Raw genomic sequence first — 114,538 nt, forward strand, 5'->3', positions numbered from 1 at the left:
TTTTTTACCACCTGACAAAACAAATCTGCTACACTTCATTCTACTCGCTGATTTCATCATCAGCACAGGGTAAGTGGTCACGAGAGCTTCAAAGTTTGTTAATGCAGTCTCCCACAATGGCCTTGGAGCGCACTGAATGCACACAACAGTTACTTGTTTGTTTGTTTTTTCTGACTTCTGTCTCAAATTCTGCTCAGTTATGATTCTAGTACCCCTTTCTATCTCGTGATATAAAACACGGTTATGTCCCCGCTTTCCGGGAACGCAAGTCTAGACGAGATCATGACAACAGTATGTGTATGTCCAACATACACAATATTTGAAAACCTACCTCGTCTGTGAGCAGATCTGTCGTAAACATGCCCCTGCTTCAAGAAACGTTCGGAAGATGCTGCAGGTAAAGTAGCAGTTTCAAACACAATATGACTGCACCACGATATCAACTTACCTGCTTAAAACAAAAAAGAAGGGAGCTGATGCCAACACGTTGCACCGTCCTCATGATAAAGAATGCTGCAAGAAAAACACTTCATTATGACCAAGATACAACGCAAGAATTAACACTTACTGTTGCCATGCTTAAATCATATACGGAAAATATCCGCGTACGCATGGCACTACAAAAAATAAGCATTGAGTGTTCTGGAAGAAAAATGGTTAATTGGTGATCAAGCCATTTATTTACACCTAACAATAGCCAATTCAACAGATACTTAAATTTACCTTTGCTATAACAAAAGGAAACGACAAAAAACTGCACAATCGACCTGCTCCCATCGAGCTGTGTGAAAATCTGAAAAGAAAAAAAAAGACACGTCATTTTTTATCAAAACAGAATGGCGCTTTCCACATACATCAGTCAAAAAGCGCAAATTACAAAATGTTGACTGGAACGTGGTACAGAAGTGTGTAATGTGCCCGTAAAAGGCCTGCAATAAACGTTCATTCCTACTACTATAAACAAAAACGGGAATATATATCAATATTTACCACGAAATATTACACGTTCCATTCGAAACGTGAAAGCCTGTCCACAAGTTGGAGCACCTTTTTGTTGACGGCTGTTCGTGGTCGCTTCTCTGCTCTGTAGCCCCTGTCTGGGTTGATTCCAAGAAACGTCCTGCAATTCCAGTAATGTGGGAATACATGAAATACACGTGGACCCGGTTTCAGCAACACTAACTTTTCAAACAAGATCAATGGTGCCCTATGCGTGAGGTTCGCCATCAGCTCATTTTAGGAATATTAGTTAGTAATTTAATGTGCACCCAAGTATCCTTAGCTGATATTGGCGCAAGAGCTGAGACTGGTCATTCCCGACCCAAACCTTAGATTAGATGTCACCCAACATTGGCAGAATAAGGTCATAAGTTAGCATTACAAGTTTGATGGTTTATCGTTGCACGAATTCCAGAAATGCCCGCGTTTCTTCAGCATACACAAGATCAAGGGTATAATGAAGGGCGAACCAGAACCCAAGTGCCGTAATGAGCCGTGGCACGTGATCCGCTATGACTAGTTGGTCCACAGTTATCATGAACGATGTGGCGCACCAGGGGGAGTCACCTGCAATATGTAAAAGCATCTAAAGTTGGCACTGATAGAATATATATGCAAAATGTTTCAATGAAACTCAAACCACACTTGGCATGCCACCAATATTGTATACATTCCAAAAATTTATCTTGCCAAGAGCAATAACCCGTGGAGTGGCTGGACGTGCAGACAGCTCGACATCCCGGGCTGTGCAGAACTCCTGCAACATATTTGTTATTGCATTTAATGCATACAAGTACAACTTTTATCATCATTTTTTTATTCCTGTCCTTGAGGTAAGAAAAAGTGCGAGGAGACCTCAAATTAACCTATACAGATATTTATACACAAGCCGTGTCACATGTGAAACTTACACTACGAACAAGCAGAACATCATCTTCGGCCTCATCCAGCTAGTGCAGCAGGAGGAGGGTCACCACAAGTGCTTCACTCTGAGCAGCTGGACTTGGTGCTTCCTGTTGCTCTAGCAGTATTCGTGCAACAGTGTCTGTTTTCTGTGACTCTTGCTTGGAGAAGTTCAGTACGTTTGGCTCCTTTCTCACTCAGAGATATAGGGAGCACGCGCCCTATATCTACGCCTACAAGCAATTGGAAGTGCGTAAACATTCCTTCTGGTGTGAACAAATACTTCCACTCCGACATAAGTTCACGCGTCGTCATTTTTGACTTGATCATTTTGCGCTGCAGTGGGTAAGTCGACTTAAGTTCTTGAATTACTTTGTGCCCCTCGCCTTCACTGTTTGTGTACCAAGATTTGAGAATCTCTTTTTTTTTCTGCCATACGCTCTTCATCAGCTTCTTCAGTTGAAGCATCCCTGATGCAACCATACGGGCCTGATTTTTTTCTGGGGTCCTTTTGTTTCGGGTGTGTCACCCCTCGAACGGGTACAGTTCTCTGTTCTAAAAACAAGTTGGTCAAGCAGGGAGTCGTGCCCTGTGCCGACTACTGTGCCATCAAAAGCGTCGTGCAGGGGTGATGGGTACTGTTCCACAATTCGACGAGCAATAATTTCGTAGTGCTTTCTCAAAGGGCGCTCACACATTCTCATGGCATGACTCACTATTATTCTGATCATTTCCCGCCGTAATCTACTTGAAGGGCGCTCCTTTTTCTTCAAAGCTAACATTCGAGCAGGAGGCATGCTGTTCCATGGAACGTGGACATTTACGGCCGAATTTGGGTCAGTGTTGGAAGCAGTAACATTTGTTGAAGCTGCTTGTTCAGGAGATACTGAAGGGGTCTGACATTGTTGCTGCTGAGTGAGGTTGATTGACAAGCTTGGTGCAGGGAGAGAAGTGGTGGCGCAGGACTCCAGAGTGCTTGTAGATGAATTTGCTTCTGTAGCACAGTTGTCGTCTGCCCTGCAGGAATTTTCAGTGTAAACATTTACTAGAAATGGATAGCTATGTCGACTTGCCCTCTACAATACACTGCCTACAGCCATATAACGTGACCCCCTTTCACAAAAGGAATACCGTATTGTCGTTAAAGTGTAGGAAGCCGTTGCAAGATTGGGAGATTAGGGGATCATATGCAAGGGCAGAGCATTTTCAGATAATTCATTTTTAAAATTGTTCACAGTTGACCCATTGAGCAGAGAGCCTCCCGCGTAGACAAATGAGTTGTTTGGTATTTTGGGCAATAGTTACATCAGAAATTCAAAAATGCTGCAAAACGGGTACGAAGTCTTCTGGATGACAAAGCGTACACTGGGTCTTGACAGGGAGCATTTAACATGAGAGAACTGATGTTCTGAGGCTGTAACAACATAGAAGGACACATTTGCAAAGGCATCTGACACGCTGCAAGAACAGTGAAAAACAAAAAACATGCAGAAAAAGTTGAATTGCTGCAGAATCAGCAATCCACTACCAGTGGACGCATTCAGTTTGAATATATCCACTTACAAAAACCCTAAGTGCAAATGCTTTTCAACTGTTTCTTGTTTGCAGTGAGAGCTACTTCTTACTTATCTCAAACTTTCAAAGATGCATAAAGGCCGTAACTGTGCAACATACGGTTTATGAAGCATGACACGTCAATGACAGGACATCAAACAGAATATTTTGAACACTTCGACACATGCACAACTTTTATAAGGAATTTCAGTACATACTGCAAAAGTTATGCTTATGCAAATGCTTTTCAGAAACCGAAGACACGCCCTGCACCTAAGCCCAGAGGACTGGACACTACTACAGTTACCACGCAGGATCCCACCTCAGGATTCTGCACTGAAGATGCCTTGAAGGAAGTCGACGGCCCCTCAGAACCTCAACAGATTACATTTGCAAAGGCTTGCCAGACAGACATTGACATAATCCCACCACTCGCATATCGGATTGCTGCCAGACAGGAGATAATAGAGTCTCTCAAAAACGAACTATCGCTTGCCAAATTGGGAATTCAGAGGTTCTGTAATGATACTCGGGCAATTAAGTACTATACGGGGATGCACAACATCAGGCAGTTCAGTGTGTTTTGTGCACTTGTCCAGTGTGGCCCAGTGAGTGAAAGCAGTAAGCTTTCTGTTGAATATGAAATATTTTTAGTCTTGATAACATTTCGGCTGGGCTGCACACAGTACGACTTGTCGCAGCGTTTTATGATAGACAGGTCCACAGTATCAAGAATTTTATCCTACTGGATCGAAGGAATGTACAGGAGAGTAAAATCTGTGAATTTATGGCCAAGTATGCCAGCACCATTTGTCAATAACTTTCCGAGGTGTCGTGTTATCATAGATTGAACGGAAATGGAGGTACAGCAGCCAACAAAGCCTGTCGCACAGCAGCAGACTTGGTCGAACTACAAGAATGCTAACACGCTTAAAGCCCTTGTGGGTATTACGCCAGCTGGAACTGTTTCTTTATTTCGAGAATCGGGTCTCATGACCATTCTTGGTGACTGTGACATGAATTTGTAGTGAATGAAAAAAAAAGTGGAAGTAGTGACGCCTCCCTTCTGGGATGGCTGACGCCAATTTAGCCATTCTGATGTGCTGAAGACGCGCAATGTGGCACATCATAGAATACACGTTGAAAGGGCGATTGGACGCATAAAAACATTCCACTACTTTATTGCTCAAATTTGGATAAAAATGCTAGATGAGGCAGAAAAGGTGTTCTACATTTGTGCATTCTCGTGCAATGCTGGTGAGCCATTGGTGTCTTTTTAATGTGCAGAAATGGTGTAACAGCTTTCAGTGGCAATAAAAGCATGTGTGCAACATGTCATCTGTGAGATTTATTCATTCTAATTTGCCACATGTACATTCCCAGAAACATTTTGCTACAAGTGACACATGACTAGAACAAAACAGGTAGTAAAAACTGCATGAAAAAATGAAAATGGCCCAAGCATGCAGGAACAGTCAGGTACGATAGAGTGTTTTTTTCTTGAGAAATTGGCAATAGTCTTTTGCAATGAAGTTCACTGGTATGCTGGTCTACATTTCCCAGCACTTTTCAGTACAGTAAAGGATGATCTGCTGTGAACTGCATGGATCTCTGTCGAGGGAGTATGATGTAGGTACGAGGAGCAAGACGTGGCCGGAACCTGATATTACCTCTCACTTGTGATACACTAATTAGCATAGATAGAGAAGTTACCCGTCAAAAAGACCGTTTGCTTGCAAAAGTTACCGTATGAAAAATGTAACTAAGGTAATATCCAAGTTCTTCAGCCTGAAATGTAACTCGCAGTTCCTTAGAAACAAGAACGAGTTACTTCCAAGTTACTTCGGACACAAAATAACACTACGCGTCTGCTGGGCGTGTGAGCAGTTGAGTTCAACGTCCGGCTGCCTGTGGAGGAGTGCAACACGCTTAGACCGTTTTCGTTTATGTTGAACAATTCGAACGCTTTGCATCTTGGTTCGTGTGGGCGCACAATGGTTCAGCTTCATTTAAATGGCAGCTGTTCTTATTTTCTGAATAAAATACGGTACTGATTGAATATCACGTTTTAGGGCATAAAATTCCTTGAAAGAACCGGGGAGAAAGCAAGGGAATAGTGAAAAAATAATTAAAAGTAACTTGTAACTTAGTTTAAGTTACTTCGACTAAGTTACCTGAAAAAAAAAACAAGTCCCTCTGAAAGTTACCACGGCGTAAAAGTACCGAGTTAAGTTACAAGTAGGGTTCACGGTTTTATTTCTGGGCTTTACCGGAGGATATTTTTCGGAGTTTATTGGGTTTTCGAAGAACGAAGTTTTTTGGAGTGCATGATTTACAGCTCAGTTAATATCCGAAATTTGGAGGAAACTTGACAGTGCACGCACGGTTGTACAACGAAAACGCAACACTAAAGACCACAAGCTTAAAAATACATTTCGTGCGACGCACACTGAAGTGTTCTGCAATTCCAAATGCGCCCTTTCCGTGTACTGTGGTCACTGTTATAGCAATGCTTACATAAGACAACCTCTACATTGATATCTCGGAATGATGTGAACTCTTCGAAATCAGAGTACTCGTTGACGTAGTCTCAGTGCAGCTTTCTTTTGCGTCCCATCTTCTCGACAGCACTGCAACTAGTTTCCAAAAAGATCGCTCCGTATGACCTCGGTTTGATGCTGATTTTAGGGTGTCCGCCCATTTCATCGAACGCCGGTTCATCGAACGCCCTTTCATCAACGCCGTTTCATCGAATGCCGTTTCACCGAACTCCATTTCATCGAACTCCGTTTTATCGACGTCGTTTTATCGAATGCCGTTTCATCGAACGCCGCTTCATCGAACGCCGTTTCGTTGAATGGGATCCCTCATTGCATCCCCCATTGCTCATCTCATAGCGGGGTATCGACTTATTTGCGATGTATCCAAGGAAAAAGTTGGTCGGAGTAAATGATATTCGTAAACATGACACCCTGAAGAAATAATCCCGGCATGCACCAGGAACGTGATTCAGTCATACCAGATTGACGCAGGCTTTCTTTCCCCGGACGGACTTTTACAGTGGACCTTTGGGGACATTATTACAGTGGACCTTCCTTCGTTCCCATAATGACAGCTTTCCTGCCCTGACCCCCGACAAGTGTTCTTGAGTTCAGCCCTGCTCCGCACAGGAACGTGGTTCACTCGAACCAGTTTGGAGCAGGCCTTCTTTTCTGGGAACGTTATTACAGTAGACATTCTTTCTTCCTGACCTGACTCATTTCGCACGTAGAATTGGGGATTACATTCCGAGCAATGTTCTTAACATCAGCCCATCGCCAGTGTCATGTACCTCCGGACATAGAAAACGTATATGCCTGCATACTTTCAGAAATGAGTCATAGGCAAGTCTTCTTTGCGGTCAAGAGGTGGGGTCAAAAACCCGCAGAAGGCCTCTTCCCTTTTTCCTAGATATGCCCTTCCCTGAGACAGGGTTTAAAAGAGGAAAACCAGACCAGTGTGTGTGGTTCCAGGTATTCAGGCAAATGGAGTTAACTAAGACAAGTCGAGGTAGGCCCAAGATCTGCTTGGATGGCTACGCGTACGTCGTAGATAAGAAAAACGAGTGTAAGCACTATTGGAAGTGTGAGTACTACCGCACTCCAACTTGCACGGGCCACCTTATTACAACGTGCGACTCCTCAACGGGTAGCCACAGCCTTGTTAGCGCCAAAACCCATGACCATCCCGGAGATGCCACACGACTGACAGTGATAGAGGCGCGAGCAGAGCTGAAGGAGAAAGCGCTACAGTCAGCAGCAGCTTCAGTGCAAATAATCCAGGTAAGAAGCTCTTTGATGCCTATGTTGCTTGGTAGAAGCCGAAACACAGTAAAGTTTTTGTCCCAGAAGGCGCTTCGTGCACTATTGACTCTGAATTAAATGTGGTATTGAACAAATTCCGGTATTTTGAAGCTAGGCAAAGGCACATAAGGATATGATACGTGTTGTTTCCTTCCAGCAAGTTACAAATCAAATGGATGTGGAGTCGCGGCAGGCGCTGCCAAGTAGCGACGCTATCAGAAAAATCATCAATCGAACAAGACAGTCTCTCTTCCCCCCCGAGCCAAGATCACTTGAAGACCTTGTGATTGACGATAGGTACTGCCGACTTGATGAAAACCGGCAGTTCTTGCAGTATGACGGGACGTCACCGGACGACACACGAGTCCTGATCTTCGCTACAGCAGAGAGCCTCGAACTTCTCTCACAGGTTTGTGGCCCCACTGCCCGGTTGCTGTATGTGTTCACGCATTATTGCCTGTGAGAGCACCCCATAAACTTTAAGCAGCACCTTAGAGGCTGCTATCCTAATAGTAAATGCGTATTCGTTCTGTAGATGCCATTGTACTGCTCGGTGTTGTATCCACAGCTGGTCCAGTTTCTCCTTATTTCTCTTCCCCTCCTCCTCTCGGCACCTAAAAGTGTGGATCACTTTCTGTGAATCGTTTCGTTTCTTTACAGTCGACAACAGTGTTGTGTGATGAAACATTCAAAACAGTTCCAAGACCTTTTCATGAGATGTATACGGCGCACGGAGTAAAGGAAGTCGGTGGCCAAAATGTATGCTTCCCTCTGGCGTTCTTCCTTATGTCATCGAAGAGTGAGGACGCCTACCAGCACCTCTTCAATGTAAGCCGATCGAAGCTAAGGCAGAATGTTTTCTGATAAATGAGACAAAGGAGCGTCTGCGATGCTAACCAATGACGATTGATCTTTCCGTGCATGAATACTGACATTTTGGTGTTGTGGAAAATAGAAAGAAATTATGAATACAGCATTTATAATTTTCAGACAATGCAACTGCTCTGTCAGCACCACGGCCATGTTCTCCAACCTGCATTTATTATCACAGACTTCGAGGCGGCCGCTATTGCAGCTCTTCGACGTGCGTTTCCCGAAGCGACTCTACACGGCTGCTGTTGCACCTCCCACAGAACGTATTTAGAAGGGTGCAACGAGAAGGCCTTCAAATGCTGTACGCAAGGGACCCGGAGTTCGCAAGTGCGGTTCGACAGATAAGCGCTCTCTCCTTCTTGCCACCACATCGCATACGGAGGGTAAGACTTTGCGGCACTCTGCCTGTGTAATCTCTCGGGTGTGGTGTGTAATTTTTTATTTTTTTTCTATAGGGGTTTGAATCGATCAAGCCGCTTTTGCCGGAAGAGGCAGCGAGCCTTCTCCAATGGTTCGAGAAGAACTACGTGTCCGGTAGAGGCCGGGTATTGGACAACGGCATGACCGTGCGCACACCTGCGCGCTTCCCTCCAGAACTGTGGTCTGTGCACGCCCTCATGGAAGCGGGATAACCAAGGGGCAACAACAGCGTCGAGGGCTGGCACAGCCGATTCCGGGAGGTCGTCGGCTCGTCCCACCCAGGCTTTTGGAAATTTCTAACAGTCATAGGGGATGAGCAGAGCAGCACGGAACACAAGTTGGAAGCAATGCTGCGCAACCAGCAGCCACCCCCACAGAAGCAGGCTATCAGAGTCAGGAATGAAAGACTTCAAGCTTTGCTCAGAAATCGTCGTGAAATGAATGTGAACGAGTATTTGCGAGCTATCGCACATCACCTTAAGCACTAATGCTTTAAATAAACATGCTTCAAACCCCTTCTCTTATTGTTACTGACCACTGTTACTTCCCGTTTGCTATGCATTCACAACATAGAGCCGTCGTTATTCTTCCCGGTCTACACATAGCGATTGTCTTGCTGAGAAAAGCTGAATGACTCAGCAGAATTACTTCTCGTAACGTGTCCTCACCCTGGAAAGTCTTGAAGCAGGCCGCAACAGCCATTGAGCTACGCGACTATAGTGAATTTCAGTAAAGAAAAGCAAAACAAAACATCTCTAGTGATAAATTTCAGGTTCCCGCTCCCTCTCTGAGGTATAAAAGCGATTCGATAAAACCGCGTTCGATGAAATGTCCATTTCCGACGAATCGGCGTTCGATGAAACGGCATTCGATGAATTGGCGTTCGATGAAATGCCCGTTTTTCGACGAAACGGCGATCGATGAAAGGGCGTTCGATGAAATGTCACGGAACCTCATTTTAGTGCTTAAGGAAATGGGGAAACAGACTGGGGAAAAACACGGGCAGTGAATCCTCAATGTGGTCGGTATGACCGCGGAAGAAAACGCTAGGTCGCGGAGACCATTATCATGTTCCGGCGGGGCCGGTATCCGAGGTCAGAAGAAACCCAGGACACAAAAGGAGGCCAAGAACAATACCCAGGCAGCACAGCGCGACGACCCAACGTCGGTGCGCCGGCGGCGACCCGACCGGGTCGGCTCCCGACCATGGTCCGGCATACGGTTTGCAACACGGGGATGTTAATGGTCCGTTATCGGCAGCCTGTATCGTACCCCAACGATTTCCCGAGGTGCAGCCAATGCACACTTGCGGGTACCTCCTGCCCCCCAAACAAGAGTTAATTTGCGCGATTTTTAAAAACAAAATCAATATGTCATTGTAGAAAACTCTTTATTGCATCATAGTCACAAAATACATGGGTTCTTTAATGGATCACTTCACCAGCAATGAAAGAAAGAGAGTTACATTGAAAGTATATAACCACCAGTCCCGCATATGTACTATTTACTTCACAGATATTCACTTAACACAGGTTATATGGAACAGAGATAGAAGTTGGAACTCGTTACCAGTTAAGTTCTAACTGTTGAAAGATGGAAGCCACTGAAAAGGTTAGCCAGAACATAATTGTAGGCCGGTTCCACGTTAGCTCAGACAGGGACGTCCCGTAGACCTTCTGAATTTTCATGAGTTTTCATATATATTTAGACGCTCATGACGCAGATGATGATCAACATTGGTAGAATTAATCATTCGAATACTTTCCGTGCAAACAATCGAGAAATCCAGCCCTGAATTCGATTGTTGCAATTTTGCCGTGTTTGCACGTGTATACATCCTGAGTACTACAAGATATCGTAGTGCATTTTTTGTGTGCTTTAGTATACCTACATGCCAGCACTCCGAGCGCAAATTTAGGCGCACAGGTGGAGCACTGTATCGTATAAAAAGCGGCGAACATGCTCTGTCGCGCACTTTTGTTCAAACTTCGACGCTTCTTGCTCTGGCTGTCGATATCTCCGACACGTTCGTACGCAGTGGGGCTAACGCGCTAATCAGTAGTATACGCCTTTGGAGAAGAAGTTTTTGCGTTAGGTGAAAGGCCTAACATCGGGCCATATCCTGGGAAAATATATACGAAATTAAGTGGGACCTTTTTGAGAAATACACGCGCAAAATCCACGTTTATTTCGAAATATGCCTAAACATTTGCCTATTTAAGCACATGCCGCTAGGAAGTATATGCAGGATAGATATATCAGATGAAAGAGCATTAAAAGATGAGTGAGCTGATACCAAGTATTGCGATCAGGGACATCTATAGCCAGAGATATCAGGCGTTGAAATCAGGACAAAAGTGCGCGAGAGGGCATGTTCGCCATTTTTTATAGCACACAGCGTTGCACCTGCGCGCTAAAATTTGCTCTCTGACAGCTGGCCTGTAGGCATAATAAAACAGCATAAAAAATTTCACAACAGTATCTCTTAACACTCGGGAGGTATACGCGTGCAAACACGGCAAAACTGAAACATCAGAATTCAGAGCCGGATTTTCTCAATTTTTTTGCACGAAAGCTATTCGGCAAAAATGTTGATCATAATATACGATAAGCTTATAAATATCAAAAATACTGAAGACCCAGGAGGTCGATGGGACCTCCCTGCCTGAACTGACGTGAAACCGTCCGGAAACTAAATTTCAAACGCAGTTACACGTAATAAAACGTAATGCAAATTGACGTGAAGTTAAGCTATACTTTAGAAATGTAACAGGTTACCTTCAAGTTATTTGCTACTCAATATATATACTTTTCAGCTCTTGACCTGTCTATATGGTTAAAGGGATAGTCGCATCCGGAAGCGTGTTCCGGAACTATTATGGTCATGTTCCCTGTCGTTCATAATGTACGCCGGCAAATTTTCTCCGCACAAATCCACTTGGTTGACTCAGAAACGATTTTTAAATGTTCGCGCTTCCGACGCGCACGGTAATCCCCGCAAGGCGCCGACACTGGATGACGTCACCCGGATAAACCAACCATCAGGAGGCGCTCCTTCCCGCCGCAGATTCTGTGTGTGTCTGAGCGTGCGGCTGCCCCTTTTTCTTGTTGTCTTGTCGCGTTTGCTTTGAAGTACTTTGAACCATAGCGTGTGGCCTAGGATTTCACGCCGTTGACGTGCGATGTCACAGCCAGGAAACCGGTGCTACGTGCTCGGGTGCACAAAGACTTATAACGCGAATCCCGAGCTTACATTTCACCGACCTCGCAATGGCGAAACGAAACGAAAGTGGGAGGCAGCGATCGCCAGCCACTACTGTGGTGTGGCCCAAGGATTGAATGTTTCACGGGTCTGTTCCTGTCATTTCGCCGACGACGCCTATTTTGATGAAGAAGATATTGCAAGTTCGGCTTGGGCTACGGCAGAAACAGAAGCGCCTGAAGATTGGCGCCGTGCCTACCACCCCTACCACATTCGATCAGGAACAAGGGCAGGAACCAGTAACGGAGGTAAGTGACAATTTTGCGTGGTCACAGCTATACGCTGCGATGAAAAATATCAGTTGTCACAGTAAACATAATCGCGAACACCTGTCCTCGCCGCCGATTGTAACGTCACGGTCATACCGGCTACTAATGTACACAAATTATTACAATGATTGCAGCATCCTGACGCAATAGTACGCGTACTCTAGAGAAAAAAGATTGGTGTGTTGTTGCTGTGCTAATTGTTGCCAGTATTATGCAGGAGTAACGTAACACTCCCACATGACAGCATTATTCTAATCTTATTGCAGCTAGTGGATGTTTCTACAGTTCATAGTGTAAGCCTGATGCATTCAGGGATGTGAAAGCATCACAATCTGTGTTTGGCTACGTTTGAGACACTTGCATCAGTATTCTACTGCAGCCGTGTTGCTAATTTCTGGCTCTATTTCAGGCGGCTGCAAGCACGTCAATGGAATCAAGTGGATTTGGTATGTTTTGTCAAGCCACAAAAATATTGCAATTCTTTTTGCACGTCCCACAAAATAATGGATATGTACGAGCCCTGAAAATTGTAGAGTTCTGTGAAAGGAATCTTGTGTAATGCGGCTGCCAGCGTTTATAACGTAATGTCGACAGGAAAATAACTGTGCCAGTGAAATAGGGACCGCAAAGGGGAAGATTTATTTGCATAGTCATTTTTATATTTGTTATTGTACCTGCTAGGCCCTCAACATATTCTTTTGAGTGTTAACACTCAAGGCCATATTTCAGATGTGGAGGTCATGGCTGAAGCAAGTACTGGGGACCCACTTCACGGCGCATCTCACAAGGGGGTTGTCATCCCCTGATTCCAGGAAGAGGAAAACAATGGACACAGACTTGCATAGCGTATTAGTACACCAGATATGGATCTGCCAACATGAACCCTCCTAACATCCCTGTGGCAGCGTACCTGTAACCGCCCAGACTTCACACCACATTAATGTAGAACCACAGCACAACATAATAAAATAGCTTAGGTTTATTTGCCTCCCATACATAACGGGAGGCAAATAAACCTATCCTATTTCGTTATTCCCACTCCATCATACTCCACTGTACAATAAATCGATACAATTATAGGGTCATTCTTTATTCCCGTCACTACACCGCATTAGTGCAGTACAGTCTGGATTTGATGCCAGAGCTAATATTGCCACGTGTAGTAGTTTTTGCTGTACAGACGGGTAGACAGTCTGTTGACTGCAACTGGAGATACAGAGTGACAAGACAAAACATCCCCCACACTGCAATTACGAAAAGACGAAAATTGCCGCAAGACAAAAATTTTGCTGACATAGGCACATTTTGTGTAAATGAGCCCTTGGTCCCATCGTTGGTCCTTGCCTCCCATCAGAGGTTTTGGAGGATACTACAGGTGTGTGGTGTACGGATAGGTTTATCCGTACACCAGACACCAATAGCATCCTCCTAAACCTCTGATGGGAGGCAAGGGGGATGACCAAGGGCTCATTTACACAAAGTGTGCCTATGTCAGCAAAATTTTTGTCTTGCCACTACATGTCTCCAGTTCCAGCCATCAGTATGCACCAGCTTGTCTCTCTTGTCAAGACACCCTTGCTTCGATGGTCCTAACGCTGATAGCCTTGGTAGGACGTAGATGGGAACTCCCTCCTGATGGCTCGGACAACGCATCCAGGAACCTGTCGTCTGTTCCTTGGACGAAGGTATCCCCAGACCCATCTCGTGAATGACGAGTATGCCGTGAACCTCAGGCAGCTGGAAAAGACAAATCCACATGACATTTCTTTTTGTTTAGCATTATATCTTGTGGGCATTTGCATACCTGCCAAATCTCCCACAGTGTTGGGAAGACAATGGCCAGAACAGAAGAACAGACACTATCCCAACCTTGGATGTGATGTGATGTGATGTGAGTAAAGAAAAAAATGGGGATGTAAGTTTCGACGAAGTCAAACTGGCTACCCCAGTACACTTAGTACAGAAAGTTCAATCTGATGATGAGATGATGAAAACGCAAAAGGATGATGTCCAGAGACGAACAGAGATGATAATTGAGTTCAACATGTAGGTCAAAAGTTCAAGAGCTGCGCCCAACCTTGGAGTTCAAAGCGTGTGCATTCCTTTCTTAGTTCCGGGGTCTCCCGCATTTTGAATGTGGAAGGTTGGCAGGTGTGCAACATAGTACAACAGAAAAATGGTCCGCCTCTTTCAGGATGAACCCGATTCCAACAGCTAACTCCCTCCCGAACCAGCTTCCCTCCAATTCCGGCAAAATCCAATTTCTCCCAAAATATATTACTCTTACATTCTTCAGTAACATGCTCCCCCCCCCTTTATTGGCACCTCAAATGCTTCTGTTTTCAGACTTGTAAGACTATCCTTCAGAATTCTCACTGGATATCTGTCAATCAGAGTCTTGTGTTGCCAATCAGGACATGGCTAACTGGCATAATTGAGAGCATATCGAGACTAGCTGAGGCGACTGTGTTGCTTCACTTTTCCTAATGGAATTGTTGGACCAGGATTCTGGGTCGTTCCACGGCTGTCGGCCACGCTTATGATTTATGGGGGACAAACTTGTGTAGGCCAAAAAGCTGCTGAGAATAGCCGCCCCTTTTGTATACAACCCCTGTCCACTTTAGGTTCGACAATTTGCGTAACCAACAACACCCGACTAGCACCCGAGTTTACCCTTCCGAACCTTGATGGGAGGTCATTTAAACCGAAAAAATCATTACGGTCGTAATCACAGCAAATGGAAGAGCACTGCAGCAGGCTTACCTGTGGTCCTGGGGATTGAGTCGCCTAAAATGTCGATCATAGCGGCAGAATTGAGGCGCGTACACCACTAGAAACTCCCTACGGAGGCAGATGTCCCTGAGTAATGGGTGTTGTGTTATGCACTGCACGGCGGCACTGTTGCACATTTCTACCACCCTGGCAACAGAATGGCAACACAGGCGCTCGTCGGGCTCCTGTGGGTCGCAGACTCCACACAGACACCTGCCGACAACAATTTCAACATTCTAAACTGTTTCGCACATCCGACGGCAACCATGCAAAGAGATACGTCACCTGAAAATGTCATCCCGCGGGTTAGCCGCAGCCACATCTCGTGCATGGTCGGCGGGTTCCAGAGGCATTGGGTCCGTAGAGTATAGGTCATCATCCAGCATTAACTCGTCGTCGCTACCGCTTACATGTTCGTCAGAATCTCCCCCAGACAGAGAAACATCACTCTCGTTTTCAGACTCCATGTTTGCTACCTTCGCCTTCGCTTCGCGATCGCCAAACAGGCGCGCGGCTCGCATTTACCCAGGGCGCGCGCTGATTGGCTTTATCCGGGTGACGTTTGCTCCCACTTTTAGAGAGCGAGGGCGCAAGGATTCCGGTTTCCTTTTCATCGGATTGCGCGAAAAGTACGCCGCGGATCGAAATGGTATTTTCAGGCCCATTTCAGTGCTCGGCAAGGAATTAGAATTCGCATTAGTTTCGAAATTGACCTCGGAGAATGCGACTGTCCCTTTAATTCAGACCTTGCTGTCACAATGGGTGATTCAAGACGTTTCAAAATAGTCTTGATATACAAAAATGATGTCAATATCTGCTACGACAAAAGAAGCCTACATTTACCGGCGTCTTTAGGAAGGGATTTGATGATTTTAATCTCGTAATAAGGCACATGAAAAAGGAGCACAAAGCAAGTTTATGCTCTACGAGTTGTCCCCAACATACATATCGTAGAACTGTACAAAGTTTTAATTCTGCTACTCAATGCCCTCTATCATTATCAATACACTTCTAATCGTTAAGATGCGCGATACCTGAGCTTCCTAATGCTCGGCTAAAACATAATTTGTAACATTCACCGTGTAACAACACCGTGTAACCGGAGTTAGTCGCGCCATGCACGTGCCATCTTTCATCTCAAGTCATGGGGGGAGGACTCAGCCTGCGATGTTTGTAGACCAGGATTGAACAAAAGGAACTTTGAACATTCTTCAAGTTACTTTGACGAACTTAACCCCCCCACCCCCCGAAACAAAAGAAAAAGGGAAAGGAACGAGCTCTTCAAGAAGTTACTGGAGCCCAAAAGCAAAGAGCTATGCAAAAAGTTACTGAAAATAGCTAAGCAGAGTAGCCTAGTTACAGTATCGAGTTACTGGTAACGAGTTACGCCCAACAACATGGAACACGTGAACAACTTGAGAATCCGTACTACATGTGGCATGATCGTTCTATACCTTGTTTTAAGAAAATAGAAGAAATATTCGCGCACCTTTGCTAATACGAGGACAACATACAGACAATTTGGGAACCACAATCTAAGGAAAAAGGCGTGAGAAGGTGGTAACTTCCTTAGTTACCTCCTAAGCCAACATGATAAGGGGTGTAAAAAGCTGGTAAAAAAATTATCATCCATCCAAATTACAACAAAAAGGTGTACGCCCCCCTCTCTCACCGAATCAGAAGCGGTAACCCTATTATTCGTGGCAGAGAGTGAGGTAGCAGGTAGAACTTTGCAACCTTTTAGGCACAACATATGCGACAGCTATTACCTCCTAAAAAGTCCACCCTTTTTTCTGAGAGTGCAGTATGGCACATGTAGTGTGACTCGTACCCTTGTCTTTAGGAGAAATATTAATGTATCAAGAAGATGCCTTCTCTTATGGCTTTCTTGCTAGGAAGGCCTCTTATTATGGATACATGAAGTTCTTTTAAAAGAAAAACAACACAGCATACCAGACTGTATTCCTTTCAAGCAATCATCACAGCGCGATAGGTCATAGTGTTGTAACCGAAGTGCGGGGTGGATTCTGAAAGTGGAAGATAGCTCGAGGTCAGGGTTACACTGAGAAAAGTACACCACACCACATGATGCACACGTCATTGAATACAGACCAAATAGCCAAACTTACAGTTTTCAGCATGACATGACAAGATCCGCTTGAAAAATCTTGACCATCATCACTGGCTCTGAGGCAGAGAGCTGGTGGTGGGCACTTCGGTGATACCTTCATCAAGGCATTGATTCCTTTAAGCACGCTCTGGTAGTGATCCAGCATGACATTCTGAATGAAAGATCAGGATAGCTTTCATCCACTCACAGTTTCAAAGAAATTGACATATCATGCATCGATCACATTGCGCAAACGGATTAAAGCGGAATAATTTATTCGCTTCGGAGGTTCCTTTTTTCTTTTCTTTTTATTTAGACTGACTCCAAAAACCAACCTTGAGCTGAAGTCCTCCAGCATTCCAGTTTTGTACGCACGCAGGAGATGAAAAGCACAGATGCAGCACGCAGTCATCCTGAGTAATGGGTACATTTCGTTTGATGTCAAATACACAATACACACGATTCCACACGTTACTGAACCATATTTTCACCAAAACGGAGTCCATTATCCTAAAAGCAACGCATAAACCACAATGGATCACTGAAATCGAAACTATGCGATGCTAAGTTTCGAGAGAAGCCTTCTAGAACGGTGTCACTCATGTTGAAAAGCATCTATGAGTAACATTTATCAATGCGAGGAATACCACAAAAAGATATAGCACTTACCACTCGATGAATCGCTTAAAAATGTTGGAATTCCTCAAAAGTTTCGGGAGCACGGCCGGATACATTCGTTCCTCGCAGCGAGAGCGACGGGGACTCCGACAGTGCAAACACGGCTGGATGATCGAGGAACATCATTGGCCAGATTCGAAACTGTCGGTTACGTGATTGCATCACTCGGCGCCTGACTGTCTGGGAAGAGAAATCCGTTGCTGCACCCCGGTCATGTGACTGATTATCGTGAAGTGATCAGATCAGCATCGGGGAGCGATCCTATATTTTGGTCACATGACCAAGGTCAGTCCAGACCGGGAAATGATCAGAGCAGCATCGGGGAGCGATCCTATATTATTGTTTACATGACCAAAAGGAGACCAGAGCGGGAAATGATCAGGGCACGGTCGGGGGACTACCTTATCTTCTCTTATGTTCTACCTCCTCAGTTCCCACACCGCTGGGAACCAGTCGGGCACTATCGCCCGTTCAGAAGCCGAAGCCCCCATTGCGTTCCCAGTATTTTCCCGAGGGTTTGTGCTGCCTGGGTAACAATAGGAACTGAGTTACAGTAGCTATTTACCTCGAACTCTGCTGATTAGTACAGCAGACGTAAACCGGTTCGAACCGATAAATATCGGTTCAAACCTTTATTTTGGCTGCGCTGAAACCGAACCGAACCGATAACCTTGAACCGGAACTTGAACCGAACCCCAAAAAATAACGGTTCCGAGCCCTGCTGCAGACGCGCGGTCACGTGGCGGAGAAAGCGCACCAATGGCGCGCCGCTCACGGCGCGACTGAGTCCGGCGGGAAGCAGCGAATCGGGTTCCCGCGTACCATTCCCCAGAAAGCAAGGCTTGCATCAAGCGACGGGCGATTTGAGAATGGAAACGGGTATTCCAGTGGAGTGCAGCTGTAGCTTCCACAGTTTCGCCACGAAAACCACCGCCCCCCCCCCCCCTTGACCACGTGATCATCCGTAACGAATCACGACAAAATAGCCGGAAAACGGCGCCAAAGAGCGCGCGCTGGCTGATCGAACTGCGCATGTGCGCTGCGTGCCCTCTCCACACCCTCTCACTCGTCTCCTCCTCCCCCCCTGTTCCGAGCGCTTCGCCAGGTCATCTGCTAATATTATCGGGAAGCAGAAAATGAAAATGCAGAAGACGAAGGAATTCACATGTACAGATTTATTGACACGGTAAACATATACACAAGAAGCAACATTTGAATGCAAGTAAATCTACACGATTATTACAGAATACTGCAGAATAAACAGAGAATAAATAGCGCCGAGCAACAGAAAGCGTGACTATCATATTATACAATCCTTAAGGGAACCTATTCGGTTTGGAGAAAGTAGATATTATTATACATATCTATAGCACGTGATGAGTCGCAGAAGCCATCCGCTTCATCCCAGCACAACTGTCGAATTTTCTGGTGACAGGGGCCACATGCTCGCGGATCGCAGGGCCACGAACAGCTGTCGGTGTCTGAATGAAAAAACAAAAAACAAGGGAACCTGTTAATAATATGGTAAACCCGAGCACTGGCAACGTTAATTGGCTGAATACGCTCTATAAGACATGCCAGCGTTACGCGTCTAATGTCGACTAATGCCAAAATTGGAGGAGCCCTGCGTACGCGATGCACGCTGTTTTCCTTTTCATGCACACCAGTGTATTAAGCATCAGACACATTCAAACAGCGGAACAAAACGCAAGAAGCAACGCCACGCAGAATCATCAACCAGATCATGACTGTTAACCGGCAGAAAGTGATGTAATACGGGGCAAGGTGCACACAATTAGGCGACAGTATTAAACGTCTGATCACTGACATGCATCATACGTTTGTCTGCTTACCTTTCATTCAGGCGTTCATCCATGGCTCGAAGATCTTCGAAATCCACGAAACGAAATCACCGCCTGCTCACATAGGCAGACGCGAGCTACACAACGGTCAGACGGGTCGGCGCCTCGGAGAAACGAACGCGGGCGAATCCACCGGTTAAATGAGCCTCAGCCAATCATGATCGAGAAGGGTCACGTGGGAGACCGGAGCCAATGGAAAGTAAATAGCCGGAATTTGGCGGGAAATGCCAGTGGCGACACTATTTGCGCGGCCGCGAAACCGGCTTAGTGTGCCTCCTCTGGGTATTCTTCTCATTTTTGTCTCGTCTTTCGAAGTGAACGGACGCCCCTCTGCCGCCTCTGCTTCTTGCTTCTCAAGGCCAGCCGTCCCTCTGGTAGCCTCCTCCCGGGTCTCCAGACGCACCACGTGACCGTGCCGTCTGCAGCGCTCCTCAAGGTCGGTAGCGTCGTATAGAGGCTCTGCCGATGCGCGACTTCCGCGTTTGTCCGCGCGTTGTTCTCTTTTAAAGTGACAGTCGCATCCGTTTCGGGCGATTTGGAAACTTTAGTGTCATTTTATTCCTTATGGACTGCTGAACACGCTATCGAAAACTCCACACCAAATAGTGGCGTTGTTCGCCTGTTATTCGATGGAATACACGACAAGAGCAGACGACGGATGTTGTTGTATCCCGCTAATCCCTCTCTCAAAAAGTGTGGAAGCGTATTTATCTAAGAACCAATCAGGGTGCGGCTTTCAGAATCTGGACCGGGACGCTTTTGATCCGCCGTCGTCTGCAAGCTCTGCAAGGCATTTGGATGTCAACATGTCCGATGCGAGCGAATGTTACCTGTCGTCGCTATCCAGAGATTTCCTCGCGAGGACAGTAGTGATGCCGTAATAGTGGACAATGATCCTTATTCTACGGATCCGTTGCAACGACACTGTATAGTAGAGATATCTAGACGAAAATGGTCGCGACGATCACACGCCGTTCGTCAGTTACCAACAGCTTCTCGTTTCAGTGTTCCACAGACGCCCACTTCAAAATCAACAGCCCAACAGGTGCCGCTGCGGGTTTTGCAATCAGGAGAGCCGAACATGTACTGTGTTGCCGTGCAGTGGGCCTGGTAGCGACGCTCTGCACTAGCACATTGTTCTAGTGCATTACGGAGCATCCTCTTTTTTGCCCAGCCTATGCTACCGGCTGCAACTTCCTGCCCCAACAGACAACAGGTACAGTAACATGGCTTTTTCAATTTCTTTGAGGAGCACTGGTTATCACTTTCAAACGATAGCTAGAAAATCGCAACCACTACTACAAGTTCCGTATCAAATCTTGCGTCTAGCTCTTCCTTTTCTGCTGTATTTCACACGAATGCATGTTTCTCCACAACTAGCACCCCACTTTTTATCGCCTGCATTCAGAAAAGCATCTCATTTGAACCAGTCCCACCCTGCTTATTATATTACGTGAAACATCTTGTTGGGCATGTTGGACTACGATGTTAGCTGCACAGGACAAACACTAGGAAGAGTCACACACACACACACACCAAACACACTTTAGTGGCATACTTTGTATATAGGTTGCTTCATGCTTATATCCAGTGTAGAGTTTAGCTTGGTTGTCTCTCATGGCACAAGGTATATTTTAGTGCTTTTACCCTTTTTAATTGACACAGCAGATTTAAGAATTTTTTTCTCACAGGTGTCTATGATTCACCAGCTGGATCTGGGGCTACCTGGATGTGCTGTTGCTCGTCCAATCGCCATATGAGAGTACTAACAGTTTCAGAAGGATAACATATTCCATTTATATGTTATAACTTACCTTACTATGGATACCAATTTTTTACAATGCAGTTTATTGGTGACACTATGAGTTTTGCTACTTGCCTGTATTCGGAGCAAACTTGCGAAGTGGGGTAGTTTGTACTGAGCGAGCATCCTCCAACAGGAAGAGACACGAACACACACAGCAAGACAATCTGCTTTCAATATATCAATATTTCAATATATTTATTAGTCAACTCTATTAGAAAATGTTTACTTTACAAGCATGTTGCTTTACTAGCAACTAAGTAAAAGATTACTAGAAGAAGCTGCCCACAGTTTTTCCAGAAGAGATCCCAGATTTTCCAGGTATTGCGCCTGTGTTCTTAAATTTTTCTTCAAGTAAAAGATATGTCTTTGTTGTATTCTGTCACGCAGCTGCTATAGTGAAGTAGATAGTCTTATTGTGCATGCTTGTGTCCCTGTCTCTTGCTGGTTGAAGATGACTGCCTGTATTCGTAGGACATGGAAATTATGTGTGTGTACATGTGTTCGCACACTTATTCCATCTTATGCAGGTTTCTTTCATATAAATTGCTGCTTTTTGCATCCTTTTGCTCCACAGCAATCCCGTGTTGTAAACTAACAAGCTGCAAGTAAAGCTTTCTGATCAGTCCAGTTGTAAGTCATGTCAAGCAGCATAACATTGACACCTGTCTCATTCCTGCTGTCCATGCCTTGTTTCACCTCTGTAATGTTGTGTGGATGTACATTGAACTGCACAATAAAAGGATAAGCAAAGCATGACTCAAATTTTGCTTCATCTTGAAAACTTTACAGTGCAACAATAGAGCATGTCTGTTTGGACTTAACTACTTCGAGAATGGACAGGGACAAAGACAACAAACACAGAGTGTTCAACTAGTAACAGATTTATTTGGGAATATATTCCAAAAGCCGGGAATCATAATGCAAGATCGAAACAATAACACCGACTTAACATAACAAACTAACCAATTTATTCAGACGTTTCGTCTCCCATACGGGAGACATCATCAGTGCACCCTCCCGAGGGTGCACTGATGATGATTTATTTGGACTAGGGGTGTTTGTCCAAATAAACCAGATGCTAGTTGAATGCTGTCTGTGTTTGCTGTACTTGTCCCTGTGGGTTCTCTACCATGTTCAACTTCGCCGTGATGCATTCAGGTGCAGGGCCCTGGGTCCGCATTTGGTTGTGGGATGGGTTAATGTACCAAGAGCTAGCAGCCTAGCCAAGGTGCATGCCCATCAGATGTCCACAGGGGTGGGTCAACCTAACGCATCCCTGAGAGGCAAACGAAACAGCAACTAACTCACACAAAATATGTCCGCAATAACAAGTAGTTTATGAAACAATTTCTCCCTGATGCTACTTTGGACGTCTTTCTGCATCAATGTAAACTGGTAAAAAATACAGCTAATTGGTTGGGAAATGTGAAGGAAAGTGCCTCTTGAGGATAGCTACCATTATTTTGACTGTTGTCCTTCTGTGCGCTATCATCATCATTACCACAGTATTTAAACAAACATGATGGGAGAATTAGAAGTACAGGCCCTGTGCAGAGTATGACAACACCTCAACAAAAGACACATAAGACAGCATAAAAGTTTTGCCTCTCAGTGTGCTTAAGTCTTAATTACATGTATGAAATAGAAACAGTTACGAGCATGAGACTTGTACTGTCCAAAGTTGTACCACATTAATGCACTCGTGTCATTCACAGCAATAAATAAGAAATGTCATATGTCTTCATATAACCAGGACCGTAAAAACGTGCTCCGCCTGACATGATCATTTAGGAGCTTTCAGACGTGAACTAATTTCAGCGAATTTCCCATTATTTACAAGTGTCGAAAGCAGAGCAGACGAACTTGGAGACAATAACAACACGGTCGACTGCTCCCAGCCAGCGCAGCCCTCTGGTTCGCTTAGATAAATACGTCACGTTGATGTCGGTCCCGCTGGAGCCCCCGCGGCTGCGGAGGTGGCTCTGATCTTTAAAATTCGTTTATTTAATATCTAAGCAGATCTCAGTCATGAAAATTGGTCAAATAGACCAATGAACGATACCGAACATTATGGTATCAATTTGATAGACCCGTTTCCGGATGCGACTGTCCCTTTAATAGCCCTTCTCAGGGCTGTAAACTATTTTAATTGCGAGTGCGGCCATCTTGGCAGAACCCACACCTGCCACAACGACCGAGCTAGCCTGGGCTACCCCCTAAGTGTGAAACAGCTCTTTTATGAGCTATCGACAGCCAAGTCCTGGACGCAGCCAGTGAATTACCTGACATCGTCCAAGAGCGGCTGAAGGCGCTCAAAAGTGCAGCTACTTCGATGCAAACAGCATCTAGCACAGATCCCCGGGCTGCAAAAAACGTATCAGCACTAGATACAACGACATGGGACTCACTGCCGCGGAACTTCAACGCCGCGACAACGACTCTGAATCATTCACAAGCGACGAAGCAATGTCGGACGGTGGAAACGGTACGGTGGCTTCGTCACTGCACACCGTGGAAAGCGCCGTCGCTGCAACCAGCGGCTATCCGGTCCTCCAGCTGTGAAACAGTGAGGAGCAACCCAGGATACCTGACGTACACGTCGACCCGCACCGTCCTATTCCGCCCTTCGGAGAAGGGTGACACTGTGGCCAATATCCAACTGCGTAAGCTGGAAATGCATCTGGAATCTGACGCCCCAAACGAAATCTCTGAGGTTCGTGTTAACTGCACTAAGAACATTGTCGCCGTTGACGCAATGACCATCGGCGGAGTGAACAAACTGCTCGGAATTTCCCGCTTATGCAACACCAACGTCAGGGCTTTTCTTTCCCTCCGGTCCGGCGCATCCTCTGGAGTCATCAGGGTAATGGATACCTCCCTCAGCGATGAGGAACTAACAGAAATCATCCGTTCAACGGTGCCAGTGTCAAGTGTACACAGACTTGGCAAACAGGGAGTGATGGTTAAAATCCTTTTTACTCGAGGCCCTCTACCCCCTTTCGTGCACGTCGGCAAAGTAAAATTTTCTTTCAGTGCTTACAAGGGTCGCCCCGTCCAGTGCCTGAAATGGGGACGTTTTGGCCGCACCAGTACGTCTTACAGTGACACTGAGGTCTGCCTCAACTGCGCTGGCAGCCATAGCACCCGAACCTGCACGGAATCCACCGAATTGAAGTGCTCGAACTGCAGACAAAGGCATACAGCAAAAGACCACGGCTGTCGTGTGAAGCAAGAAGCTACGGCGTTGTTTAGGTACAGCCAGAAGCACAAAGTACATGCTAAGGAGGCGAAGAAAGCTATCCGTGCACAGTACTCCAAGCGCCATCACAACACAAGGATCTACTAGCCATGGACAATGATACCGCCCAATTCGGGCAAAACCCAGCCAGGAACAACAGCAAGGAGCAAACACGTGGGCGTAACCCTGCATACAGTGATGTCACTCGTGGCTCTACGCCGACACATGCAGCTCCTATCGGAAAACAGACCATGGAACCGCCGACCGCCCCGGTCGGGAAACAAACAACTCCCCCACGACAACATGAAGCCGCTCATCGACCAAACAGCTGTACCACGAGGGACAGCCCACACACTCGGGTTCGGCGTCGACACTGGGTACGTTCATCAGCCTCGCCTTCCTGACACTAAGGACTCTTGTCAGTTGCACCGGATACCTGACGGACTACATAACTTCATATCCCTCGTACTCCCGTTTGGAAATACTCTCCTGGCCATGTTCCCAGCTTGAGGTTCGGCGTCGACACTGGGTACGTTCATCAGCATCGCCTTCCTGACACTAAGGACTCTTGTCAGTTGCACCGGATACCTGACGGACTACATAACTTCATATCCCTCGTACTCCCGTTTGAAAATACTCTCCTGGCCATGTTCCCAGCTTGAGGTTCGGCGTCGACACTGGGTACGTTCATCAGCCTCGCCTTCCTGACACTAAGGACTCTTGTCAGCTGCACCTGGATGCCTGAGGGACTACGTAATTTCCTGTCCCTCGTACTCTCGTTGGAAAATACTCTCCTGGCCATGTTCCCAGCTTGAGCCAAACCAGCATCCCATTGAGCCCTAGCACCGCCATGGCCAGCACAAAACCAGCACAACGTCTCCCCAGCTTGCAGCAGTGGAATTGTAACAGCGCCCGTGGCAAGTTGCCTGAACCACAGCTGAGGCTGAAGCGCCATCCTTTTAATTTCGTCGCCCTCTGTAAATGTGGAATAGCTGCAAGCGGAGGCGTCACCGGATACACGAAGCTCACATGCCCATTCATTCCCACCTTCCCTACTGGGAACGCAGCTCTCTTGATATGCAAGGACTTCATGCACGACCAACTAAACCTAACCACAGCTTCCGGCCCTCACAGGGCATTCGTCGGATCACGTATCTTCCACAATAATCAAGCTATTGATATCGTATCCGGCTACATATAACCGGCCTCACCTGTGGACGTTGCCGCATGCCTGCGCCACATTCGCAGCATCTGTAACTGCCGACTCGTCATCTGCGGGGACTTTAACAACCACAACACGGCATGGGGCAGTCGCCGCACCGATAGGCGCGGGAAAGAACTGCTGCAAGTGATCGAAGACCTTAACCTTCATATCGCAAACGACGGTTCTCCGACGTTTTTCCGGCCACCGGACACCTACAGCACAGTAGATCTATGTCTCCATTCACAAGACACGCAACTATCCTAGCGCGCCGAACCAGACACTTGGGGGCAGCGACCACTTTCCCGTTCTCATCGCCGTCCATGGATGGGGAAGCCTGCCAACAAACAGCCGCAAGACTCAGCATCGAGTGGTGTTCTGGGACATGTACGGAAAGCTCCTAGAAACCACTGCCACCCCTATAGAGGAGGCCATCACACAATGCATCGCATCAGCAACGAAAGCGGTCAACACCAGGCGCAGCGACCCGGCCCCGGACCTAATGCTCCTCAATCTGCTGGCACCACGACGGCGAGCACAAAGGCGGTATCGCAAGTCCCAATGCCATACACACATGACGGCGTTTCGAAGGATCACTGCGGTTGTCCGCAGACACACGATCAGCCTCCAGAGACGCCATTGGGCCTCTTTCTGCGAATCCCTGGACCCCCGCACACCAAAATCACTGGTCTGGCGGACAGCCGATGGCGTTACCGGAAAAACTAACGAATGCCGCCTATTCGAGAAACTAGCAGCCCAGAAGTCGCTCTCAATGGGGAGCCTTGCAGAAGCTTTCGCAGATGTCCTCATCAAGCCACCACAACGATCTATGGACGCCCCCACAGCTGCTGAAACGGAATAGAGATAGATGCCCCTTTCACCGGCATGGAACTCAACCATGCCCTCAAACGCTGCTGGCAGAAAAACTCACCTGGCATAGACAAGGTTACCTATCAGGCCCTCAAAAATGTAGGGGACCTACCAAGTCTCGTCTATTAGATCATATCAACGACGTATGCAAGTCGGGGGACATTCCCACATCCTGGAAGCATGCAGTGATCGTACCTGTACTGAAGCCCAGTAAACCCAATGAACAGATCTCGTCATACCGGCCTGTCTCACTCACGTACTGCATGGCTAAACTAATGGAACGCATGGTGCAGGCTAGGCTACACTGGTACCTGGACACCAACAGCGCCTTGCCATCCTGTATGATTGGGTTCAGGAGAGGCCTGAGCTCAGCGAACAACATTGTCGAATTCTGCTCTGTCATCGACGACGCCAAAAACAGAAGGCTGTCCACCATGGCCTTGTTCCTTGATACACGGCAGACAACGTGTCTCCCAAGGTAGCAGTCACGAGCCTTCAAACCATTGGAGTGAAAGGACGAACCCACCGGTTTGTGGCCAATCTACTGACTGACCGTACGGCTCAAGGGAGACTTGGCTTCACCCTAAGCAAACAGCGGCACATAGGAGGCATACCACAGGGCAGTGTCCCTAGCGGTGTACTGTTTAACGTAACCCTGGCATCCCTCCCGGCCCACACACCACCAGCAAGCCAGCCATCTCTTTATTCATCTACGCGGATGACCTAGCCCTCTGGTGCGTTGAGTGTAGAATGGGGTTAATGAAAATGAAGATGGAAGCAGCGCTAAAAGCAAATACCAGCTTTCTCGAGACCGGGGGGGCTAACGATCTCTGCGGAAAAATCCTGCTGTATGATGTTCAATAGAGGCCGGCGAAGAGCAGTCACTGTTGCGATAGACGACACCACCATCCCGTCAGTCAGGAAGCATAGGTTCCTGGGAGTGACAACGGACGGCAAACTGAGCTGGATTCCACAGGCTAACGTCATAAAGGAGTCAACTGCAACTCTACAGCGAGCCTTGAAACGTCTTCAGGGCACGAACTGGGGCTGCTCGCCGAAGGCTCTCCGCGCCCTTCACAGAGCCTTGGTGGTATCGCGGATGCTCTACTCTCTACGATACGCCTTCCCACCGCCGTCAAAGCAGTTACAACTGGAGGCGGCCCACAGAACAGGACTGAGAACAGCTCTTGGACTACCACAACGAGATCTAAGCGGACTTGCATACGGAGAGGCCGGTTCTCAGGAGAGAACGGCTCCTCAGGCAGTTCGATAGGCTGCGGAAAACCGAAATGAAAGAGAAATCATCAGGGCAATTTGAACTATGTATTACTACATTGCCCGGACCACCAGACGCCAAGGGATGACCTCCTTAAGAAGTACAAGGAGCTCAACCTGCCATACGCCTCGCTCAACGACCTACTATACTCAAGAGGGTCAATCCAAACCCGAAGATCTGCCAGGGATGCCCTGCTACTCTTCGCCTCCACCATCTACATCTTAGCCTACACTAGCGCCACATTAGTGTTGGTGTGGGTCAATGGTGGGACCATCAATCTAAACTTTTGTTCTTCTCTCTCTTTCTGTCCTTTTCCCCACTTACCCGCCCCTTTCCCGTAGGGGTGAACTTTGCCGCCATTATCGAGCAGGCAGACCTCAGTCCATTTCTCTATGACGTCACTCCCCCTACCGTTTCGTTGAGTCCTGGCTACTGCACAAGCTAGAATGGCACGTACCAAGCAGACGGCTCGGAAGAGTAGCTTAAACCAGTGGGAAGTAACGGCTGTTTTTGCTGTGCGCGTGTGCATCGAGTTATTTAGCGTGTGCTCCTCTTCGAGGGAGTGCCGGTAAGGAACCATTAAGGGATAGCAGTCGCTAGTAATAAACAAGTAGTGTAGAGTTATTCAGCCTTAAGGTTAATTTCTTTCCAAATCAGTGTAACTTTGAGGCGCTCTTTAGCGGCACTATCCTCTAGCTTTGAGCGTTTAGTGGTGTGCTCTCCTGTGCGCCTTAAGTTCCTGTGTATAATTAACATTCTGAGCAAGTCAGCCTGAAGATGTAACCGTGTTCTACTTGCTTGTGCCAAGTGAGCCCTTTGTCTAGGTGGATTCCCAGGAATTTGTGGTGCGACACTACTTGCAGTGGATGGTTATCCACGTGGTTGAGGTAGTGGTCGAATGGCCGTTTGGTGAAAGGAAGAAAGACTGCCTTGGAGGGAGACACTTTCAGTCCATGGTCGCCCAGGTACGCTGCCACTGCGTCCATGGCTGACTGTAGACGCATCGTTAGCAGCCTGCGGTCAGTGTGAGAAGTCCACAGGCACAGATCATCTGCGTACATGATTAGTCCGGTTTTTCCGGGCAGCACCGAAGGGAAGCACATCACTGTAACGTTGAAAAGGGTGCGACTCAGTATCCCTCCTTGTGCCACTCCTCTTGTCACTAGGTAGTGGTCGCTTTGTCCGTCCGGGGTGTCGACGTAGATGTATCGGTCCGTCAGGTAGCTGTACATGAAGTGGAGCAGCTTACCACTAATCACGATACATTTCAGCGCCGTCAGGATTTTCGAGTGATGTACGTTGTCAAACGCACCGCTAACATCCAGGAATATGGCCGCAGATATCAGGCCCGCTTCGTTGTTGTGTTCCACGCTGCTGACGAGGTCTGCCACAGGGTCGATGGTGCTTCTGTTGTTCCCGAAGCCCGCACGCATTCCGGGTAGAGGCCGTTGCGTTCCAGGTACCACTGTAGCCTGCTGTGTACAATCTTGGGACGGAAGGAATCCAGGGTTGTGGGTTGTTTTCCGGGTTTCAGGAGAGGCTTTATCCTAGATAGCTTCCATGACTGTGGTATTTCTCCTGTGTTCCAGATTTCGTTGAAGAGACGAAGGAGCCGGGACAGCGCCTTGCAGCCAAGGTTCTTCATTGTTTGGTATGTCACGCCGTCCGGACCAGGGGCTGAGTGTGGTGGGCAGAAATCCAGGACTTGTTGGAGCTCCAGCATGGTGAATTCTTCGTCAAGGGGATTCCCGGGTCGATATTTCACGGTGATGGAGGCTGCTTGTGCAGATGAGTCGTCATTTCTTGCCAGCTTTTCACTGTACTCGTCCGCCAGCTCCTGGATTGGACGGTTGGTGGCGAGTGCCAGGGCTGTGAAGGGATGCTGCTGAGTTGCCGGTGTCGTTTCTTCCCGGATGCGGTCGAAGAGCTTCTTTGCTGCTGAGTGCTGGTGCAGAAGGATTGCCCATTTTTTTGCGTAGTTTTTCGAAGAGGCGTTGGATTTGTTTTTGTATCCGCCTGGCTTCCCGGATGTCGCTGGTAATTCGGTTCTTCCTGCTTTTCTTTCAGCGCGCCGTCGCACAGCACGGAGGCGCTCGCAGTCACCGTTTACGTGCGCCCCATTGACGGGAACAGTGAACACACCTGTGGCCGCCGTCATTCCTTCCTGGATGGCTGTTGCAAGGTCGTTGACGTCTGTGTTGGCTATGCCGATATCTTCCAGCCATTTGGTGAGCCGTCCCCAGTTTGTCTTGTGCACTTCGTGTTTGCGTCTTTTGTCTTGTTGGTCACACAAATTTAACAGCACAGGTACATGGTCACTTCCGTGAGTTTCTATGTCTGACACACAGGTAAAGGCACGGATGAGGTTGCGGGATAAAAGGGCTAGGTCCAGCATCGTCCCTGATCGCGGATATGTCGGTTGTCCATCGTTAGCAACAAATAGATCCAGTTCGTCCATTAGGGATTCGATGTCGGCACCCCGCTTATCCGTGGTTGCGGAGCTCCACATCGCGTTGTGCGCGTTAAAGTCACCAATCACAGTGTAGGGGCCAGGTAGTCTCTTTTGTTCACCAGTTAAAGGTCGCAAATCGATGGCTGTGCAAGGTTGCAGATTCACACTCACTATGGTGATGTCCAGGCTGTGTATCCTTACTCTGGAGGCACAGGTTTCCCATGTATATCGGTGCTGGTGGTAGAAGTCGTGCTCTATGGGACTGAAGAGTTTATTTGTAGCGCGGCTCGTCTGGGTCCTGTCGGCTTTGTTCACTCGTACGTGAGGTAACCAGGTAGGCTGAAGTTAGCTGGAAGTCTTCCTTCACTGAGGCTGATCACAGGGAACTGATGTCGCGACACAAATTCACTGTAGTCCGGGATCTTGTTTCTCAGCGAACGGCAATTCCAGTGGAAGACCGTTGTGAGTCCGTATCGTCGTATCAGGTTACAGGCCATGATGGAGTTGGGCGAGAGCACCGGTTAGTTGTCTTTCTTGGGCCAGCATCGCATGAACTTCAGGAATGTCCCATGAGCCAGGTATAGCGGCGATGAGGGCCTTCAGTGTACTAGACAGGAGGGACACCATTGACACCACGAACATGGCAGAGCTTACAGACGCAGGGTTGCTTGAACGCTTGGCGGGTTCTTTGCTTCCGTGTTGCCTGATTTCCTTTGTGGGACTGCTTGTAGCTAGGTGGTGGCGGCTGGGGCTTCTGGGGGGACATCCTAAACACTTTTTGGTGATGCTGCTGGGGCTGCCTGGGCGCTGTTCCGTGGGTCCCTCTTTCCTTCACGGCGTTGCGTTGGTTTCCGCTGAGGAAGAGCAGGGAAGTCCGTTCTTGTGAGCTCCGGGGCTTTTGCGGCAGCTTGAGACGGCTTTTTTGGCTTTTGCACCATGTTCCGTCACTCGGTAGGTGTTGAAACCGAGTGTGACACTGTTGGGCATGGGCCGGTCACTGCGGAACATCAAGATCACAGAGTCCGTCGTGCGTTCCGTTGTTCTTCCCTATGCGTCCTTCCGGTAGACTCGTTGACGACGGGCTTCGATGACGCCTTGTGTGCTGAGGTAGGCCAACAGCTGTTCATCTGTGTATCGCGTTCTGACACCATTTTTCTTGCCGATGTTCTTGGCGTAGGATTCCGGTATCCTCGTCGTCACTGCGATTTTGGCTACACAGGTGACTTGCATGAGATCTTTTGCAGCTTGTAGAGTGGCCATTGTCACAGTCACGCTGCGGTCCTGGTTGAATCTGTGACCTTTTATCCGCTCTTGCGTCGATCGCATCACGTCACTGGCAATCAGGTTGGGGTTGACGGCCTTGAGGGAGGCTGCTGGGTTCAGAGGTTGCAACACAACTGGGATGCCTGCCTTTCGCGTCTTCTTGTAGACGACGGTGACGAAGGGTGTTGGGTCATCGTCGTCCATGTTGTCGTCCTTCGGCGGTGGAGAAGTGGCGTTGTTGACAGGCTCGGTGAAGTGGGCAGGGTCATAGAGATGTTGCACAGAGCAAACCGTGCTTGTACTACTTGCGTCGTTCTCGGTTCGCGGCCGTTTCGTAGTAGTAGAGGGCACAGTACCTGGGAGTCCGTTGACGCTCGGAGTTTTGGGCCGCGGCGGGTTGGTAGTTCCCTCCGTGGAGAGTAGTTGAAAAGGCGGTGAGTTCATGGTGACTTGCTGTAACCCACGTGGTAACACGGCACTAACCACACGTACACTACACTAAAACCTGTCATGCAGGAAAAAAAAAGGACTTGGAATCAAGTAGCCATGTAATGCGGTGGTGTAGTAACCGCTCTGTCAACTTAGCCAAACATGATGTGAGCGATATCGGCCGATAGGAGCTCAGTTCCCCCGGGGGCTTCCCTTGCTTCAATATCGGCACGATAACGCTCTCTTTCCAGGATGGTAGTGGCGTGTCCTGGTCCCAGTACTGGTTGATGGTATCCAGGAGGCGTGAGGTTGTCTTGTCCGGTAGGTTCCGCAGGCACTGGTAGGTGAGTCCGTCCATCCCATGGGCTGACTTGGCTTTCAGGTGGTCCAGGGCGAAGCGCAGTTCTCCGGCCGTGAAGGGGTGGTCCAGGTCCGTGGGGGATGCTGGAGGCGCCGCCGTGGAAGGGTCGTCCCTCCTTGCGCCGAACAGGTCAGCGAGGTCCTCAGCCAGCTCCTCCAGGGAGACCCCTTTGGCTAGAGCCATGGAGCTGAAGGGGTTCGCCTTCCTCCTCCCCCCCAGGGCGTTGACGACAGACCAGAATTTCCGGGCCGATGTGCCGCTGGTCAGGGAGGCTGAGAACTGCTTCCATTGGGAGCGCTGCAGCGTGACCGCGTATCTGCGCAGGGCGGCGGAAACTCGTCGGTATGCCCTCTGACGCATGGGGAGTGGTTCCGACGCAGGGCCCTCTGTGCGCGGCGCCTCGCAGCACACAGACGGAAGTACTTCAGGTCAGGTTTCGGGCCGGTTGCTGGCGTTGTCTCGGACTTGATTGCGGCGGTCAGGGCTGTCCTGATGTCTTTGAGATGTCCTGGGAGGCTGGGGATCCGTCCAGGGAGGCTCGGAAGGAGTCCCACACGATGATGGTGGTCCGGCGCTTCGGGTCCTGGTGCTTGTAGGCCAGGGTCACGTCGATCGGGAAGTGGTCGCTGCCCCATCTGTCCATTCCGACTTCCCAGTGTGCAGGAACGTCCGGGGTGTGCAGGGTGACGTCGATAGCACTGGACACTGGTGGCCTGTAAAAGGTTATCTCACCTGTGTTGGCGACGAGCAGACCACAATCCTCCAGGGACTGCACTAGGCGGACTTTTACACTTTTGTTGAGGACAGCATTGAAGGCCACGACATACAGCAGAGGCAACCCTGTCTTGACTCCAGTTTGAACCTGAAAAGGTTCACTTACTGCCCCGTTGATGAGCACCCTACTGCATGGCGCCTTAAGGCCCTGATAATGCTCTGATGCCGTTCACTAAAGCAGCATCAATACCGATCTTTTGCAATTCGGCAAATAAGAAATCGTGCCTAATTTTGTCGAAAGCTTTTTCTTGGTCTATAGTAAGCGCGATGCCTCCTATCTTTCTATCCGCCGCCCAAGTTAAAGTGTCTCTAACTTCTGCTATTTTCCTGTGAATATTTCTACCTGCAACCCCTGCTCTCTGGAATGGGGAGATTGTATCTGCTGTTTCTTCAGCCAATTTGTTTGCCAATAATTTAGAAAGAATTTTGTGGTCCGAATTTAATAGAGTAATAGGTCTCCAGGCATCGAGATGCTCATTCCTTTCTTCGTTTTTACAAATCAAAATAATATACCCTTCTAAGAAATGTTGACCTAAGTCCCCCTTTTCTACGCTCTCATTAAACACGCTCGCAAGTATGGTCCCCACAAGTTCAGCGTATTTGCTATAAAAGCCGTAGCCTAACCCATCAGGTCCAGGCGCACTCCCTTTACGCATGCTCTTTATTGCAACAACCACATCCTTCGTTTCAAGTGCAGGCTCTGGCCATCGAATGGGGCGTCGCAGCCAACTGTTTGCTGGAACTGCATTGCGAAAAAACGACCATTGGCCATGTCTGTGGCTCTTTCCAGCCTGTCTCCCTCAGACGATATGAGGGAGCTCATTGTCCCCGTCGCCCGCCCGCCGCTTTAGCAAGCAGCTGTCGAGAGCACCACGCCTCCCGTTCAAAGTCGTCGCGCGCAAGGCGGTACGAAGCCCATCCCAGCGCTCCTCCCAGAGCCGCCGGAGGTGCTTATTCGCCTGCACTTTATTTTCCCGGCCAGTGTCGACTCTCCTGTTTCGATGGCACGCAGATGCCTTTGCAGGCGCTCCGTTTCCTGCCTTTTAAGTGCTGCTTTTCCCCTGCCCCATTTCTGGAGGCACCTTTTAATGCGGTTCTTTTTTTTGCCCACCAGGAAATCCAAGACTGACTCCCGTGGGGCAGTCCTCGGAGAATGTCGCGCACGTCCTTGTCTATCTCCACGTGCTCTAGCAATGCCATATTAATCATCCAAGGGGCAACCCGGGAGCCATGGATTCCTATTCCACCTAAATTCGCCAGAACTGCCTTGTGGTCCGTAATACCAATTGTGTCAATAACTGCATTGTTGTTTTTCTTTTTGCTTAGTGATCCCGTGCAGTAGATTCGGTCTAATCGGTTAGCTGCTGTTTTTCTGAAGCAGGTGTAGCCCCTGTCGCTGTTTGCAGTATGCACCCAGAGGTCCTTCATCTTTTTACATTTTAATAGGAAATATAATTTTTTAGCTGCAGCGGCGTTGCTGTGTCTGCGCTGCGAGCAGTTATTTGCTGTGTCAATGACACAATTAAAGTCGCCGGCCATTATAGTACTTTGGTTATTTATTAAAAAATACGGGAGTTCGTGTTTGTAGAAGCTAAAAGCTGCTTTTGAGTTATTATGACCATAAACACTTAAAGCTACTAATTCCTCTCCATTTACCTTCATAACTACCTTGATGATTCTCCCCTCAGTATCTCGTTCCCATATTACCACTTTGATGTTATTACTATTCAGGATGATGATGCCTACCCCTCTGGAGTTGTGAGTTCCGAAACTCCAGTACGATTTAACTCTGTGATTTTTTCCAAATTGACGATTTCTGCGCGTTTGAAAAGGTGGCTTTCTTGTATGAATAGGATTGAGACTCCTAAGAAACGGGCCAAATCAATAATTTCGTTTTGTTTCATTCTATCGCGCATGCCTCTTACGTTAATGGTTAAAATTTTAAGGTCCGTGAATGGGTTAATTTGGAGTTAATTTTGTGTTCTTTACATTAAATTTACCTTGTTTTCTAAATCGCAACCCACCCAAAAGAGTTTTACTGTTTGCTCCTTGTATTTTTTGCCTTCCGCTTTTTCCTTTCACTCCGTCTGGGAGTGCTAGGCAGGACAACCTCCTTTTCTGATTCCTCTTCCTCTACCAGGGTTTTGTTTCCTTCATTTTCGGACTCTGTCCAGGTGATCGCCGACTCTGGGGTGGTCTCAATCGTTGTAGTGGACTCACTGTCCGACTCTTCCGTTGTTGCCCCCAGAGCCTCAACGGTCTGTGGAACAACATTCGTTTTCTCATCTTGTGGAACGTCTGTTTCATCCTCTTTGCCGTCTACCGCATGTTGTACGACATCCGCTACTTCCAAATCATTTCCCTGCTGCGCTCAATTTTCGTTTCGCTCGCTTGCAGCCTCTTCCACGTCCCCGCTTGTTTCTCCCGTCTTTTCAGACTCTTTCCTTTCACCCATTCCGAATCCAAGTTTGGGGAAACCTTTTTTATCTAACCAAAAGCTTCTTGTAGGGTTATCCTCAACTTCCCTGGTCACCTGTGCCGCCTTTCCACCCCATGCGGCTGGTCCCTTACGCCCAACAACCCTGTTTGCTTGCTTTTGTCCACACTCGCAGTCCCCTTCAGTCATCTTACCACAACCTCTGCATTTGCTTGCTTGGCAGTCCCTTGCCACATGGGATGCCGCTTCGCACCTCACACATCGATTTTCTACCCCACTGTAGAAACATTCGACCCGCACTTTTCTTACGGTCTAACGGTCTTACCCGTTTCTTCTTATGAAATTCGGCACGGCCGTGCTCATTTCCATGAGCACCAACCGATTGCCGCTTTCACAGTCTGAATGTTCTCCAGCCAACATCTCCCGCTTAGTTTTTATTACTTTCCCATACTGGCTCAGCGCAGCCTCTAGCTCAGTATCGGGAGAGTCAATTAGGTATCTGTAAACAGTCACCCTTTTCACCTTTGAATCCAGCGGCCACAATTCAACCTCTTTTCCGCCGATCTTCAGTTTCCCTTGTTCCTTTAACAACCTAGCTCCCTCGAGATTGTGGCACACCACCTCATAGAAACCCTCGCCAAGTGCTTGGCCTCCTCGTATGAGGCCGGGTGCCACTACTTTAGCTGCCGCTAAGACCTCTTTCAAGAAGCACCCAATTGGGGCCCTCATCTCACAAAGCGAGGGGCCGCTCAACGGCCACCTCGTCCATGACTCGTTATTTCAACTCTTTCTTTGTTCAAGCTTATAACGCACACACTTATATGAGCAAAAATTACACCTCAAGTAACCCAAGGGAGCGAAATATTTACATTGGAAAAGTTAACAGTACATGTTTATTACAGCCAATCAGTGAGCGCGTCCGTTGGCGGACCTGTGAGAAGCCAACCGATCGGCGGCGGCCCAATGAGAAACCCTCTTGGTCGCCCGAATGCTCAAGGTTGGAATCACCCGTGCGAGCAATGCTAACACCGGCTGAATGCTGCCTAAGCAACAAGAGAAATAACTAAGTAACTGAGATGAACATTAAATGCAAACGGTTACATCTTCAGGCAGACTTGTTCTGAATGTTAAATTATATACAGGAACTTAAGGCATGCAGGAGAGCATGCCACCGAACGCTGCAAGTTAGCGGATAGTGCGCTAAAGAGCGCCTAAAAATTGCACTCATTTGGAATGAAATCTTAAAGGAGCATTAAAGTGGTATCTAACATGGCCAAAAACTGCTGTCATCTTGTAAAGCAGTATGTGAAAAGCATTCCCACAAAATATTTCTGTCCAAAGTTGTTTCACCATGGTGCAATTAATTTGGAAAATCGCTGCCGCGGTGACAGGCCGGAGCGCTCCAACTGCAGACCACGCCCACTCTACGTGACGCTGGTGGTAGAGAGCCCCTCATTCGTTCGTAGGAAAAACCGTCTGCTACGAACATTGCGAGCTGTTTCTTGTTGACTTTTATTCTTTATATGATTTATATCACGTTTTCTAAAAAGAACAAAGCATATATGCAGCCTGAGAAAATAAGATTACGATCACAACAGTAATATATCCGTGGCTTCTGTGCAATCTCAGAATTCACAGTAGCAGAAAGCAAGCGATGGCGGCGGTATTGTGGCGCCACCTGTTAGCCACTGAACCAACTGTGCGGTGAAAACTGTCGGACAGGCTGCACACTGTCTGGAAGCACGGGGTTTTCGCTGTACAAGCGCAGTTAATTTCGGGCTGCACCACTCGTTATTCCTGTGGTGTCTGCGGTCCCAAAAAATCGTGGTTGTGTCGTGGACAGCCTTCAAATCCTCTGTTTCGGACATCACGTAGCCGGAGAACGCATGGCGTCTCCGAAGCGGTAGCAGATGATCCGGCCTGCGCGATGTTGCTCACCGCGATCATGTGATCCCAGGTCCAATGAGGAGCGTCCTCACCACTTGCGGCACATAGTGACGCACGTGGTGGCGCTCATCACGCGCCTATCGTGAAGGCGAAGGAGGGTGTTTCGCGCACGGCAGGTTCGGGGAGCTATTGCAGACGTCCCAATTTCGCTACGGTTGCACTAATTGTGGAAAAACTGTTTTCGGCCGCCTAACATTCCATACTGACCAAAAAGAGAAACAAAGTTGTGGGCCTCTAGACTGCTCCTTTAAGTCTGAATAACTCGACACTACTTGTTAGTAGCAAATGCTATCCCCTAATGGTTTCTTACCGGAACTCCCTCGAAGAGGAGCACACGGTAAAAAGACTCAATCCACACGCGCACAGCACAACAGCAGCGATTTCCCACTGGTTTAAGCGGTACTCTTGTATCGCAAACTGATACTGATGGAACACCTATTAGAGAGGTGTCCATCTCCTAAAATTTGGCCCAGCTGTACCTAATAAACCTATAACCCAAATATTCCCTCAACGTTTGCGACCGGGTCTCCGGAGATTCCCGTTGCTGTTCTCGCACCTGGAGGGCAACTAAATGCCAAAGTTCCTAGCATTCCGCCATACCTCCTGTGCCCACAGGCTCCCCCAATCAGTCGCGCCGTAAAGGCGGATCGATGGGGGAGCAGCGTGGTAATGATAAGACCAATTGCCCCTTTTGCCATTTATTAGCCTTATGCATTACTGGATTAATGAAGTTTGAATTTGATGATGCCATGTTCGGCTTTGAAACCGGGACTGCCAGTCTCTTCTATAAGCTTCTTCCCCCAACCACACATATTCCCTGCCTAGCCATAGTCTAACGTAAAAACTAATTTTATTTTTAATAACCTCTTCGGGCCAAGCTTCCGCGCTGAGTACAACTCTGCACCGGTTCACCCAAACTTGGTAGGTAGTCTCTACGGCGACTAAATGAAATAATTTTTGTGCCCTCTTATTTAACTTAACTAGGTGAAATCCCATCGCTTCTTCGTAAGTGAGCCCTTTTGGATTGAAGTATTTTTTTTACCTCCCTCCAGGTTCTCGCAGCGGTCATGCACTCGAAAGTCGCATTCCTTACCGTCTCTGGGGACCGACAGGCAATGCAACTTCCATCTGATTATTTCTTTCCAGTTCCCTAACCGGAATGACCTCATGAGCGATTTTCCACATCACACTCCTTCTTGAATCCTCAACCCAAAAACGTGAAATTCTGTGCCACGCTTGAGGCACGAGTTTACTTTCCGCTGAGTCTTCCTCTTTAGTCCTTAGAACCCCGTAAATTTCGTAAGCCTTGAGGTTTGGATAATCCAACTCCTTGTTTATTTCTTTCAATTCCCTGATCGTATATTTGCTAATTTTATACGTCCATGGGAGATAGGCGGACTTGGCTCCTGAAATTTCCACTCTCCCAGGTATGAACCACCCTATTGCGTAGCCCATCAAAAATTTAGTTATCTCTTCTGCCAAACACTCTCCTTCCAAACAATTATAAATTCCCCTTAGCAAGTGAGCTCTGTTCAGTGTTTCTAGGTCCGGTATTTCTACCCAGCCTTTATCTCTGCTGAGCACTTTTTTTTTTTCTGACTTATCCACGGAGTCCGCCCCTTCCCACAAAAATTGGAAGATTAACTGTCTCATTTTGGTGAGAACCTCTTTTTTGACTGCATGTACCCCAAATAAATAAGCCCATTTTGGAATGATGAATGTGCTTATTATTCTTGCTGGCGTGAGGAGTGGGACACTTGCCCCTCCAAATTTATCTAGTTTTTCTTTACATTCTTTTAATTTCAATTTCCCATTACTCTCTGCTACTCCCATTTTGTTGTAATATATTCCCAGAATTTTTTATTTCTTCTTGTATTTTGACCCCGATATCCCTTCTTGGCTGTAATCCTCCTACGTACATGCAGGAGGATTTTGTTCTGTTTATTTCCGCTCCACCAACTTTCCCCCAGTTTTCAACCGTTTTTAGTGCTTCCTGGGCCGAAGCCCAGAAGTAGTGCGTGTAGTAGTGTAGTGCGTGTAATAACATGTAGTGCGTGCTGATACACGGTGTGTACATGGTCAATGGCTTTGGCCTTCATAACGTCAGTTGAGTAGGCTTTCTTGCTTCTGAGGCCAGGAATGTCAAGCCGGACATGTGGGAAAAATTCCCTCCAGAAAGGGGAGTGCTGTGGCAGGCAGTGAGCCTTGTTGGGAAGCTGGTTAAGTAGTTTGAGAGCAAGAGTGTCAGGAGCTGTATCAGAGCATTTCTTTAGTGAGGTGAGAATGGAGGATGCAGTGCCGGCTTCATGTAGCCTAATTAGAGCACGGAGTGAAGAGACAACAGCTTAATGTTCAAGAGGTAGAGCGGAGGCTTCGATGAGGGTGTCATTCACGTTGGCGAAGGATGGTAGTCCTAGGGCTACTCTTAGGCCAGCTCTCTGAAAGCGATTAAGTTGTCGCCAGCCAGTCGGTGAAGGGTCAATGTATGGAAGAGCATAGGCGAGGCGACTGTGGATTAGAGCCTTGTATAGAAGGAGGAGGCTACGTGGATGATTTCCCCAGGAACGGCCACCCATTCGCTTCAAGATGTTGAGGAGAGGGCGACAGGTGCTGACCAGATGGTTGACTTGATGGTTACAGAGAAGCCGTGAGTCGAAGTGGACTCCAAGGTATTTGGTGTGGTGAACTGTTGGCACAGGAATGTTCCCAAGAGTTAGGCTGGGGTACCCGTTAGGAAGATGACGGCGAGGTGGAGTGACGGAGAGCTTGTTAGCAAGGTGGTCAAGAATAGCTTGCGCTGAAGACTGAAGTCTTGTTCTGAAGTGACCAGTGAAGGTTACACAGATGTCATCAGCGTTGATGAGGAAGATGGATGTGACTGATGTGTCAGGAAGATCAGAGTGAATGTCGGCGAGTGCGAGGTTGAAGAGGATGGGGGAGAGAACCCCTCCCCGAAGTACTCCTTTGGTACTGAGTCGGGTGGTGCTAATTTGACCAGAGACTGCGACGTTGAAGGTACGGTTGGTGAGATAGGCAGTGAGGTAGGCCAGGAGCCTGCCATTGACGTGATGCCTTGCAAGGGCGTCGTAGATGGACTGATGACTAAGGTTATCAAACGCTTGCTTAGCGTCCAGAAAAAGGACAAGGGACAGGTTGCGGTCAGCGAAGGCTTGTTGTAGCTTGGCGGAGAGAGCGAGGAGGGCTGCGGCAGTAGTGCGTCGTTCCCTGTATGCACACAGGTGATCGGGTAGCGCTGATGTACTTTCGAGAAGCCAGACGAGTCTACGTTGGACCATACGTTCCAGTACCTTGCCAACAGCAGAGGTAAGGGCAATGGTGCGGAAATTGTTGAGGGTGGAAGGGGTCTTTCTGCGCTTGGGAATGGGAATGATCTGAGCATGTTTCCAGCTGGGAGGTATGCAGGAAGTGGCCCACATGTCATTGTAGTAGTCTAGCAGCTGCAGAAGGGCAGGACCCTCTAAGTTCTTTAGCATTTGGTAATTGATTCCATCAGCTCCAGGGGCGGATTTCCGCTTGCAGCGGGATAAGGCATGCTTCAGTTCACGTAGAGAGAAGGGGTCATCAGTGGGCTGCGTAGGATGTGAGCCTGTGGGGGTGAAGGGGTCAAGAGGGTGTGGTGGCAGAGTGGAGGTGGAGAGAGTGTCGGCAAAGTCACTTGCAAGCTGTTGTGAAGTCTGTCCCACAGCCAAAGCGAGTGAAGGCAGAGTCTTGGACGGAGTGGGGAGACCATCAAGGGACTTGATGACTTTCCAGATGGAGGCAGTCGTAGAGTGTGGCGTGAGAGATTGGGTGAACTGGTGCCATTCGTGTCGACGGAGACGAAGAGCATAACGTCTGAAGGCAGCTGAGACCTTGTTGTATGCAGTGCGATGGCCAGGTGAGCCAGTACCGAGTAGCAGCCTCTGAGCCCTTCTTCTGGCTGCTCGTAGAGACAGGAATTTCAAGTTTGGTCGTGGCTGTTTGGCTGAGAGGAGGACTGTCTTAGTCGCGCGTCGAACAGCTGTAGTGATGGCTTCGAGAATGTGGTCTGAAGAGGATAGCTCATTGGTGATGGTTCTGAAGAGGTCCCAATTGGTGACATGATATTGACGTTCAGAGGGAGAGGCTGAGCAGGAGGGAAATATCCTGATGGGGTAGTGATCAGAGCCCCAGGCGTCAGGGTCAGTCTTCCAGTGTAGGGACATGTTAGGGGAGCTGCGAGTGACATCAATGGCACTGGTGTAGTTAGGAGGGCAGAAGTAGGTGGGAGAGCCGTCATTGAGGAGTGCAAGTTGAGAGGAGTCGAGCCATTGAGCCACCCTGTTTCCGTTGCGACAGCTGCGGTGGCTGCCCCATAGGCTGTGTTTTGCGTTGATGTTCCCCCCTATTATAAGAGGACCGGGACAGAGTTGGAGGATCTTGTCAAAAGGACGTGTGTCAAGGGTGGTGTCGTCGAAACAGTAGAAGGAGACAATGAAGGTAACTGTCTGTTTGTATGTTTGTCTGTCTGTCTTGTATTTTACAAGCGGCAAATTCGGCGGCGTTACTGCACAGATGGGATACGTCGACCGGGGACTGAATAAGGTCTTTGCAGACAAAGACTGATGCTCGAGAGCGGCCATCCGGTTGCTTGGATAATGAGTGATACCCAATGTAAGGGGCAAGACGAAAGTGTTTATTGATCATAGCTTCTTGTATGAGTAGAGCTTCAAAATTGTTCTTGGAAAGTTCACTTTTAAGATCACTGTATTTGTTGCTGAGGCCACGAGCATTCCACTGGAGCACCCGCGGCAGAAGGGGCAGGTGTGTGTTGTGTGACGCCAGGATGGTCAGTAGGAAGTCGGCAGTGAAGCGATGGGAGGAAGGTCAAAGTTCAGGAGAGGAAGCTGAGGATGGAGCCCTCAAGTGGGATGACGAGGGTGATGGTATCCCACCATGCTTCGGGAATACCAGGCCACTGGAGGAGGGCACGGAGGGCAGAGAAGGCAAGTCTTATGAATGTCACAGACAAAGAGGGGGACAGCAGGGGCGGAGGTTTCATAGGAAGTGGCTGTGATAGCAGGAGTGTCAAGATGAGCAGCAGGTTGCAAGGAGTCTGTAGTGGCATGGTGACTGCTGTTGTGACTGGTAGTCGAAGGGGCAGGCGAGTGAGCAGCTTGCATAGCGGAGCTGGAGGTGGTCCGAGAACCAGAGGCAGAAGAGGCTGAGGGGCTCTGTCTCGCAGAGCCCTGGTTGACGTTGGAGGAGGCGGAGGTGTTGCGGTTAACAGTGTTCGAGCTGGTTTTCCTTTCGTCACGAGTGGCTTTCCGAGCCTCCTGAGTACTGACATTATGCTTGGCACTGTAATGGTAAGCAGCAGTCTCTGATTCCTTGACAGGGCAGGATGGATCGGAGGCTGAGTGGGGTTCACCACAGTTGATGCATTTAAGGGATGCTGGGTTAGGACAAGTGGTGGTGGCGTACTCACCAGAGCATTTGAAGCACGAGTTTTTTCGCTGGCAGTTCACACCAACGTGGGCTAACGGCCACACTGCTGACACTGTGCTGGTCGATCACGAAATTCAAAAACTGAAAACTTCACTTTCCCAAGATGCACTGCTTTACGTAGTGGTCCCCTTTCAAAGCACAAACACACTAGGATGCTGTTTTTGCCGTGGCGGCGGGCACTGAGCACAGGAATGTCGGATTGAACGCACTGAAGGATATCCTCATCGGCGAAAGAGGTATCTTTGACACGAATGAGACGTTTTGTGACTTTGCGTGACTGTGGCACGAAGGCAAAAACTGAAACGCTGCACAGGTGGGTAAGCTGAAGAAGCTTGTTGACACCGCCGATGGTTTTTACATCAACACCGACGATGTTTCGAGTACTATTAACACGAACTTCACTCACTTCATTAGGCGCCTCAGAGTCAAGGAACATTTCCAATTTACGTATAGGAAAAGAGACAGAGGTGTCTCGGTGAGTGGGGCGGAATAATACGATGCGAGAACTCACACACTGAGACCCTGAAGAGAATGCACTAGTGACTGTGGAGCCACTATCACTACCACTGCTGGTGTGGCGATCTCGGTGTCCTAGTCGTTTACGCTGACGAGCTGGAAGCTCGAAGTCTTCATTGTTTATTTCACTCATACGATAGTCGTCTTCAGAAAACGACCGGAAATCCGTGTCAGTAGTCAGATCTGGGCTGGAACAGACGGGGGAGGCTGTTGATGAAGTGACAAGAGGCTGTGAACCAGCTGGCGATGTTGACAAGTTGGCTCGTACGATTAGAGCTGCCGCTTGTAGCGTGTGAAGACGGGACGACACCTGTTCTTCCAGGTGAGCAGGCAGTTTAGAGGTCTCAGGGCCAAAATTCGCCATAGCTCTGAGAGCCGTCGAGAGGCGCAGGGTAGTAGCGGAGCGAAAGGCCAGACAAACGGTCCAGACGTGCCGCGAAGCGCGTTGCGCACAGCAGAGACGCAGAGCCGAGGAGGAGCGCTACGACAGCACGTCCGCTCCCAGGAGAAGAATGACCCGTCGGCAGAAAAGGGAGTGCGAAAAGCCGTCCTTCCACTCTGAAGGTTGGAGGAAACCAGGAGCTCTAACCAGGGGTGCGAAACTGTAGTAGAAATCTATTGTAGCAGAAAACTCACGTGACCTCCGGAGCTCGACCAATGACGGAGGACTAGCCACCCTATTTTTTTTCTTTTTTGATTTTGTCGCGAATGACGTAAATGACGTGTCATCCGTTTCTCTCTTACTACTTTCCTCCTCTTTGCTCTGCTTCCCGTCCTCTTTTGTTTTTCTTCCATGCACTGTTTTTTTTTTGTTCGCGTCTGTCGGAATGCAGTGGGAGTTACGGGAATACGACTGAGCCTTGGTTGTTTTTCTCACATGAAGTATTTTATTGTGCGACATACGGTTATGCAAGCCAGACGTACACAGGACTACATTAATATTGCTCCAGAATTTGCTTGAAGAAGCCTGATGATGTCGGACTGCCTCTGGCAAGGAGTGCTAGGAACTGGAGCTCAGTGGCTGCAAGATGAAAACAATTGCTATCAGATATACGGTTATGCATGTGAAAGTTGCAATGTAAATAGAAAGAATAACGGTGCTAAGAAAGAATAACGCGAAAAATAAGAACGGTGGTAGGGTTGTGAGAAGCTCTCAGTCATGGGGTGTGATGAGCGACCTTAGTACGAAAAATATATTTTATTGCGCTACTTCACCATTATATATTCAGACCGATTAGCCTGACGATCGTGACTTTGGCGCTACGTACAGAACAGCTACTAAGTCAACGTGTCTGACGAAACTTGTCGAGCGAAATCACCAAGAATCAGACATACAGTAGCGTCATACCTTTATACAGTACGACGTGAACGGGTATATCATAACATTTAGATGATATTGTTTCACGAAAAGAAATATAGTCTACCATCGTATCTGCAAAGCTACGCTGTCTGTCTCGGTCACCGCGTATTCCGGTAACTGTTAAGCAACTTATTCACAATACACGAAGTGAATGCGGTGTTGTAAGGCAACAAGCAAAGACAAATGGCTTACCTCTCGGCAGTCGTTGACCAGGTATCGGGTACGAGGCGTTCGGACGCTCGAATAGTTTCTACACCAAGAAGCAGAGCACAAATGTTGCGCAGGCATCTTCCCTGGCAGCTGTGACTGTTCGAGGACGCTCACATGATACAGCTTGCGTTTTTAAACAGGAAAAATCAGAACTCATAGTCCAACACAACCGCTACACAACACGAGCCGTCCGAAACGGACGCCGGTGACTCCGTGGACGCCGGTTCCAACCGGCACAGCCGCCGCGCTGTCGCCTGTTCGAGCGCTCGCGAACAAGTTTGAAAACAGCCAATCATCGCCCAGAAAACGAATTCATCCTCATGGGAACCAATCAGTAATCACTAGCCACCGGATGTCTCCATGACGTTCAATTTGTGACGTTTTCAGACGTCCGATGACGTGAAACGCATGAAGCGCCTCACTTTATCCCGCAAAGGAACTGGCGAGTTTCGGGCCCTTGCTCTAACTTCCACAAGCAAAATGCGCTCTAGTGCGAGGACGTTGTAAGAGGAGGAGTGCGGATGGGGTAGTTGGTTCGCCATGCCCATGCGATAGATGGCACTGACGGGAGCAGCCACGTGACGCCACACCTCCTTCCCTCCCTCGTCTGCTCCTCCTCTCCGCCCGTCCGTCCGCCCCTCCTCTCCCGTCCTCCTCCTGCCGTCTTTCCCCTGCTGTCCCTACGCCTGGCGCGCCGGCTGTCCGCGCGCATATTGGAGTTTTCAAATAGGACACAGGCCATGGGGTATGCTTTACACATTTATACACATTGAGATTATTCTTTCAAACCTAGAACATCATTATCATCCATCTCGAAAATAACAGTGGTATTAACATATTAAAACTCAAGCAGGACATCAAGGAATGGGACAGAGAAGGTAGACACTAGAAAAAATGTGCGCGTACGATCCACAAGCAACAAAACACGCGAACAGCGTCGCGCGCGAGTTACAAAATGCAATCTTGAGAGGGTGTGTATGCTACCATGTGCAAGGAAGAAGAGATTGGTAGCTACACTATAGCTAAGCACTTCTAATGATACTGTATGGATCACACATGATCGAAGTGAACTGTGGTGAGCAAGTTACAGTTTTGTAGCCTTTCTGGCTGAAGCTGTGCGCTTGGCAGAACGTGCTTTCTGTAGGCCACGGTTCTGTACACGAAGGTGCCACAACAGTCTAAGGCGGCAGAACATCAAAACGAAGTGTTCTTTGAACGTTTCGCTGCAGAATGCAGTGCCGAAAGTGTCATCATTTATGTGCCGAAAAATATAATTTAGCACGGCTTTACTGTTTATCGATGTGGTGATGTTTTGTAAAAATAACCTGTTCGTGCTCACCACAATTTCAAGACAGGTTTCTGAGGGTAATGTCACCCCTCCAAACAATTCTCCAGGAACATCCTCAGCGCTGAAGACAGACAAAAACTGTCTCTGCGACACTAAACTCTGATCTCCTGAACAGGGGGTATGGGAGCAGGTGGCACATTGTGGCTTCATGAGAAACATGTGAACAAGACGTCCAGACAAATAGTAATAGACATTTTCTTCGATTACCCTCTGGTCACCTGTAAGGACCTCGGCAGTCCCAGGGTCAACATCACCTAGCAAGTCCTGACTTAGTTGTTGAGGTTCATCATCCCCAAGAGAAGAAATTGGAGCTCGCCTCAGCTCTGCGAGCAGCACTGACCTGTCATCCTCGCAGCTTCTCTGACCACTGTGTGTAAACAATTTTCCGATCAGGATGTGCTTGAGCCCTTTTACAATCTGAAACACATTCGCTGTTTCATTGCAGCCGTGATGCTGCCTGCACATACCAAATAGGTTCTCAAGCGCATCCTGATTGAGTCTACGAGTCAACAAGTACTGAAACCCGTAGTTCTGGTGAAGTTCTGACCACAGAAGGATCACTGCAGATATGGTAATTTGCCATCCTCTTATAGTATGAGGCTGTCGGAGGGTGTCGAACTTCCATTTTTTAATTGATTCAAGCTGGGACTTTAGCAGGTCTAGCTGGCCCCTCAGTCTGCTTTGCTTTTGGGGAGAGGGATCTGCAGATAGAGCAAACATGTATTTTGTGCTTTCTGGCAGTGGGAGCGACACAGCTGAACTGTTCAAAATATCAAAAAGCCGTGCCTGCAGTGTGACTAGCTTCGGCTGGCAAGATGCCAAGTGCTACGAAAGCAAGCAGGGAATTTGCGACAGAGTTGCTCAGAACCTGAGTTGCGTATCGAACTTTCATATTGCCAAACGGTGTCGGATAAATAGCCGATCCGTCAACTTAGGCACAAACTCTTCTTTGAGAAAGTTGGTGGTGTCGTATAATTGTTTGATGTAGTCCCACCTGACGGTCTTGTCACCAATTTTAAGGCAGCCTTGCCTAAGGTTATTCCTCGTGCATTTGATCAGGTGAGGAGTGTCGAAAATGAAATAAACTCTTTCGTCTGCTACAACAAAAAATGGACGTTCAGGCGTTACACCTAATCTCTTTGACAAAGTGGCATTACTCCCACCTTGGTCGCATACCACCCCCTTCACGATTATTTCAATCTACTTCAATTCCTCGATGAGCTGAAGGACGAGGCGCTCAAGAGGATCTACATCTAACTTGGTTTTCGCAAGCATGAAGGCAATTGGTTGTATCCATAATCTCGGCAAGCTAGCGAGGACTACTACAAATGCAGTCGAGTACGATCAGACGATCTCTCTGTTTCAGTGTCCGCGAACCCATGCACAATGTCTTGTTGTCTTTGTTTCGTGTCATAGTACAAATGTCTTTTCAACGATATTTCGTCCAAGAGCAAAACGCACGTACGGTCTTTCACTGCCCACCCTGCCACCTTCTTCTCCAACGCTTCTAGGGCTGTGGCCATTATGCCTGGTTCTATTGCGATATCACCTAGCCACGTACGGAGAGAGGAGACTGACGGTAGTGCTATCAGCCTAGAAAGGTGCCTGTAGGCCTTGGGACTGTGAAAGTAAAGATTAAGCGCAAAAGGCTTGAAGCTCTCCGGCCACCTTCTCCCATACTTATTTAGAGGTTGTAAGTATAGCTGGACACCAAAAATGTCTAAGGCATGCTTGGTAAGGAAGTGAGATGCGTGTGTCACTAGCTCTGTCCTCGAAATATCCTTGACCCGGTCCTGGTGTTGCCTTGCCCTAAACAGACACGACCTTAGCAGGGAATTCGACGTGCGCAGCCTTTTGAGAACACGTGATGTCCGCGGTGTGTATTCACGGCGCACCTTGCTCCTAGACAGACGTGGCGTGTGGCTCACTCCTGCAGAAGAAAAAGCCAGGAGTTATTTTTCATGTGACTTCATTATTTTCCATTCCACTAGCAAAATGATACAAAGATAACTGTATGCATCTCTTTAACTTATATTGTAATTTCTTAAATACATGCTGAGGCAGTAGCGCTCACCACGAGTCCCAGGTGTTCTCTGAGGTGATTCTGGCTGGGGAGCAGAGGAATCCAGTGCAGTCACACGTGGCGATGCGATAACATCTGAAGTAGACAGCAGAACAGTATTTAAAAAGATGGGGTTATTATTACGGGAAAACACAGAATTCCAAGTTCCCGAAAATCCTAATCCTGAGGAAGAACTTAACTTTCATTCTTAACAGTGATTTCAGTAAGGAATGGTTTAAAAGCATTTATTCAATTGAGGATGATTAAGATAAGTTGTACACACTTAGAGCGGAATGAGAGGGAACAGTTTCCAGCTATTTTCCACAGATTGAAGCGGTGTCCTTGAGATCAGAAAATACGTAAGCTAACGGCCAGGCTACCGAGTCACAGAGACTAACTGCCTGACATACACAGAGTTTACCATAGTTGATTGTCATGGATTGTAATAATGCATACTTGCAAATTATTAAAAATCCACTCAAGTTGCCGTACTTGTTGGTAAACCTTCGGCTGCTGTCGGTGGAGAACGCAAGGTCAGTGACAACTCGCGATGAGAAGCTGAGCTTTCTGGGACAAGAGGAAACCAGACATTGTTCACACAACTGAAAATGCTCTTGGCAATTTTAGACATCTAAATCTTGTGTAAGTCCAATCTTGGTTCTATACCTTCAGGCAAGTCCTCAACAGAAGCGCATGTGGAAGGTGAGGGTAGTGCTGGCCAGTCAGGGTGGGAGGCTGAGGCTTCTGCAGGGAAGAAAGGTAGAAACTTGTGCAAAAATGTACCCCAATTGTTTGCAAACATTTGTGCAAGCAGAAAAAACTCATTCTCACCCGCCACAGACAAGTCATCGGCAGTGGTAAATGCAGAAGGTGAGAGTGTTAGCCAATCAGGGTGGGAAACTGGGGCTTCTGCAGAGGAGAAAGGAAGAAACTGGTCCAAAAATGTACTTGATACTTTTGCAAAAAAAATTTTAAAACAAGGTAAGGCGTAAGGCACGTCTGGAATTGTCGTCTGCTTCCGTCATTGTACCGCTGCCGGCAGAACCACCTGCGGGGACACATTCTGCTGTCGGTATGATTTTTAAACAGATCAACATGAATAGTTGGAATATAAGAGGCAAGAATGTTTATATACATGAAATCCAGCTGTTAAATATAAGATAGAACAGCACAGCGCCGTTTTTGTTATGCTTTCGTTGTGATCGCCGTGTTCACTAGGCCTAACACCGGCGACAAAACGTATTATTTTCAATTAGATATCGATGGATGAGCATAAGTTGCAACTGATTTCCGAGAAATTTATATTATGATGTACATTTGCAGCGTAAAATCAGGTTAGTCTGTGAAATTTTTTGTCACGAAATCCCCGCTTCATTGTGTTTGTTTTCGTCGCCATATTGGGTGGCAGTATGGTGCCATGGCGACCCCCTTGGTAAAAAGCAAACCAATCAGAGGAGCGAAAGTGTGATTGACAGGTCGAGCCTCTTTTTGTGACTCCTCCCAATGGCCAGACTCTCTTTAATATACTGCTCTGCTCTGCCTGACATAGCTGCTACCTCTACTGGAATGCGAGCGAGCGACTGACTGATGCTTGTATACCTCGCTGGTGGTGGTGGTGACGTTGAGGGGAAAAGAAACGAGGTTTGCCTGCTCAAGATATGGCGGCATGGTTCGCTTCTTGGGGGAAGGGGCAGGGGGAGAAAAGTGGAGGAGGGGTAGGGTAGGGGGTTAAAGGATGTCCTGCAGGCCAGTGTCCTCGAGGAACTGCAGGAGGGCGTCACGTATTAGTCATCTGGTGGCCGTGTTCCCGTTGGGTTGGGTGATGCTCAAGCGGGCAGGAGGAGCTGATTGGGCCGGTAGGCTTTGGAGAAGGAATGTGTGCTCTTTCTCGTAGGCGGGGCAGTACAGAAGAAGGTGGTCGAGGTTGGCTGGAACCCGACAGCTTGGACAAAGTGGAGAGTCACTGATTCTGATCTTGTGCATAACGGAAGGGGTGCGTGCGCTGCCTGTGCGGGGGGATATATATTTATTGAATGCAAAGGTCTGCCAGACCAAGGTCGGCATGCTATTCCATTAAAAAAAACGAAGAATAAATAGAAAGAAAAGGACGAATAGGAAAAGGTGAGTCTCCGTAAAAAGGAGGAAAAACAAAAACGAAATGAAAAGAAAGAAGGGAAAAATAAAAATATAGCAACGAAGAAAGAAGAAAGAGAAAAAAAGAAAGAAAACGAAGGTGAAACTCCTGGAGCGCGCAGCTCAGAGCTTAGAGGCCAGTGCCCGTGCGGATGCGATGAAGGAGAGTGGCCTTTTTCTTTTCGAGTCGCTGGGTTGGGCATGGAGGTTTGCCGAGTTCTGGGACTCCTAGGGCATGATAAAATACTTCGTTGAGGTAGACAGCGATGCCCTTTCGGGTATCATTAGGACGGTGTTTCTGATATGCCAGGTAAGGGAGTCTTCTTGCCTGGGGTGGCGGAGGCGCGTTAGTGCGGAGCGGGAATCCGAGAGAATGACTGTCGGCTGTGGGTGGAGGCCGGCTAGTTCCTTGGTTGCCTCAAGGAGTGCTATTTGCTCCGCAGTGGTAGAAGAGATGTTGCTTGCAATTTTGCAGCTCCATTCAATTCCCAGAGAATGAATACAGTACGGGGTCGAAGCGGTAACAGACTGGTGGCTGACTGAACCGTCTGTGAAGACCCGAAGGTGGGAACCGAAGAGATCTTCAAGATGGTCGAGGGCGATGGTCTTGACCACCTGTGAGGATATGTTGCTTTTCTTCCTTAGGTGGGGAATCTGAGGCTGGCAGAGGATAGTGGGGATTTTCCAGGGTGCTTTGGGAGGGGTTGGAGGAGGGGTGGGCTTTGCCAGTCGGTTGAAGGTGTGGAGGAGGTTGACAAAGCGGGAGGCAGAATGGTGCTGAAGTCGCTTGAGGATGCTGGAGCCGGCAGGAGGCTTTTGGAGTCGGTCAAACTGACAGAGTAGCTTCTGAGTAGAGGCCAATCTGAGGTTGAGGGTTCTTGCTTCAGCGTAGGACTGGCTGTTGGATGCCCAGGCAGCACAAACCCTCGGGAAAAGAATGAGAACGCAATGGGGGCTTCGGCTTCTGAACGGGCGATAGTGCCCGACTGGTTCCCAGCGGTGTGGGAACTGAGAAGGTAGAGCGCAAGAGAAGATAAGGTAGTCTCCCGACGGTGCCTTGATGATTTCCCGCTCTGGTCTCCTTCTGGTCATGTAAACAGTAATATAGGATCGCTCCCCGATGCTGCTCTGATCATTTCCCGGTCTGGGCTGATCTTGGTCATGTGACTAAAATATAGAATCGTTCCCCGGTGCTGATCTGATCACTTCACGATAATCAGTCACATGACCGTGGTGCAGCAACGGATTTCTCTTCCCAGATTGTCAGGCGCCGAGTGTTGCAATCACGTGGCCGACAGTTTCGAATCTGGCCAATGATGTTCCTCGATTGTCCAGCCGTGTTTGCACTGTCGGAGTCGCCCGCCGCCCTCGCTGCGAGAAACGAATGCATCCGGCAGTGCTCCCAAAACTTTCGAATTCCGACATTTGTAAGCGATTTATTGAGGGGTAAGTGCTATTTCTTCTTGTGGTATTCCTCACATTGATAAACATTACTCATAGATGCTTTTCAACATGAGTGACACCGTTCTAGAAGGCTTCTCTCGAAACTTGGCAGCGCAACATCGCATAGTTTCGATTTCAGTGATCCATTGTGGTTTATGCGTTGCTTTTAGGATGACGGACTACGTTTTGGTGAAAATATGGTTCAGTAAAGTGTGGAATCGTATGTATTGTGTATTTGACATCAAGCGAAATATAAGCATTGCTCAGGACGACTGCCTGGTGCAGCTGTGCTTTCCACCTCCTGCGTGCCTACAAAACTGGAATGCTGGAGGACTTCAGCTCAAGGTTCGTTTTTGTAGTCATTCTAAATAAACAGAAAAAAAAGAGCTTCCGAAGTGAGTAAATTATTCCGCTTCCATCCGTTTGCGTAATATGATCGACGCATATGATTTGTCAATTTATTTGAAATTGTGAGTGAATGAAAGCTATCCTGATATTACTGTAAGTAAAACTGTAAGTTTAGCTCTTTGGTCTGTATTCAATAACGTGTGCGTCTTGTGGTGTGGTGTACTTTTCTCAGTGTAACCCTGACCTCAAGCTTCCACTTTCAGAATCCACCCCGCATTTCGCACTTCGGTTACAACACTACGAACCTATCGCGCTGTGATGTTGCTTCAAAGGAATACAATCTGGTATGCTGTGTTGTTTTTCTTTTAAAACGACTTCAGGTATTCATAATAAGAGGCCCTCATTGCAAGAAAGCCAATGTACAAGAAAAGGCATCTTCTTGATACATTAACATACATTAATATTAACAATACATTAATATTTCTCACAGTGTCCTAAAAAACAAAGGTACAAGTCACACTTGGGGGTGGGGGGTTAAGTTTGTCAAAGTAACTTGAAGAAAGTTCCAAGTTCCTTTTTTTCGACTCACGTCTAGAAACATCGCAGGCTGAGTCCTCCCCCCCCCCATCACTTGACCCCCCCCCCGTGCACGACGCGTCTAACTCCTCTTGTTACATGGTGAATGTTACCAATTATGTTTTAGCCGAGCATTGATATCGTTTTTGTATATCAAGATTATTTTCAAACGTCTTGAATCGCCCACTGTAACAGCAAGGCCTGAATTAACCATATAGACAGGTCAAGAACTAAAAAATATATATACATGGAGTAGCAAATACCTTGAAGGTAACTTGTTACGTTTCTAAAGTAGCTTAGGAACTTCACCTCAATTTTCATTACGTTTTATTACGTGTAACTGGGTTTGATATTTGGTTACGGGCCGGTTTCACGTCAGTTCAGGCAGGGAGGTCCGAGCGCCCTCCTGGGTTTTCAGTATTTTTTATATTTATAAGCTCATCGTGCATTATGATCAATAGCGGAAAAATGAATCATTTTTGCCGAGTAGCTTTCGTGCAAGAAAAAAAAAATCGAGAAAATCCGGCCCTGAATTCGGCCGTGTTTGTACGCGTATATCTCCCGGGTGTTAAAAGATATTGTTGTGAATTTTTTTGATGCTTTATTATGGCTACAGGCCAGCTGTCAGAGAGCAAACTTTAGCGCTCAGGTGCAACGCTGTGTGCTATAAATAATGGCGAATATGCCCTTGCGCGCAGTTTGGTCGCAATTTCGACGCGTGATATCTCTGGGTATAGATGCCCCTGATTGCCATACTTGGTGGCTCACTCAGCTGTTAATGCTCTTTCATCTGATACATCTATCCTGCATATACTTCCTTGTGGCATCTGCTGAAATAAGCAAATGTTTAGGCGTATTTCGAAAAAAAAAACATGGATTTTGCGTGTGTATTTCTCAAACGTGTCCCACTTGATTTCGTAAATATCTTGCCAGGACATGGCCCGATGTTAGGCCTTTCATCTAACGCAAAAACAAAAATCTTCTCCAAAGGCGTATACTGATGATTAGCGCTTTAAAACGCGGCCCTACTGCGTACGAACCTGTCGGAGATATCTACAGCCGAGCAAGAAGCGTCGAAGCTGGACGACAGGGCATGTTCGCCGCTTTTTATACAGCACAGTGTTGCACCTGTGCGCAAAAATTCGCGCTCGTACTGCTGATACGTAGGCATACTATAGCATAAAAATACTTCACCAGGATATCTTTTAAAAGTCAGGACGTATACACGTGCAAAAAAGGCAAAATTGCAACAATCGAATTCAGGACCTGATTTCTCGATTTTTTTGCACGGAACGGATTCGGTAGGAATGATTAATTTTATCAATGTTGATCATCATGTGCGATGAGCTAAATATATATAAAAATGATGAAAAACCTGCCTGAGCTAACGTGGAACCGGCCTACAATTATGTCCTGGCTAACCGTTTCAGTGACTTCTACCTTTCATCAGTCTAACTTAACTGGCAACGAGTTCCAACTTCTATCTCTGTTCCATAAAACCTCTGCTAAGTGAATATTTGTGGAATAAATAGTACATATGCGGCACTGGTCATTGTATACTTTCAATGTAACACTCATTTTTTTTCATTGTTGTTGAAGTGATGCCATAAACAACCCATATATTTTGTGGCTATGATGCAATAAAGAATTTTCTACAGTGACATATTGATTTTGTTTTTAAAAATCGCGGAAATTAAGTTTTGTTTGGGGGTAGGACGTACCTGTAAGTGTGCATTGGCTGCACCTCGGGAAATCGTTGGTTACGGTACAGGCTGCCGATAATGGACCATTAACGTCCCCGTGTTGCAAACCGCGTGCCGGACCATGGTCGGGAGCCGACCCGGTCGTGTCGGGATGCGCCGGCGCACCGACGTTGGGTCGTCCCGCTGTGCTGCCTGGGTGTGGCCTTGGGAACACCGAGGGCGGTTTTGATTCCCGCAGGATGAATACGCTCGAGTTGCTCCATTCTGGAGTTCCTCGGTAAAGTGTATAGGAGTCCATAGAGGAGTCTGGAGACAGTGAGTGCGTTGTGCACTACGAGGAGGGCGCGAGGAGATGAGCCCCAAGTGGTGGAGCATAGGCGTCTCTGGGCGTTACGGTAGTGCGCTGCGGATGAGTCGATGGCCTTAGCGTGGGGTACCCAATTGAGTATCTCGTCTAGCGTAAGGCCGAGAAGTTTCTGCTGCTTCACCCGTGGGATGGGGGTTCCATCGATGTTAAGCTTGGCGGGGTCTTTTCTGCCTCTCTTCTTGATGAGCATGTGAGCAGATTTTCAGCAGAGAAAGCAAGGACGCGTGGTTGGAGGTAGCAGTTGGCTGCTTTTATAGCTTTCTAGATGTTATTGCTCAAGGTGGGGACTCTGTTGCCTGAAGACCAGATGGTGATGTCGTCTGCATAGATGCTTATTTGAATCGCAGGGGTGCAGAAGGGAAGGGAGAAGGGGAGTCCTGCCATGGACGACGTTGAAGAGAGCAGGGCTGAGGATGCATCCTTGAGGGAGTCCTGAGGGGGTGTTTTTGACTCGGCTGAGTGTTGAGCCAAGCCTGACTTGCATAGTCCTTCCCTGGAGGAAGGCAGAGATGAAGCGGAGGGTGCGGCCACCGACTTTGATGTGTTGGAGGCTGTCAACGACAACTTGGGCGGTGACATTGTCGAAGGCTTTGTGCACATCCAGGAAGGCTGCCAAAAGGGAGTGCTTGCGTTTCTTCGCGGAGTCAGCCGCGGAGACGAATTCTGGAAGGGTGCCGACTGCAGAAAGCCTCTTTCTGAAGCCCGTGATGGATGAGGGGAGGAGGAAATTTGCTTCAAGGTGACAGAGCAGCCTCGCAAGGACCAATCGCTCCATGAGCTTGGCAACGCAGGAGGTGAGTGAGACGGGGCGGTAGGAGTTGGTGCCTGGCGGGGGCTTTCGTTGCTTCGAAATGGGTACTACAATGGAGTGTTTCCATGTGTCCTGGATCTTCCATGTCGCCTAGACGTGATTGTAGAGGACTGGGAGGCGTCCTTGGGCTCGTGGGGGAAGGTTCTGTAGAGCCTGGTAGGAGATATCATCTTTGCCTGGGCTCGAGCGGCGGGTGCGGCTGTGGAGGGCGCTGAGGAGCTCATGTTGGACAAAAGGAGAGTTCACGGGATGGGCTGTGTTGTCCTGAGTAAGATCGAACTGTTGATGTGGTGCGCAGAGGGTGAGTGAATCAGCTGCATCGCTGAGGGAAATGGAGTGTGCCAAGGCAAAGTCCTGGAAAGGGTGCTTTCCGCTTGCTCTGCCCGAGAGTTTGCTGACTATCCTCCAGATCTTGGAGCCAGGGGTGTAAGGGGAGGGAGCTGAGCAGAAAGCTCTCCACTGGAAGCGCCTGAGTGCCGCAGTGTATCGTCTGAGTACCGCTGTGATGCGGTTGTATTGGGTGCGGTTCTCTGCGGTAGGGTGCTTCCGCAATCTCGTGTGTGCCCACTTCTGGCGGCGGAGAGGTTGAGGTATTTCAGGTCTGGCACCGGGCCAGAGGCCCGGGTGGCTATTGGCTTGGAGGCTCCCTTGAGCGCAGTCTTCATGTCGGCAGTGAGGTCTGGGGCGGCTCCTTTGACGAGGAGGGTACGGAAGTGATCCAAGTGGACTAGGATATGGCTTGATTTGATTGGCCCAGATGTCTTCTGGGAGATGCCAGGAAGGGAGATGAAGGCGGGGAAGTGATCGCTGCCCACAGTGTCTTTTCCAGTTTCCCAGATGACAGGTAGTCCTGGTGAGTGGAGGGTGATGTCGATTGCGGACTATGTGCTGGGAGGCCTGAGGAAAGTGGGAGCTCCTGAGTTAACCAGGGCCAAATCAGAGTCGTCCATCACTTACACAATCACTACTCCTCTAAGAGAGCATGTGGAACTGCCCCAGAGGTGATGATGTGCGTTTACATCACCACAGATGATGAGGTTGTCTGGGCACGTGGCACAGATAAAATTGATGCATTCTGCAAGAAGGCCCTGAGGGAGGCGACGGTGGACATATTCTGAGACAACTGAGAGAACTGTGTTGTTGAGGGAGACTTTTGCAGCGAAGAACTCGGCGGCGTCACAGCAAATGGAGGAAAGATCGATGCGTGTTTGTGGGATATTGTTCTGACGAAGAGGGCGGCACAGCCAGTGGGGAAGGAGGGGATGGTGGGGTTGGCATATTTCCTGTAACCCTGGGTGGTGCTGTCATCTTTGAGTCCGCATTCACTGAATGCGAGGATGGGTGCGGGCACTTTTTCGTGAAGAGGTTATTTCCTGTAACTTTGTTCTTAGGTTCCTGCAGTCCCATTGGATAACTGCAGGAGGCGAGGGTTGCTTCGATTGGTGTGAACTATTCATGATGGTGTCTGAGGGCTCAGTGCGCAGAGAGAGCGCGGGGTTCTGTATCCAGTTTATGGAGAGCCTAGGCCGAGAAGTAGCTGGTGATAGCATCCTTGTGAGGGATGATGAGGGAGAGGATTGTCCTGAGCGCCGCTGGGAGCCTGGGACACTCAGTAAGGGTATTGATTAGTGTGAAATCGGGTCCAATGAAGGTCACGAGCGTTGGTTGCGTTGACGCGGTGGCGCGAGGCTCAGTGGGGACCTTTTGGGAATGTGGAGCAGACTGATGGGGTTCTTTGTGGTGCTTGGTTGAAGCAGGCGTTGTGGCGGTCTTTCCTGGGTGTGAGGGGGCTGGTGAATGACCTTGTCGACGACCCTGGACGATGCCACTGTAGGAGGCGAAGGCTTCCTTATGCGTGTTGCGTGGGGAGGGGACAGCCTTCTGTTGCTTCTGGTCTTTCGATTTGCTTTGAGTGCCAGCGTTGTTTGCTAGTGGGTTCGAGTGCTGAGCGCCCGTTGAGGAGGTCGCGGGAGTGTGCTTTTTCTGTTTTTGTTGTCGTTGAGCTTCCTAGCCTGGCTAGTGGGAATTTCCTTCTTGACGCTTAGACGATGAGCAGCCGTTTCGAGCTGCTTCACAGGGCACTCTTTATTTAGGACTGAGTGAGGGTTCCCGCAGTTAGCACACTTAGGCTGCGGTTCAGTATCACAACCACCTACATCATGATCGCCCGCACAGGTGAGGACTTTCCTGGGACGCGCACATGTAGCACCAACGTGGCTGAATCTCCCACACTAGTAACACTGGAGCGGCCGGGGCCGGAAGGGGGGAACAGGGAATTTCGTTGAACCGATATGCACAAACTTCGGCGCAGGGCCGACAGCAAAGACCAACTTCACAGAATCAGTGACACCAAGGCGTTTCACACTTGTGACGGAAACACCCGAGCGAAGACACTGAGCTAGCACAGAATCGGTGACAGTCTTGTCAGAGACACTGATAACACCAACAGCTGTCTGCTTAGAGGCAGGAAGAAAAGCAATGACTGGAGTGGAGCACAGACGGGAGAGCCCCATAAGCTTGTGGGCACCACCCGCACTTTTCACATCGACGGCAACGATGTTTTTTGCCTTGTAGATACGGATTTCCGAGAGCTCGTTGGGAGCCTCTGAGGCGATGAAATCCTCAAGCTTGAGGAGTTGGAGACTTGACACACTGTGTTGATTACACGAGGGGCGGAAAAGAACGGTTAGACCCACATTGCAAGTGCGTGTAGGAGCCGACATCACGGTGTCACCGCTGGAGGCACTAGACCCTCCTTGAGCCTGACGGCGACGCTTTCTTTCCCGCGAGGAGAGCACAAAGCCGTCCTCGTCGTCCGCCGAGGACCTGTCGGTGAAGTCTGTAGTTAGGCTGTCTTCGGATGTCGCCGAAGAGGCGTCCGAGTTGGCATCCATATCCGATGGGTCCAGCTACGCCTACCTCGAACCATCAGCCACCAGTGGTTATACCACCAACGCCGAAGAAGCGTAAAATGAACGACGACGGCAACGCTTCTCCGCCGTCATCACGTCAATCGAGTCCTGAATGATTCATGGACAATGACGACGCCACACCCTTTGTGACTGTCGTCTACAAGAAATCCAGAAGAGCCGCATCCCGGTTATCTTCAGCCCGGTGCACCCCAGAGCTTCCCTTGTAGATGTAAACCCCAATGTGATCGCCAGTGAGGTACTCCAGGCAACCCAAGAGCGTATCAAAGACCGCCGCTTCTCAAGAAAGGATGGCAGCCTGACAATCACCGTGGCCACTCTACCCGCAGCACAGTCACTACTCTCCCTAACTTGCCTTGGAAACATCGCCATCAGCACCAGAATCCCTGACTCCTATGCAAGAAACATAGGAAAGATAACCGGCGTTAGCACACCCTACTCTGACGAGCAACTCCTGGACTTCTTGCGGCCCTGTGGAGTAGTGGAAGCACGAAGACAGAAGCGCTTCCACAAACAGGCAAATGGAGAAACCACCTGCCGCAACACCGACAGCATCATCCTGACCTTTAAGAGTGAAATAACCATGCGCGACGAAGTCAGCCTGGGGTTCAACAGGTACAAAGTCACAGAGTACTTAACCCCACCCAGTGCTACCATTGCCAACGCTTCGGACATCTCGTAAAAAGCTGCCGAGGTCCAGAGAGATGCCGAGCGTGTGCAGGGCCCCACCCCTACAGAGACTGCACCACCAAGAAGGAGTTGCGATGCGCCAACTGCAATGGCCCTCACCCAGCGAACTATGGCGGCTGCCTGAAACGGCGAACAGCAATCGCTGCAGCAAAGCGCGGTACCTGCGAAGAAAAACCCACTCGAGACGGACCTGCAAATCCAGAGCTTGTACAGAGCAGGCACAACGCCAGAAACCAGCCGATTCCTGAACGAAGCGCCAGATCCTTCCCACCCCTGCCCAAGCAAACAACTCACCAACCCCATAATCCCGCGGCGGAGAAACCCAAGCCTGTGACTGAAAATCAACCAGGAAGCACAGTAACAAGCATATGGGACTCAAAGGCCGCCGAGCGTGAAAAGCCCAAGCCACAACGACCACCTAAAGCCGCCAGCATTCCCAAACCCGATGCACGAAGTAAGAGTGAGTTGGTTCCACCACCACCACAGAATGCTCCCCAACCAGTACTCACGCATGCACCTGGGTCAGCGCTCTCAGGAACAACACAGTTGGTGCTCACGTTTGTGCCACTGCTCGTCACTGCGCTCCGTGCCCTCATCGCCGCCATCCCAAATCCCACGAACATTCCCAAGTTAACCAAGTCCATGGCCCTCGAAACACAACTTGCCAGCATCCTCACAGCACTCCAGCATGGATAGTCGACAAACAATATACAGGCAAACAACAGTCTTCCAATGGAACTGCCACCAGATGCAAGCGAAAATCTCTGACTTTACGGAGTTTGTGTCACGGCACAACTTCCCCATTATGTGCATATGGGAATGACGCTTCCCGCCACGCTTCACCCTCCCTGGATACATGACATACGAATCCCTGGAGAGCAGCCCTGGAAATCAACTGTTCAGAGCCCCATAGCAAAATACAGACAACAAGCACCAATGCAACAGAACTATGTGTATCCCATGTTCGCACCGCCCAAATGAACTTCACTGTTGTCAGCCTGTACGTCGAGCCCAAAACCCGGATCAACATTCGTGACTTGGTGAGTGAACTCCAAAAACTACCAGCGCCGTATGTGATCTGTGGTGACTTTAACGCCCACAACGCCATCTGGGGCTCCTCAACCACGGATAAACGAGGAGAACACATTAAAGTGCTGCTAGACGACTTAAACCTGTTCGTGGCTAACGACGGTCAGCCGACGTTTGCCCCTGCCGACACCGTCATCGACCTTGTGCTCGTGTCCCGCACCACGCTATCCAGAATCACAAGCGTGACTGACATCGAAACCCATGGCAGCGACCACTTCCCTGTGCTCACATCGCTACAAGATCCGTCCCACATCTCGAAAAAACACGCTGTCAAGAACACAAAGTGGGGCAGGCTCAAGAAAGCACTTGAAGAGGCTGCCTGGACTGAAATGAATATCGCCGATTTCCAGCAAGAAGTGCAACACCGACTTAAGGAAGCAACCGAATCATTCAACGTACCCACGAGTGTCCCATACGTCAACGGAGAATACGAACGTCTACGTGCCATCCGACGGCGAGCTGAACGCAAAGCAGCGAGAAAGACGAAATCCCGGACGATATCCGCGAAGCCAGGAGAACACAGCGGGAAATACGGCGACTATTTCACAAGCTGCGCATCAAACATTGGCGAGATCTGTGCAACAAGATACAAAAGAACTCCTCCATTGGCCAACTGTACGACCACATCAGGAAACAGACAACACAACCCAGTCATGACCATCCCTTCACGGCACTTGCTTGAGCCCTGGCCGTTCCTGTCAAGCAACTGGCTGAACAGTATTGCGCCAAGCAGACAGAAAACGACAACAACAACACAAACACGGACCAAACACCCCGTGGAGCACAGTACTTACAAGACAGCCCCCTGGAGGACCAATTTTTCATAGATGAATTGACAGCCGCACTGAGTTCCTGCCCTGCTAAATTCGCACCTGGCCCGGACGGAATCACTTATCAAGCGTTACGAGAAAAGACACTACATCAGCTGCTGAACTACTACAACAACATCTGGAAAACTGGCAACATACTCCAAGAATGGAAGATTTCAGCAATCAAGCCCTTACTCAAGCCAGGCAAACACCCCACCTCACTTGAAGCCTTCAGACCCATCGCCCTAAGCAGTTGTGTTGGAAAGCTCCTCGAGAAAATGATCTGCGCCCGCCTTGAGTGGTACCTGGAAAGCCACAAGCTCCTCTCCGAGTGCATGGCCGGATTTCGCAGAAACCGCAACACCATGGACGCCATCATTGCCCCTACAACAGACATCGAACAGGACAAACTCCTAGGATTACTACCCGCGGCAATATTCCTGGACATCAGCAGAGGTTTCGACAACATCTCCCACCAAGCCATCATCACGTCACTCATCGACATAGGAATCCGAGGCCGCCTCCTCCAGTACATCAGGAACAACCTGCAGTTACGCTACGCCTACATGGAAACACTACAGCGTCCAACCAGCCAACACGAAGTTACCAAAGAAGTACCCCAAGGAGGCATCCTGAGCCCGATTCTTTTCAACATTGCCCTGCTGAGCCTTCCACTTCCAAAGCAGCTACCACCGCAAGTCAGCACCTCCATGTTCGCTGATGATATCTGCATCTGGAGCTCCCACGTCAACCGACCGTACGTCACACGGCGGTTACAGGCGGCCGTGGGCACAACAGTGACATACCTCCGCGAGCGGGGCATGTTCGTCTCTGCCGAGAAAACTGTGATTATGCCATTCACAAACCGTTCCTTCCACAAGTACCCATTAAAGATAAACAACCAGGACATTACCATCGCCAAAAGCCACAAATTCCTTGGAGTGGTACTCCACAGCCAGCTTACATGGTGCAAGCAAGAGGAAGCCACGAAGACGAAAACAAGCGCACTGCTCAACGCCATGCGCTCCGCTGCCGGCATCACATGGGGCCCACAAAAGCCATTTCTACAGCAGCTGTGCGACTCTATCATCCTGCCACAGATAACCTACAGCCTGCCCCTACTCCACAACCTGAGCAAGACATCCACCTACAAGCTCCAATGCATACATTCAGCAGGACTCAAGAAAATCCTGGGACTGCCGCGCAGCACACCCCAAACATCCCTGTTAGAAGAAGCTGGAAAACCGACGATTCCAGTTCTGCAAGCCAACGAGATAATGAAACATCACCTGCGACATCTCTCACAGCAAGACCACCCACTCGCCCGGATAGACATCACCCGACCTTTCTCTGGCTATGGAAAAGCTGTATCCATACTAAAGCCAAATGAACCGACTGGCTACCGCAAACCGAAGACGAAGTTCCCACCATCCAGGAGGAACAACAGGCCATCAACAAGCACTATCATCCAGGGACTAACAAAGAAAGCAGACACACCGCAAGAAGTCATCAAACAGCTCACCCTAGAAGTCATAACCAACCTAGAGAAAGACAGGACCGCGATCTACACGGACGGATCAGTCACCAGCGAGGGAGCCGCTTCTGCAGCCAACATCTCATCTACCCAGACAACGATCGGAAACAGGCTGAGCCACAGGACGTCATCCACTGCAGCCGAGCTTCACAGGATTGCATCAGCCCTTGCATACGCCGAAAGTCAACCCTCTCAGAACTGGATTATATTCACAGACTCCAAACCAGGAATTTCCACCATAGAGTAACAAAGCTGTCAGCAAACGATGCACTCAAGGCGGACATCCTCACCATCTACACGCGACTAACAAAACAGGGCCGCCAAGTACAGCTACAGTGGGTACCCAGCCACTGCAACATCCAGGGAAATGAAAAAGCCGAAGAAGCCGCACGACAGGCACACAACAACCCCAGCAAAACCAGCATCTCACTCAGTAAACAAGACACAAAGGCTGCCATTCGTGACATGGCTCAAGATGCCTTCTGTAGCAGACGCAACGTACCTGAAGATATCTCGCATATCCTACTGCGCTGCCCAGCGTACGACCACCCAAGAAGGACACTCCAACAACAGCTCCAGCAGCTCGACAAGCGACCCTTCACCACAGAAAAGATCCTCGGCGCCTGGCCATCTCACAGCCAAAGTCACCGTGTCGCCAAGCACCTCTTGAACTTCATCAAGGCAACGAACCTCATCAACATGTGAACACTAACCCACTAGTGACATATTATTCAGTGCGTGCAAGTAAAGTGCGCACGTAGGCTGTATGCGTGTGCGTGACATGTGAGAGTGTGTGAGTGTGCAGTGAGTTTTTTTTAAAGAGTAGCAAGCCACTTGACTGTGGATGACAACTCTTACCCCCTACAAAGAAGAAGAAGAGCCAAGCGTCATCGCAAGGTTCATCGGGACAACATTCAGGGCATCACGAAGCCAGCTATACGCCGTCTGGCTCGCCGCGGTAGCGTGAAGCGCATCTCTGGACTCATCTACGAGGAGACCCGCGGAGTGATCAAGGTATTCCTCGAGAACGTCACCCGCGGCGCTGTGACTTACACCGAGCACGCCAAGCGCAAGACGGTGACTGCGATGGACGTCGTGTACGCCGTCAAGCGCCAGGGCCGCACCCACTACCGCTTCGGTGGCTAGGTATGCACGAACACAGCAAACACAAAAAACGGCCCTCTTCAGGGCCACCCAAACGCCTGAGCGTGAGGCTCGCCTATGCGTTAGCATGGCAAACACCCAACAAGAGGTTTTGCAGTGTTACTGTTCCGTTCGCTCGCTACCTTTTGCTTCCCGGTGCCGACGTGCACAGTGCAAAATAAAGCGCCTGGCCGGCTGCAGCAAAGGTTCGAGCACAGCAGCACCATTAGGGGGCCGTTTTGGGCAGCGGACGCCACGAGCAGTCTCGACGCGTCAGAAATGAATGCATGCTTTCTTTCGTTCATTCTTTCACATTCGTTAGCGTCGGCACTGTTGTGGCAGTTGCCACAAGAGGCCAAAGTGCTGCACTTGAAAAAAAAAAAAAAAGGAGAGAGAAAAAGGCCACATCAACGGGTGGCAAAAAGAAGGGCTATGCATCAATGGATAAATGAAGGAAAGAACAAACAGACGCACACGGTGACAGAATACGCAAATTGAAACAATGATAGAGAATGAATTTAAAAAGTGCAGCGATCGTCGCTGGAGCAGCATATCGCGCGCGGTGGAGGAGGAGGAGGAGGAGGAGGAGTGTCGTTGGGAGGAACCCGAGAGGTCTGCCTGCCTGATTAGGCGGCATGTTTCTCGGGAAGGTAAAGGTGGTGGAGAGGAGGAGAGGAAATGGTGAAGTGGAACACCGAGCGGAATCGGCTCGGGGGGAGGATAGCTGCGTCCATGGGCCGACTTCAGGGGAACTGTGCCGGCATACGCCTATTACACATCTGAGGGAAACCCAGGAAAAACCCCAGACGGCACAGGCGGCCCGCGGATTCGAACCGCGGACCTCCCAGTCTCCAAGCGCACGCGTTACCGCTGCGCCACCGGAGCTGGTATCGCGCGCGGTGGCCGCCGGCATTCTGGCAACCTGGAGCTGCTCCCCGATTGGTCGGCGCGGCGAGCATTCGCACCGTGGACGTGGGAGCCAGTCAGTTGAACTCGTCCCATCGTCGCGGCACACCGTTTCGTTGAGTCCCGGCTACAGCACAGGCTAGAATGGCACGTACCAAGCAGGATACTGGCTAGCTGGACGACGTGCTAATAAAACGAGGCGGCGGCGTTTTTCGCCATTGTGAGTGCTCCCGCTTGTGCAGCCTGTGCATTTGTGGTGTGTGCGGCAAAAAGGGGCCCTCGGCTCACCCAGACTAAAGCCCCACAGTTCTCTAAGGTGTTTTGTGTGTGTGGTTGTGTTGTTGTTGTGGTTGTGTGTGTTGCTGTGTGTGTGGAAAGCTTCCACGCGTGTGAGTGTACGTGTTTACGTTGTGATTCGGTAGATGGCGTTACCGCCAGGGGAATGAACGTGTAGTATAATTCTATTGTTGGGAAAAACTCACGTGACCTCAAGCGTTGGGCCAATCGTTGGACGTCGGTTGAGTAGCTTTTTGCTGTGCTTTTTTTTTTTGTCTCCCTGGGTGACCTGTGACGTTGGCGAGGCTTTCCCTTTCCCATCTGTTCTCCTGTTCTTCCTCTCCCCCGCTTTGGCGGTTCGGGGCAGTTCTGGGTGGTTGTGGATCTCCCTTCGCGTCGAGTGAAATAAATAAAATGTGGAAGCGTTGGCTGTTTCTGTTACACAAAGTGCTTTATTTTCCGGGATAGGTATTTCCAAAGCACAAATATGAAGTCTGCTGTAGCTGTGCAAAACACGAACATGATATGAACATTAATTGTTTCTGAAGTTCGAATGAAATGCCGAAGCAACTTTGCATTCACTGATAGCTGATGTCTCACGTGGAAGATTTCACAGTCGAACAACAGTATATTGGCTGCACAGGCACACACATTCAGAGGCCCGGCATGACAGAGAACATGTCCATATTGCTGCTTGTGTAGGCGCCTGGTTGATCCGTCACAAAGGAAATTGTGAAGCTGCTATGCCGAAAGATGATGATCCAACCACTCTGAGTGTCATATCCATTCTACTGTATCCATGCAGATGCTATTCTGAAGCAGATATGAGTTGAGTGCTTATACCTGAACAAGAAAGATAGGGATCAGAAGCGTGAAAACCAAAAATTCTACCTGCCAAAATGCTGCGTAGATGCCACAGGTGCGGCGCTATGTTATGCTAAGCGGCAAAGTAGAATAGGAACTGACTTACCTGTCATCGAGTGAGTAGCGGAAAAACAAAGTATTCGTCCTTCTTGAATCGTTGTCGCACCAAGCAAGCGAAGCAGACCTGCCTTCCACTTATCTACCACTCAATTGACTTGCAGAAGTATCCATGAGGCACCGAGTTTTTCAGAGTCGGTATCGACAACATGTTAGGGAAGGACACTAAAAACCATCCAAAGCGGTACCGGCGTAGATGCTTTGCCTGCGTCCCTGCTGCACCCAACACATTTCGAAACTTTGCGGCGAGTTGCTGGAGTTGCTCCGGTACCGCCGACACGGTCGCCGGCTTGAGCGCGCCAAGGAAAGTTCATAATTTCAAACCAACCAATGAGCACTCGCATACCGGGGGAGCGGCCTCAGGAGCCAATGGGCTCGTGACGGTTGAGAACTCGCGCTTCGACGTAAAAATTCTGCCGTTCCATGACGTTTGATGACGCCAAAAGCTCGCAGCGCCTCACTTTAGTCCGCAAAGGAACTCGCGAGTTTCATCCCCTTGTTACCGCAGCCTGCGTGATTTCGCCGCTGATGCACTAGATGGCGTGACCGAGCTACGTGCGGTTTAACCAGGGGCACGAAGCTGTAGTAGAAATCTATTGTAGCTGAAAACTCACGTGACCTCCGGAGCTCGACCAATGACTGAGGACTAGCCACCCTATTTTGTTTTCTTTTTTGATTATGTCGCGAATGACGTAAATGACGTGTCATCCGTTTCTCTTTTACTACTTTCCCCCTCTAGCTCTGCTTCCCGTCTTCTTTTGTTGTTCCTTTTTTTCTTCCGTGCACTGTTTTTTTGGTTCGCGTTTGTCGGAATGCAGTGACAGTTACAGGAATACGACGGAGCCTTGGTTGTTTTTGTCACATGAACTATTTTATTGTGCGACATACGGTTATGCAAGCAAGACGTACAGAGGATGACATTAATATTGCTCCAGAATTTGCATGAAGAAGACTGATAATGTCGGACTGCCTCTGGCAAGGACTGCTACTGGGAACTGGAGCTCAGTGGCTGCAAGGTGAAAAAAAATTGGTATCAGATATACGGTTATGCATGTGATAGTTGCAATGTAAATAGAAAGAATAAAGGTGCTATTGAACGCGAAATATAAGAACTGTGGTAGGGTTGTGAGAAGCTCGCAGCCATGGGGTGTGATGAGCGACCTTAGTACAAAAAATACGTTTTATTGCGCTACTTCACAATGATATATTCAGACCGATTAGCCTGACAATCTTGACTTTGGCGCTAGGTACAGAACAGCTACAAAGTCAACGCGTCTGACGAAACTTGTCGAGCGAAATCACCAAGAATCAGACTTACAGTAGCGTCATACCTTTATACAGTACGACGTGAACGGGTATTTAATCATAACATTTAGATTATATTGTTTCACGAAAAGAAATATAGTCTACCATCGTATCTGCAAAGCTACGCTGGCTGTCTCGGTCACCGTGTATTCCGGTAACTGTTAAGCAACTTATTCACAATACACGAAGTGAATGCGGTGTTGTAAGGCAACAAGCAACGACAAATGACTTACCTCTCGGCAGTTGTTGACCAGGTATCGGGTATGAGGCGTTCGGACGCTCGAATAGTTTCTACACCAAGAAGCAGAGCACAAATGTTGCGCAGGCATCTTCCCTGGCAGCTGTGACTGTTCAAGGATACTCACATGATACAGCTTACGTTTTTTAAACAGGAAAAATCAGAACTCATAGTCCAACACAACCCCTACACAGCACGAACCGTCCGAAACGGACGCCGGCGACTCCGTGGACGCCGGTTCGAACCGGCACAGCCGCCGCGCTGTCGCCTGTTCGAGCGCTCGCGAACAAATTTGAAAACGGCCAATCATCGCTCAGAAAACGAATTCGTCCTCATGGGAACCAATCAGTAATCACTAGCCACCGGATGTCTCCGTGACGTTCAATTTATGACGTTTTCTGACGTCCGATGACGTGAAACGCATGAAGCGCCTCACTTTATCCCGCAAAGGAACTGGCGAGTTTCGGGCCCTTGGTTTAACTTCCGCCTCTGTGCTGCTTGGACAGCTTTGGGTGAGCGGAGCTTTTCGTCGTAACCGTAGTTTATCAGTAGAATAATTTTGTCTGTATCTATTTACTCTGTTTAATTTTGGCAGTGCTCATTTGGTTGCTTCTATGTATACTAAGGTAGCTAGCCTTTCCCGTTGCAGTTGTACGTGTGCAACAGAATAATCGTACAGTGTTTACTTATGTGCCCCCTTTTCGACAGTGTTTCATATGGCGCTTACGTAACGCTGCGTTAGTAGTTTCTCTAACCTTTAGTGTATGTAACATATCAGATATCTCAGTGTGTTCCGAGAACGAGAATTTGTGTTATCAGTATAATACTGCTTTTAAGAGTTACCCGGACAAACTGGGGGCTGCAGTGCATTTTGTAAACGTGCTTCATTTGGTTCAGCGCTAGTATCGCTTCTTTGTGTCTCAGGTATTGTTGCTTAGTTCTCAGTGTGTGCCCCCCTATATTTTCTGGGTATATCATAGTGTACTCAGCCCAGTACATCTAGTACAGAGGTATTTCACTTACAGTGAGTAGCGATTTAGTGTTTCGAAGTGCATGTCTGTGTAGCGTTCAGTCATGGAAGAAAGGGAGAAGCCCTTGGCTTTTAAGGTGCGAGCCCCCAGAGGGTTCTTTGGAAAGGACGTTCTAACGGCCGCGAAAAGAGTAGCTCCGGGCATAGTAAAAGGGGCCCAAGTGCGTGGGAGTGGCTTCTATGAATTCGTAATGAATTCCCTCGAGGGTGCCCAGCTCGGTGAAAGAGACAGGGAGTTCAGGCTTCGCTGGGTATAAGGCGGAGGTGGAGGCCATGGGATCCAGGGTCAAGAGCGACACGGTTTTCCGTTACCCTATTGACTATGATGACACCCACCTCCGAACGGAGCTTGGGAAATATGGCAAGGTTCTCAAGCTCGTCCGGGAGCGCTACTCAGGGAATCATGCGGATTGTGAGACAGGCAACCGTATCGTTCTGGTGGAGGTGGTCACTACCATCCCCAACTTCCTAACGGTAGATGGCATCGTTGTTGAATGCAATTACAGGGGAGTTAAAAAATGCTGCGCAAAGTGCCAACAGCCAGGACACATGGCAAGGGAATGTAGGGCGGTAAAGTGCCGGTTCTGCGGCACCTGGGGCACAGGGGAGTGCGGCTGTGGCCGAAACAGGGCGCCTGCACGCGTGTCCAAGAGTGTGGGGAGTGTGTGGGCTGTCCCCATCGTGTCTAACGCGTGGTGTGAAGATGAGGACGACTTTCCCGCGCTACCGTCCCGAGTCGAGGAGAATGAAGAGCGAGGGGCGAATGAGGAGGTGACAGTGTAGTGGTGGGATCCTCCAGAGGAGGAGACAGAGCCGCGAAATGGCCCTGCTGGAGATCGGCGGGAACGTGATGTTCCTGATGATTCCGACCGGGTGATTTTGCAAAAGGACCCTATCGGGGAACAGCCGGGAAAATGCCCAGATGACCCTGAGCAGGAGAGCTTGACGAAGGACCCTGTTGGGGATCGGCGGGGAGCAATCCCCGATGACTCAGAACAGGAGAAATTGCTAAAGGACCCTGTTGCACAACAACAGGAGAGTATTGTGTGGGACCCTGTTGGTGGACAGGAGGGGCTGTGTGGGACGAACGCGGACGGTACACGGGAGGAACCCTCTTTCGACGTTTCCGTAGTGCCGGAAACGCGACCATCGGGTGTGGTGCAGGGACGGGAGGGGAAGGATGCCTCGGGGGGGGGGGGGGAAGGTGCCGCTTCCTCGGAGGAGGAGGAGACTGCTTCCTCCACTACCGTGATGACCACGCCCGATTCGCTGGTCTCATACACTGCATCCGAAAGTGAAAATGAGGCCAACGAGACTCTGGTGGAGGAGCCCCCAAACGTGGCAGTAGCTCCAGCGAGGAAGGCACATCTGAGACACCCCAACGGGCCCTCAGAGGGAGCTCCAGAAGAAGGAAAACACTCTTGTATAGACCGGTTTGTCAGCCACACTAACCACTTCAGATGGACGTCAAAATTTTAACTCTCAACGCTCGAGGCTTTAGGGACAGAGTAAAGCAAAATCAAGTAATAGACTTAGCAAAATTTCTAGGGGTCACAATCTTGTTACTGCAAGAAAGTCATGTTTTTAAACGAGCAGAAGTAGTCCAATTCGAGGAAACCTTTAAAGTTAAGTCTTACTGGAGCTTCGGTTCCCATAATTCCAGAGGGGTAGGTATAATTATTCTAAAAAACAGGAATGTGACTGCATTGAATTGGGACAGGGACATAGACGGAAGGATAATTAAAGTAACTTTAAAATTAAACGGGGAACATTTGTCCATTCTAAGCATATTTGCACCAAATAAAGCCGAGAGTAGTTTTACCTCTTTCAGGGAAGAATTGCCAAAATTTCTAATGGGAAGCCATGACTGTCTAATGGGAGGAGATTATAATTGTGTATTAGACAAGGCCGTTGACTCGTCCAGGGGAACTCACAGAAACTCTAGGGGGGCTAAGGAACTAGCTTACCTTGTAGAGTGTAAGCAGATGGTAGACTTGTGGCGCCATGCTGCAGTAGGGGACAGGGGTTACACCCGATGGTGGCAAAGTGCGAGCAACAGGCTCGATCGTTTTTATGCATCAAAGGGGATTTCTGTAAGAACATCCAGAATCTCAGTCGTGGACACAATAGGTATCACCGACCATAGAGGAGTTCTGTTCACGTTGAGAGGCGTCGGTGGCACGGGTCCCCAAATGCATCCGTGGAGAATGAACACGGGTCTGCTTGAAGACAAAGACATTGATAATGACATAAGCGGTCTTATCCGGTGTCGGCCTCAGGAGAATGGTGAATGGCTCCCTTGGTGGGAGGAAACAAAGGAACGGATAAAAAATACTTTAAGACACTGGGGCAAAGAGAAAGCGAGACAGCGCCGTCAGGACCTGGTTACTCTACAGGGCCATCTTAGAGCCTTGGAAAGAGGGGAATCCATTCTGACCTGCGTCACTAAAGAGCAAGCAATGGAACACTTGCACCTCCTATGGGAGGAGCGATGGGAAGCTGCCAGATACCGCACTGCGCGGGAATCTTTTGAGAACGAAGCATGGTGTTCTCGTGAGTTACTGGCAAAAGAGACGGCACAGGCCAGGAGGCCTATGGAGGCCCTGTTAGCCGACGACGGAACCCGGCTGGAAACGGCCGCAACGGTGGCTGCGGAGGCCAAGCGCTTCTTCGAAGCCCTGTACGCAGGGGCCTCCTGCAGCATGCCACCAACTGAAACACACACCGCCTCAGGCGTAGAGTTCAGCTCCCAAGAAGTCATAAACATAATAAGAAAACTCAAGGAAAGAAAGTCACCAGGACCTGACGGCATTAGTAACGGGTTTTATAAAAAATATGCGAATATCCTGGGATCGATACTGGCAAAGGTCTTTAACGAAGGACTTAAAAAAGGAACCTTCGGAACTAAGTTTTTAAACGGGCACATAATTTTAATATGTAAAGATGAAAATAGAAAGGAGCATTTGAGTTCCTGGAGACCCATAACGCTACTCAACGGGGACTTAAAAATACTGAGTAAAGCCTTAGCCAACAGACTTTCGATTGGCATAGAGCATAAGATTTCCAACTTCCAAGGCGCCTCAGTGCCAGGTAGGAATATCAATAGACAAAACACCGAGCTCAGAGACATCTTGACATGGACGGCCGACAGGAAAATCGAAGGGTTATTAATTGCGGTCGATCAGAGAAATGCTTTCGATAGAATAGAACACGAGTTTTTATTTAGGGAACTACAGAATAAAGAAATAGACCCGGCTTTGATAGCATCCATTAGAACATTGTATAAAAATCCGACTAGTTCGGTCGTGGTTAATGGGGTAATTAGTGAACCTTTAAAAAATGGGAAAGGGGTAAGACAGGGCTGTCCCCTCTCCCCCCTGCTGTATATCATTGCATTTGACTCACTACTGCAAAAAATAAATTCTAACAGTCTAATACAATCGGTGCCACTACCCTTTGCGGGAAAAGAAAAAGCAATTTTTGCTTATGTCGATGATCTTACAGTCATAGTCAAGAACGAGTCTTCGGCTTTAGAATTATTTACAACAATGAATGAATGGGGGAGTATAAGCGGCGCGGAAATAAACAAAAACAAGTCGGCTTGCCTGTATCTAGGCGGTTTACAGCAAAAAAGAGACCTAGGCATTAAGACAGAATTAGAAATTAAAATTCTAGGCATTTATTACAATAAGATGGGGGTGGCGGAAAGTAATTTTAGCAAAAAACTGCAGGAAAGTAAACAGGTTATGGATAAAATCTGGCACACAGAACACCCGGTCTTCACTAGGGCCCGAATTGTGAAGACGTTGATCATTCCCAAATGGTCATACCTATTCAGTGTTGAGGGAGTTAAAAAGCCAGTGATAACTTATCTGAAGCAATTAATTTTTCATTTATCTGGAATGGGAGAATCCAATGGGTAAGCCCAAAAAAATTAACATTATCTATGGTCAAAGGAGGATTAGATATTCCAGATTTAAAATCTCTGGCAAAAGCACACCTGGTGAAAGGAATATACAACTCTTTAGAAGGAGACGGAGTAGGTAATAAAATGGCAAAATTCTGGCTGGGCTTCACATTGAGAAGATTTATCCCAGGGAGAATTGAAATATCCAGCGCAAAATCGGCCTACCTCCCGTGGGCATATAAATTGGGGAAAGATACAGTAAAAGAACTTAAAAACTTGGACACAAATGGTGACTTTACAACCTACAAAGCAAAAGATTTTTACAGAACACTTAGAACAAAAGCAGAAGAGGAGGCGGTAAGCAACTTAGTTCCACGAGCGTGGCAGCGTATCAGGCGGTTTTGGTTGAAAGACAGTGGGAAGAGTCTTCTCTGGAAGGTTGCTCACGAAGTAATCGCTGTGCGAAATAAGTTTTACGTCTGGAAAAAGTCCTCAGACGGGAACTGTCTCATGTGCAGGGCCCCGGAAACCGTAGCCCACGCAGTTTATGACTGCATGGTAATGAGGAGGGTGTGGGAAAGTGTTAAAAAATATTTTAAACTTACTTCTCTCTCATACGAGGAAGCAATGGGACACCAACTAGTCAGGTTAAACAAAAGAGAGTATAAATTCTTCCAACTAGTGGCAGCAGAAACAACATATCCGGGATGGATAAACCGTTGTCGGGTAACACACGGAGCTGAGGCATGGACAGAAGAAACAGTTATAAATAGAATAAGCTTTTATGTGAGACTATGGCTGGGAAGGGAACTAAAACGATTGGGCGTAGGGGAATTCAAGAAGGTGTGGCAGTGTAAGGGTTCCAGGATTCAACAAAGCATCATTAAGTTTAAACTACATAATGGAAATCAGGAGGCTAGTACAGCCGGAACGTCCGATGGAGCGGAAGGACACAGAAGGCAAGGCGGGATGCTTGGAATAAGGCATTCAGCCGGACTTCAAGTGTGAAAACAGCAACGGGAATCTTCGGATATCCGGTCGCAAACGATATGGAATGATTTGGTGGTAGCTTTCATCGGAAACGGATGGGCTAAATTATAGATGGGCACCTCTCTCATAGGTGTTCCATCAGTATCAGTTTGCGATACAAGAGTACGGATTAACATCAGTGCGGAAATTCTGGTCGACTGTGGACTTTGCGTGTTTTGCTCTTGTGAATCCGTGTTTCTCCTCATCGAGGGAGTGCCGGTAAGGGCTAAGAATAGACAGAGGCATAATAAACATCGGGTAGCATTAGGATTGATTGTTTTGCTAAAGATAAATAAACAGTGGCAATTTGCTAAGGCAGACGATCGAGAAAGTTTTTCTGATTAGTGCGCCCGAGCAGATTGCTTATCATCGGCACGCTCGGGCCAGAACGGAAGTCAGCCGCACAGTTTTAAACTTTTGCCTGTGTTAATTTTCCGCTAATATACACTTAGTTTCTCGCGAGCAAGCCCGCTCATTAAGTGTAATCACCAGTGTATTCTTTTTTTCTCCTACCAGTCTAAGAATGTAGCTTTCCGTTTCTTTTTCCTTTTTCTCGCGCACGTCGCTCACGGTTTTACATCGCGGAGCGACCGTTGGGCATTTCGGCGACCGCGCTTTTTTCGATTGGCTGCATAGACTTTGGCTCTCACACAAGCCGGAGAGGGCTGGTTTCTAAATAAAATAAGAACTGAGATTTTCCAAAACAGAAGAGCGTAAACAAAAGAATGGCAGACGTCGCGGATCGGCCTCTTGCCTTTAAGGTTGGAGCGCCCATCGGGTGCTTTTTGAAGGACGTGCTCACTGCGGCGAAAGCAGTGGCGCCAGGCCTCGTACGCGGAGGCCAAAGCAGAGGAAAGGGGTTTTATGAGGTAATAACCCATAACCTAGAAGGAGCGCGTCTGCTCCGCGAGAGCGGGAAACTTACCATCGGCGGTAAGGAATGTGAGCTCTTGGCCCTAGATAATAGGGTCAAGAGAATCACGGTGTACAGGTACCCCATCGACTTTCCAGACACAGAGCTGGAAAATGTCCTTGGGGGTTACGGAAAGGTGGTAAAAACCATAAGAGAAATATTCGGCGGCATCCACGCCGATCGCGAGACCGGAACGCGCATGGTTCTAATGGAACTCACAGGCGTGCTTCCGAATTTCGTCACGGTGAAAGGGGTGCGTGTTGAATGCTACTACATGGGAGCAGAAAAGAGATGCGCGAGGTGTGAGGCCGCCTCTCACTTGCTGAGAGACTGTCAAGCGGAAAAATGTAAGGGATGTGGCAAATTGGTGAATGGAGGCTGTGAGCAATGTGGGATTGAAGTAGAAAGTAGGAGATGGGTTGCAAAAAGAGGACAGGTAGCGTGGGGCAGAGATGTCACACAGAAGGAAAATGACCAAGACGTGATGAAAGATCACTGGTTGGATGCGAACGGATTTCCAAAGCTTAGAAAATACAGTCAGCTGACAGAAGCATTAGAAGAGGTAGAGGCTAGGGGACAAGGTGAATAGAATCGAGACCGAAAACGAGAAAGGTAAACAAGTGGAGAACGAGAAAGAAGCGATTAGTGGAAAGGAGATGGAGAACCGTGATGAGAGCTGTGAGCCTGGGGTATCAGACAGGGAAACAGCGAATGTGACAGTGGGTGCGGAACCTATGCAGTCAGTGGACAGTGTGGTTCCAGAAACTGTTGAGTCGCTCGAGGTGGAAGTGGAGGAGTCATCTGAAGCAGATGAGGACTCATCCTCCACCACAGTGGAGACAACTCCAGAGTCTGCCATTAGTTGGTCCGAATCCGATGCGGACTCAACTCTGGTGAACGCTGGGGAGACGGAGGGTGAATCAGATACGGAACATACACACAAAGGAAAAGGTGAGGAGTTTCTAGTGACTCCCAGGAGGAGCGCAAGAAAGAGTGCCAAAGCTAAAAAAGGGAAACCCAGTAAGAAGTAAGCTTCTATCATTCCAGTAACCAACGGAGATGGGAGGGGGGGGGAATATATATTTTTTGAATGGAAAGGTCTGACAGACCAAAGGGAGAGGGGACGGAGAGGGGAACATTCATAAACATGCAAATTTCAAATAGCGGGTAGGTAACAGACTCCCATATTAATTTTAACTTCCTAAATTATAGACATTAATTTCCTCTCACTTAATGCACGCGGATTTAGAGAATTAGTGAAGCAAAACGAAATCTTAGATTTAGCAAGATACCTACATATTACCATTCTACTGCTGCAAGAAACGCACATTTTTAAAAGAGAGGAAGTTATAGCTATTGAAAGAAATCACAATGTCCAATCCTACTGGAGCTTTGGAACTCATAACTCCAGAGGCGTAGGAATTATCATTTTAAATCGCGCAAATATTAAAGTTATCAAATGGGAAAGAGATACCGAAGGAAGAATAATTAAACTGACTTCAAAAATAAACGGGGACGAACTTGCGCTTTTGAGCGTTTACGGGCCAAATAATTCAACAGATGCCTACGTTTTCTATAAAGATGAGCTCCCGAAATTCGTGATAGGAAATAAAAACAGGTTAATAGCGGGTGATTTTAATTGCATAGTAGACAAGGACAAAGACTCATCCATCGGTAAACACAGAAATTCCAAAGCGGCCAAAGAATTAGAATACCTTTTCAACTGTAAAAAGATGATCAATCTATGGGAGCATACACCAAACGGAGATAGAGGGTACACCCTTTCAAAAGCAAAATCAGCAGACTTGTCAGGCTAGATAGGTTCTATTGTACCAAGAATTTTAGTAAAAAGAAGCTCAATACGGCAGTTGTAGACACAATCGGACTAACTGATCATAAGGGGGTAATAGCCGCATTTGGCGGGGTGGGACGCCCGGGTTTTCGGGTGTCCCCTTGGAAAATCAACGTGTCACTATTGGAAGACACACAAATAGATGCAGAAGTTCGAGACATTCTCCAGCGCCGGCCTCAGAAGGGGCAAGGGTGGATTCCCTGGTGGGAACACACTAAGAGAGCCGTCAAGGAATGCCTCCAGAAATGGGGCACAATAAAAGCGAGGCAGCGACGACAGGAGATAGAAAGCCTCCGAAGACACCTGCGAGCACTTGAAAGAGGCGGCTCCACCCTTATGGGAGTCACCAAAGAGCGCGCACAAGGCCATCTGAACATCCTCTGGGAGGAGAGGTGGGAGGCCGTACGTTACCGCCTTGCGCGGGAAGCATTCGAGAGGGAGGCGTGGTGCTCGCGGGCGTTGCTCGCTAAGGAATCTGCTATGGGCCGTGAGGCAATGGATGCTCTGATATCCGCAGAGGGTGTCAGGCTCGAAACATCGGACGAAATGGCCAAAGAGGCTGTAGCGCAGCTACAAATTGGTGACCCGGACGTAATGTCAGTCCCGGACGGCGATCATATGCACGTCTCCGCAGAGGCCGCCGTCACCAACCTTCGCCTACCGCTCTATTCCCTGGCCGATCCTCAACTCTGGTTTGCTCAAGTAGAGGTTACCTTCGCCGGACGCCGAATAACTTCCCAGCTTTCAAAATTTTCGTATGTCGTCTCACACTTGCCACCCGAGGCCGCTGCAGAAGTGCGCGACCTTATTCTTCAGCCACCCTCTGAGACTCCATACGACACCTTAAAGACCGAGCTAATCCGCCGCACGGCCGCTTCGGAGCAACGACGCTTGCAGCAATTGCTCACTAGCGAGGAGCTCGGAGATCGTAAGCCCACCCACCTCTTGCGCCGCCTGCGCCAACTTCTGGGAGATACTTCCGCTGATGATGTCATACTACGTGAGCTCTTCCTACAGCGCCTACCCCGCCATGTCAAGCTCATATTGGCTGCTGCCGAACTCACATCTCTCGATGAACTAGCCAAAACGGCCGACCGTATTATGGACCTGCAGGGCCTTCCCGTTCTTGCTGCGTCGAGCCAGACCTCCCAGTCAAGTTATCCCATCCGGCTGTCATGCGATGCTGCCCTTTTCCCTCTACCAGATCCCACTATCGCGACCTTGACTTCCACTGTCCAGCATTTGCAAGCCGCAGTTCAGGAGCTTCGCGTCGAAGTCGCTGCTATCTCCCATCCACCCAGAGCTTATTCTCCTAGGCGTTCGTATCGCCGCCACCGCTCTCCATCCCGCCGATACCACAGCTCTCCTTCTCTTGCCAATGGGTACTGCTGGTACCATGACACCTTCGGAGTCGCTCCCCGCAACTGCAAACCGCCGTGCTCATGGCAGGGAAACGGAAGTCCCAACCATTAACGGCTGGAATGGTTGGGGACCGCGACAGCCACTTGTTCTACATCACGGATCGCGAGACTGGCAGACGGTTCCTCGTCGACACCGGTGCCGACGTTAGCATTATTCCTCCGACCCGTCACGACAAGATGCGCCATTCCCCGGAGTATACGCTACAAGCCGTTAATCAGTCGAAAATTGGCACATATGGGCACCGATCGCTCACCTTAAACATCGGTCTTCGCCGCATTTTCCGCTGGCTCTTCGTCGTCGCCGACCTTCCCTACGCGATCATCGGCGCCGACTTCTTGAACCACTTCGACCTACTGGTGGATATTCGTCGCAGTCGTCTGGTGCACAACACCACACTGCTTGAGGTCCGCGGTTTTCCGTCTGCTATCCGCGCCCTCAGTCCTACCCTCCACCTTCCCTCCCCTGCTGCACTGCCCATTGCTACCAGCGGTCACCGACGTGCGCGTCCGCCAACACGCCACGTTCGCTGGACTTCACCTCTCGTTCAACCCTCCACAACCCGGACTACAGGACAGTCCCTCCACCGCAGGGGGGAACCCTTGTAGCGGCCAACTTCACTATGATTGACATCGCTTGTGACCCCGCGAGTTCTTACCTCGAGCGTAGGTGTCGAGCGCACCCGCAGTTCATTAAAACATCATTCTTCCTTCGGCCATCACTTGTATCGGACCTCGTTTATTGTAGCGCAGCTACAAGGCCAAACGTCATTTTCAACGTCTGTATACAGTGGCACTGCTGGCTCGCAAAGAAAGACGTCACAAGCTCGTCCCTACCTTCAGACTAACTTGAAGGAAATAGTCGTCGTCTTAAAGGGACTCAGGGGGAACAAATCCCCTGGGCATGATGGCCTGAGCTACGCTTTCCACAGGAAGTACGCCACAATTTTGGGGCCGGTATTGGAGAATGTCTTCAATGAGGGACTCAAAAAAGGGGATTTTGGATCCAACTTTTTAAAAGGTCACATCATCTTGAATTGCAAAGGTGAGAGTAAAAGGGAGCACCTGGAGGCCTATTACTCTGTTAAATGGGGACTTAAAAATTCTCGCTAAAGTTTTAGCCAATAGATTAGAAATAGAAATGCATAATATTATCTCAAAATTTCAAGGGGCTGGGATAGTGGGCAGGAATATTAATAGAAAACTATCAGAAGTCAGGGACATTATTACCTGGACTGCCGACCGAAAAATTAAAGGAGTGCTACTTACAGTTGATCAGGAGAAGGCTTTTGACAAGATGAGGCAAGATTTTATCTTCAAGGAACTGGAAAAAAAGAACATTGAAAGAGATCTTGTAGCGGCAATAAAATCTCTCTACAGAGCTCCGAGAAGCGCCGTCATTATTAACGGTGTCACCAGCGCTTATTTTGGCATACAGTCGGGGGCCAGACAGGGGTGCCCACTGTCTCCTTTGCTGTATGTCATAGCATTTGAGTCGCTGCTCAACAGGATTAACCAAGACGGGCGAATCCTATCCATGCCTTTGCCTGTCAAGTGTAAAGACAAGGCGATCATCGCTTATGCAGATGATCTAACTGTAGTAGTAAAAGATGAAAAATCGGCCGCGGAAACCATTAATGTAATAAAAGAATGGGGCAAGCTCAGTGGTGCAAGTATCAATAGGAAAAAATGTACTTGCTTATACTTGGGTGGACTGTACCCCATTAGAGATCTAGGTATCAAAGTCACTGATGAGGTAAAAGTATTGGGTGTCAAATTCAATAAAATTGGCTTCGCAGATAGTAATTGGTGTAACAAATTAAGCGAGAGCGGGGACATTATGACTGATTTCGGAAGAATAGATATTCCTCTGCATACCCGCGCTAGAATAGCCAATACTTTAATTGTACCAAAATGGATTTACCTATTTGACATAGAGAGTTGTAAAAACGCGGTTATTAAAAAAATTAGAAAGCAAATTTTTCACTTTATATGGAATGGTAGAACGCAATGGTTGAAACAAGAAAAGATGATGCTCAGCAAAGACAAAGGGGGTATTGGTATACCAGATTTAAGTAAATTAGCTAAAGCCGAAGCACTCTGGGGGATTTACAATGCATTAGCGGGAGACGGTTTAAATGCAGAACTTGCTAAATTCTGGCTGGGATGTAGCATTAGGATTTTCAAACCAGGCAGAGTAGATCTCACAGGAGCAAAGTCAGCCTACCTGCCCTGGTTTTATAAAAATGGTAAAGATGTGCTTTACGAATTAGAAAAAATGAACAACAAGCAAGACTTTTCGACGCTCAGAGCAAAAGAAATCTATAATGCCTTACGAGCGAAAGAGGAGGATAGTGCATCCAGCACATTAGTGCCGGAGGCGTGGCAAAGAATAAATCAGTCCTGGCTGGAGAGCAGCAGAAAGAGCTTGCTTTGGAAAATTGTGCACGAGATTGTTCCCGTTCGGTACAAATTCTACATGTGGAAAAAGTCATCGGACGGGAACTGTGTCGTGTGCCATCAACCGGAAACGGTCAAACATGCCGTGTTTGATTGCATGGTAGCCCGCAGGTTATGGGAATCAGTCAAGACCTTCTTTGCTCTGCCAAATCTAACATATGAGGAAGCAATGGGTTTCCACCTCAGAAAACTTAACAAAAGAAAGAGGAAGCTCTATCAATTAGTTGCGGCTGAGACCACATACCAGTGCAGGGTAAACAGATGCCGCGTTGTGCATGGCGCTGAAGCCTGGAATGAAACTGTTGTTAAATCTAAAATCAGCTTTTATGTCAGATTACGGTTGGGAAGAAAAAAGGTTAGACTGGGGGATGATCTTTTTAAAAGAGCGTGGCAGTGTCGGGTCTTTAAATTAAAACATGGGGTTGTTAAATTTAAATTATATTAACCAGGACAAGAGAACAGGAAGAATGAAAACACAGGTAAGCAAAGTGGTAAGTAATCGGGTACGGGATGGGATAATAGCAGTAATCAGACACGCACAAGAGGCATGGCATGACGTTTTGAGTAAGGACGTACTGTCGGACTCAAGTGCAAAAGCAATGAAAAGTCTCCTTACGGGACCATTTCAGTTGTGAACTGTTAGAAAAAAGAGTTAAGGTTAACATATAAGGTTTTCGAAGGCTAGCGTAGGATAAGATGGGCACCTTCTATAGGTGTTCCATCCTAACAGTTCGCAATAAAAGAGTGAAGAATAAAACCCGCACAGAAGCCCGTTTTGTGCAGTGTGCGCGTGTTTAGTATATCGCGGCCTTTTTGTGGTGCGTGTTTTGTGATCGGCTACCACGGTACCGCCTCTCCTCTGCGAGGGAGTACCGGTAAGCGGTAGTGTAGTCTACCTTTAAAGGAATGGATCATAATAAATAGTAACAGAAATTAAAGTAGACAAACATAGTACATTTTTCTCGCTGTAATAACGCACATAACTCAAAGAGAGATACTCCCCAGTGCGCGGCGTTTAGAGAGCCTCTCTCTGGCACGTCGCCATAGAGTGTTTCTCATAGGCACGCCAGAAACGCGGTTTCTGATTGGAGGATAGCCCAAGCAGGGTGTTTTAACTGCCTTCGTTCCGCGTTTTTTTCTGTAATCAATAAAATGTAAAAAAAATTCTGATCGAGTCAGGAAATTTTAAAAACCGTAAGAATTTTAGTGTATCCCTTTGCAGAGCTAGTAGAGTCGTAACCTCTATCGGTGCATTACAATAGAGATGGCGGAGGTCATCCAACGGCCTCTCGCCTTCAAGGTGCGTGCGCCCATCGGCTTCTTTTTAAAGCACGTCCTCTCAGCGGCAAAGATAGTCGCTCCTGATTTAGTGAGAGGAGGGCAAAGCCTGGGCAGGGGTTTTTACGAAGTAGTAGCCCATAACCTTGAAGGTGCGAGTCTATTGAGAGAGAGTGGAAAACTGAAATTGGGAGACAAAGAAGTTGAGTTGTGGCCACTCGACAACAAAGTCAAAAGGGTGACGGTCTACCTTTACCCGATTGACTACCCTGACACTGAATTGGAGGCAGCTCTGCAGGGATATGGGAAGGTCATAAAGACCACACGCGAAAGGTGTGGAGGAGAGCACGCGGACTGCGAGACCGGTACGCGCCTTGTCCTTATGGAGTTGACAGGGGTGTTGCCAAATTTTATTACAGTCAAAAGCGTGAGAGTAGAGTGCTACTATATGGGTGTTGAAAGGCGGTGCGCCATATGTGAATCAAACACACACCTGGCAAGAGATTGTGAAGCGGTTAAGTGTAAAGGATGAGGGAGAATGGTAGAAGGAGGGTGTGCAGAATGTGGAAAGAAGAGTGAGGGCAGGATGTGGGAAGTACGCAGAGGAGAACCAGCATGGGGAAAAAATGTGACTGGGGAAAAAAATGATGGAGACGAAATGAGGAATTTCTCGTTTGACGCTAATGGTTTTCCTAAGATAACTGAGGAAACAACTGGGAACGAAGCTGGAAACGTGAGGGATGGGATAGGCGAAGTAGAAGTGGCTGATCAAAGGGAACAAGAGCAGGAACCTGAACCTGTAGTCCCCGAACAGGAGAAGGGGGAGGAGAATAACGCACCTGTGCAATCAGCAGAGAGCGAAGGCACAGGAGAGGTAGTTGTCCCAGAGACTGTACAGACGGTGGACGACACGGAAAGTGAACGAGCCGAGTCCGAAACGGATGACACACTCTCCTCTGACACCGCTGTAACCACCCCGGAATCGGCTATCTCTTAGTCCGATTCGGAAGGGGAAAAAACCGTTGTAGAAGCGACGGAAGCTGAGGAGAAAACAGAGAAAGAAAAATTCCTCCAGACGCCCAGGAGGAGCACTAGGAAAAAGGGAAAGGGTAGAGGAAGCAGAAAGGAGAGTAAGTAAAAACAACTAATGCAGTAGCACCACCCCTGGAATTAGCTTAACGAGCCAATTAGATTAAAAATTACCATTAGACCTCAAAATGAATATTAAAATCCTGTCCCTAAATAAACGCGGTTTTCGCGAAAAAGCGAAGCAAAATGGAGTATTGGAACTTGCAAAATTCCTTAGCGTGGATGTGTGACCCACATCTCCCGAAGAGCAGAAGTTATTAGCTTTGAGGAGGCTTTTAGGGTCAAATCCCTCTGGAGTTTTGGAACTCATAATTCAAGGGGCGTTGGTATAATTATCCTGCGGAGAGGGATCACAATTAGGAATTTCCAGAGACACAGAAGGAAGAATCTTAACAGCAGACATTACAGTTAACGGAATGCCAATCAGACTCATAAATATATGTGGCCCTAACGGCGGACAGGATTCAGAAAATTTCTGCTCACAAGAAGTACCAAAATTTTTCCTAGGAGCTCGTTATTTCATTGTTGCAGGGGATTTCAATTGTGTAGAAGATCCGGATAAAGATACGAGAACAAAAAAACATAAAAATTCATATGGAGCAAAAGCACTGCAAAAAATTTTAAATGCTATTCACTTAACAGATGTCTGGAAATACAAGAAAAACGGAGAAAGCGGGTTTACATGTTTTAAAGGAATAACGGCAAGTAGAATAGATAGATACTACATAAATAACGTACTATGCAAAAACATAAAAGACATAGCCACTATCGATAGCCTTGGTCTTACAGACCACAAAGGTCTGCTAATCAATTTAAATGACATCGCCATGCCTACCCTAAAAGCTCCTCCTTGGAGAATGAATATTAAATTGCTAGAAGATACAAGAATAGATAATGAAGTCAAAGAAATACTAAATAAGGCAAAAACAAACTGCCATAGTTTGGAGGACTGGATAAGCGTTAAAAAGCAAATACAGATATGCCTAAGGAAATGGGGAAAGATTATAGCGCACGACAGGAGGTGCGAAATACAGGGTCTACAAACACACCTCAGTCACCTAGCAAAAGGGCAGTGGTCTCATGCCGGAGTGAGCATGCAGCAGGCAAAATCCCGCCTCCAAAAGCTCTGGGAGGAAAAATGGGAAGCCGCACTTTTCAAATATGAAAAAGAGGCCTTTGAGCAGGAGGAGTGGTGCTCCCGGCGCCTCCTTGCGAACCAGGCTGCCCACAGCCAAACGCCTATGCAGCGCCTGTGCACAAAAACGGGCCGCATAGTAGAGTCGGCGAAAGAAATGGCTGAAGTAGCAAAGTGCTACTATGAGGGGTTATATAAAGACCCGACGTCAAAGAGCACTCTCAGAGCGAGAACATGCGAACAACCGCTTAAGGTGGGACTGAAAGAGATGGCAGACGTGGTAAAAAGCTCAGAAACAGGAAATCCCCAGGTCCAGATGGCATCTCTGGAGAATTCTTTAAGAAGTACTGGAGCTTGACTGGATCCACCTTAGTCAAATGCGTTAACCACGCCTTCCAGACTGGGCGCTTTCCAAAAGATTTTGTTAAAGGGCACGTGAGACTGATGTGTAAAGATGAAGAAAAGAAGGAGAACCTTGAAGCTTGGCGGCCGATTACCTTATTAAACATAGATTACAAAATTGTCACCAAAACGATAGAACAAAGGATAAGCGAAAAGGCTGACACACTCATCTCAGGCTTCCAAGCCGCAGCCGTTAAAAGCAAAAAAATTTCCGATCAAACAGGGCTAATTAGAGACATCATTGAATGGACAAAAGACAGGTCCCTAGACGGAATTTTAATGGCTTTAGACCAAAAAAAGGCTTTTGACAAACTACAGCATGGTTTTCTAATCAAACAATTAGAGATCAAAGGAGTGGAAAAAAAACGTAATAGACGGAATTAAAGCTCTATACACAGGAGCAACAACTGTAATTTTAATCACGGAAGGAGTAAGTGACCCTTTCAGTATAGAGAGGGGAGTTAGACAGGGATGCCCGCTATCTCCTCTCTTATACGTCCTGGCCTTCGACCATTTATTAAACAGCCTAAATTGCAATCAAAAAATAAAAACCTTGCATCTACCCATAGGAAACAGGAGGAAGCCGATCATAGCATATGCGGACGACCTTACAATAATAGTACCAGACGAGATCTCGGCCAAAGAGACACTACACAGCGTTATGGAATATGGTGCGATTAGTGGTGCCGAATTGAACAGGGAAAAGAGCGTAGCTACCTACCTGGACCACTGCTCCCCAAAAGGAAATCTGGGCATTAACGTGAAGAGTGAAACAAAAATCCTAGGTGTCTATTTCAACAAAAATGGTATGACAGAAAAAAACTGGCTAGATTGCCTACAAACTCTAGAGAGATCATGAAAGAAAACGAAGATTTCTCGCTCCTTGGAAGAGCAAAATTAGTTTGAACAATAATCATTCCTAAGATCACCTACTTATTAGCATGCGGAAAAGCACCAAAATACTTCCAAATACAGCTCAGAAAGATAATCTTCAACTACATATGGGCAGGGCAGAGAACACAATGGATTGCACAGGAGGAGCTTATGTTAAAACAGGAACAGGGTGGACTAAGAATACCAGATCTAGATACACTGGGTAAAGTCTACGCTTTAAAAATGGTGCACGATAGATTAGAAACTGAAGGAATGGGAAAAGACCTAACGGCTTTCTGGCTAGGAGTACAGGTTAGACTCTTCACTCATGAAAGAATCTCCCTAACAACTCCAAAATCAGAAAAATCCCAGAATTTTACGAAGAAACAAGAAAAGCGCGTTTAAAAATTAAAGCATTATCACCAAACCTAGAACCCACATCATGTAAAGTTATGGAAATTTACGACGCACTTAGATTAGAAATAGAAATTAAAACAACCTCAGCATTAACGCCACAGGCCTGGGAAAGGGTTTTCAGTCATTTTTTAGAAGGAAAAAGACGCACCCTCCTCTGGAAAATAGCGCACGATGCGCTACCTGTTAAATCAAAATTCTATCATTGGGGAAAAAACTCGGCATCCCATTGCGCCATATGTAAGAAAGAGGAAACCATTAGACATGCAGTATATGACTGCAAAATGCCGAGGTTCCTCTGGAAGAAATGCACCGAATTTTTCAAAATTACAGGGATCACTTATGAAGAAGCAACAGGAGCCCACTTGCCAAGTGTAGATAAAAGAAAGAAAAAGCTCTTCACTCTAATCAGTGCAGAGATCATCTATCAATCCTGGGTCAATCGATGTAGAGTACAACATGGGGCAAAATTATGGGAAACCGGGGCACGCGAGGCAAAGGGTTAATTTCTTTGTTAAATTATGGCTAGGAAGAGAACTGATTCGTTTGGGAGAACAAAAATTTAGGGGAACATGGGATAGCGAAGACTTCTCAATAAAAAACGGCCTTATAAAATTCGGATTATAATGAGACACAAAACATCACTTCAATTTAAAGGGACAGTAAAAGAGAAGCATCCCCACTGGGGGGCCTCTAATTTAGGACTCAGGCGAACCAAACGGAAACGAAGAGGATACAGCACGGGTGAGTTGGCAAGTATGAAAAATAGCATATATAGAATAACTATAAGCAGCCAAGCACAAGAGGCATGGAAGGACGTGTTGAGTAATGGCGCACTGTCGGACTCCAGTGCAAAAGCAATGAGACGTCCTCTAGTGGGACCGATCAGTTGTGGACTGTTAGAAAAATGAGAGAGGGATTTAAATTAGTATAAAGCTAGGATAGACTAGAAAGATGGGCACCTCCCATAGGTGTTCCATCCTAACAGTTTGCAATACAAGAGTGCCGGTGGCAAGGCACCCAGGAAGCAGCTGGCCAGCAAGGGGGCAAGGAAGAGAGGCCGGCCACGGGAGGCGTCAAGAAACCTCACAGGTACAGGCCCGGCACGGTCGCCCTGCGTGAAATCCGCCGTTACCAGAAGTCCACGGAGCTGCTCATCCGCAAGCTGCCCTTCCAGCACCTGGTCCACGAAATCGCCCAGGATTTCAAGACCGACCTGCGCTTCCAGAGCTCAGCCGTGATGGCACTGCAGGAGGTCAGCGAAGCCTACCTTGTCGGCCTGTTCGAGGACACTAACCTGTGCGCCATCCACGCCTAGCGCGTCACCATCATGCCAAAGGACATCCAGCTGGCTCGTCCCATACGCGGCGAACGTGCTTAGACGGCCCACTTCGACACAGCAGCAGCAACAACAACAAACAAACGGCCCTCTTCAGGGCCACCCAATTGCTTACTGCAAAGGCTTTGCACTGCGTTGAAACCCAAACGCGAGCTGTTGGATGCGCATAAGAGCAAGTAAGTTTTGCTGGGGGCACATTTCTTGGGCTGGCGAGAGCACGGGGCCTTTATTGCAGTGCGTGGCGCGCGCTCTTCGTAGTGCTCTCGTTGTCCCGAACGCCCAAAGGGTTTGCCCCCAGCGAAACGGGAAGCGAACGTTTCCCGTGATGCTCATAAGCGACAGCGCTAATAAACAGCAGGAAAGGCGCCTTTTTTTTTTTAAGACGCGCAAAAGTGGTGTGTTTTGTTCCATCTCGTTTTTTTTATTTAAAGCGGGCCCCTGAGTTGCATAAGTATTTCAATAACCAACTAACTAACTAAATAAGTAAATAAATATATAAAACGAGTGAACGGGAAGCGCGGCATTCGACCGACCCCTCCGGAATTCCGAGAGCCGCCCGGCATGGCGCTGTTCTGTGTGTATGTTGACGCGCTTTTGCAAAAGGGGACGGCAAGAAAACCATGTTACCCTTAACAAGACAGACGACGACTAATATTAACGCTAAATAAATAAACGGGGGGAAGTAACGCTGTCACCATTCGAGCGATAGGAAAAGGCGCAAACGCGCCGTCAAAAATGCAAGAAACAGGACACAAAGCAGATTCAGTTTTTTTTTGTACTCGCAGTGCGCTAGCCCGCCGTGACAAACATGTGGTGGTCCTGAAAAGGACCGTTTTCTGTTCTTCCTCGCAGTGTCCGGTGGGCTTAGACCTTCTTCTCCGTCTTCTTGGGCAGGAGGACGGCATAAATGTTGGGCAACACGCCACCCTGCGCGATGGTGACGCCCGACAGCAGCTTGTTCAACTCCTCGTCGTTGCGGACGGCCAGCTGGAGGTAACGGGGGATGATCCTCGTCTTCTTGTTGTCGCGAGCGGCGTTGCCCGCCAACTCGAGCACGGCGGTCAGGTAAACGGGGGCTCCTGCTCCCACGCGCTTGGCGTAGTTGCCCTTGCGCAGGAGACGATGAATACGACCGACGGGAAACCGGAGCCCTGCCCTGCTGCATCGGGTCTTGCTCTTTCCCTTGGCTTTTCCACCTTTTTGTCACCTTTTCCACGACCTGACATGATGTTGATGCTAGAGAGGTTAACGACAGATTTGCCGAAGCGAGTGGAGTGGAGTGGCGTAGAGGGAAAACGGGGAGGTCTGCCTGTCAACACCGACGGCAAGTTTCACCCGCTGGGAAAAGGGTGGGAGAGGAGGGAGGGAAAGAGAGAGAAGAGACGGAATCAGTCAGGGGTGGTCGAGGTGGCAAGGTTCAAGGTTGCTGGGGTAGTCTTGGAGGTCTGGGTGGGTCAGGCTCTCGGGGTCGGGGCAGGTCCTTGGGGGTCGTCCGATGCTGTGGGTGACATCAGGCAGTGGAGGGAAGCGAGGGCAGCTGGAGAAGTGGTCCTAGTTGTATGAGTGGGTCACGGGTGGCTCTTGGAGTCCTGGTAGGTCCATGGTCCTACGCTGCCCTAAGCAGCGTCAGGCTGTGGAAGTCCGGAGGGTGGCAGCTACAGGCGGGTGTCCAGTCCGGTAGAGCTCAGGAACTGCAGCACCTCCCTCTGGATACGTCGGCGATGGTGTCGAGGGCCCGTGGGGTAGACCAGTTAACCAGGCTGTGGTCGGTGATGCTGGCGCTGGACAGGTTCTGAAAAAGAAGATCTCTCTGAGAAGCAGTATCTCTGCAGCGGGTGATTAGGTGAGCAACACACTCCTGGACACCGCAGGTTCCGCGGCGTGGGTCGTCGACCAGGCCACAGAGTCTGTCGACGCACAGAGACTGAGCAGCAGCGATGCCTCGTCCCTGGTTAGGCCGGCTGTGATGCAGGGTGGGGGTGTTGTCCCTTCCGACGTGCGCTTGTCCGGGTGGAAGCTGCGCACGTGGAGGGCGATGCTCTTCTTAGCCTGGCTGGTGGTAGATGGTGCCTGGCGGACCAGGGTCTTCGTGGTGGCCTGCTTGCTCAGGGAGTCCGCCATCTCGTTGCCGGAGATGCCTTTGTGGGATGGGCGATGTGGGATGGGCTGCAGCGCGATGCGGTGACCGGATGCCAGGAGGAGCTGCAGCTTCTGGTGTGCTCTGAAAGAGAGAGGGCAGTGTTCATAACTGTTGTTTAGCCTCGACAGAGCCCCGCGGGAGTCCGTGAGTATAATCGCTTTGGTGTCGCCCGTCTTGGCGATGATGTCCAGGGCTTCCGTCATCGCCAGGAGTTCTGCTTCCGTGGAGGAGAGGGATCCGGACAATCCTTCGGCCCCGGAGAACTGTGTTGCAGGTATGTGGCAGGCCAGGGCGCAGGCGCGTCGTTCAGGGTCGACTGAGGCGTCCGTGTACACGTGCAGGTAGTCCTGGTAGCTCGGCGGCAAGGAACGGTGCCACCACATCCGGAACGCCCTTTTTCCGTGGCAGGCCTGGCATTGTTGTGTGGATGGCGGTCCCGAGGTGCCTCCATGTAGCATCTGGACTGGGGACTGGTGGGATGGGCTGGAACAGCTGGTCCTGAGTGAAAAGTGTACATGAAAACCGGCTGCGTTGTCGGTCCCTTAGACGCTGCAGTAGCGCTCGTCCGGTTGTTGTCCTGTTCAGTCTGGTGAACTGGTTCAGTAGGTGTTGGGTGGCTCGTAGTTGGAGAGAGAGAGCGGCAGCCTCGGCGTACACGGCGACGTTCCGCGCCCCAGGTGGGAGTCCGAGAGCCAGCTTCAGTCCGCGACGGTGGAGCAGTTCCAGGGATTCCAGCGCTGATCAGATGGGCTTGGCGTAGGGGAGTCCGAACAGCATCCGTGCGGCTGTGGTGGCGTTGTGGATGGTCAGGAGGGTCCTCTGGGGGCAGCCGGAGTGCCGTCCGCTGAGTCGCTTGGTCACGTTCAGGGTTGTCTTGCATCTGGTCTGGAGGTCCTTGACGAGGTCCTTGACGAGGTTACTCCGTGAAAACGGTGGACACGTACCTGTTCCAGTGGTGTTTTCCATTAGGATCGGTTCGGGCAGGGTACACCAGTTTGCCGTGGAACCAAGCACCATGACCCTGGTCTTTTCGGCTGACGGGGTAAGTCCGAGGCCACGGATGTACTCGGTCGTAGTGTCCACGCCCTTCTGGATGGTCTTCATCACTTTCCAGGGGTCCTTGCCGTTGGTCCACAAGCAGATGTCGTCCGCGTAGATGGACAGTTGCAGGGGAGGTGTTGTTGCTAGTAAGCGAGCGGACGCTTGTTGTTTTCGCTCCTTCAAGGCCAGCCATCCCGCCGATAGCCTCTTTCCGGCCTCTCCAGACGAGTCACGTGACCGCACCTTCTGCTGCGCTCTTCAAGGTCGGTAGCCTCTTTCAGAGGCGCCGCCGACGTGCGACTTCCGCGTTTTCACCTTCGCGTCTGTTTTTTTTTTCGGGTTAAACAGCCCTGCTCAGGGCTTTTAAACTTTCGCCTGTGTCCCCGGCCCTCCAGCTTGCGGGCGGTCGCTGCCAGCGCTCTCAGCAAGCATGGAAGAGATGAATACTCTCATGACTCGCAAACTAAGACCACTCGCGGACGCCAAAGCCGCTCTGGATCCTTCCGCAGTGGAAAATCCCCCGACGGTTCACGAGCCTCTGGAAATGGACCAGCTAGACGCTAGCTCACAATCTGTCGCCTCCTCGGATGCCTCCTACAACAAGTATAGTGACATGGATTTCACCGGAGATGAGGGAAATTTTGAGCTACCATCACAAGAAAGGAAACGCCGTCGTCGTGCTCAACGCCGTGCTAGTGACTCCAGCGATGATACAGTGAAATCTGTGCAAGCCCGTCGTCTCCCTCAGGGATTAACAGTGCTCTTGCGGCCAATTGGTAAGCTACACTGTGTGTCATCTTTCCAACTGGTTGAGTTAGAAGACTTCATCGCCTCTGAAGCTCCCAACGAGTCGTTGGAAATACGTGTAGACCGAGCCAGCAACATAGTTGCTGCTGACGTGAAGTGAACTGGTGGCGTAAACAAGCTGCTGGGACTCTCACGACTATGTTCCACGCCAGTCAGTGGTTTCGTCCGAGCCCCCAAGCACGCTGCAATTGGTGTCATCAATGTGCCAGGCATTTCACTCAGTGACCCTCTCATCTCCCAACGGCTACGCTCAGGGGTTTCCGTCACGTCTGTCAAACGTATAGGAAAGACAGAATCTGTCAAACTTGTGTTTGTTACAAGCCCTACGCCTAAGGTCGTCCACATTGGCACAGTTAAGTTCCCTGTGAGTGTTTTCAGGCCTAAGCCAGTCCAGTGCTATAAGTGCGGTCGTTTCGGCCACGTTGGTGCCACATGTGCTCGCCCCAAAAAGTGCTTTTTCTGTGCTGGTGAACATGACTCCAACGACTGCGCAGACAAGACAGCTCTCAAGTGTGCGAACTGTGGGAGTGCCCACTCCACCCTTGACAAGTCCTGCACTGTGAGACAACTTGAAACTGCTGTCCCACCGCCTCAGCCTGAAAAAGGAAATCCCTACAAGCAAGGCAAGAAAAATGCTGCAAGCAAGAGGTGGAAAAACTAGGAAATCTCCGACCCGGTCGGACACCGACTCAGGCGAACCCCAGCCTGAAAAAGCCCCCACGAAAGACTGCCCCCCATAAGCGACCAGACCCTCCACAAAAACAAGCATCACGGTCGACACAAAGCACCACTGGAAGGCATTCGTCCTTGTACAGAGATATCTTAAAGGGCTCTACCCAGACCAATGATGGACCCGCCCAGTCTACACGACCCAAGCACACCGTAAGGACTGTGACATCTTCAACTTCCCGGCTTTCCCAGGAAAAACCCTCCTCTACACTGCACCCACGTGGGGACGCAGCTAGCAAGGAGTCCTCGCCATCAGCTCGGCCCACAATTGCGTCATTCATAGGCATCGCCTTCACTGTTATCAGAGCCATCATTGAATGCCCTGGCCTTCCAGCCACGGTCAGCTCGATTCTTTCCCTCATCATCCCACTCCAAGACGGCATCATCAGCCTTTTCGCCGCCTGAGCTCCCTCCCCACTCAGCTCAGACAAACGGAACCTTGTCCACCCCTCTGGACTCACTGTGCCCTCACCCCACATCATGGACACAAAACCTAACGAGACCCGACGCCGCCCCCTACAGTCATGCACTGGAACTGCAGGGGCCTGCGCGGCAAATTGCAAGAGGTCAACCTCTTCGTCAGAAAGCATCTGATACCCATCCTGGCACTCAGTGAATGTGGTCTTCCTGAATCAAGTACAATCCAGGGCTACCGAAAATACGTCAGCCCTGGCATTCCCGCCTTACCCACCGGATGTGCTGCGCTCTTCGTCAGGGCCAATCTTCCACAATCCGCTGTCGACCTCCGGGACATCTGCTGCGACACGGCCGAATTCGCAGCTGCCACTGTGAAACTACAAAAGACTACACTTGTAGTTGTATCCGTTTATGTGCATCGGCGTCTTCCTCGCGACCGGTTATCCGAGTGCCTCAAATACATCCGCCATCAGTGCCCAGGCAACCTGATTATATGTGGCGATTTCAAGGCACACCACCACTTTTGGGGTAGTGACAAGTGTTCCCCCCGAGGTTCAGAAATCGTTGACGCCATCGACGAACTAGATCTGGCAGTGGCGAACTCTGGAGCAGCAACCTTTTTCACGCCGCCCTCTTCCTACTCAGCAATAGACATTTCCATCTACTCCCCTGGTCTCCACGTCACATGGGATGCAGGAAAAGATACAATGGGAAGCGATCACTTCCCCATCTTTCTCACGCTCCCTCACTCCACTAGCAACCTCGCACCCCCTCCACGATCCCGCCACTCTGTCACACACTGGGATCGCTAAGGCAGCCTGCTCAATTTGGACAACAGCAGTGACATCACAACAGCCATACAGTCATCTCTAAAAGGGGCAACATCTGCAATCACCAAGAGGGCAACCGACCCAGTCCCTGACCTCAAATTTCTCAACCTCTCAGCAGCCAGGAGGAGAGCACAGCGCCGACTACGTAAAAACCCAACAAAGGACAACACACTCTCCTTCAATCGAATCTCTGCCGTACTGAGGCGGTACTCCAATGCCCTGCGACGTTTCCAATGGAAGGGTTTCTGCACCTCCTTCACCCCACACACGCCTTGCACGAAGATTTGGGCAGTGGTAAACAAGCTCACTGGCAACTGCTTCAACAAGCACCTCTTCCAGGATTTTGCCCTCGCCCATTCTCTCACCCTCACCGAAGCAGCAAACGTCTTCGCTGAAACTTTCACCCAGACAGCAGTTCCACAGCCGGCAGTACAACTCCCACCCAGCTCCCTCACACAGCTCCCTCACCACCGCATGGACGCCCCTTTCACGCGCACTGAACTCATGTCTGCTTTGCATAGCAGTATCCGTCGCACCAGCCCAGGTCACGACGCAGTCACCTACCAGGCCATCAAGAATCTAACAACACAAGCCCAAGACAGCCTCCTTGCAAAATACAATGAAATCTGAGAGTCAGGCACAGTCCCTCCTGCTTTGAAACACTCCATCGTAGTCCCCATCCACAAACAGGGCAAGCTTCCTCTTAGTCCTGACTCCTACTGCCCTATCTCCCTAACATCCCGCCTTGCAAAGGTTATGGAGAAATTGGTTCTTACCAGGCTACTCTGGTATCTGGACTCACGTTTCGTCTTGCCCTCCACTATGACTGGTTTTCGCAAGAAACTCTCCACTGCTGACACCCTTCTCGAGTTCTGCTCGGCGGCGGACAACGCCAAGAAATCCTCCCAGACACTCCTGGCGGCCTTTCTAGACGAACGTAGAGCTTTTGACAGTGTCACCGCCCAGGCGGTCGTTAACCAGCTCCAACAAATCAAAGTCGGCGGGCGCACAATACGCTTCATCACCAACTTCCTCCAGGAAAGGATAATGCAGATCCGTCTGGGTACAGTCCGAAGCATTACGGAATCCTGCACTTTAGGACTCCCTCAGGGCAGTATACTCAGCCCTGTGCTTTTCAACATTGTAATGGCAGGACTCACTTATGCTCTACCCCTATCCTCCCCTTCACTCCACGTCAGCATTTACGCTGATGATGTGACCATCTGGACCACCGGACGCAGGCTTCCATCTCTCACCAAAAACCTCCAGAGAGCCCTAACTTCCACCCAAACCGACTTAGCCAAAGCCGGGCTCACTATCTCTCCGGAGAAACCTACCTACATGGTGATTAACAAGAGGAGGCGAAAAGACCCAGCCACTCTAAAACATAGGGGGGACGCCAATTCCCCGCGTCAGAGAACAGAAGCTCCTGGGCCTCATCATCGATGAACGTCTGACTTAGAAGTCACACGCTTCCTCCCTCGCCACTGCAGTCCTACACTACCGCAACGCACAAAGGCGGCTCTGTGGAACGACTTGGGGCTCTTCTCCAGAGGCCCTACTCCTTCTGCACAATGCCCTCACCGTCTCCAGGATCCTCTACGGGCTCCCCTTCACCCTCCCTTCCAAAACCTGGATGGAAAAACTGGAGATTATACACCGAGCCGGCCTGTAAACAGCTCTGGGTCTTCCCCAGTCAGCTACAAACACCAGAACTTACTCAGAAGCTAGAGTTTGCTCCCTCCGTCTTGGTGCCACGCAGAAGCTCCTCCTACAATTCGATAGGCTCAGCAAATCCCGAGCGGGAAAGGAGATCATCAAACGGTTGGAGCAACACAGCTCCTCCCGTTTCATCAACCTCTTCCGAACCTTCAAACGTTTGACAAAGCCAGAGCAACAAGAGCCTTCCCTCAGGACACCTTGGGAACTCCCCAACATCTATTGCGAAACAACAGTCCCGAAACTCCGAAAGAAGAAAAACATCTCACCTATAGCTGCCAAAGCTATCGCCTTAGACTTCATTCAAGAAGGCTACTCCCGTCACACTAAAGTCTTCACCGACGGCTCTGTAAACCGCTCAACTGCTTCCAGCTCCTCAGCCTACTGCATCCCATCACTGGGAATCAGTTGGAACGGTCGCATACTCGGTCAAGGCTCTTCTACCACGGCAGAGCAAATCGCCATCTTCCACGCAGCCAAAGCCTTAGCTGCCCTGCCACCACAACCTGTGGTCATCCTCTGTGACTCTCGAGCAGCCCTCGCCCGCCTGCAGCACCCAAAGCCTGAGGACACACTATCCTGGAACATCAGAGACGTCGTGGAGGCACTGGAGAACTACTCCTTCTCCATCACCATGCAGTGGCTTCCCTCGCTTGTCGGCATTCCAGGCAACGAACAGGCCAATAACTTAGCTTCGGAAGCGCACCAGCAGGATCCCTGCATCAAGGCGCCACTCGACCCCAAGGCGACCCGCCACTCCATAACGGCGTACTTTGAAGATGTACGAATACGAGCACTCGGAGTAATTGGTCAAGACAAACCCAAATGCCCCCCAAAGGGTCTTCCGAGAAGGAAGAGTACTGCCCTGCACCGCATACGCACGGGCAGCGCCTTTACACCCGCTTTTCTGCACAAGATAGGAAGAGCCGACTCCCCCTAGTGCCACTCCTGCCAAGTCATAGCCGACTTTGAACATCAATCTGCCTCCTTCACTGCAGCAACTACACGGAGGAGCGCAACACCCTCGTTCGGAAAATATCACATCCCAATAGAGCACCCCTTCTTAGCCTGGACATCACCCATCCAACTGGACCCTACACAACCAGGCGAAAAACCCGTGACGCCCTCCTCCTTTGCAGGCAAACCTCGTTTTCTTTTCCCAAATACGTCACTACCACCACCACCAGCGCCGTATGCAAGCATCAGTCGCTCGCTCGCATTCCAACAGACGTAGCAGCTATGTCAGGCAGAGGAAAAGGCTTAGCTCAGTACCGCGCCTGGTTTTGGCGAGTGTTGTGTAGCGCTTCGGCGTCTCCTGTGTCAACCCTGTGTTTGAGTGTGTGCATCAGTGCAGTGTAACATCTCATATTGGGTAACATTACTGTGAGGTAAGCGAGTACATCTTCGGAGGATACTAGCCTCGAAGTAGCTGCGCGCGTGGGCGGGTTTTTTCCGCTCGTGCGACGGACAGCATGGCGGCGCCAAGGACGCCAGCGCATTTCACGAACCGCGAAGGTGTGTTCGCGGCGTACCTTCCACGCGGCTTGGAGTCGGACGATTTAGGATTGGCGCTCTCCACGCGTTTTGTAAGGGCAGGAATCAGCGGGGTGCAAGCCCTCGGTCGGGGCCGTCATGAAGTGGAGGTCACCTCCGCTGAAATGGTGACCAAAATCCTGGAGCCCCTCTGCTTTCAATAAAGGGCAAGGAAGTAAAGCTTCACTTCATGAGGTCACGTATGAAGGAAGTCCTCATCATGTACTTCCCACTGGATGCGCCTCGAGCACATGTGCGCAACTCTCTTGGGGGATTTGGCACTGTTCACGAGGCGACCGAGGTCATGCACAAGAAGTTCAAATGGCGTACGGGCTATCTCCGTGTCGTCATGGATATGGCCAAGCCTGTGCCGAACTTCTTGCGCATCGCGCAATGGACCGTACAGGCCGAGTACACGGGCGTGCGACGCTTCTGCAGGCGCTGCTCGTTGGAGGGTCATATCGCGGCCCAGTGTACGACTCTGAAATGCGTTCGTTGCGGAGTCTTTGGGCACGGGGAGTGTTCCGCCGCCTGCCCGCGCTGCCGGGCGAACTACACAGTTAGTCAGTGCCGTCGGTGCACGTTTGCGTCGGTAGCCGGCTACACGCGTGCGGCTGTTCCCGATCTGCCCGTGCTGGAGGAGGAGCAATCCCCTAACCCTGTGTTCCCCCCTGAGTCGGATGACTTGTCCGCCACCATGGATCTCACCCGTGTGGAGACGCCAGAGGAGACTCCAAGCGCCGAGGAGCCCACCGCCCTGCCAACCGGTACCAGAGCCGAGGACTTCCCCATGCTTCCCTTCCCCGATGCGTCAGCTGCCGTGTCCGCCGAGGAGAATGCGGTGGAGCCACCTGCTACCGCCCCCGTGATCATCGAGACAGCTACGGTGGAGCCGCCTGCTCCCGCAGCTGTGGAAGCCGTCGTCGCCAAGGAAACAGAGGACGCTGCACCGCCATGGTCGAGCCCCCCGATCCCGCCCAGGAAGCAGCGCAGTCACCTACCACGAAGTCGTCGCGGAAGCGCAGGCGCGTTAGAGCCAAGCGCCGTCGTTCCCCTCCCGCCGTGGTTGATTCACCGGCATCGCCGGCTGAATCGTCTGCTACGGACAGCGCGGGGCTACCCCAGAAATTGCGCGCGGTGCGGACCGCCGCTGGCGATCATTGTGATGCTTGCGACGGCGTCTCTACATGCGCTAGCACGTACGAAGAGACGGAAAGCAGCTCAGAATCGGGTTCCGATACTGAAACCTGCTCTTCGCGCGAATAAAATCTAGCGCCTGCTGTACCCCCAACATGATTTTTACTGTCCCGCTGTTATTTTTTCTTTTTATGGCCGGTAGTTTAAATACTGTTTCTTTTAACGTCAGGGGTCTCACCCGTCCTGCCAAACAGCTCGAAATTTTAAATCAGGCGCGTGCCTTACATACTCACATCATTTGTGTTCAGGAAACCTTTTTTAGCTCTTCACGCTAAATGCGGCTATTCGATAAACCCCACGGTACTAAATCATATTGGAGTCTCGGCTTTGCCGGGAGGCAGGGGGTGGGTATTATTCTCATGCCCCACTGTGGGGTTAAAGTGATTCGGCACGCTCGCGATTCCGACGGGCGTGTCGTTTAGACTGACACATCGAGCGGCCTGCGGATTGTATGCATATACGTCCCGAACCGCGGACCGCAACAACACGAATTTTTTGCCAGCTTGGATGACTATTTTGTTGGGGCTTCTGGTCTCATTTTGGCGGGAGACTTCAACTGCGTTACCGAGCGTGGCCTAGACATTTCTCGTTCTCGTCATCGCTTCTGGCGTGCTGGCAGCCGGCCTCTCACTACCCTGATAGAGAGCCTGGATCTGGTGGACGTGTGGCGGACGCTGCACCCCGCTTCGCCAGGTTTTACGTGGAGTGGCAGGGGTGCGGCTACGCGCATCGACCGCTTTTACATCTCACGCAACGTCCCAGTGAATCAGGCACGCATTAACGCCCAACAGTCAGCACACAGTGACCACTCCATGCTGATACTATATATGGGTGGTTCACTTCGCAGACCACGGGGCATGGGATGTTGGAGGCTCAATCCGAAGCTTTTGGACGAGAAATACGTACGCGCGAAAATTGAACAAGCCATGTGGCCCTTTTTACAGGAGCCGCTCACCCCATGATCATGGGACGCACTAAAATTTGCCGTGAAATCAGCCGTTACCACTACGGGCCGAGAACTAGCGCGGCGCGCAAGGAAGGACATCATCGTAGTTGGTGACGCGATTGTGCTCCTCTCCAAGCCTAGGTCTGGTGGCCCGGGCATGCCTGTGGAGAGAGCGAGGCAACGTCTGGTAACGACGGAATCAAACCCAAAACTGATTCCGATGTATTGATCGGCACGAGGCTCGCGCTCGTCTTCGTTGTTGTCACCACATGTAGCCCCCCCCCCCCCCCCACTAGAAAAGACGAAGTCTCCTCCAAACACCAGTAGTCGGAACAGGGGCTTCAGTGAAAGCAGGCTTGAGACGCTCAACGGAGACTGTTTCCGGTCTGCCGTTGTAGTTTATGACGAAGTATTTAGTCGCGCGTTGCAATACAGTGTAGGGGCCAGTGTAAGAGGCCTGGAGGGACCTGCGTAAGGCATCCGTTCGTAAGAAAACCTGGGATGCGGTACTCAGGTGGGGGGAAACGAAGGGCGTTGCCGGCTGCCGAGCCCGGGTGGCAGTTGGTCTGATGCGGGAAAAGTGCTCTCGGAGGCGATGCAGGTAGTCCGACGGATCAGTGGCGATTGGGGTAAGGTTGTCGAAAAAGTGCCCGGGGAGACGAAGAGTAGTGCCATAAACGAGCTCTGACGGCGTGCAGCCCAGATCCTCTCTCCAAGCCGCTCGAATTCCTAAGAGGATGAGCGGAAGAAACCCGTGCCACTTAGAGGCGTTTTCGTATGCCATGATGGCAGCTTTGAGATGACGATGGAATCGTTCTACGAGGCCGTTAGCTGCGGGGTGATACGCTGCTGTGCGGCAGCGGTGAGTTCCAAGGAGATTGGTGAGCGCAGCAAACAGGCAGGACTCAAACTGTTTCCCTCTGTCCGTTGTGATCTTGGAAGGGGCTCCAAACCGGGAGACCCAAGTCGAAATGAACGTGCGTGCGACTGTTTCTGCTGTGGAGTCCAGCATAGAGGCGGCTTCTGGCCACCTTGTGTACCGGTCGACGCACGTCAAGAGAAAACGATGGTTGTTCGACGGGGGCAGGGGCCCACTATGTCGATGTGGACTTCGTCGAAACGACTGCTGGGTAGTGGGTATGTTGACAATGGAGGAGCTGTTTGCCTGTGGACTTTGGCTCGTTGGCATGGCGCGCACGACCTCGTCCATGCGCGAATGTCAGTGTTCATAGATGGCCACACATAACGAGCACTGACAAGTCGCTGTGTGGCCTTGAATCCAGGGTGGGATAGTCCGTGAAACGCCGCGAAGATTGGACGACGGAGACCTTGGGGAAAGAAAGGACGCTGCATGCCTGTAGAAATGTCGCAGACGACGGGTCCGGAGAGTCCGGGAAAATGTACTTCTTGCAGGTTTAGCGAGGAACGCCCTGATAGGAGGTTTTTCAACCCCGGGTCGTTCTGCTGCTGCTGAGAGAGATCTGCAAGGCTGATTGGTCTGTGCTGAACGGAAAAGAGGCGACTGAGGGTGACAGCCGGAACGTTGTCGCCCCCCTTCACGTGCTCGAATGTCGCCTGGAACTCCGCTAGGAAAGCGAGTTGCCTAATTTCACGAGAGGAGTAGCGGCTGCTGCCGGATTGGTATGCGTGCACCAGGGGTTTGTGGTCAGTAAAAATGACAAACTGCTTGTCCTCGAGGAAATAACGGAAGGTCCTGACGGCCATGAAAGCGGCGAGGAGGTCGCGACCGAACGTGCTGTACTTCTGTTCGGTGGATGAGAGCTTCTTCGAGAAGAAGGCTAACGGTTGCCAATGACCCCCTATGTGTTGCTGCAGGTCCACCATAATCGAGGTGGGTGCTTCGTTGACAGGATGGACCAGCGTGGTGGAGCATGTTAAGGCATGCTTTGCCTTGTTAAACGCCTCGATTTGCTCGGGAGAGCACGCCAGGCTGTAGAATCCTTGCGGGCAGAGTGTAGAAGCTCTTCGAACAGCCGTAATACGCCTGCGCAATGGGGAATAAAGCGTCTGTAGAAGTTCACCATCCCGAGAAAACGACGTAGCTGTGTGCATGATGTGGGGAGGGAACCTCTTGCACCTTCTTGCTTTCGAGGGGTGTTATTCGTTGGGCATCGACCTGGTGGCCCAAGAATTCGAGCTAAGGGACGCCGATTTCGCACTTAGGGTCTCTGACCAGAAGCTGGAGAGACTTTTCCGCAGTGGCTACCGATAGAATACACAAAAGCAACTTCACATACGAAAATGCATGTTTCAACACCTCGTAGTTTTCGTAAACTCGAATTTTGAACATCGCGGTTCACGCCGACGCTGGCACACCTAGCGTCAAACCAAGAAAACGTACACATATATAGAAAACTCATCTGGTCATCCCACTGGGATGACGTCAATCGCCCATGCAATCAGCGCGCAGAATGCCGTCACGTGATCGAGCACTACAACAGCAACTTTCAGCAAGAACCAACATTTTTACACCGATATAGTGTTGTCACAATGTCTGCAAATAAAAAGTATGTGTATACTTCGAAATCTGCGACCTGTTTTATGACTGCGATAATCCAATTACCGACTTCCGTGGAAAGAAGAACTAGCTACGAGGCTACGAGCTACGACGACTTTCGGGATACAGTGCGCTGTTTCACAGCATTAGTGTAGTGTGTGTATTTCCAAGTTCTCTTTATTTATATCTTTTGGAACAACGACCAATATATCGCGGTATACAGACTTCATTTGACGTGCCTCGGTTGGTTTCGTCAAAGCGAGATTTCTCGGCGGGCATTCAGTTCCGTACGATACTGCGCGTTCAACCGCAGCGGCAGGTATGGCTAGCAGCTGATTTTGCCAATCGTATTTGAAGAATGCAGACTATCAGACGGACCCCTCAGTTTGAGTACAAAGAACCTCCGCCTACAGCAGTCCGCAGTGCTTTCCTTGAATCTATCTTCCAAGACCGTTGCATCTGGACGTGACGAGGTTAGTGTCTTCTGTATAATTTATACAGATTAGTGATTAGATAGTCATTGCTCTCCTTGTGAGAATTACGTTGTGGCATGCAGATGTTAGGAGATCATTTACGCAACAAAGAAAAAAAGGATGAAAGAAAACTGAAGTTTACGCACTAAATCAAAAGATATATACTGTACAATTCCGAGTGTTGTTCAGAATGCAGCCATGCCATTGCAGTAAGCAACATCTACAGTACGCAAAATGAAGATGTGTATTCCGCATCTAGGCGTAACATTTTAATTGTCATAGCAGCGTGCACCAATGTAGTTCATGACTTCCTTGGACAAGATGTGGAGCCAAATGTTGGAAATACCAGGCAGGGATCGGGTACAAGTTTTCTCCTATTTGTTTTCCTTATAATATGCAGCATACTGCACATAGTAAAGAGGAACACTGGATTTTAAACCAACGCAGTTGAAATCCTCAGTTTACCCCAAGCTGTACTATTGTTGTCTAATCTGGGGGAAACACCACAGAGGGCAGCTACGATAAAATTGCAGTGCACACACAAAAAAAGAAAGAAAGCCTGGTGTGCAACAACCATGTCTACAGGTGCAATGTGCTGGACCCTCGTTGCAAAGAGGCCCACCAGGGGTGCCACTACAATCCATCCAGCCCCTCAGCTCCTTCAAGACATGCAAAATACAGTAGACGAAGTGTTCACTTGCAAATCAGACATTTATACAAAAATGCCTTGCAAATTCAGGGTCTTTTAGCTCCATCTCAAACACTTGCTATTACGGTATGAAATCCATCACTGTAGTACCACCTTAGAAGGTTCCACTGCTACGGACCAACTACGGAAATGAGCAGAAACCGTTCCTTTTCCGAACAAATTTTTTCAGCTGATTGGAAGTGGCCTTCCTGTGCCCAGTTTCAAAACAGAGTTACACAAACTTGTATAAGTCTTATTAGGGACAGGGCACTCTGTTATGTATTTTGTGTGTGTGTGTGTGTGTGTGTGTGTGTGAAAATGTGCACAGCTCGGCGCAATTGTGTATTTTTAGTTGTCGATGCGCCATGAAAATCCTAATCATCATCATCATCAGCAATTGTGTATTTTATTTATGTGGTTGTGATCTGCTGTATGCTCGTAGTGGTAATATCTCAGTTATCGCACACTATATTGGTGCTAGGCACCTCATCAGGCTGATGCCTTTCGTGCCTAGTAGCCTCATTTAATTTTCTATGAAATGAGATCCTCATAAATTTATATGGCTTTTTTTAACAACGTTAGGGTAATGACTTCATGGAAGTGGAAGGAACAGGAGAGGAAGACATCTGCAATGGTCATGACAGGTGTCCGTCAGGTACGGGACCAATTTCTTTGATAAATGTAGTATATAACGTGAAGTTGTTACTAACAAAAAGTTTTTTGTTCCCTTTAAAGGAATCTACAGGTGGTGAGCACGCGTAAGGACTTGACATATCTCAATACAACTTAGACCTGCCTGTTGCACATGAGATGTGTGACTCTACTTACACACACAAGCTTCTGCAAGTTCGATGCATGTATATTTTGAAACATGAAAGACAGAGTGCTAAAAATATATCTGAGGTGAAAAATTGAGCAGTTCATTGCAGTAATTCTGTCGATTTATTTTCAGCATTTTGGGAAATATATAGTGATGGCAAGATTACCTGTGTTGTACTGCCAGACCATCTGCTGTTGGAGTTCCTTGTCCTAGTTACTATATGTAGTAGCTGTTTGAGGCTATTACATATTTATTAGCTCCTTGTTTGGAATAGTTCGCGGTTTCGCAGATAGGAAATGTTTCAGTTGTAACTTGGAGGCACCATGTAGGTTCGTTATCCATACAAATAAAGACATTGACCAGGTTCTGGTCAGAGACCCTTTAATGAGTAATCCTGCAAGTGCTCTTCCAGGGAAGCGCTGGCCACAAGCAGGTCGTCGAGGTATGCAAAAACGAAAGGTAGGCCCCGTGTGACGTTGTCGATAAAGCGCTGGAAAGATTGTGCAGCGTTACGGAGTCCGAAAGGCATTCGGAGGAATTCGAAGAGGCCGAAAGGGGTTACAATGGCGGTCTTGGGAAGGTCCTCCTCTGCCATGGGAATCTGGTGGTATGCTTTTGTTAAGTCGATTTTTGAGAAAAGTTTCGCTCCTGCTAAACTCGCGGTGAAGTCTCATATGTTGGGCAATGGGTAACGGTCGGGAATCGCTGCTAGATTTAGTGCGCGGTAATCGCCATATGGTCTCACCAGTCTTCTTAGGGACCACGTGCAAAGGCGATGACCAATTGCTGGACGATGGTCTTACTATGCCGACCGCCAGCATGTGATCAAATTCTTGACGCGCGATGGCAAGCTTCTCGGGGCTCAGCCGACGAGCCTTAGCAAAAACTGGTTGGCCTTTGGTGCATATACGGTGGACGACAGGATGCTTGACCGGCATCGTCCAGTCGCACTGCGATGTCAATGATGAAAAATCATTTAGTATCGCGCCATAGGTCGCGTCACTTGGTAGCGGAGTAGCGAGACCAGTCGAAGCTACTCTTGCCGATACGCCGTTTACCGTGAGGCCAGTAAGAGTGTCGAGGAGTCTTCGCTTAGCGGCGTCGACCAGAATGTTGTGATGAGCCAGAAAATCGCTACCTAGGATGCTGTGCGCTGTGTCCGCGACAAGAAAGACCCAGTGAAGTACTCTTCGGAGTCCGAAATCAAGAGTCAAGGAACGGCGATATTAGACGGGTATACGTGACCCGTTTACTGCTCTCAGGTACAAAATGGGGGGACGTCTGCGATCTTGGAGGCTGGAAGCACGCTGACCTCTGCCGGTTCCTGATGTAAAATAGGCGACACGGTTGCAGGTGGTGGGAATCGCTCGTCGCCACTAGTGATCCCCGAGAAGGTTTCCCTGCCAGGAGCAGGGCGATTCGCAACGCCTTGCACGACGACCAAAACGGCTGTGGTATCAGCAGAGAGTACGAGGTGGAGGTGACGGTGATGAAGAGAACTGAGACCTTGCTGGTGTCGACCGGGTACCGCGCGTGGGGCGCAGATGACCCGCAGGGCGCGGAGAAGAGGAGCGGCGGGGAGCGATAGCACCGAAACGGAGATACTCTATAACATCCGCGAGGCGGCGCACCTGCTGACGCAGAGAAGCCAACTCGGCTTGGTCGTTGACTGAGACTGCCGTCTGACAGGTGCCACCTGGGTCATTGCCGGGGGTCTTCTGCAGTGCGGTGATGCAGGCAGCGGAATCTCTCTCACTGGCTAATTCCGTGAGCTTGTCCGCACGCTCCGCTAACGCTTGGAGGTTAGCTTCGCCGGAGGCTGCCAAGACCATCTGGACCGAAGGAGGAACCTTGGAAAGGAAAACCTCGCGGAGCATTCTGTCATCCAACAACGGCGTAGAACCCCCGAGGATGTGCTGCAGACGTCGGAGGAGCTGAGAGGGCTTCCGGTCACCTAAAGGCTCGTTCGACACGAGCTCATGCAGGCGCTGTCGATCTGAAGGCGATGCCCGGGCGATTACGGCAGTCTTGAGTGCCGCCTAAGGGTCATTCGGGGGAGGAGAGGTTAGAATGTCGGCGACCCCTACAAGCACGTCCTCGGGCAGAACGGACATTACATAGTGCAACTTCGTTGTCGCCGAAGTTATGTGGCCCAGCGTGAACTGGCATTCCGCTTGACTGAACCATAGGTCAGGCCGGGACCGAATGAATGGTGGTAGCTTGATGACGAAATGCGAGATCAAGGGTGCAGGCGGCGTACCGTCCATGATAAAGGACGTCCTGGTCACCAGTGTGGAGAGAGCGAGGCAACGTCTGGTAACGACGGAATCAAACCCAAAACTGATTCCGATTTATTGATGGGCACGAAGCTCGCGCTCGTCTTCGTTGTTGTCACCACATGTACGAAGCCATCCAGAGGCTCCACACCAAGCTACGTACTCTACTACGCCAGCAATGGGACCGCTTTGAAGCATCGCAACGCACGGAACAGTGGGAGCGCGAAGCCGTTTGCTCGCGCACGTTACTCCGCCGTCGCCTCGGCCAAGAGGCTCTGTGTTCTCACCAGTGTCATTGACAACGCGGGCCACATCGCCGACGAGCCATCAGCTGTGGTCGACGCATGCGCAGACTTTTACCGACGCCTCTACACCGCCGACGCAGCCAGCCTGAGGGGATTCCCCTTTCTCCCTCCGCGCGAGGAGCCGAATGTTGCCGATGGTGACGTCGCGCTCAGGGAGTTGCGAGCAGCGCTCGCTTCCTTTCCGCGCGGCCCTGCGCCTGGCTCGGACGGTCTTCCACCGGAATTCTACCTCCGTTTCTAGGGCGTCCTCGGAACTGCTTTCACCATGCTTGTGAAAATCTGCCTACGGGAGGGATCCCTCCCGCGGTCGATGTCTGAGGGACTTATTACCCTCCTCTGCAATGACCAGTCAAAGCGCGTGGATTTGCGAGCATGGAGGCCTAGTACTCTGCTTAACGCAGATTATAAGGCAATCGCCAAATGTTTCGCGTCACGCCTTCAGCCAGAACTACCCGTCATCCTCGGCAACAGCCAAGCTGCCTGCATGGAAGGACGTTCGACGCAGCTTCACGCGCTTACTTTGCATGACCTGATAGAGCGGGTGATCGATCGCGACCTCCCCAGTCTTGTGTTAACACTAGACCAGGAGAAAGCCCTCAATCGCCTTAGTCGTCTGTACCTATTTGATGTCATGAGTACCGCGCGCCTTCCACACGCGTTTGTAATGAAAATTACAACCCTGTATAGGGCACCCGAATCACGGGTGATAGTTAACGGTTTTGTGAGTGACTCTTTTCCCATCGAGCGCGGCGTAAGGCAGGCATGCCCGCTTTCGCCCGCTCTGTATGTACTATGCATCGAGCCTTTGCTCTAACATGTTTGTTGTGACTCTCGCATCGCGCGCACGCCGCTCCCTGGTGCCCCAGTGTGTGTTCCCACGTTCGCTACGCGGACGACGTAACAGTCGTCGTTCCGAACGAATCGTCCGTGAACCGTGTGATCGCCGTCTGCGGGGGTATTGTGCCGCAAGTGGAACGCAGCTCAACATCGACAAGTGTGCCGTTTTACCCATCCTGGGAAACTATGATGGTGCAGTGTGTGGTGTTGGTGCAGTGAACCAAGTGAAAGTGCTCGGTTTTCTATTCGGGCGCCGCGGTCCTCTCCAGCACGTGGATCCGTGTTACTGACACTCTGAGTGAACGGGTGAGCCTGTACAAACAATTACAGACTTCCCTCGCCGCTCGTGCCAACATTGTGCGCGACCTACTGTTCTCAGTAGTGACTTACATCGCAAGCCTACTGATGGTGCCGCGTCGCACGCGCGCTCGAGTGCATACGGAAATCTACCGCTTTTTCTGGGGCTTTGCTGTTGACCAGCTCCCCCGCGTTATCGTGCAACTACCTCGCGACGCAGGCGGGTGGGGCATACCCGATCTTACCGTGGTAGCCCGCGCCCGTCACCTGCGATGGACGCTGCGCGCACCGACAGCGACAGCCCCTGACCACTACCTTAACCCGTTTCTTCCTAAGTTACAAGCTTAGGTTCTTTGACGTCCCCCTGTCACACACCGTGCCTCGGGCTGCCGCTCCCCTGGATTTTTATGCAGAGGCGGCAGACGCGATGTCCGTGATACGGACTCGCTCCCCTGGCTGCAATGTGCACGCACTCCGGCTCGGCGACATCGTCACCCTGCTGGACCCGGAACCTTTCCCCCTCCCCCGTGTCAATGACCTTCTCCCAGCGGTGCCGGCTTGGCGTCTATTAACGGCCCCGTTCTTGGATTCCAGCCGCGCATCGTTCATGTGGAGACTGGCGCATGGCATTGTGCGTTTCCTAGGGCAATCGCTCCTGCGACCCCCGTGACTCCCCGTTGCCGGGTATGCGGAAGCGTAGAGACACTACAGCATGCCTACGCAGACTGTTTACTTCGGCTGTTCTGCTTCGGTGCGCCGCTGACGTGTTCCGGGTACGGGAATACCCTTCTCTGCTGTGCGCTTCCTCTCGCCTGTGCCTCATCCCCGCCATGCGGAAGCGCAGTTTGTGCTTCTCATCGCGGAAATTGCCCAGGCTCCAATAGCTCCCTATAGAGCCCATAGTTTGAGATAATTCACACAACACTGGGCACACGACCAATGAGAATGCAACGTTGTAGATATTATGCAATGCCAGTTGGCCAATCAGGAGCCTTAACTTTGGCTGAGCTTTCGGCCGGTTCTGGCTACCATCGACTTCTACCGGATTTCACTCCTACCGTCGTTTCCCGATATTCAAAATAACTGAAGCTTCTTTTGGCTAAAAGAAACATTTATTTGACACAAAGCACTGATTCAGTGATCTGCAACATGGGTGCACTGTGAATACAAAGTCCACTGCGTTGTTGACGCACTGTAACTAAGTTCGAACTTGAAGCAAAACGAACACAGCCCTCGAAATCCGACACGGCCCGAGCATGTTCGTCACTCTCCAACCGCTCCAACTCACGAAGCATTCCAGTTTCGGAGTTGATAGACTGTTCGTGGGATAGTAGTCGTGTCCAGGAACCGTACACCACACACTGAATCACATCGACGCATGAATAAACTAGCGTACACTTCTACAAACTGTTCTGTTGATTGACATCACTGAAACAGGGAACGCAAGAGGACGCCGTGCCGGCCGATTTTATGATGAGCATCTTCTTTCCTTGCTTGCAGAGCGGAAGGCAGTTTTGTGGCACGTAATCGTAATCCCGTCTTTGTTGTCAGCCCTCAAAATCCAACGGCGCCCGAACGCGTTCGCCACTCTCCAACCGCTCCAACCCACGAATCATTCCAGTTCCGTAGTTAATTAGACTGTACGTGGGATAATAATCGTGTCCAGAAACAGCAAAACACGCGTTGAATCACAAACTGTTCTGCCGATTGACATCACCGAAACACGGAACACAAGACAACGGACACCGTGTCAGCCGATGCGAGCTATTTCGAAACTATGCTGAAACCGTTGAAACGGCTGCCAACGCTGCACGCACATGCGCGCGTAGAAAATGCGATTTCAAAACATTGTCGACCAATCGGAGCGCGCACACAGTCTAGGCCAATGAGCTTGCAACGTTGTAGATTGGCGTTGTGGTACATACTCTACAGCCGCATCCTCGGTTACCTTAGGAGGACTGGATTGCCTACCAGACCAGGCGTGCGCGCGCTGCTGCCGCACGTGACGGACTCCAGCCCTGTCTTCATCGTTACATGGGGATCATCGGTCGGTAGCTGCGGTTCAACCTGCTTAGGGAACTCCGCAGACTGGGACAGCGAGATTTCTCCAGCACGTAGTGTCACAGCCCCGTGATCTTTTCTTTCTCTCACCCTGACTAGGTCTAGAAATTTCGACGTTTCTGGCAGACGTAAGAGCTCGGAGGACGGCGGCGTGTGCCCAGCGCACCTCTCTGCGTCGCTGGACCGGTGTTTCCAACGAGGGGAAGTGTGTGTGACGACGGCAACCACGGGCCATAAGCCTAACGTGTGTTTTGAGCTGTTTTCATTGTGTTCGTTGGTGCAGTGTGTGCTTTTGCAGTGTGTGCGGCAAGGCAAAGGCCACCGGCCCACTCGGATTACCCTTTTGAGTTTGCATCGCCTGCACTTCGGGTGTTTTTCGTGCGTGAAAGCTTTCCACGTGGGTTTTAAGTGTGTGGTTGTGTGGCGCTTCCAGAGAGGGCGCCACGGTGTTTCGTGTGGTGTCGCCGTCATAGTAGATGGCGCCAGCAGTGGAGTGCAGCTGTAGCTTCCACAGTTTCGCCACGAAAACCACCGCCCCCTTGACCACGTGATCATCCGTAACAAATCACGACAAAATAGCCGGAAAACGGCGCCAAAAAGCGCGCGCTGGCTGATCGAATTGCGCATGTGCGCCGCGTGCCCTCTTCACACCCTCTCACTCGAATTCTCTCTCCCTCCCCCCCTGTTCCGAGTGCTTCGCCAGGCCATGTGCTAATATTATCGAGAAGCAGAAAATGAAGATCCAGAAGACGAAGACGAATTCACATGTACAAATTTATTGACACGGTAAACATATAAACAAGAAGCAACATTTGAATGCAAGTAAATCTACACGATTACTACGGAATACTGCAGAATAAATAAAGAATAAATAGTGCCGAGCAGCAGAAAGCGTGACTATCATATTATACAATCCTTAAGGGAACCTAGTAGGTTTGGACAAAGTAGATATTATTACACACATACATAGCACGCGATGAGTTGCAGAAGCCATCCGATTCATCCCAGCACAACTGTAGAATTTTCAGGTGACGGGCCACATGCTCGCGGATCGCAAGGCAACGAACAGCTGTCGGCGTCTGAATGAAAGAAAAAAGAAAAGGAACCTGTTAATGACATGGCAAACCCGAGCACAGGCAACGTTAATTGGCTGAATACGCTATGTAAGACATGCTATCGTGACGCGCCTAATGACAAAATTCGAGGAGCCCGGCGTACGCGATGCACGCTGTTTTCGTTTACATGCACACCAGTGTATTAAACATCAGACACATTCAAATAGCGCAACAAGTAACGCCACGCATAATCATCTACCAGATCATGACTGATAACCGGCAGAAAGCGATGTAATACGGCACAAGGCGTACCTCCATGCACACAGTTAGGCGACAGTATTAAACGTCTGATCACTGAATGCATCATACGTTTGTCTGCTTACCTTTCAATCAGGCGTTCGACCATGGCTCGAACATCTTCGAAATCCACGAAACGAAATCACCATCTGCTCACATACGTAGACGCCAGCTACACAACGGTCAGACGGGTCGGCGCCTCGGAGAAACGAACGCTGGAGAATCCACCGGTTAAATGAGCCTCAGCCAATCATGATCGAGAAAGGTTACGTGGGGGACCGGAGCCAATGGAAAGGAAATAGCCGGAATTTGGCGGGAAATGCCAGCGGCGACACTATTTTCGCGGCGGCGAAACCCGTTTACTGTGCCTCCTCTGGCGCCAGCCTCCTTTTGTTGATGTCTGTCAGCTGTTTGGGGGCATTTACGTGAACCGCTGTTTCTCGCGCGGATTTACGCCTACATTGGACATCTTTGGGTGAGCGTATTTCATTACCGCATTTCTCCGTTGTTTCTTGCTGTCTGTATTTAGTTTTTGTTCTAGCAGCTTTAGCTTAGCCTTGTGTTATGGTATTTGAGTGTCACTTAATACGTATGTGTACTGTTTAATCTACCGCTGGGTGCTCTAGTGCTATAACAGAGCTTGTTGTGGGCTTAGTAGTGTGTTGCCTAGTGTTGTAGCTCTTAATTACGTTCATTGCGTTTAGCTTAAGCTGATAAACATTTTGTAGAAGATTAAGTAAGCCGGGCTTAGTGCTACAGTGGTTTTGCTGGTCTTGCAGTGTGTGGGTATACTGTGCTTTGGTAGTGCTGGGCAGTGCAGTGTATCATGGCGGAGGCTGTGGAAAGGCCTCTCGCCTTCCAGGTTCAGGCACCTTACCGCTACTTTCTAGACGATGTACTCAGTGCCGCGAAAATTGTGGCGCCGGGCCACATTCAGGGAGGAAACAACCTCGGTAAAGGCGAATACGAGGTGGTTTCCCGCACTCTGGAAGGCGCTCGCCTGCTTCGGGAGAGGGGAAGTCTGGTCATCGGTGGGCAAACTGCGAAGCTATTTGCTCAGGGCGGCCGTATCAAGCGGGTTACTGTACTACGCTACACCATTGACTTCCCCGACACCGATTTGGAGGCGGTGCTGAGGGGTTTATGGTACCGTCATGCACACAAAGAAAGAGATGCTCACGGGAAAGCACTCGGATAGTGAGTCAGGTGCCCGGACCGTTCTGATGGACATGGTTGGCGAAGTACCCAACTTTATGACGGTTCGGGGCGCGCGGGTGGAGTGCTTCTACGAGGGCGTTAGGAAGCGATGCATTCGGTGTGAATCCGAATATCATCTGGCGAGAGACTGCAAGGCAGTGAAGTGCAGAGGATGCGGTAGTCTCGTAGAGGGAGAGTGCGAGTGTGGGTACCGCGATGCGGAGAATAGAGGCGGTTTCGGGGGATTCGGCGCCACGCGAGGTAGTCGACGTTGCGGGATCAGAAGGGGAGAACCCGCGTGGGGAGCAAACGTAATTCGCGAGGAGGAGCGTGGCCCTAGTGCCTGGCTTGATTACCAGGGCTATCCCAGGCGTTCACGAAGCAGTGATGAGCAGTGCTTTGTGCGTCTACAAAAGAACAGTCAGGTCGAGAGTAATGCCACGGAGCAGACAGAGAAGGTAGTGGAAGAAAATGTAAACGGGAAGGAAAAGGAGACTGAAAGGGGAAATTGAAAGGAAGAGCAAGGAGAAATGAGCGGAATTGTGCAAGGACAGGAAGGCCAGGGGGAAACAGGAGTGATGTACAAGGAAAGGCAATGTTTAGATGGACAAGGGGGCGACACTCAGGGGAGTGTACCCCAAGGGGTGACAACTGTCCCGGAGACCACGGATGTTGTAGCTTCCGAAGTAGAATCAGACGCGAACACATCGGATGACGACGCCACATCTGCTACAACGGTTGTGACCACACCTGAGGACGCGATCAGTGTCACGGCATCAGAAAGTGATCACGAATGGAATACAACCATCGTCGGAAAGTCGGATGGTGAGGGAGAGGTCAAGTGTGTGGCTGAAGGAAATGAAACAGCCAGGAGGGGGATCAGGAAGAGTGCGCGACGAGGCAAAATCAGGAAGTAGGGACATGTTTCCTGTGTGTTCTGCACTTGTCCCAAATTCAGTTTGTCTTTACTCACTAACCCCCATTCGTTGGAAAACAAAAATAAATAAATAAATAAAGTGCCGCAAATTATGGATGTATGGATGTAAAAACACTAAAGGGGTTTAGAGGGAAGGTTAAACAAAACGAAGTACTAGAGCTAGCAAATTTTTTAGGGGTTTCCATACTGTTGTTGCAAGAACGCCATCTGTTTAAAAGGAAAGATGTTGTAGCTTTTGAAAATACTTTCAAGGTTAACTCCTTTTGGAGCTCCGGCACACATAATTCGCGTGGTGTGGGCGTTATTATTCTAAATACCAGAAATATTAAAGTAATTAATTGGGAGAGGGATACAGATGGTAGGATTATTAAAGTATTGCTGCGAATTAACGGAGAACAAATGTCAATCATCAGGGTCTACAGCCAAACAATCCAGCGGAGAGCCAAGTTTTTTATAAAGAGGAGCTGCCAAAATTCATGATGGCCGGTCACGCATGTGTTTTGGGGGGCGATTTCAATAGTATAATTGATACAACCACGGACGGCTCCACAAGACGACACAACAACAGCAAAGGTGCAGTATTTAATTACATGCAAAAAAATGATAGACCTTTGGGATGGCAGTACGGGGGATAGGGGCTTTACTCGTTCAAGCAAGGGAAAGGGAAACTGGTTAGACAGAATTTATGCCAGGGTGTCGATCCGAAACGTTTTTCGTTCCGGTTCTATCATAAACGGTCCGGTACCGGTTCTGCTCCAGAGCAAAAAAAATAACGGTTCATACCGGTTTTATTTTATTTTTATTTTTATTTATCAATACTGCCAGCTGCTTTTTAGCAGCCAAAGCAGGGGTGGGACATACATTGTAAAGCTTACAGCAACTAAAACGAGCACTGCAGTAAAAAAAAAAACACAATAACCACCAACAACAAGAAGATACACTCAAAACATCAAAACAGGAATCTTTCGTGGAAAGTAATTACAGCTGATCACCAACGACAGCTAAAAATGCATTCACGGATGTTGCATGTACCGCGTCTGCAGGAAGACAGTTCCAGTCAGTTGTGGTCCGTGAAAAGAAACTATATTTAAAGGAGTCTGTCCTAGGAATTTCTGTTCTGAACTGCAAATGGTGTGATCGAGTTCGACAATGTGAAGCCCTTTCAACGTAATGGTCAATATTAATCTTGTATTTCCCTTGGACAAGCTCATAAAAAAATTGTAATCTATTAATCTTTCGTCTTCTAACCAATGAGTCGAGTCCAGCTAATTCGTACATACAGGTAATGGATGAGCTAGGGCTATATCGATTGTAAATGAATCGTAAGGCTCTCTTTTGGATGGCTTCGAGTTTATCAATATTAGTGGTAGTAAAAGGGTCCCATACGGGGGAAGCATACTCTAATATCGGTCGCACACAAGTTTTGTAAGCGGTTAGCTTTGTATCAGGGGTAGCGTGCTTTAAATTTCGTTTCAAGAACCACAACCTATGAGATGCCCTTCGACAAATTTTTTCGATATGGGAATTCCAGGTCAAATCATTCGTGATGTTAATCCCTAAATAGGTGTAGCTATTAACAAAATTGACAGCCCTGCCGTCGATTTCATACGTGTAACGTAAAGGATCACTCTGTCTTGACACAGTCATAACCGCACATTTTTGTACATTGAGGTCCATTTGCCAAGATGAACACCAACTACTTATAGCATTAAGAGCAGTGTTAAGAGCGTCCTGATCCCTCCGGCACGAAATACGAGAAAAAATTACACAATCGTCTGCAAACATTGATACCTTCACCGAGATATCACGTACCATATCATTAATGAAGAGTAAGAACAGCAAAGGGCCGAGTACCGACCCCTGCGGCACTCCCGATGTAACTGGCACTAATCCAGACCTATCGCCCCGTACTTCAACATACTGTTGCCGTAAATTAAGATAGTCTGTCAGCCAACGTACAATGATTTCATTCTTGAGAACCTCTCTGAGCTTTATCAGAAGTTTTGCATGCGACAGTTTGTCAAAGGCACGTGATAAATCTAAAAAGATAACATCCGTTTGACCTCTATTGTTGATAGAAATAGACAGATTGTGCACAAAATCTAAAAGCTGAGTTACGGTTGACAAACCTCTTCGGAACCCGTGTTGCCTTTCGGTAATGAAATTTATGTTGTCAAGGTAGTTTGCAATGTGTCCCACCAAAATATGTTCAAAAACCTTACTACAGTTACATAGCAGCGACACCGGGCGGTAATTTGAAACGTCAATGATACTCCCTTTCTTATGTACTGGCACCACCTTGGCCACCTTCCACTGTCGCGGTACCAAGCCACTATTCAATGATTTCTTAAAAATTACTAAAAGATATTTACTAATCCAATCCGCGTATCTTCGCAGGAATATATTGGGTATACC

General features: G+C 49.3%; 2 protein-coding genes and 2 pseudogenes across 2 annotated transcripts; 2 read left to right on the top strand and 2 right to left on the bottom strand.

Moving 5' to 3' along the window:
* Nucleotides 1-28,382: 28,382 nt before the first annotated feature.
* On the top strand, nt 28,383-86,982 carry LOC135378780 (histone H3-like; annotated as a pseudogene).
* An 885-nt stretch (nt 86,983-87,867) lies between these two features.
* On the bottom strand, nt 87,868-88,229 carry LOC135378781 (histone H2A-like; annotated as a pseudogene).
* A 5,560-nt stretch (nt 88,230-93,789) lies between these two features.
* On the top strand, nt 93,790-95,626 carry LOC135389713 (uncharacterized). Its single transcript, XM_064619749.1, has 2 exons — nt 93,790-94,311; nt 94,730-95,626. Exons 1-2 carry the CDS (start codon nt 93,790-93,792, stop codon nt 95,624-95,626), a joined length of 1,419 nt encoding a protein of 472 aa, XP_064475819.1.
* Nucleotides 95,627-99,415: 3,789 nt separating this feature from the next.
* On the bottom strand, nt 99,416-100,435 carry LOC135389730 (uncharacterized). The gene has a single exon (XM_064619763.1). The coding sequence runs from the start codon at nt 100,433-100,435 to the stop codon at nt 99,416-99,418; it is 1,020 nt and encodes a 339-aa protein (XP_064475833.1).
* Between the last annotated feature and the right edge of the window lie 14,103 nt (nt 100,436-114,538).

The sequence above is a fragment of the Ornithodoros turicata genome, chromosome 1 (assembly GCF_037126465.1).
Source record: "Ornithodoros turicata isolate Travis chromosome 1, ASM3712646v1, whole genome shotgun sequence".
NCBI classification, from domain to species: Eukaryota; Metazoa; Arthropoda; class Arachnida; order Ixodida; family Argasidae; genus Ornithodoros; species Ornithodoros turicata.

Bases quoted from the DNA above. Each gene is read 5' to 3' on its own strand.
- LOC135389713 (XM_064619749.1), top strand. From the start codon at position 93,790: ATGACTGGTTTTCGCAAGAAACTCTCCACTGCTGACACCCTTCTCGAG. The intron at 94,312-94,729 runs GTGATTAACAAG...GGTGCCACGCAG, and splicing joins CGGAGAAACCTACCTACATG to AAGCTCCTCCTACAATTCGA.
- LOC135389730 (XM_064619763.1), bottom strand. From the start codon at position 100,435: ATGCACACAGCTACGTCGTTTTCTCGGGATGGTGAACTTCTACAGACG.